Here is a 144,179-nt window from a genome sequence, read left to right as displayed (position 1 = left end):
CAAGCCTGGTTTTGCATAAAACACAAATAAGCCCTTTGGGTTCAGACTCAGAACATTACAGAAACACTTTCAGAGAGTGAGCAGATGGATCATCAAACTTTGAAGTTGATGATGCTCCAATACATTAGTTTTGATTGATCTGTTTGTTCACTGCTGCCGAAGAGGTGTATAATTCAGGGAACTCAATAGGATACAATACCAGCTCCTCTGTCAACTCTGTGGTTGCAAACTGCTTTTTCAACCTGCAGGTTGGGAAAGCATCATCAACTCTGACAGCAGCAGTAGCAGCAGCAGCAGAAGCCATGCATGTTTGTGACAGGGACAGCTGCCTGACCTACATTTATATAGAAGTAAGAGACTTTTCAGGAGCCGCTGCGTAAAAGCTTCCAAAAGAAATCTTAAGTCCCAGATTCAATAAACCAATATTGTTACCAGCACAAAGAATGTTTTAAAAAAAAAAAAACACATCACAATTAGTACAGATTAGTGCCAGCTATCCATTTAGTCTTTTTATCCCATGTTTCCATTTTGAGCAAAGATCTGCCCCTCTTATATCCAGAACAGAGGTGGGAAAAAAAAAAATAGACCTTTTGTTGAACCCTCTGTTAGCAAACAGCAGGATAAGAAAAAGGCTCTGCAGCCCACGCAACAAATTGTCAGGGTATTGAGTTTAACTCTGCTCCCCATGGTTCATTTTCTATTGAATGTTTGTTCCAAATCCACTCAGTGAAAACACCAACCTTCACATTTCTCCTTTTCAACAAGTTGCACAAACCAAAACGTTTTGATCAACGAGTCTTCAAACTTAATCATCCAGTAATATTCCTCCAGGTATCTGAAGAACAGACGATGCAAGATTGTATGAAAAGACACACAATGTTACCTACTTCATCAAAGTGTGATACTTTTGCGATGCCTTATATGAAGGTTTTATGAGCAAAGACAGGAGAAGTAGGCATTTCAAGAAATCCACATTCAGAGACGTGATAGTGGTATTTCAGAGTTTCCCCTCAAGTAAAGTACAGTTCTGTTAAAAATGTTGCTGTTTTCTTCTATTTTTTATTAGGTAAGACAACCAAGAAAAGAGATAAAAGTGATATTACTTGGGGTTATTTAAACTGTGATCTAGTATCAGTTCAAAAAAAAAATAAAAATAGAGAAAACCAACTCCTTTATGCCGCTGGGTTAGGTCTTCAAAAAGTGAAAGAGAAAAAAACCGATGAGCAATCCGTAACAACATGATTAGAAAAAAAATCTTTAAAAAAAGGGTTATCTTAAATTCTCATCTGGCTGAATTGAAAACACAATGAGAGTGTGTAAAATTCACTCAAATGTTGCATGATAAGCTCATGTATGTAGAAAATCCTGTTTTCTGCATGAATTGGTCATGCAATGTGGTGTGATGGCAACACAGAGAAAGCCTGGAACGTACGACCTCCTCGCCGTGAGGCCAAAGCACTAACCACAGTTTCACCATGCGGCCCATTACAAAGTTATATCAATTCATTAATATGGGGATTAGTTTTTCCATCCCAACTATGAGAAAGAGTCCCCACCCACCACACTAAAGCAGTTCCAAATAATGATGATCATCCACTGTAGTTTAATGGTTTTTTTTTTATAGTAGGTTGCTGTGTCATTGTGCCGCAAGTGCTGCATCTTAGTTTCTTTATTTTAAGACGCTTCTTTCCCAATGTTTATCTCTTTGTGTTGTGCCTTTAGACTAAATGGTTGCCCACTTCTGTTGAGAGTAACCACAACACTAAATCTGATCCATTTTATAGTGTTTTTTTCCATGATCGTCATCAAGCCTTTTGCAATGATTCCTTCCAGTCTTACAGAAAATAAACCACTCTTAGTTTACGATCTTTGGAGGTGTTTGTGTGTTTTTTAAGCAAAGATAGCATTCAAAAATATAGAGGCTAAACATAAAATTTGATTAAGTTAAATCAATGTTCCTTTGTCATTTGTTTAAATAAAGGTATGCTTTGAAACACTGGAAAATAACACATAGGTAAATGGATTCTACTCATTTTAGCTTTTTTTCCACTGCTTTAACAGCCCTTAAAGAGCTTTGCACTGTTAATCACACACACACACAGGTCATCCATTACAAGCAAATTGGGGTTCATGGTCTTGCGCAATTATATTTTGAAATATGGACACAGGGGGATGGGGACCGACTGAATCAGATTTTAAGCTGTCAGTGAAAGTGGGGCACGCAGGGAAAAAGTAACCCTGTGTTTTCATCTAACAAATGAAGAAACAACTATTATTGTCTTAAAATGAGCATAGTAAAATTAGAATGGTAGCAACTGTCAAGATAAATGAAAGCTTAAAAAAAACCCAGCATAAATGCAGTAAATAGGCTTATCACTACCAGGTCATTAAAGCACCATAGGGATTTATTTCATTAATTTAACATGATGTCTTCATACTGAGGCAGGGGAGGATTTTCAATTCACAAAGTTTGCTTTGCTTTGCGTCCCCTCAAGGCTGAGCTTATGTGAATATGTCTCCAACCAATCGCTTGAGACTCCGCAGAGAGGAATATCAGCCCACTTAATATGCAACACTAAATTTCATACTGTAAATATACTCAACTGGATATGCCTTTCTTTTGTGGATGCAATATGCCTTTTTTTTTTTATTAAATTTCTTTTAAATCATGTTTATTTGTGCACACGAGTCCAAAGCCTCTCGTGAGTTATTCCATGCAACCTGAGCAGGTTCGGTCAGCTTTGATTGTGAACCAGAAAAGTCAGGGATAAGTCTAAGTTTAACTCCGTAACCTATTAATCCTGCTTTGTGAAAAAGGTCCTTGAAAAAAAATCGTAATGTCACATCTAATCCGGGAAGCAGCCGTCTCTCAAACTTCTTTTTAGCAAAGCTTTTGTGTGCACTGGCAGCATAAAGTTGAACTTGTGAATAGATAAAAAAAAAAAAAAAGGTCTTTTCATTTTTCATAGCCTTTTCTTTCAGTTTTGTACCACTGTTTACAGATGGATGCCGGTATTTAAGCACTTCTACTTTATATTTGTTTCAATGAAGGCAAACCATATTAAGCAACTTAAATGAATGTGCAAAAAAGCCTTGGAACAGGTCGATAGTTGAAACTATGAACGGCCGAGCAGTAGAGCATAATAGCAACAATAGCACACTGCACATCCAAGAGATGAATATAAAGGCAGACAATACATAAAGAGATAAAGCATCCCAATAACAGCAATACAGTGCAGAAACCCAATGTAGCAGAACATGGGTGACCATGGCTGCTTAGTTTCTCAGCAAGCTGAAATATGTGTGCATATCGCTTCCTTTTGTGTTCAGCAATTTTAAAGTGTTGAACTCTTGGGTGGGATTGAAAATCACCTTTTCTATATTTTACAAAAAGCCGATGGAGAATACTCAAAATAACCCAAAACCAAAGTGCACACAACGCCACAGGTTTCTACTACATGAGTAAAATGGAATTATTTGTTCTTTTTCTCTCTCACTATTATCACACTTTCTGTTCTCAGTGAGGTTGTTGTGTGTCACACATATTATCGTCCCCAGTGATCAGAAGACCACCAGTCCAGTGGTACCCAATAAACAATGGCACCTTGAAGAACTGACCAACTGACCTGAAACTCAACTCTTTCTTCACACAAAGTCTTTTGTGTTTCTTTACAGACTCACACTGAGCCCTCATTAACATACCAAAATGCCAGCGACACGTGAGCTCCACCTGCTCTGCCCTAATCTGAGCGAGTGCAGGTGCAGTAACACGATGCAGACGAAATCGGCCTTGTGTTCGTATCATGTGTTTCTTATCTAACACAGGTGGTCCATTCATGTTAGTTCGGTGGGATTGGAACAAACACAGGCAAACATTAACGGCAGGCCTCCGTCTTACACCCAGATAAGGATGTGAACTATTTCTGAAGCTAAATAGTTTGGGGGCATGACTCCTCGGTGAAAAACACTGATACTGATACATTAAATCACTTAATTGCTTTGTTTGAGCAACATTATCTTTCTTTTATAAATCAGAGAAAAGGCAACACTGAAGAAACAATAAACAAGAAGTACAAATTACACTTTGGGTCTGTTTGCCCACCAGACTGAAATGAACCATGTTCATGCTGACTACTTTATTACTTTGGAGTTTTCTACAACATCATCTTGCTGTTTAATTCAGTCTGATTTTCACTGATGGAAAAAATACACATAGTATGGATTTCTGTGCTTCTCTATTAGAGATCACATTAAATTGTCACATGTTAAATCTGTCATCATTTTTTAAATTTTTTTTTGTGAAACGATACTATTTGTTGAACAAATGGTTTAAAACTGCGTCAAAACCTCATGAGCACTTTGTGTTTTGGGCCAATTTACAAATTGTGACTTTAATACTGTGGCGCTAAACTAAATGGAAGTTTCTTATTTCCATTATGTTCAGCAGACACGAATATCGTCTAGATATAGGTATAGTGAACTCATGCGCTCTTGTTCAGAACATATCTGAGACAAGTATGAGTAACATTGTCAAATTTGGCAGATGCGCTCACTTTTAACACCAGGACTATGTGACTTGATTTTGGTAGCAAGGGGGGAAATGTGAGACTCTCAGTGAGATGGACGGGTGTTGTCTCTCACTTACAACCGAGGTGATTTCATTTCATTTCTAAAACGAGTTTAGTTAATCTAAAAGAAGGTCGTTTTTTCCCCCTCCTGTACACTGGCACATATTTATTTGCTCCCGAGAGATTGTTTTTTCTCCTTTTTTTCCTTATTTTATTCGTGTGTGCAAAGAGCCATTAGTTACATGTAATTTAACTGTTTAGATAGTCAAGACATCATAGTGACAATAGTGCCAGAGCACTCATAACCATCCAACAATTCACATGTGGAAAAACTGTAACATCACTATTATGTCATACATTGGTTAAAACACACTCAGATAAATGGCCGTTTATATTTAATCAGACACCTCTAAGACTGAACTGTACGAACTTCATATAGTTATTTTGATTCTACAGTTCAACGCGAGATTATACTTTTTTCCATTCACGTTTTACTTGTGGGATTTGTTTTTTGTTTTTTGTTTTTCTGTTCACGTGGCGCATCAGTGAAAGCTTGTGCTCAAAGCCCTTCTGCTCTTATCTCCACTCTGAACCTTGGATAAGACAGGACAGGACTTGTTGTCTTAGGCTGGCCCTCTTTAGGCAGTTTGGCTTCTTGCCTACATCCTATGCTGACCTGGAAATGAAAAGCGTGGAGTGAGGGCTCTGGAGAGATGACAGAGCCGTGTCCCCGTCTTCCTGACAGAGCTGATCTTTAATGCCGCTTCGCCTCTCCTCAGCTGTCAATCTGCTCTCTCTCCAACCGATAACGGCCTGCTCTCTCTATCTCTTAATTGTGTCTCTTAAGCTTAAGTTTGTCATAACATATTGGTGCGTGGCATCGTGGCGGTTATGTGCCTGGGCAGCTTTGACTGCTCTGACAGGATGGTGCTTGCCAAGCTCATTCCTTAGATGCCCTGTAGTGAAATAGAAGATATTTTCTATGCTGGATCCTTGTCCATATTTCACCGGTCTATTTCATAATGCAGCAGACAGAGGAGCCAGTCCCTCACCCCGTCACCTCCGCCTCCATTATCCTGCAGTGTCACAGCAGTCCAGGTCCGGAGCGCTGTAGTGAACAGCAAGGCTGCACTTTGCTGTGGTCTCTGGCGTTCAGGAGTCAGTTATCTCTGGGACATTGTCGAATGAGAGAGGCTTAATAACACATTAAGCTCGGAGGGGAAAGGATGTCATTAGATTGCAGTGGATGGAGCTGGCAACAAACTGCTCATTAGGTATAGGTAGGTAAGTAAATCGATTAAAAAAAAAAAAAAAAAAAATACAATTTGAGAGCAAAGCGTGACATATGGAAACTGCAGTCACATTGGTGGCTACCGTACACAGCTCATTTACTGTGAGGTGTTTATGAGTGGATATTGCATCTCTCAACCTGATGGAAACTACACATTAAGAGTAAACAAATTAATTAAAGGAGAGAGAGCAAGGGCAGTGTTTGTGGCTACACACAGAACACAGAGCAAGAACCATAATGTATATGGTGCCCAAACTTTAAAAGATGAAAGTTACTAAACTTCTTGTGCTGCAGCAAAAAATACGGGATTAAACACTATGAACGTGATTATGGTGGAATGAGGGGCAAAATGGGCAAATTAAGAATCAAACAGAAATACCTAATTTCAGTGTTGAAGGCAAATGTGTTTTCTTCATTCACTGAACTAATCTAGTGGTAACAAGCTCTTTAAATTACCCAAAATATGTTCTGAGGCCACACTCCATGGGAAATAGGCTGTTCTTGTAAACAATTCATTTTTAATATGCTTTTAACGGTTCAAAATTATTCCAGAAGGAATCACAATTAAAAGTCTGTTTAGTTTAAAGCACAAAAATGAAAGTCTTAATTTTAATAACACACTAAATTTTCTGTTAAAACTACTACATTAAAGTTACTCTACCGGAAAAAAATCTTTAAAATCTACTTTCTATAAAAGGTATCACTTCTGCACACAGAATAAACTAATACACAAAAACAGGACCATTACCATTAATTTCCAATCATTTTGAAAATGCAGTTGCCTAAATCGATCACACCAAAGTCAATATGTTGACAAACAAACTGGAATTTGTAGCCATCAAATTGTGTTTTGGTTTTGCTAACTGACGTCATCTTCGGAAACCTGCAGCAAGGGTTTCTGGGATGTCAAAGATGGCGTCACGGCAGCTCCAGCATAAATATCAACATTTGACTGATTCAGCCCGAAAAAAGCCAGACTTTCTCAAGGAAAAGGTATCCAAGTCACAAGAATCGTATTAAATGTTGTGAAACTGATTAAGATCTTGTGAGATGGAGTGTACAAACAAGACTTAGTTTCGGGAATCTTCGGAGGTTTCTGTGACGCAGAGATGTGAAAAAACCCGGGTGTCTTTCGCGAAAAATAAATGCTGGAAATACGTGTAAGTGTAATGGCGAATTTCCTTCAGAACGGCATTGACAACCTATCAGAGATGTACATCAACATCTAAAACTGGCTTCTGAATTTGTCATTTTTCCCAAGTGATTCTGGTCGAGTCACTTTAAAGCGTCCAATCTTCTTCTGTCCTGGTGATAGTGACCTACAACTGATCTCAGGAAGGTAGAAACAATAATCCTTAATCCCTGCATCACTTTTTTACTGCATGACACCCTGAAATCACTGAAATTATACATGCTGCCACATATCTCTGACCGGACAATGTCAAATTCAAATTCAAATACTAAAAAGCAAGAAGTGAAAGACCATAGTTGAGCTGTGTGAGTCGTTGCTTCTTATCTTTAAACTCAATCACTGTTGGTGTTTTCTTCATTTTTTCTTTCTAAATTCTTAAGGCGTGAGCCACCTTGCAGTAGCATGAGGTGGGAGTCGGATTGCGCTCAGATTAATCCTGCAGCGTGACAATGGACCCATGCATACGCATATAGATCGAGAACTATCTCCAGCCACTAGAAGGAAAATATTCACGCACCAGATGGTGTAGCTCACACAGATCCCTGATCTGAAGATCATGCAGTCAGTCGAGGATTACATACAGAAATAGATTACACTGAGAAAAACTAAATCCAGATAACTGTTGATTTTTGGGGGAATAACCTACCTGCCAAGTACTCTATCAGTCAATATCCAAGCGTATGCTTTCATGGTAAAGCCACAGTGGTGGCTTGCTTGTCTTAAAACAAATGTTGTCAATATATTTGAAACCGTTCTTGTTTCTAGCATTCTACTGTATGTACACAACATTTTCCATTTACATTAACTTGGATATAAATCCACATTAAGACATGTAACTCCCCAACCGTGAACTTAAGCGTGTCCCTTTGCACAGGGGGGCAAATCTTGTTGCTGGTTTAAAAGATTGTTCTGTGCTTACAGTGCAGAACAAGGGCCAGACCTCGGATATCACTGGATTTGTGGGGAGGCAGACGCCCCTCTGGGATTCAGCTACAGAATGAACATTTGATAACACTGTTTGGTCCCCTGTTCCCTCTTACATATTCCTGTTGGCTTTTTTTTTTATTTATTTATTGTTTTGCGTATGTTTCAGGCAATCAATTTAGCATTGTTGTTGTTGGAAGCCAGCTGTGTGTACAGTATATCTGTGATTGCGCGGCTTTTCTATTGCTTCACAAGAATTTCTCACAGTGTGGAAACAACAAGTGCATCCAAAATAATTTAATTGAATTCAATTTCAGTGTATAAACGTTACCATCTTAAGAAGGGTCATTGTATGTACTCTGTATTGCATTTACATTATTGCCATGTGATAAAACGTCTTGTATCCGTCCATTTATGACGTTATGTATCCACTGTTACAGACTGAACACTGAAGCCAAGAGTTTCACAATGCTCTAAACCTTGTAGCTCAAACCTTTTTCTAAAACTGGTGTACATATAAACATACAAGATTCAAAAAAACAAAAACAAAAAAACAACAACAATAGGAAGGATATTTCAATTTCTGTTGACCGGGCAGCTGTGGCTCAGTGTGTCGTCCTCTAAGCCCGAGGTTGTCGGCTCAATCCTCATTGTAGTCTTTCCATGTGTCAAAGTGTCCTTGGTAAGACTGAGTTGTGCAGCAGCAGATAATGAGTGAGTGTGATTGTACAATTTTTTGTGAGTGATTCTTTCCAGTACTCTGCGATCATTATGAACCTGAGAGATGTCTTTATTCCTTTGTGATGAATTTCACCACCATAAAACACAATACCGTTCAATAACCCCTTTGTTTTTTCACATCGCACTTATGCTAGGTAAAATTGTACCCTTGACTTTTAATTCATGGTTTCTTTTGACAGTATGTTTGGGACATTTGTTGTTTATTTGATGATTTTAGGAGTTTGAGTCAAGTAAAAATTGTACAATCTTCATCAAAGACATCACAATCTGAAGTATTACCTTGAAATTTCCTCGGTTCTTGAACTTGTCCCAGTTTGTACACCATACCATCATCGTCATAAATTTTGTGTCTGTTGTGACAAAACTCCTATGATTTTTGTGAAGCTGCAAGCTTTATTGTAGTACTGTCCACAGAGTAAAATTAAATTTTCTTGTAGCTGCTTGGGATAATAAATGAGCTACAAAGACTTGCAATCTTGCAGGGTGACAGTTTGAAATGGTGTTGCCTTTCCATCGATACAACATCCAGTGTTAAATTTAGTCACGGTTTCTCACCTATATTTCAAAAACTACAGCATGCAATCTGTAGCAGAAACTGCTCCTACCTACTCAACCACCAAGACATCCATTTGTCTGCAAGTTTTTCTACTTTTTATCTGTGTATTGGCTTCTGTTATTTATCGTGTAAGAGTCTGATAGTTTTCCCTTATCTGTTCACACTCACAACCGGTATTAAACTGTGATTTGTTCCCCGAAAACTTATATGGAAAAGGAGAGTCTTGGTAAGGTAAGAGAACACTTTGGGATTGCAATAAAATTGACCCGGCTGAATCACAGAGGTGATGGAAATCACATGGGAAGTTATTTGGAGAGCTCTATCAAGTCAAACAATGCATATATAAATGCACATTTTAACCAATCTCTCTGTCTCTGCCTCCCCCCAAATAATTCTTACTTTAAACCAACTAAGCAATTTTAAACTTACTAAACTAATTGTACATTAGCAATCCCCCAAATTACCATTACATAACTAAAAGTGTAGTACGTGTGTATTTGTAATATAAACATGTGAATAGCGATCATATGTAAACAACCACTTGTGTAATTGACGTGCTCATGATTTGTAAATCTCCACATTCCTTTGGGATGGTTGTTGCATTTCCTTTTGGATTTTCTCAACTCTTCTTGATCAATCATCATGAGCTTGTTTTTTGTTTTGTTTAAAGTTGGAATTCTCTGTACCTAATACGCCATTTCATTTTCATTAGTACTCAATCTGTTTTGGTTTGCTTGTTTGTTGTTTACCATTGTAAACAATGGTTTCTGGTCAATTGATCCATCTGATGGACCTTCAAGTATAACGCAAAGCTGCACAGTTAAGATAAAAAAGTAAAATCATCCTCTACTTCTGAGGTGGCAAGAGCTGGGTCGGGCTGAATTGATCTGACTCTATTGTTGCTTGAAAATTTTTAAAACTTCTCAGGGAAACTTCTTATCACAAGCAAAGCATGAGTCAGGATTAGACAAAAACTGGTGCGGGCTATATTAAAAATGTTTCCACAGCAGCCACGAGTGTTTGGCCAGATATGACACACTCTGTAGTCAGGGATGATTGCATGCTGTTATTCAAAAGAGAGAAAAAAAAAAAAGAAAACCTGAATTTTTCCACACTCGGGGGTGTTTGAGCATCTTATGAATGTGATTAATTCAAAATCAACTTGGGCTGAGGGTATGGAGGCCAGCAGAGCAAAGAGTTGCCCACAATTACTTTTCAGTAAAACCTTTAAGGCTAATTTCGGGTCATATTTCTGGTGACTTGGGAAAGAATCACTTTGTTTATCACTGTTTATGTGACTTCAGCTCCACTGAAATTGGAACTTTCAGTGCTTCGCCGATTCAGTGTTCATTTGCACTGCTAGCTTGAGTTGCTACTTTTGTTTTGTTATTACTTTTTAAACAGTGACATTAAATTCTCTTTCCATTCTGATTCTCATTAGGCTTTATGGTAATACACGTATACTGATCTGCTCAGATTTACATTACTAATATGCTCAGCAAGCATGTCAACTTGCATATATATATATATATGTACATATATATATATACCGGTATTTATAAGTGGCCCATTGGTATGGCACATAGGCATGATATTGCTAATTAATGCAAACCAGTGGCTTTGCAGTGTTTCAAGCAAGAACCTATTTTCATTAAGTAAATACAATTGAAATTCAGAGACTTCAAAAAAAAGTCATCAGGGTTTGATGCGGGGAAATAAATGTAAAATGTAGTAAAATAGCCTGAAAGCTCAGGAAAGCACAAAAGTCAGTTTATCCTGGATGACATCACGTGGTTGTGTGGCTTCGATTTAAACCTGCGATAGTTGGATTAAGAAGACATCCCCGATAAATATGAAGTGGTGGGTTTCTTTTTCCCATTTCCTTTATTGGTTTTTGGTTTATACCTTTCCTCTGGCTGAGAGAAAAGTTGGCATGAAAAATGATACAGTATCGTGTGCAATGTCGAGGTCTAATGAAAAGCGAACGCGACGAGAGAGAGTTCACTCTCATCTCTGCCTGCTCAGACACTTTTCTGCATTTAGAACACAAACCAGATTGATGCTGGTTCACCAGCTTGCCCACTTTGCCCTCTGCTGAGACAGACTGATTGTGCCGCCTTTGGATGACACTGTGATTGTAGCTATGGTTTGGCTTTTGTTGTTATAATTATTGCTGTGACACATTTTTTTTAATGCAACATTGGCTGCATGCAGCGGTGGAGTGAAGCGCCAGTGTTGTAATGAAGCTGTTGTGATCTTGAGCTCACGTGGCGCGTTAGTAACACATCAGTCATAGATGCACAGCAGGTCCACATTTGAGCAGGTGGATATATGCATAAAATCACAGATTTGAGCACAGCAGCAGATGAAGTCCAAACAATAATCATTTATCCAGCCACAGGTTTTACAGTCGTAGCCAGGAAAAGTGTCTGGAGCTGTGCTCACACTCAGCAGCTGGATACTGTCAGATATCACCCTTTTAAAATGAGAAGCAATCGATGCAAAAGTACCACACTCTTCTCTCCTTTCCCCAGTATCAAGAGCCTTTACTTTTACTATAAGTAGACAGGATAACGGCAGCAAATGTTCACGTGTCAAACATGTGACCTGTGGGCCAAACCCAGCTCGCAAGAGAGTTTTAGCTGATCCGTGGGATGAGATTGCAAAGTGTAAAGAAAACAAAAAAAGAAATAATAACTGCCATTTTACAAGAAAAGTAATTGCTGTTCTTGACTTGTTTCAGTTAGATGAAAGGCACAACACTGAGACGTAGAGGTGAACGTCAGATGGCAACAATACGCCATATCGTTGTGTAAGTGTGAGAAAATATGCAGATTATAGTAGAGAAGACGTTAATCCATCACCGAGCAAACACACACACACAAACATGTTGATGTCATCATTTCAACTTAAACACACTTTTAAATTTCAGGAGGAATCTAAACTACTTTGATAAAACCCTCAGATATGCAGGGAGATCATGCGAACTCCACATAGAAAGAGCTTGATATCGCTGCACTTTGAGCTGGAGATTGCCCCGCTGTGAAGTCAGTGCAAAGCACTACTCCATCATGCTGCACTGTCAGCAGGCCATCGCCGGCCCAACAGAGTGAGAGAGAGACCAGATGCATCCATGCAGAGGAATTCCTGGAGCCTGACATCAAACCAGGGTTTTCACGCTGTAAGACAAGAATGCGTTCCACTTCACCACAGTGGAAACATAAAGAAAATTACTGCTCTGTGCAGTGATGCAATATTCAGTGTTTCACATGGCTCAATCATCAAAAATGTATTGATCAGAAACATCAAAGATGCATTTACTGTAATGCAAACACTTTTTTGTGTTACTGCCGACACATCAGTCAAGCCTTTGTACAGGTTTGAATGGTTAAAACTTGAATGGCTTTTCTCCAGATGCCTGCAAACACCGCTAATTTTCATCCTATTTCTTAACCAGCCATTTGTTTCCCTAAATTAATTATCTCCATTGAGGTAAATTGCCTACCCTCAGACACTGGGTGGTGTCTGCTAGGACGCTGTGGGTGAATAGGAAAAGGTTTGAAAGGAAAAAGCTGGCCGATAACTGAACAATAGAATCCTTGAATGCAATTAGGTGGAAGAATTAGAAGTGTCTGCAGTGAAAAAGAAATGTCCTGCCTCAGTAGATCCTCCCGTTCATGCAAGGAAAGCGAACTACGGTGTACAGATAAAGTAAAGCCTTTGATTCCCCGCACCGGGAGCTCATGGTGTCCAAGAACTGAGGAGAATTTCTGACTTAATTTTCATGCTGTGAGCTCAGTGTGCATGATATTAAGAGCGCCTTCGTCACTCGGCAGTTCTATATTTTCCTCTCAAAACAGCAGGTGCTCTACTCGTGAAGGAAAAAAAAAAGGATTTTACAAGCTGTTCCACATGACTGGCAGCGTATGATGACTTGTGTGTCTTTCATGTTTCTGTTAAGTTTTTCTCCAGACAGAACTCGACTTCAATCGGTCACTAATCAGATTGAAATTTAAACCATTTGCATCTTTATTGAACCATTCTTGAAAATAGTGATCCGTGAGGAGCGTTACATGAGATTTACACGCGAGTCAACCGTCATATCACCTAATTAACGAAGATGTTAAGATGCGATGTGACATTTTAATGTTTCCTATGTTGTAATCGGTCAAATCGGCACAGCATGAGTAATAACAATACTGGAAATTGTCCATGTTCTGCCAGTGTTATGTTATATAATAATTTTTAACTTGATTACTCTGAGCCTACAAATGACCTACAGATTATGTGATTTATCATCCATCTTTTCTTTTTTTTTTGTCTCCATTGTGTGCCATCGCATTTATTTTATTTAATTTCCCTAACTGGAATGGTTTTAGATTAAATATTTCAATTCCAAATCAGTGTTTCAACATTAATAAAGATAAAAATAAGAAATAATCTGACAATTACGATAGGGATTATGTTTTACATTTATTAATTGTGGTCTAAACTCATATCGGGATGTAAATGGGAAACAGACTCTGCTGAAGCAGTGAAATGTGAGATATTGTTAGTCTCAACACATTTTCCCTTTCGAACACTCACACGTCACGTTTGGCAGCGACCTGGGGTGTTGTTTGTAAGGATGAGATATTTTAAGGATCAATCCACCAGCACTGGGATTACAATCTAAAAGGCAAAGAATTCAGAGGTTTAAAAATAATGTTAGCTCTGAATTTATTTAGCTGGATGCAGAAACAACTGAAAACATTTCCTTTCTTCAATTGTGCTTGTGAATATTTACTAAGTTATTTATTAATTAATTCATAGACTCCTTTCTGGAAGTATTTATTTTTATTGTATAAATTTCAACTGCACCACCAGCAAGAGCTGCTAAACATGGTCTCCCTTGTTTAAAAGTCTATTTATTCCTTAATTTATTTAAAACTGCAATGCATAAAACACTATCATAAACCTCAGACTGTTGTAATAAACTCTATATTTTATGGACTGAGGGTCATGAATTACATATTTGCTTAAAATATTTAGTTTGTAAATACAGAGTGAGCCACTAAAAGTGTGGCCCAAACGGCGAAGGAAGTGTAAACACCAATGAATCTGTCAAGCGTTGCTGTGGAGCTCCTCCAGCGCAACCAGTCAGCTGACAATACTGATTAGTTAGAAAAGTATTGAATAACTGAAAGCGAGTGTAGCTCCATTTACAAAATGATAGCTATGTCTTCCTTCCACAACCACAAGGGACACTGAAGCTTTGACCGATTGTCTATATTTACTTTTAAGCTTCATTTTTCTTTCATTCATTTGAAGACACCAGGAAAAAGTGGAGGCAGAACTTTCAAAGCACATTTTGCGAAGTTTTGCGAAAATCAAATGAGGGATGTTCATCTTCACTTGTCACAGTTTCACATCATCATTAATTCTTCTTACTTTCTTTCTCACTTAGCAGACGACACTTTTCAAGCAGAGAAGCAGATGTAGGAGCTGAGTGATGTGATTTGTGGAGCAGGAGCCCGTCATGCGTGGAAGATTATATCGTACACTTTTTGCACAGTGAGGCAGTTGGTGGAAGACAGATGTTGGTAGGAAACAGAGGATAGCTTGACTTTTAAATTATCTCTTCTTGCCTTCAATCCTGTGGGCAATTTAGAAATAATGATGTCATAATTTGCAGAGTTTGATTCTTTCTCAGCATGAAAACCCTTTTCAATCAGTTCATCACTGTGGGACTGACATTTATATTTCAAAGGTCCTTCAACCTTCACGAGCTAGAAGAGACATTTCTATTTACTATTGTTACTCCTTTCTCACAGCATTTAGATTGTCGGTCATTGTTGATCAGGATCTTGTTCATCTGATCCATTGTGCTTCAGAAACATACAACAAATATATTTTTCCTTCTTTATTTTCCAGCCCAAGCGCAAAACAGCGCTGTCTTGATTGGCGCGCTTCTAAAAGCCAAAATATATCCTTGTTTTGTGTGGTCTCTGCATTGTTTGTACGAGGACTACAATACGCTCTGTATCCTTCGCCGTTAACGTTATTGCATTGCAGCATAGGGTTTAATATAAACTGTATGTATGAAAAGTTAATAGAGGCCTTCACAACAAAACCTGGGCTGGATGCTATATTAAATTGGTACAATAATATTGTGTTTGCTTTCAATGCTGCAGTGAAAAGCTTGTGAAGAAGAAAAGTTTACATACAACTTGAATATGTAAAAAATAAAACAGAAGGCAGTAAGTTGCCATTTTAAATAACCCAGAATTTATTAACATTAGAATATACACAACATGCCGAAAGACATTCTAATGTAAAAAAACAAACAAACTGGTACTATACTGTCATAATCACCTTTAACGTTTTGGAAAAGTCAATGTTCCTGTTAAATATTTTGCAAATACTTTAGAAAATTATGACATAAAGCCAATTCTAATGTTACTTTCTGGTGCAAAATTCAGTGAAATGTCCCAAAAAAAACTTCTACAGCCGTGTCCTATTGCATTATCCATGTTTTTATACACTCATGCTGACAGCATGGCTTTGAGGCTTATGCTAGTTTGTTATCGTTTGTGGCAGCATCGCCGACGTCTCAGCTCGAGTCTTAGTATACTGTTATGGCCGCATAAAACTGCGCTAAATGTTGATGGTTTTCTTTTGGTAATTTTTTCAATTACCTTGGTCCTTTCCTTGGCCGGATTGGAGCCGCTTGCAGGTCGGGTTTGACCCACGGGCCTTATGTTTGACACCCCTGGTTTATGTTTAGGCTTTATGTCACCAGGAAGGTTCTGAGACGTTCAGCAAAGTTGCAAGGTTAAGGTTGTGCTGCACGTGTCCAGTTGTGGCAACTTTGAAAATCTTAACAACTATTCTTTTTTTTTTTAATCAAGCAGAATGAGCTTTTAGTGATCTGCAATAAAAATGCAGTTCACTGAAATGAATTAATTGCAAATCCCCTAATGATTATTTCAAAACGGTTGATTTATTAATTAAGTTCCTCTTTAGGATTTTTTAATCAAATACCACTACTATTTTTTTATGAAACCAGTATCATTGGATGTTACGTTCAGTATCTTATTATACATGGTTAATTGAAGCTGAGACCGAATGGTGGGGCAGGCTGTGTTATGGGGAGAGATATGCAATGGCTGGGGATCGTCAGACCGTCTCAGTCCTCAAGAGGTTCAGGAAAGGAGACAAGAGGAATAGAAATGAGGGCTGGGTGGTATGCCATCTGAAACAAGACCAAACAAGAATACAGGTCAGATACGTGAAAGGTAGAGCAGTGTGCCAGCCTGTTTTTAAACCGCCATTACAGAGTAAGAGTATTATTTTGTTCACCAGACAGGAACGTCATTTATTAGTCATTTCTGATAAGGAAAGAAAACCAGGTCAACTTCTGAGTTTCCTGCTTCATCAACTTGGCAACAGTCTCGCTGCAGCCTCGCTGAATACATTTCAAGGTACTGCACTGATTCATTGCCGGATTAATAATCCTTCCCTCTCTGTTACTCGTGTTGTGACAACAATGAATGGATGAGCGAAAACATCTGAGCGCGTTGTTTGTCGCCTCAATGCTTGACAAAGCCCATTATATGGAGGGTAGCCAGTCGCCAGTGCGGTAATTACCAGGTAGAGAGACAGCAACTGTGCTTGCTCTACCATCAGCGCCAGTGTTCTCCTCTGTGCACCTGTTTGTTTATCAAAAAGCCGACAAACGGAGGGGTTTATTAGTTTAGCTAAGAGAAAAATAAAGAACTGCACATCAGAGGACATGCAGTGAAGAGATATAGCAGGTGATCAAGTGCAGAAAGTGTAATATATATGCAAACAGCATAAAAAAAACATTCCCTAAACTACTAGACGTAAGAGCTATGCATAATCAATTTTAGTAGCCAGAGGCAACCATTTAGCATAGACCCCATCAGGTTTCTGCCTCCAACGTCAGTACATATCAGGTGATTTGTTTGTTCAGAGGTTTGAGGGCTAATACTGGTGTGTGACTTCCAATCACCATTACATTGCGAAAGTCACATCCTGCACATATCCATTCAGCACAAAGCCTAAAGGACAGCCTTTGTTAAGGTGCTGAGCTTTAATACCCTACGCCTAAAGGATTAAAGCGGGTGTGTGAGTGGAGATGCAGTCAGGTAAGCGAGACTCAGTTTCAGAGAGGTCCACCCCTGAACAAAACCCTGCCGGTCAGACACAGGGTACAGGGCGGTCACACACTGAATGACCCGTCCTCGAGGGTATCAGTACTCACTGTTACACCCCCAACTGAGGAGCCAAAATCAAGGAGTCATTTTCGTCTTTATTACACTTTATTTTTAAAAGTGGAACAAACACATTAAACAGATCGTGAAGCAAGCATACATATTTTCCTCAATGTTACTTAGTCTCAGTAACTGCTTTTTATTCTGTAAGTAAATGCTCCGCTCCTGAAGACCTGGTGTAGTTTTTCCTCTTTAAATTTCATGCTTTGTCTTTCTTGGCTGAAGCACTGAGTAGTTTCATTCTGTCAGTCTGCCGAACAGAGGCAGCCAAAGTATCAGACATCCAACTCCATCCTGTGTAAGGTTCTCCTCACTCTTTTTGAACCTGTTATGTCTTTCAGGATGAAATAAAGTATAGAAAGAGAATTGTGTGGACAATGTGCAAATGCAGGTACCTGTGAATAAACTGAATAATGTGGGTTTGGGCAGTTTAGCCTGGTTAATGAATGAGTTTGACATTTTTTTGCGAATATAAAAATATCTGTTTTAACATGTCGTGTGTTTAAGGCAGTAATTCTCAAAGTGAGCTTCAGACCGTTTCAGGGTGGACACAGAAACATAAGACCTCTGTGGGTCAAGGGGATGGATGCCTTTTCCCTGTTGTGCTTCCTTTTTCCTTTTTAGGGAAGATTCATGATGAAATAAGTCATTAACTTAAATGGTAAAACCATTAACCATTTTATTAAATAACACATTTGTCTTGATGAAATTGTTATCAGAATAATGGAGACAAATTGAAAATATAAAATAAGCTTAGGTGTAAAACTATAAGTGCAACAACAGTTACAGACTATATATAAAGACTTACCAGAAGAGTTGATTTGCATGGGAAGACTTATGCTTTCATTACCTATGAATCCCACGAGTCATTAACAATTGCAGAATGTGAAAAATATATCAGGAAATTCAGCTTTCAACCGTGAATTACTAGCAAATGGGAAAACGTGCAAAATCCCTGATCTAAAGTGTATTTCCCCCTGTTTAAAAGATGCTGATTCATTTTTAAGGAAGTGTATGAAATACTCACTAATATGTCTTCTGTGATGGACAAATCATAATTATATACTGTATATTAACTTTTTTTTCCCATAAAGTATGTGGAGGAAGCACTGCTGAGCTTTGCATCGTGCAGTAGAAAAAGGTTTTTTGGAAAGCCATGAGTGATTATTAATCACCCAGTCTTTTTATATCAGGTTTTAGTCATCGGTGGTGTAAATCAATGTACAATCACTTCTCAGCAGATTGCGCAGCTGAAAGAAGCAGAAAATCCTTTTGCTCATCAGACTCTGGCGTCCCGTCAGCCTCAACAACATGACAGCGTTTTGTATCAGCAGTTATACATGAACATAATAGATTGTCTATTGCCCTCTACATCTGTTGCCAGTTGGAGAGTGACAGGTTGATTTATGGGACTTGCAGAAACAGTAATGAATTAATTACATTGATAAGATGCACTACTCAAGGTCACTGTCCACTGATTTCCATGCATCAACTCAATGACTGTGAATATTAGGCTTTTCACAAACTGAGACATGGCCTTCAGTTGTGACCATGAGAAGACCTGATGACTGCCAACATCATGTGTCATATTCCTGTTGGGTTTTATCTTATTTATTGGCCATTAAAATTACTTGACATCAAACTGGGGGTGTGAAATTGTTTCCTGTTATTAAACCTGTCATCATCAAATACTGTTCATTTAATGTCCACAAAATAAATTCAGCGGTTTTACTCACTCATATATAAATCTTGATGTAAGAAATGTCTTTGTGACTTCTTTGACATTACATTTTATAATCATTTCATACTTTGAAGTATTTGAACATTACACCGAGTATTAGAAAACACTGGGCAGTTAATTGTTTGAAGAATTGATAATAATGTAATATATCATTATTACACTTAACACAGTAATTGACAATAAAAAGGAAGTGTGAATACTAAGACTTCAGAAATACACAACGGTTGTGTTAGATTGTGATTTTCCATTTATTAGTCGATTTGCTATGTCGTACCATATTTTGCATTTGTAAATGGAGTCTGTCCTCATTTGCGAAATAGACCGAGTTCTTTTAAAGCCGATGAATTGGTCTATATTGACTGTGATTTAAGGTTGTTTCAAATATAAGAGAAATGAAAGGTGTGAGGTGATGACTGCGTTAGTCATGACTGGATGGTTCTAACACTGAACTTTGACTCAGTAAAAGGTTTTGTTTCTCCCTATTGAGTCACCGTTGATGTGCCCTTTTATTAGATGGTGTATTTTAGCAGATAATATGTCTAACCTGTGTAGCTTCTGGAGTCATCGTTCTGAAAATAATTTCTCAAACTATTGAAACATTAAACATCAACATGTATTATTGTTGTGATGGTGATGATGACTCCAGTCCAACTGAGAATATGCTAATAAACCCTCTGTTGAAAATAAATTGTTTTCGAGAAATTGCACAATATTCTGATGTCTGACAAAACATGACATGTGGCATCAAGACATAGCAACATGTATTAGACTCACGTCCAGCCTGACAAATTTAATTTACTCAAGAATAGATGCTTGATGTAGAAGAAATGTAGGCATCGTGAATTTTCTTTATTTTCTTATTAGTTATGTTTGAGTAAACAATGTTGTTCTATGAAGCTGGGCTCCAGTTCTGTTCTACCTGTCTGGCAATTCATTAAAATGTGAAAGCGTTGTTTTGGAGCTCAAGAAAGCCGATAGAACCTCACTTTTTAAGTTGACGAAGCAATTTTTTTTTCTTCTCACATCCAAACAGTATTGAACAAAATCAGTATTCATCCAGAGTTGTGTTTTTGAGCACCTGAGAACTCTCCTTTTGCATGTGTTTTCAGTCTTCACCAAGTCCCGAGGGAGCTCTCTGACTGTCAGCTGCTAAATACTCTCCCATGCTCACTGCGACTGTTTGGCTCTCAGCAGGTATTGTACTATTTTTATTTATTTATTTATTTATTTTCTTTTCTTTAGTGCTTTTATTTCTGTGAACATCTGCCGGCTAGCTGAGTGATCAATGATGCTTAAGCATCACATTAATGAAATCAAATCGTAACCCTTGTGCCCTGGTGCAAAAAAATAAAATAAAGAAAAAAGTTCTGGTAAAAGCTACAACAAAAAGATGAAAGATCAGGGGGTTTTTTTTCACATGAGGTGATTCTTTTATATTTTATATCTTGACTTAGCTAATCACCATCAGAATATAACCCTTTAGGTTCCAGTTTTTGATCCTATACCACAAACCACTTTCTTGAAAAGTTCCATATAATTCAATACTCCAATAACACATTTGATTTGATTATTAGAATCACCAGCTGACAAAATAAACAATAAGTGAAACCGTTGATTTTAGTGTAATTTTACAACTGGTGTGATGTCATATATTTTAAAAGAAGTTCTGTTAGGACTGTTAACTCCAAGATCTCTACTTGACTTTCTTTTAAACACATTTTTGACCTTTGCCTTTAAAATAAAGTCAAACATTTAATTAAAGAAGTTTTGTAAAATCATTGAGAACAACTAAATTGTCCCATTCTATCACCTTCTTCTATATTCGACAGTTTTTAAGGAAACATATCACTGAAACTCAAAAAATGTCTGTTTATTACCACACTCATTAGGCAATGTGAACAGAATATGTTATCATTAACCAGCAGGGACGTTGGCGAGTATTTCTTCTGTCGACGAAACAAAAAATAGAATTCCAACCAGTCTGGAAAAATTAAATATAAACGAAATATTGTGGCCTATAATACAAATCTTGTTGTTAACAGTGTCAAAATAACAATGGAATCCCACATAGTCATAGGACAATAGATAAAGATGAAACTCCAACATTTGAAAGTTTATAACTATAGTAAAATTTATCTCAATGAAAGCAGTTCATAGTGTTCATATAAATATGCAAAGCAGGGCAAGAAAAGTGCAGCGATTGAAAATCAAGATCACAACAGTCATACGTCTGTCTCCAGCAACGTGGTCATTATTGGAGGAATGTTGGACTCAATATGTTTATCGTGAAAGAACATTCCGGTTAACCTAATGTTATGGTACTAGGGGCTCTAACCACCAAACCTGCTACACTTATGGTTTTTTTATTATAGTGAATCTTTGTCACATTTGATCCAAACCATGTTAATTATCATTGCAGGAGGTTGATATCTTTCTGGATCACCCAACATTTTCTGAAACTTAAAGAAAAGAGGATGTGCAGGCTTCTCTGAGATGCACAGGTGATCTATTTTTCTTCCCACAGTTTCCTTCAAACGGTTAATACACTATCCACTTCCTTTACTTGTGCTACCTTGTGCACTGGGAAACCAGATTTAATTTGGTCCCAAAATGAATCTGTCACCGGCAGTCACTGGTCAATTCCTTCGGAGTAGCAGAGGCACAAGAGACTGTACAGCTTCTATTTATTGGTCACAGGAATTTAAGAACTTCCACTTTGCTCAGCAAAACACCTCTGACTCTCTCCTGTGGAGGCCATTAGCTCACTGATCAGAGGGAGTTAAGATGGGCCGACTTTACCCAGACTGAGGCTGTAATACAGAGCCGGTCGACGGGCTGCAGATTTCACTGATGATGCTGCTGAACGTGCCCGAGCCGTGCGAAACACCCGCGGTGACCCAGCGGGGAGCTCAGAGGGGAGAAACTATTTAGCCAGCTCAGCATGTACACCAAGCAGGCAACATTACATCCCATTTGCAAACATAGGAATTGGGATTTGAAGCAGTTGTTTGAGGGAGCCAATTTAATTTTACTGCTTACAATGCCTCACTGATGATAACAGTTAGTCAACACGAATATCTTCATGGTGCTCCTTTCTCCGTTTTTTTTTTTTCTTTTCTTTCCTTTGGTACTGTCATGTGTGTTTTCATCCCTGTGTTCGTTGTTTATAGCCATAATGAGCCAGCAGTAATCCAGCAACAAAATGGAGTTCAGAGAGTGGCTTCATCAAACTGGAGCAGGCTGGTGTGAGAGCAATTACTGTCTTTTTTTTAGTTCTCTACAATCTTCTAAGGAAGGAAGTCAAATGCTGGTGTCAGTGTTGTCAATGAAAGATAAAATTGCAACATGATTTATAATGAAATTACCTCTGGAGGGTAATGAAAATATATCTGATGGATATTGGCAGAAGGAAAATGACCGACAGCTTTAAGGTAAACCTCAGTCTCAATGTGGTTGCATCAGGATGTTTTTTTCTGAGTTGAGGAAATGTGAAAGTAAAAAAAAAAGGTATCGTTTCTTCAAAAGGGAATTTTTTCTTAATGTGGCATGAACCTGGCCTTTGTACTTGAAGCATGGAGGATCAGCTCCTTTGTGCTTTGCAGGGTTGACTGCTTCCATCCTGTGCAAACTACAAACATGAGCAAAAAAAGCAAACAGGAAGAAGTTGCCATGAAACCTCAGCACAGACAAGAGTCTGGATATGAACCCGTTCAGTCTCTACATTCAGTCTAATCTGATCTGTAAACCCACTATACTGCTGCACTTTCCCCAAACGGCAGGCGGAATAACACTGTCATTTCCCCTCAAGCAGCCAGAGGTGTATGTCACCCTGGAGGGTCATTGAGCTTTTCCACTTTGGATTTATATGACCAGTGACAGATCTGCGATGAACAGATGTTTCAATTTTAACATACTTTCACACATTAACAGCACATAACACATCAGTAATAGTCTAGCAGGGTACAGGGTGCGTGCACATCACAGAGTTATGGGATCCAGGTTCAGGTTTAGATGTCCCTGGAAACCTTGAAATGTTTTGCAGCAATCTTTTTACTTATGTCTTCAGATGATAAATGAATTACAAAAATACCTTACATATGCTCCTAGAAATGACTGTGTTGTATTTTGTGCTATATAAAAAAAGTTCAATTAAATTGAATATTCTAAAAGGAAATCCTTCCCAGTCACTAAAGACTTAACAATTCCATACATCCTTTTCAAAAAAAAAAAAAGGATTCTATATTTGCAGCTATTACAAGGAAGACAAATTTATTTTTATCTGAAAGATTTAAAATCATGAGAGATTTACAAAAAATTCTATATCAAAGTCTGTGAAAAAAGTTTTTTAAGGTTTGATAAAAAAAATATTATTATTAAAATTATTGCTTAGATCAAGATAAAAGACTGATCAATGTCACTTTGAACTCCAACGTTGGACCGTTTGTCATTATGTTGGTCTCCAGATTAGTGTTACTTTTGTTCCAAGGCCACAGTACCATGAGCGAGCTGCCCTTCCAATGATATGAACATGGATGAGTGCAAAGAATTACAATCTACACCTGCTTCAGCAGGGTATTTCAACAACTTTCATCAGAAAGATCAGGGCGACATGCATACATGGATCCTGTCCTGAAAGTGCAGGGAAAAGAGTAGAAATGGAGATATTGCCATATAAACCCAAAGGAAACTTCAAATGTCAGCCAATCCACAGATAAATATTAGCAAATACAAAAATACACAGGTGAATACAAAATTAGACTTTTAAAAAAAAGTCAGGGGGAAAATTATTTGTAGTTGAATAGCTGTTACTTTGTCCTGGTATAATTGCAGCTTTGTGACATTTTCTCAGATATTCCTTATACAGTTTCTTAGAAGAGACAATGTTCTTAGAAAAGGGACCTGCCAGCACGGCCTCACAGAGTCCGATAAGTCCAATTGTCTTTGTGTATAATGTGACTTGTTTAAAGGAGGAAGTCGCACACTGATGATTCACAGCTGGCAGAGTGGAGTCACACTGTTGATGTTTCTTTGTTAAAAGAAAACAAAGTTAAAAGCCTAAAAGTTTTTAATTTCTTTGAGACCCCAGTGTTCAAAAATATCCATCTATATTCAGATGGATATTTTTTAACACTGTACAGACTGAAACCACAACCTACATTTACACTGTAGAGGCACATAAAGCATGCATTCATAAGGAAAAGGAAAATAATATCAGTGATACACTTTAAGGTTAGACTAAGGTCAGGATTACGTTTCGCTGCACTCGTTATGGTTTAATCCTGCAGGAAGCCAAAGTAAGTCCGTGTGATGTCTCTGGAGGGTAAAGACACTATGCCGCAATGTGTTTGATTAGGTTTCTTTTCCTGGCACATGATGCACAGTCCAGTGTGTGCTACCAGTTAATAGGCGGTTTCTCCGCAGCTATTTCAGCTTATCATGTGAATTCATTAGCGTTCAGTTTCTACTAAGCCGTGACTGTGTTCCAACATGCACAACAGCAGCACAGTGGACCAGGCTCAGCTGCAGTTGTGTTTATCTGTTCCATTTTTGTGTTTCCCACTGACATGTCAGACTGGCTGTTGAGAAAATGGTGTCTTTTCTTCAAGTGACATTTGGGCCAATAAGCAACCCACTCAACAGCGCAGCAACATACATTGTTATGGTATGTCCATCCCCTCGAGACCGACATAAAAGGACCTTGTGGTCTGATGCCCCAGTTATATGACAAGATTGTTTGTCTGTGCCTTGCTAAGATGTTTGAAATTATAGCTTTCTAACAAATCTCATACCTACAGATAAAAAGGAGACCACATTTGACATTCTTAAAGAAGATACATGACAGTTCACTACAGCAAACTATTATGGGCAGGAAAATGCTTTAAGAGTAATTTTCCTTCTAGTTTTCAGAACTACTCTGAACTGAAAATATTTTTGCCGCATCGGTCACAGTTAAACAATTCTTGTAGACCTAATTACAGAAATGGTTTCCTCCACTCAAATCTACTGCCTTCTTAATCTTCTTTGTGGCAAGAATGTAAACGCACAATAAACTGACTTCAAATCATAAAACATCAATATTTTTCTTCTTTTTCATAACTTTAATAAGTTCATTCAACCAAGGACTTTCGGGAGTTCAACTCAGTACATTCAGTTTATGTATTTGAAAGTTATCATTTAGTCCACAAAACAAAAAAAAATTTTTTTTTCCGAAAAAAACAAAAACAAATAGGAGGATGAGGCTTCATTGGTGACTGACGCCTGAAATATGTCAAAGGCAACAAGATTGATTCGATTGCATGAGTATTTTTCATGTCGTGCCACATATTCCATCTGGTTATCATCGGGGCCAAACAGGCACCATTGACGTCCAGTAAAACCATTTAATCCTCTCATTTAAGTCTCAAACAACAAACCTCACTTTATATACAATTCAAACTCTGAGCTTTACGAATCACATGTGACATAACTACTGAAAAATAACTCTGGAATATGCCCTCTGTATTTTGAAGCCTTTTTGTTTTGTTTTTTTGGCTGTTGAGAGTCTCCAAACCTGGGTAACTACAGTTATTATAACAATGAGCAGCATTTGTTGGAAATAACATGAGTCATGCTTGATTGAAACGAATGCCTGAGCAATTCAACAATGCCTCCACAAGAATATGTACATTATATTTCTCCCTATTACACCTTGTACTTAAGAGAAAGAAAGACTCAAGCTTAATGTTTCAGGCTACACTTGGGTTTTTCCAACAATCTTTCATTCACAACAAAACACGAAATGCAATTTGTTGAGTTTAGCAAAGACAAACAAATGACTACAAATCGCTTGCTGTCACTTCTATGTTTCCTTTCAGAGAATAACTTTGGTCATTGATTGTTTTCTGAAATTGCACCCGATCACAGTGAGTAGTTCTGCCTTTCCTATCTAATTCTTACAGAAGACACATCTGTACAGAGTGTCTGCTGGAGAGTTAACATATGGTACCATGTTGGTTGTCAGGGATGGATGGGTAACTGTAAAATAAAAGCTGTTGCTGACTTAATGAATAAAAAAAGAAGGTGTGACTTTCAATCTGCTGTGATTTGCAGGCCGGAGTGTTAACAAGAAACGGAGGTGCACCGTCTTACAATGATCAATTTTCTCATTAGCCTCTTGTTAGAAAAAACAATGAGTATGTACAATATTCATGTGGATTCTACCCTGAAACCATGCAAAATCAGACTCTCCAGAGACACTGGAGGTTTTTCATGATCTCGTTAAATATAAAGTAAATAATGCCTGCTATTCTAAGTTATTAGAATGAGGTCAGAGCTATTTTCAGTACTCCGTGCGGCACCTTCGCTTCTCAGAAGTTAGTTCGTTGTTATATATCGACAAAGCAGGGAGTTCAGAGTCCTGCCTTCAGAACTCCGTCTTTATAAAAGGAAACCCTCACAGAGACAAAGGTTAGCAGCTCATGCCCTCCCTGAGCAACAAGGAAACAAGGGAGAGACACAGAGAGCAGCACGACTGAGAAACCGCAGTCAGTAATCAAAGCTGTTCCTGGATCTAAAAACTTTACCGCTGGCTGTGGAGGGAAGTTGCCTGGCGCTGACAGCAGAGACGCACTAACCTACATCAACAAGAGGGGACCGAGAGTCACACTTTAATTGATTTTACTTTTATGTTCTCTTGCTTAATGAAAATCAAATCAAAACTCAGCCACGGGCCACTCAGTCTCCCTTTCTTTCTCTTCCTCTTTCCTCCCTCCCTGTCTTTTCTTCTCTCCCCTGTCCTTTGCTGAGTTGCTTTGAAGTGTAAATCAGATTCCACTGATGTATGAAAGTAAAGTGCAGACTGTACACGAGAGACCACTTTGCAGCACCGAGGGCATGGAGGGTGTAAGTATCTCTTTTTTCATCAAATGTATAGGTCAATAATGCTTTACCCAACCTTGTGTGCATGTGTGTGTGTGTGTGTGTGTGTAAAGACACTTTCCAAAAGAGCTGCTCATTAAAATGTATGAGGCTGCGTGGATATGAGTGATGTGTATGTTCTGTAGAAACTGTACGCCTGCAGTGTGTCCTTGATGATTGTTTCAGCAGCAGACAAATATACAATCAATATAAAGGTGTCAGGTGCTTTAATAAGGTGCTCAACTATCCTTTTTGTGTTCCTGTCATGGACGTTGTTTCTTTACTGTATTTCCTTTGGTTATTTCACAAAATAATAAATATGTGTCTGAGTCATATAACTGATTGCTTTCCCTGCAATTTAACTCTCCAGTGCGCATCTTTATGGCAGGATCAGATCAGCTTTTCGAACTGGCAAGTGTTTCATATTTCTGTCCTGGTTCGTCTGCAGTTCTGGTCAAATCAGGCACCACTTCATATCTTAATATGCTGCTGCTGAGCTCAGCTTTCATTACGCTGCCAAACTCCCACCTTTCTGCATTTAGACACTTCATCAGCAATCAGTTGTCAGTGGGTGTTTCATTTTTAAGCCTACTCATAAAACCCAAGAATGATAAAGAATATTTTAATAATAAATTGTATCCATCCATCTTTTATCCAACTTAAAGAGGCATTTGACACTGGAGCCGATCCAAGCTGATTGTGAGCAAAGACCATGGACGAGCCACCAGTTCATCACTGGGCAGAGATGGAGAGAGAGATGGAGAGAGTGAGAGAGAGAGAGAGAGAGAGAGAGAGAGAGAGAGAGAGAGTTACACACACCAGCTGCACCTCAGAGAAAAGCCTGAGCATGCACGCAGAAAACATTCAAACTCTGCAAATAAAGACTAAAGGTGCTGACTACCACACCACTGTGTGGTCACCGATTTGACTCACAACAATTATAATGTAAAGTAAAACTCCAGAGTGATTGAATCCTGAATTAAGAGCATCAAAAAATGAAAAAGACAAATTGGGAAAGTCTCAAAGCTGATAGAACCCCGAGAAATACTTAAGTAACTGGATCGTGATGCCTAAACTGGAAAATTAGCTATTCCACCTTAAAAGCTCACATGCTCACCTCAGTGTAATGAAAACTTGGCCAATATAAAGATTTCAAGAGTTAACAATGGATGTTAAAGGTTCATTAAGGTGCGATAAAGCCTCATTTATATGACAAACCTGCAAAATCAGAGGTTCGTTTTTATATACAAGGTCAAGCTCATAGAGTTCATAGACTGACTTTTTATTTTACCTTTGGAGTAAGATCATAACAGTGAACAAATACAATTGTATTACCATGAATATGTTAGTTCACAATTGCAGAACACATTTCTAAATCAAGTCTCGCAGAGTAGAGAGATGTCAACTCCAATATCAGTCAAAAGCTGCTGAAGTGGATTGAAGTGGATTATTTTCTTCTTTTACCACCTCATGTTTTAGTACTTTTTTTTTTCATCCAAACAAATGTTTCTCCATAAATGTTAAATACTCTGTGTTTTCAGTAATGTGAATCATTCCCCGCTACAAGGCCGATAAACAAAGGGATTTAGGCCAAATTAATGCTTTTTTTTAAAGCTCATAAAATAGGGTTACTCTTAAATAACCCTAGGGTTAATACATTATAAAGAGGACACACACAAGTTGTAGATGAAGAAGTGTTTAAGAATGCTTAAATTGTTACGTTATTCGTTCACCGTGATAATGACAAGAATAAACCCTTCTGTGGATTATACTATTAAAAAAAAATCTGCACAGAATATTCACTTCAGGGTGATTGGATGTCGGAGGAAATGTTTTAATTGTCTTCTAACTGATTCCACCCCATGAGATGCCACACACTGCCTTAAAGAGATTTACTCATCTTCACCCTCATAAAAAAATGAGGTACTGCCAAGGCTTTGAGATGCTCATTCTCTGCCATATATCTTTTTACATAATGTCAAATACTGCAGCCTGTTTAGCTCAGTTTGGTCAAATATACATTATTCCTGAGAGATGAGAAGTGTCTGAAGCTAAGATGGAGAAAGTAGGGCAAAGAAAGGAGATTAAATGCTGGGCGTTAGTCTCCACTATTATAATGGTCACTGATGATGACTTCATTTCACTCCGAGGCAGCAGAATAAAAGGCCACCCAGCTTTGAAAACCCTTCCTAACTGCACTTTTCTGAAAGTTAAAAAGTATGAAACTAGAAACATAGGGGCAGAAATTTGAATATAAATCTGAAGTTTCTGAGACAGGTTCAATTTATCATGAGATCTGATGGTTTCTTTTGTATTTTTTACAAACAGTTCTTGTGTTTTTTTTTAGCCATCAATGATTACAAGTGATGATTGTTTGGTTTTGTCATTTTTCCTCAATGGGAGAAGCTTGTGTGTTATCTAAGTAGAGAGAACATTTAGGCTCGATGCTGCTCTTTGCGAGAGTTTGGTATTTTATACTCCAACCAAAACAAACCATACAATCCTCTTATTTTCATAGGATATGGGCAATCTCTGTGCACTCTTCCTCACACTTTAACAATTTCGTTCAGTTTGATAGATAAAAATAAACAACTAATTTGGTTATTGAAGTATTTATTTACACAAACACAAAAGGAAGCGTGTTTGCATGCATGCTGAAAATCCAATAAAATGCATAATGCAACACGCTTTATCAGATATCTGCTATTACCTGGTTATGAGAAATCGGATTAGCACACATTCCTCCCCAATACTCAATATCTTTGAGTGTATGTCACCATTAATTTGTACTTTTACATATATACATGTTTTAAATAAATAAATATATATATTCATTCATTTTCTTCCGCTTATCCGTTTCCGGGTTGCGGGGGTGACAGTCTGAGCACTGTCACCCAGAGCACATCGCACCATTTAAGAACCTTCCTGCAGGTGGTGAGCCCACAGAAAGGTGGCGCCCGGCGTGGGACACGAACCCACTACCCTGAGAATGTGAGTCTCATGCTCTACCAACTGAGCTAGCCGGGGGACTGTAAATATATATATATATATATATATATATATATATATATATATATATATATATATATATATATATATATATATATATATATATATATATATATATATATATATATATATATATATATATATATATATATATATATATATATATATATATATATATATATATATATATATATATATATACAACAGTATAATACAACCAACAACAAATAAAACAGCTGTGCAGAGCCAATTCTGTTGTGAAGACGAAACAAATGTTGTGCTGCTAGATTTAATCTCAAAATGGCAATCCAAACTACTAAAATGAAAAAAACAAAAAACATAGGAGAATTGTTTTCTCAGGAAGTTTCCAGGTCTCTTGTTAATTTGTGTGAGGAAATTGTTTTGAAGCATTTAAAAAGTAAAAAAAAATCCTTGTTGTTTCAAAAGATATTCAAAGCTTTTACTACCATTTACTTGTATACACCACAGAAAACTGCATACAAAGATTAAACATGGGCTCAGATTTTTTTCCTATTTGACTCTTTCTATCCACACAGATGGAGATCATCTCAGTTGATTCTTCCCTGCTTGCATAGAGAAAGTCCCTTCACTTCACTCTCTGGGCACCAAACTGAGCCTGTGAACTCTATTTCCTCTCAAAGCCCTGTTGACTTCACCCATTTCTGCCTTCAATATTCTGCCAAATCAGACTCCTGCTTATCCACAAGCACACTGACAACACTTTCTGATACATCAGTTCATCTTTCTACATCAGAAAAGACCCTGGTGCCTTCATCTGGAAAAAAAAAAGAAATTTATAACCAGTCTATTGATTTCTTACCCTCTGGATTTGGTTTTTAATATGCGGCCATCGTCTGAGTCCATTTACTCAGCAAATACTCGTCAAAATTAAAACCACACATATTACTTTCTTGGTCCATTAATGCTGTGTACCTACTCAAGACCTGTGGCTTCTCATTTTTGGTGGTTTCACTTGAAAAGATGGATTGCCTCGTTTCATGTGCAGCCTGCAGAGCACAGCATGTCAATGACACTCAGAGCACTGATCCAAAATGCACCAATAGATGAGATTATTAAAATTATTCTCAACTAATGGATGCTACATGAGATTTTACAAAGTCAGTGTCAGATAGAGACATGTACACATACGGAATAAACAGTAATTGATGCAGCCACATTAGATCTTGTGAAAGAAGCCTGCAGCAATCACCACCTGCACACGTACACGAGTAGATGATGTTCATTGTATTTTGTCAGCCAGCTTTGCTCAGCACTGTGGAACATAACGCAACCAAACAAGAAAGCAACATTTGGAAGAACCATTCTCTGTGTGTAGTGTTAAGAAATAAAAAAAATATCATTATCATAAAACAACATTGAAAATACTTGAATCATTGTAGGACCCTCGAACAATAGTACTCTTCTGTATGCAGTAGTACAGATACTTCTGATGATGGTCCCGCCTCTTGTGCATCCCACCTCTTGTTAATTACATGTATGCGGCTACTGTGAGCCCGGTGCCTTGTTTGTTGAGTTGCATTTCATTTGTTTCATCATGTATTACAGCACTTCATTCTGTCACGTGAATGATTATGATTAGAGGGATCTGTATTGGTCCACGCTTTCTCTCCGTGGAATTCTCTGAGATGCACTCGTGATGAAGGGCTTCATAAATAAATGAGCTTGGACTTGATGTGCTTCTCATCTCACGTTCCACCTCACAAAGAACTGCTTCACAGCCACTCACCTTTAATATATAACATTATTTAAAAGTGCTAGTATTCATCACACTTTAGTGAAGTAAAAAATTATCTCTCACCTGAATATTTGCTATTCTACTGCAGCAAGTGAACATGAGTAAAATCTCTTAGGTACACTCAAATCTTTTAACAAGGTGGGAGATGTTAAAAAGTCAGCTGGAGACCAGAAGTGTGTGTGTGTGTGTGTGTGTGTGTGTGTGTGTGTGTGTGTGTGTGTGTGTGTGTGTGTGTGTGTGTGTGTGTGTGTGTGTGTGTGTGTGTGTGTGTGTGTGTGTGTGTGTGCGTGTGTGTGTGTGTGTGTGTGTGTGTGTGTGTGTGTGTGTGTGTGTGTGTGTGTGTGTGTGTCTGAGTCCTGTATATCTCTCTGGTCATTTCCGGATGTCTTATGAATTTAATGCTATACACCTGTACATTGAGATAAATCATTCAAAGACACTACATAAATGAGAAGGAGTCTGAACATGACATTAGCAGGGATGTAGAGAAATGCCCTGTTATCTTCTGTGTATGTAGTTTAAAAACTTATGGAGGATATTTAAATCTACATCTACAAAAATATGGCTGGTATCCCAACAGCCCAAAACAATATCTTGAGATATTAAAAACAGCAGGAAGTCTGGTATTCAAACACAAACTACTAGTTTTTAAGATGAACGACATACATGGCTGGTGGGGGACAGTGTTATCCAACCTTGACGTGTGGGGGGAATTTCCTCTGACACTTTAAAAATCCTTGATCTAATTTTGTGATCGGTAAGTCCGATGCCTGGTCTTTGATGAGCTCACTTTAGTCACGATTCCCATTTGAATCCCCTGTTGCACCACAACAAACATTCTCAGTATCCATTGTTCATTTAATGTAAAAAATATTATATATTCCAGTACAACAAAACTGTGAGTAACATTGGATATACTAAAGATTTTTGTCTTTGTGTCTTATTTCACGTCACCCCCTTTACGTGCTGCACAAGCGAGGCTTATTTGTTGTCTCACTTGAAATATACTGGAGCAAAACGCAGCATTACTTTGGGATCTTCATTTAAACTCCTTTCCTTGAGTGCAGAGAGATGTACAGTGTATTTTAGTATCTGTTTTCAGAAGTATCGCTGGTGTGTTTTTGCACCCTGATATTATGCATGTACAGAATGTGTCCGGATACGTGCGAAAAACCTGTGTGAAACAAAAATACAGGCCAGCTGACTCAGATCTGCCCTAAATTATATGTGTACTTCAGAGCAAAGATTTATAACAAAATGGATAGTAATTGATTTTTTTTTTTTTCAGGATCCTGTACAGCCATTAAAATCCATTAAAGTCTCAAAGAGAGCACATATTTATCATCATTTACAGAAGTGATTTAGAAGACAATATTTCAAAAGAAGGTTTTAAAGCCAGTGTAAAATTTCACTATTATCTACTTATCTTTTTGTAGCAATTCCTACATGTCGAACGTGTGGTTTGTTGATTAATGGCCAATCTCTTCACAGCTAAGGAACTTAACGTGTCTTTGTCTCTGGGACCTCACAGTGATGATTACAGGATAACCTCCTGCACACTGTAATTAATCAGCCAGGAAGAAGCCCATTCGAGCAGACTACATGTGACAGTTGCTTGGTGGGGTGAATCATTTGGTGGGAGGATCAGAGGTCTCTAATACCAGCCGCAAAGTGTCCCTGAGCCTGACTCCAGCTCAAAGGAATCGATAAAATTTGCAGGTTTAGCACCTGCAGATGTTTGTCATTTGTTTGCGCACAAGACTTTGAGGTGGTCTTCGCTAACAACTCAGTGACGCCAGGACCATCGGTTTTATTTGTTGCACTTTAAACCGAGAAGAGATTTGTGAACAGCGAAGTGAAATCAGAGCTGAATCTGTTCACCTAGGATATTCAGACATCACCGTACGCCATTAAATCAACAGGATAATTTTCTGACTCACAAAATATACATTTCTCATTAGAATCGCAATTTGATTTAATTGGAATCATCTTTCTGCTGCACATAGTTTGCAGCCTGTAAAGCCTCACTCAGATCCAATACGAATGCTGTAATCAGAGTGATTAAACACTTCATATTCTAATAGGTATTTACATGCCTCACATACCGACAATATGTTCAGGATGGTCCATATCTTCAGGGAAAAACTCTCATTATTTGAAGTGCTGTTGGCACAATCATCTCAAGTATTGAACTAATACTGTGAAACGTGCAGATGGAAAACTGATCATCTTTAAGTGATGTAACACATATTTGTTATTTCCCCAATTGTTACGTTCACAAAGCTAATGTTTGACCAATATAAAGCAGACTGTTGCCACAGTATAGTTTAAACTAAGCCATGATATTAAGCTAAAACCACCTCACATCTACATATTTATTAAACTACAATGGTGAAGCACACAAGAGCATATTGACTTTCTGTATAATTGAATGGGTTGGGATATAAATGAAACAAAACAAGTAGAAATGTAAGAATTTGTTTTTAATCACAGCCAAACAACTGAAAATTGGAAAAAGGCTGAATACATTGCCAATAAAAAAAACTATTTGAGTGCTGTGGCAGGTCTGTTAGCTGAGACGAATGGGCTGCATGGTCTTGCATTGATCATCTGACAGCCATAAATGGCTGCTGCTGAGCAGACAGGACGGGGAGGGTAGTATGTCATTGGAGCTGGGTTCTGACATCGGAGGCAAGGCTGCCGATTTCAAATAAGGTGCATTTGTAATGTGTGTTGCCAAAAAAATCTGAATTACCAAATCCTCTCCAAATGAACTTGTCTAGTATGTTCACAAATATTTAAACAATTTTAAAATGTAGTTATTCCTAATGAAGCCAAACCTTGTCTCCTGAGTACCCCAAAATACCACCCAGAGGAAGGCGAATTAATCTGTTCAAAGCCACGATCCATTCCTTCACTTTGAGAGCCAGCAATATCCAACATCAAAAGGTATTGGTATATAAAGGACATATATAATTCGATATTCAGAACAAATCTTTTGAATACAAAGTTCTGTACATTGTACAGTGTGAGTGTATTGACCTAAATGACTCAGTGGTAATGGCTGCTGTAGCCGCCACAGATGGAAAAGCACAAGTCTGACAAATACTTTCTTTTTTTCTAATAAAACATATTGAATGCTTTTGTCAGGATCCTACTGCCAATGTAATACCAACGGGAAGACTTGCAATTGCAAATGTTAAAGTTTAAAGTAATTGTTATCCAAATTGTAAATGGCTGTCTCTCTGTCTCAAGCTGCAAAAAAAGACTATTCAATTTCATTTTGATATCAATGTCAATTTTTCAGATATCCATGCAAACAAAGAAATGGGACAGCATTTGTAATGCATTCTTCCTGTATCACACAGCACAAACATTCTTCACTCATTCAGGAAAAATACAGGGAATCAAGTGTCACAACAGAAGCTGTTTATTCCATTATAAATATAATTCTCAGATTGATGTGATTTTTATTTTTTCATCACTCATCATGATAGTTTCACTCTGGCAGCCCGCTGTGCTCTAGCTGTCGGGCAGATTATGACAAAGCCTGTTATTAACAAATAATCATCTGGCAAAGACGATACTGAAAAACACTGTCAAAACATGATCAAAAATACAAAAGCCCAAAATTCACTCAAACATGAAGTTTTTATGTGCATTCAGATCATGCAGTGCAGGGTAGAACATTGTGTTATAATAATATGATTTGATCTCCTTATAAAATGACAAAGAAATGACAAATCTACCAACCTGGGCTCCACAAAAAAGAAAAGAAACCCTACAAAGCTGGCAGATCATCAGAATCCTGACAATGTACTGCCATAAAACTGCAACAGTTTCACAAATATGGGAATTAGCACATGTGGCATTATGCGAATGAAAACAGGAAAATTACTCTGCAGGGATACTATAAATGAGCTTTTATGTGCTAAGGGTTGTTGAGGAGCCAATGTTCTCAGGGGCTGAAAAGAACCTTTGTTATGGCAAAGATGCACCTTTGATCCCTGGAGGCTGTTCCTGTGCTCGCTCTTATTGAAAATACATTAAAATATATAGCATTCACAAGAAAGTCATAGCATCTCATGCACAAGAAACTGTATCGACTACTTCAGGGGCCCCTGAGATGCAACATGAAAAGTGGCAAGAAACCCCATTCCACCCTCCGTTGATGCTTTTCATGCAAGCACTGGTGATTCCCCACAACCACAATCTTCCAGCAGGTAAAATCAGGGACCAAGCAACTGCACTTGTGCATTTGCATTTCACCGTCTATCACCTGGTTATTTATGGAGAAAAGCAAAAATACAATACAATTGGTTAAAAATGTATTAAACAGTGTGATCATACCGTAGGCTGCCAGATTGTAAGCAACCACTTTGGTTTGTTTTCGGTGTGTCTCAAAGATGCATTGACTGTTGGAAAGCCATCCAAAAGGATGCAGGTCTTTCAGCTCTTCGACTTCACAACAACAGAAGGAGGTTGGAGGCAACTGGCCCCACACAACTACAAATCTGTATAGTTCTTGGTGGACCCTGAGTCTCTGAATTGAACAACCACCCCTGCGACAAAAAATACAAATAAACAAATAAGTAAAAGCACTCACATTTGTGAGCAGCATGGAAAAGCCAAACATTAGTGCTATGACCAATACTTGACAACTTTAAAGGTCCATGGTGGCTAGAATCAATCTCCAGTTTGGTCGAAATCGATTACGCTGCCTAATTGCTTTCCCTGATAGGATATCTTGGATCTGATCTAATTCCTGTGAAATGAAAAACGAGTCCAGAGGTTCACAGAGGTGGACCACGGGACCAGGGTCGGACCTCCACCCTGACACCACCACGCCCGCTGTCTCTATCTCGTGGTTTGATTCAGTATTGCAGAAGGTAGATTGCTTAGAAATATTCATCGTTCTTGCGCTCAAAGTGCCATCTCCTCATGCAGGAGGCATTAAAAGAAAACCCACCTCCAAGCACCCGAACATATTCAGCCAAAACGCTTCAGTTGGATGGAAAATAAACTAAACACCCGTGCAAAATACGCAGCGTAATGACGGGGCGGCGCAAACGTGTGGCGGTGTGAAGAGAAATAGGCTGCGATACTTTGTGTCCCGGAGTGTGGAAGTAGTCCGGAGAGATCCACTTTCACAGTGATTCAGTGCGCAGCGGGGACGCGGAGCGGAGCGGAGGCTGTCGGTCCTCACCATCCTTCCCATTGGCTGCAGCGGGATGCTCGGTGACTCTGGCGCTTCCACAAGCCTCATATGTAACCGGAGCCGCCGGAGCTTCACAATGGAGCGAAAGAGGGAGACTTCACCTGTAGATATTTGACGATTACCCGTTTCTCTCTAAAAACTCTCTTGAAGCGCACTCTGCGCGCTTTGGATATTGCACCGCTGCACAGTCCACTGGAAATAACTTCATTATTCCGCGTGTTCTCTTTTTCTTTTCTTTTTTCTCTCTAATTATTTGCGGGTGACGGCCGCCCTGCGCTCCGGTTTAACGGGATACTGCAGGCTGCATGGAGGGATGTCGGCATGGCTTGTACCAGGAGAACCAAAACTTTGGTGTCCACATGCGTAATCCTGAGCGGCATGACCAACATCGTGTGCCTGCTCTACGTCGGATGGGTTACTAACTACATCGCCAACATTTACATCAAGGTCCCGATGCCTCCGCCGGAGAGAAAGTTGGAAGGCGACAAAAGAGGGGACACTCTCCGGATCATGCAGAGGCTTGATCGGCTGGAGACTGTGGTCAACCAGCACATACAAGGTACAGCATCTCGTATTATGAACTTATTGTTGTAATAAAGCTATATTACTCTAATTACACAGCACGATCATTTTCTTGGAAAGTTTGACTGGTCGAATGCATTTTCACTTTTAACAGCGTGGAGCAGTTTGCAAGGTGCATAGTGTTGCAATGTATGTTTGCAAATGGGAACAGCAGCACGAACTTGTTTTTGTTTGTTTTTTTTCCTTTTGAAGATCAGGTTATTCAGAGGGTGTGAGAGAGGACAAAGCACAGGAAGAAAAGCTGCGTGTCCCCCCAGGATTAGTACAGTTGAGGCTGCAACCTAACGTTACAAGCATCAAACAGTGAGCCGTAAGCAGGCTGCAGCATTACAATATTTAACTGCTGATCTAGTGTAGGTACATAGAATTCAATCTGGTGATCATTTCCCTTCTCATTCACACATTGAAACGACCTGATCTCATTTAGTGAGTGCCAAATGTATGCTGGTGGCAAGGCTAGTTTGGACTGTGATTACATTGACATTCACTGTATATTCCCCGTATTTCATATAAACCCTGCACCTCCATTTACCTTGAAAATGTGCAGCAACATCACATAATGACCCCCTTGGAGACCAAATCAAATAAAAGGTTCCCTGTTGGCTAAGAAGGATGTACAATATTATGTCAACATATTTTTAAGATTTACAGCCGCAGTAAGTTTCAGTTTGAGAGCAAGAAACCCTGCAAAGACCATTTTCTGATTGGCTCCCCAGCAGATACCTCATAATGTGATGGTAGAAACTTATTCTCCGCTCCCTGAACGTCATTGGACATGTTCTTGTGCTGTTAGGAATGTCAAGAATCCCTTTTGCTGAGATTCCTAGCTGGTGTACAGTTACTTTACGCACGATCACACACAGTTAATCTCTTTCCACTCTGTTTCTTTAAAAGAGCTATTCTTGTCATCTGGGGGGGGGGGGGGGGGGGGGGGGGGGGCTCACTTTGGGCAGGTCCCAATTTGAAATGGCACAAGGGTGCTGCAAAACTGAACTGCAGACAGAAATCTACTCATGCTTCTTTGAGCAATAAAGCTCTGTGCTAAGCCTGGGTAAACATTCCTCCTGGAGGCAGGTCTCTATTTCAGCTTGGCACCCATCGACATATGTAGGGTGGAGCTTTATTGAGGCGCCCCCAGCGACCTACCACCAAGGTGCATGTTTCAGTTTCTTCTGTTGCGTCAACGGAAAAGATCATTTCATGCTCGATTTGTGCCAGAAAAATCAGCACGGTAGACATGGCGACTTCAGTGATTTTACTTTTAAGCGAGCCTTCGTCTGTGACTAAAGAAGAAAGGTTTCCAACTTCAAAAGATTACTTGTAAACATAGATAACTCAGACATCCGAGGAGTGCTTAATCTTGATGTGCTGACGACCCTACACGGTACATTTTGAAGTGCCCGTTTTAACAAAAACTCTGACATATTCAGGAATGTGCTTATTTACGCCCTTGCATTAAAGTTTGATGAAGAGATTGAAAATCCTTTCATTTCTGTAAATGCGAGGCGAAAGCCAGCCGCTGCGTAGCCGAGCTCCACAGGAAAGAGTGGAAACAGGGAAACAACTTGGCTGGCTCTATCCAAAGGTTAAAAAAGCCTGCACGCAGTACCTCTGAGGCTCACTAATTAACTTGTTACATCTCTGAAGTTTCTGCACAAGGGCCAAAAATAACTCCCATACACAACCCCATTTAAACCATACCGTTTTGTCTTTACTTTTTGAGATTTTGTACAGATTAAACAAACACAAAATATTATCTTAATTGGTAAAAGGTGCTGGCCGGTGGATTCTGTACATTTCAAGAGATGCTTGCGTTTATTGCCTTCAAGCTAAGATATGTGGCTGCTGCCCGCGTCTTCACACTGTGATCAGTAGTTTTGTATCAATCCTCTCTTCTAACTCCACAAAGAGAATAGACGTCTCTCCCAAATGTGAAACTCTCCCTTTAATAGCCGACTGCAGCTCATTGTCTTTTCAAGCTTCCTTTAAAACTGGGACAGCCATTCTTTAATTAGTTTTAAAAACGTCATGCATATCAAACATTTCCACTTGTTCTGCACTCATTCTCTCCTCAGCTTATGCACAATCACACTGCATCTTTAGAGGCTGCTTTGGGAGCTGCTACCTACTTCTGTTTGTGAACCTGTTTTCAGGGCCATGACATAGACTGCGGGGACGTGCCAGAGATCACATTATTAGTACAACAGTAAATCCCTGTATGAATCATTTCCATGGTTTGGGAGCTGAATCTTTTGGGGCGATTACTGGAGAAGACTGCAAATGACAAATGATTGTGTATCTATAGCATTAACAACCTAGGTGGATGTCCTGCTAATTCAAGTGCAATCTATATTTTCATAGTGTTGCCATGTAGTTTGATCCCTCTAAAAATGTCTTTGCAATTCAAAGAAAGCAATTATCAGAAAAAGAAAAATACGTTCAAATTGCAAAGCAAATCGATTCATGTTCTGACTCCTAAAGCGGCTGTTACTGTCATCGGTTTATGAGGAACCTGAAAGACGCTAAAGCACTTTTGACAGCATCTTTAAAAATAAATTTTCTACTTATATCTTTATGGGAGACAAGTTGGAAATTAATATTCAGACTGATGCATTTTTTAGCTTTGTACGGGTCCTTGTACACAAGTCACACAGCCGCAAACTGTGCATGCACTTAGTTTTAGTGCACTGGCGGCCAACATGAGGTCCCGGAGCGCCACGCAGCAGTGCTGCATGTGAGAGTGAAACATTTATTCTAGCTGACTCACTGCGGACGGTCAAGAGAGACGTCTCTGGTGTCAGCTTTGCACTCAGGATGAGACAGAGAAGCTTCACCAGTGATCGAGTTAAGTTACTTGTTATCAGCACAAAGCAACATGGCAGCAGCACGTAAATCGCCTGAACTCTTTTCTTGTATTAAGTACGGTCAGCCGCAGTGAATTTAGTGGATGGCTGGACTAAGCGGGTTCAAACATGCTCGCCACGAGGTTTCCTGTTCGCCGGGCTCTCCGCTTTATACCACCAAAATCCTAATATGGGGAAACATATTGCAGCTGCTTGCTATTACACAGAGCACCGTGTCTGTTTAAGTACGTTGTAGTTGTACATCAGCCTCATGACTGATACGATATCTTACCATTGTACAGGTTTGTTGTTCTGCATACTGGTGCTTTATAATGAATCAATGTTCCTGTTCTTCTTTTCCCCTACTGTATGTATTGTGTGTGCTGACCTGGCTGATCAGTTGCTGCATAATTACCCTCGCTGAATGAGGCTGAGTGAGACTAAAGATAACTATTTAGTTCTGCAATTCAAATTCTAATGATCAGTGTCTTTAAGAATGACTTCATCCAATGTAAACTGGATTGTCAACCACGCGCCATCATATCATACTTAGTTGAAAACGCCCCAGCGGTCCTGAGGGCCTGCTGCAGGACTTACCTGAATGTGTGCCATTACAGACATGCTGATTAAACAAAGTCAAGTTTTATTATGACAGTATGCATGAGGAGGCAGCTTGTTTCATGGCTCAGTTTGACCTCTATGATTTTGCGGTACAAAGTGTGCTGCCTGACTGAATGACCGTAAAGCCTGTGAGATATGGTGATTAACTCACTGATGATTTAGCTTCAAATGATTGTGACAGCTCCCATGATGGCTTCAAGCAAATCCAACCGCCAAGTCGGCTCAGAAACCCGGGAAATCAGCATTTCTGTTGATGCTCAGACGGCAGTTATATCTGGGTATTTATCTGATGTGATCTTGCAGAGTAACAGCGAGTGCAGCGTCAGAGTAAATGAGCGAGGGAGTGAAATAAGAGGCGGGATTACGCCGGCCTCCATGGATGTGTGCAGGTGTTTGTGTGCATGCTTGTGCAGGCTGTGGTATGCAGCCCTGGAACGTACGTGCTATACTCACACATACTTGTGAATTCTCGAACCCCATGGTGTGGAACCAAGCCAAAGGACCCTTTCATACAATTTTAGACGAAGATAGCTCCATTTATTGTAATTATGTCTAAAGTTTTACACAATAATATTGTGAATGCTTGTTCTGCAGATATAATAGAATACATTAACAGCAAAACAAATTACCACACATGATTAACAGATCTGTCCAATATATCGCCACTCCAGCACAGAAACATGATTTTTATTTTTTTTATTTTTCATGGGCTACATTTTTAGAGGTGCTTACCTCTAGCAATGATTGGCCTTTTTCCATTTATCATGTGACTTCAGACTTTCATTTGGAAACTCTGAGATCTCATTATCGCAGCAGGTAGCAACGCGGTGCAACAAGCGACACGATTGGTGCTGCCATGGTGCAGAAGAATAATGCAGCTTTTGTTTCTAGCTTTCTTTGTTTTTCGCTATCAAGACAGCATGACGTTAGGCTGCAGTGATCATTTTACTTGCAAATGTAAATGCTGTATGCCTGAGCACATGTTGTGCTGACAGGGGATGCCTAATAAACAGAACCAGAGACCAGGGATGCCCCCGTCTCAGCAGTTCATTATTCGCTTCTTCCCTATGGAGTAACACAATAACGCTGCAGAAGACTAGTGTTAGTGGGCTTAAGCTGAGTGCCTAATTTGGGTAATTAAGAGGCAGGTGCAGGCAGGTGAGATGAGGTGAGATGAGATAAAACTTTACTGATACCAAAAGAAATTCTCGTGTCGACCAGGGTGGCAGTAGCAGCTGAGGATTAGAAGCGAGAGGACGAACTAAGAGTGACAGAAAAGTGCAAACATATCTTCGAGTGGAAATGCCACCCTTGCAGTTACTTTGAATTGCGGTTGATTGGTTGTGCGTTTGAGAGAAATTGTGTATATTTGAGACTTGATTGAACTAAGAGTTGAGCAGTGCTTCACATTAAATGCTAATTTCAGCATGTTCATCCGTTCACAATGTCAGTGCTGGCATGCTCATGTTTACCAGGTATAATCTTTACCGTATAAAGAGTTACTGTATGCTGAATGACAAAAAGTCAACAGTCAAATGACATCACATAACAAATGTGACCTAAAACCAATAGGATGATACTAAAAAAATGTTTTAACATACATCATATTTTGACTGATTCATGCAGTTTATTGCTGAAAGACACATCTTCGCTTGCTATGTTTCATATCATTTTCTTTCCTTTTTTTTAAAGCACTAAATCGGCTATGTAATTTATTTTAGGGACTTCAAGGATTTCATTGTTCAATGATGAAAATGTGTAAAAACAATTTTTATTAAAAAAACTACCTAAAAAAGCAGGTACCTGCCCCATTTCTAAGCTGTTATTATAAAGCTTTGCACCTTAAGCACTAAACTGACTGACCCTAGGAGCATAACGTTGCCCTTCTCCGACTAAAAATGAAACGTAGGTCGAGCTGAAACCGGCAAATGATTCAACAACAACCACAGGATAATGATGGCAGAAAGTCCATAACCCCACTGAGCTGACGAGTAATACAGTCATATTCAACAGTCTTAAAAAAAAAATCCCTGGTTGTGAATACTTCAGGCACATTTAGAGAGACACGTGAAAATGTGAGTGATATAATACCTTTTGGGGTTTTTTTGTGAATCGATCATTGTACAGTTTTAGCGCTTCTTGGACCTAAGTATCTGTTGAAATAGAGCAAAGAGAATTTCATCGTACAACTTTAGTGCACAGAGCATTACTGTTCTTCGTAGAGAAGTAATGCAACTGTGGCTATAAACATTTTGCTGGGGATTTATTATGAGCCAGATTCATCTGTCAGTGCTTACTGTGTCTGCAGCCTGTAGGCAGAGCTGGAGATGGTGTGTGTGTGTGTGTGTGTGTGTGTGTGTGTGTGTGTGTGTGTGTGTGTGTGTGTGTGTGTGTGTGTGTGTGTGTGTGTGTGTGTGTGTGTGTGTGTGTGTGTGTGTGTGTGTGTGTGTGTGTGTGTGTGTGTGTGTGTAAGAGAGATTGTGGGGTGAGGAGCGGCAATATAAAGCATGGGAATATTCTGGGTGGTGAGTCCAATAAATTGTGAACTTACTGAAATACGGGGTAAGGAATGCACTGGAGGATGTTTGGTAATAAAAACAATTAATTATTATGACTCCAGAGGGCTAAACTGTTGTGAAGAGACAAAATTAGACTGAGTAAAACCTTCCTACAAGAGCGTAAATTCAAAGACCATCCCCTGACAATGTATATTAAATTGATCAATTTCCTATTGCAATTGTGCAATCATACACAGATTTATGGATAGGAACTTATGTAAACTAAGTCAAACACACACATAATGACTATTTCCATAATAAACTTACTGTTTTTTTCCAATAAGAATGCGGCCGAAAGTCTCCAGAACAAAAGGTTTTTAGGGGAAGAGATTTGTTGACTGACATCCTGTCATCTAAACAAAAACCGTCTGCACTCAGACTGCAGACACGGAGCGACACGAGCTTCCCATTAAAGTCAACTTTGTTTTCTGTTTTTCCCCGAGAAAGATATCTCAATCATTAGCATGCTAATTACTCAACTCTCCAAACTCGCGTCATGAACATTGCATTCATATACATATTCCAATTTGGCATCTTAACAGCAGCATGTTCTGTGAAAAACATTATGCTTCACCAGCAAAAAAATAACAAGAAAAAAAAAAAATAGCATTGTGTTGTAGCATTTTACAAAATGCTCAGAGCCAAAACAAAATTGAGTGCAGCTGAGAAACATTTCCATTAAACCCACTGATGGAAACTAAATGATGAGAAATTGTGTGGTTCTGTTTGTGAATCATCTCAAACCACTCAGCAGTACGGAAGAGTATTACGGCCAATGATGAGGAAAAAAAATAAAAATAAGAGGAGGTAGATTCTTTTTTCATCATGCACATCCAGAGAAAAGTTGAAGTGTTGAAAAGAAAGTCAAAATACAATGTTGAGAACGAAGTGGAAACTCTTCCTCCGGTCCATCCGTAAATACTCCTGCACCTTTTCCAAACTCGTGTGGTTTATCCTTCAGAACAGTCGCAGTTTTTTCGCACTGGCTCTTTAAAGTCCTAATGCTGATAACGACACTGCGTTTGTGAGCTAAAAGAGAAAGAATTTCTTCGTTACTACAGTCGAGTGTGAAGTATGGCTTCACCAGGTCATCACACTGCCTGTAAGGCGTTTTGTAGAAGCAGCCACCTGCACTGGCTATTGTAATCGCAAAAGGTCGACTTTATTCTTGCCATTGTATTTTGACTTCATTCTCAACATTTTGACTTTTCCCTCAAAGTGCAGGATGAAAAAAAAGTCTATCTTTTTGTTTTTTTTCTCCTAAGTGGCCAGAAATGTGGTTTGAGGTGCAATATGTTATTTTAGCTAAGTTGAATGGTTGAATAAATGCACTAATAAACAAACTAACAAAATACCATGTAAATCTGGATGTAAAAGGTGTTTTAGATGAAGGGTCACACATTCTATTTGAGCTGAATTGGGTCGGGCCGTTAAAATAACCTCTAAGTAACAACATGAACTGTTCATCTCTGTTTATAGTACAATTTCAGACAATTTACAGATTGTAGGCACTTTAAGTAAAAAATATTATTTAATAGTGATTTTTTTTTTATTCTAATATAGTTTTGTTGGTGAAGAGGTAGCTGGCTTTCACAAGGATGGGTTCCTCCTATTGACTGTTGTGCTCCTCACCGAAAAAAATAGGAAAAGTAATTGTTGTACTCTACAACAGGGGTACTCAAGCTTTTTTACTTTTTGGCCCAATTTTCCCAGTACAAAGTGGCCCGGGGCCCCATTTAAATTTTAACACCTTCACTTCAACTGATACAAGTTTAGCCGTAATTCGTATTCAATAACTAAATCAAGTCCACTTACAGTAGTTTAACAGACTAAAACCTTGTAAAATAAATGATACCATACACTGTGATGATCTGAAAAGAAAATGTCTTTATCTTGTGTATGTAAACCTGCACATACAACACTGAACAGGAGAGCAATTATAACAACTCAGGTTGCTACAAGAACAAATATAAAGGCTCAAGTCAATATTAACAATAATAATTAAATCAACAAAATCCCAAATTGTTTGATTTAAATGCACAAAAAACTGAAAAGAAATTTTGATCAATGAAATGCTGTGATAAAACCAGCAGCAGTGAAGCATTTGTGACGTCAGTAGACTCGTCAGGATGCAAAGAGAAAAACCAGCTCTGCTTTATTCTTTCCAGAAGCTGAAGCTGTATGTCTGACGTCATGTCAGCAGTACGGAGACTCTCAGCGTTGTTTAAAAGTGGTGCGGTCCTCAGCTCCTTGGCAGCAGCCTCACGAGGTAGCTGGCTTTTAAAGCACATTTAGAGTCGCCAGTCAGTGACACGATAGATCGTTTCTGCATCTGGAGCCCCATTTTCTTTTCTCTTCAAAATAATCCACCGGCTTCCCAACCAGCTGTGAGCGTGTGGTTTCAACATGCCGTCAGAGTTCTGAAGGCTTCAGTGCTTCGTTCGCGAGCGTTAACCCACACCCGCCTGGCTACCTCCATTCACAAAGCCCAACTTTAATAAAGACGGGGTTGTGCTTGCCGACACATTTCGCCTTGGTGGAGGGTAACGTCACTTTCTTCTTCTTTTTTTCATTTTAAAATCTTCAGTCAAAAGTCTTTGCCTGGTTTCTTCTTCTGCTGCTTATTGTTCAACAACTAAATGACACGTCACTGCCCTCAGTGGTCGGAAGCAACATTACGACCCTGCGAGAGCAGAACTCAAAAGTTCTTCGCGGCCCAGTAGCTGGCCCCATGGTTGAGAATTAGTGTGTCGTTCCATGCGCTGAATTGGACCGTGTGATGGTTCACAATGGGTTATACTTTTGACACTCCTGATCTAGACAAAGGGTTCCAAACCTGGAGTGCAGCAGCATGGGCACCATGATCACAGGAACACAAATGAATGTGTCAAAATTTCACGATTTTTAAGTGAACCGTACTCAAACACCTTGTATAATCTACAACAGACCAACTGCTTTTATACAGGACTTTGTTCTTGGTTGGTGTCTAGTGGGACTCCAGAGAGAAAAAAAAAAAGAACGTTGGGAAAACAATGACCCAGACTGCCTCACATAGTCGGGGTCTGCTAACTCAGTGTGACGGTTTTACACCTTTGTGCTGCAAAGGCATGTTGAAGCAAAATACTTTGTCACTACATGCTTTCAAGATTTGTCAGCCGTGCTCTTTTTTTCCCCCTCCTTTGCACTTTCTCATAATTAATGAGGCTAACTGAGGAAAGTGTGCTATGGTTGAAACACGCTCATACCATTATGAACAAATCTTTTTTATCTACTGTCTGAACAAGTGTAGTCCAGCATTTTTCTTACACGGTTTAATCTTTTCTGAACTTACACCTAGAACTCGGATCATTTAAGCACACACTTCCGAGTTTGTAAAATTACTTCAGGATTAAATAGGGAATACATTTTCTGTAAAATGGTCAAATGTTTCATTGGGCACATAATAGGGTCCTGTTTCATGCCCGTCTTTTTTCATTGTCCATTTTTCGAGTGTTTCTACTGGACCAACAGCAGTGCCAGCATCAAATATCAAACTCGGGATATTTAATATGTTACTTCCAGCGCTGATGGCTTTTGAAAATCATCGCGCTCACTCCTCCTTTTACTGCTTTCATTGGGCAACTGCTATGGGATCAAATATCCTTGATATCAATTTTACAAAGCTTTTCAAGAAACAGGTTTTTGTATAATGTATTACTGAATTAAAAGAACTAAAAACTATTTTAGTTTGCTATAAGAAAAGAATTATAAGGTGTGGCAAATTAATTTATAGAGCACCATTCAAACACAAGGGAATTCTCAGTAATTTACAAGGAAATAAAATTTATAAATACATTAAAGCAAGGTGATTAAGAATCATAATCTTAAGCGATTAAGATTATGAAATACATTAAAACCTCTCACATTGATAACAAATAATTCCATTAAAAGTTTAAATGCCACAGTTTTTTGTGACATCGTCCCCAGAATTGCAAATTCAAAGGCAACAATCACACAGTAGGTCCTAATGCTCAATTCCAGTTTTCCACTAAGTTCTGATTATTGCATGGATGTTTTCACTTGATTTAAATGTGACTGCGATCAGACTCCATTGTCAACATTGTGTGGCCTTAAAGTGAGACGTGTTGTCACATGCGGCATGTTCAAGATGTTTTATATGACTAGAAGATGGTATTATTCCTGTTACTGGGTCTGAAAAAAAGTGGCGTTATCTTATATTGAACTCATCCAGAGTTCTGCATGTGACCAACAATAAGGCCCCAGAAACAACAGGAGCTTTTTGGATACGCTCTGCAGGCACTCCGGCTGGGCCAGTCAGATCTGCACTGTCAGTATTTACAATGACTGTTTGATTCCATGTATTTTTTTAATATTTATTTTAGAAATTAAATTCTTGTCCTCATTTTAGGATTTGGGTTGGAAAGAATCCTCTGTTGAAGAACTGTAATTCATTAAGGGACAAAATGTGGGATAAAACGCTCTTTCACCAATCAGACTGAGTCTGCATTGAAAATCATCAGATTTGTATACGATTTATATAAAAGTGGCTTGGATTTCAATAGAATTTTTTCAAATAATTTATATTAGAAAATAGATTAAAAAAATAGATAAGGCTCACAAATATGTAAAAATATTGTGTTTTTGATCCATGTTAATGCAATGTTATGTGCCATGCGATATTGAAGTCATATATGAAGCTTTGTAGATTGAAGTAAATTAAACCTCAATGAATTGAATGGAATTTTCTATCGCGAGCGGCATTCCAGGCTGTGGGCTTTTCTGTGTAGTTTATATGTTGTTCTTGTGAACGTGTGGACTTTCTGCAGGTACTCCAGCTTCACCCAATAGACCTAAGGACATGCTTGTTACCTGAACTGGTGAGACTTAAAGTGCCTGTAAGTGTGAGTGTGTGTGGTTGTCTTTCTCCATGTGTTGGCTCTGGTTGTAGCATACATTTTGTTCGTTCGAAAGACTCTCGCGCCTTATGATCCTTTGTTAGATTCAGCAGGTATAGACGATGAATGATTGAAAGATAAAGCAAATGGAATTGAAGGAAACAGGCGTTAAATCACTTTGTCTGCCACTAGCCGTAGAAACATATGTCAAAAAAAAAATGCAGCAAAAAAATGCTTGGGTTCTCAGCGAGATCACATTTGCTTTATTTTTGTTTGTTGTTGCTGCTCAGCTAAAATTTCAATTTCCTTATGTTTCTACGAAAGTGAGGCTGATCATGAAGAGAACAGTTTTGTGCTGCTGCTGGTGCATTCAGTGTCAGTCTGGTTCTTTGTTTTCCCATGCCAGTGCTTGGCTGCCAGCTGCTCGGGTTTACTTTCATGTACCATGTGGACCTGCGGCACGGTAAATGTGTATTGTGGAGTTCATATGTACACAAAGCCAGTCTGCTCACGCTTTGACCGAAACTTTCAGCAAACATAATAAAGTTCTGTCAACTAAACTTTCCAACATGGCTTCTTCTTCTTGTGTTTGAGGAAACTGTAATTTTCATGCATTGATTGAAGAGGCATTTCCACCACTTTGCCGATCGGTCTGCAAGATGGTGGACTTCAGCTGTCGGGATTCGAATTGTCTTTATTGGGTCAGCTTTTGTTCTGGTGAAGGAGGAGATGGATTACAGGGTGACACTCCACAAGACAGAAGTGAATTAATGTAGCTTCAAAATGAGATTCATCATACCAAACTGTAATTGAGATCGTCCATCAAAACACATTTCCCCTGCCTTCACTTCTAATTTATCCATCACCGAGACAGAAAAAGCTGTAGTTAGAGCCACAGAGATGTCACACCATTCACAGCCAGAGAACATTAAATTACAGTGTTTCAAAAATCTGAGTTTTATGTTTTTGCTCCATTAAAAACATTGCAATTCCTCAACTCTCCTGCCCTGATTGTGTCTATAAAAGGACTTCAAATCTAAGCTTTTGTTAGGATTCCTCCATACGGGTACACTGAATGGAGTTTTTGTTTTTTTGGTGTTTAAGCAGCATTATAGCTCTGGTATTTCTACGGCGAGCAAATTAATATCTACTCACTGAATTCGAAAGTTTATTTGAAAATATATGCATACACATTTGTTTCATGTTCTTGTTTGAAAAAAAAAAAAAGCTTTCAGTCTTCTAATCACTTCATCGAGAGCTGATGTTTTTTGCTCTGGTTCATTAATTTTGCATTCAGTTATTCAGTTTTTATTTATTTTTCCCTTTGCGCCATTTTTATTCTTTCACAAACTCTTGTGTTGTTTCAGGTCCAGAAACTCCATCCGCCCCACAATAACCCCAACTCCTCCCACCTTTCCCGATCACCTGTTCTCCATTCCCTCGCTTGCTCTGGAGCGCTGATCCACTTCCGCCTGCCCTTGACCAGATTGTCTATTGTACTTTCCCAGCTTGTAGCTCTCAAGCCATTTTCCCTTTCTTTAGACTCCAGCCTGTGTTCTGCTCTGCCTTTTGCTTCCCCTTCCTGCCTTCGGTCACCCTAATACTTTTGCCTGCTTGCTGACTTTTCCCCTCACCCAATCTCATCTGCTTCTGTATGCATCACCTTAAATAAAGGTGAACTGCTTGAACTTGTAAGTCTTATCTGAACTGTGACAGTTGGTGTGTGCTCTTAAAGTTTATCTCTTCAGTGGATTTTAAACTTGCATGCTTGAGTATCTATCCACCTCCAGACCCACTGCCTAACATGCTTCAGAGGTCTCTCTGCTCCACCACATCGGATTTAAATGAATGGGTCATTATCAGACAGAGGTTGATGAACCATTCTTTTCTATCAAGTGCATTGAAGCAGGAAGACATCTAACAGATGAAGTGCAGTTGTCCTCTCTATTACAGACATTTTGTTTGTACAAAGACCATGAGGTTTGACATATAATCTACACAATTCACTCTCAACACAGGTCAGTCTCTCCATATATCTTTTTAATACCTTTGTGGAATATTTTTCAATTGAAAGCAAACACACGTAAGCAATTTTGAGTGAATGATGTGCTGTTTCCTTTAAAAAAAGACTATAACCTGTGAAGATCTGTCATTTTCTCTTTTTAAAATGGCTTGCATCTAAGATTCTAATGTTTTTCATGCATACTGCATGACAATAACTTGTGGACATTGGACTGCATATCAAGAAGAGGTTTTTTTCCCCCACATCTGTTGCCATACATTCAACAAAAGCTAATGCATGTTGGGCTCATTAATATGTGAATCAAATCTGACAAAATATCCCATTAGAAATGTTTTCCTGTTGTGATATATCTGCAGTCAGCGCACTTGTTTGTTTTTCATTCTGTCCTGCTCCACATCTGGTAGTCCTGGAGTGAGATCCAGAGTGATGTTCTTCAGTTTTTATCACTCCATTGAGGTATAAATCAGTGACAAAAACTTCCTATCATGTTCATGAAATAAAGATGTTGTAAAGCTATCTTTTATTCCCAAGTTGTCAACCACTCAACCTTTACCACACATCACTCTGGATGACATTTAAGGCTCTGAACGGAAGTGGAACGTTTTAGTGGCTGGAAAACATAAAAAGAAGATTTTCTGTCTGGCCTTCTATTTCTGGCACGTGATGCCAAATTCCTCATGTTCATAACAAAGTGAACGATCTCCTGAAAGCCAGCATGTTTATCTTCAATACAATAAAAGTTGCTCAGATTTGAACATTTGAGCCAAAACCATTGATGCACATTATACATAATGGGAAAGAAATCCTCAAAATGATTAGTTTTTTTTTTAACCTCTATTGTTAAGATGCCCTGTTTGTTCTCAGCCACACAGGTGAATGGTAAAACTTTTAATTGACCATTAATGTTTTGGGGTTTACATCTGTGAGTTATTGACAGTGATAAGGGCTGCATGGCGACGTAGTGGTTAGCAGTCTCGCTGTGAGGCCGTGCCAAACCTTGCTATGCTTGCATGGGATTCCTCCAGGTACTCCAGAGTCCTCCAACAGCCTAAAAACACTTTTAAATTGACAAATCTAATGTTGCGTTTGCTCTGTGATGGACTAATGACCTATCTGGCGATCTACCTAGTTTCGGTAATAGCGGCCGCTTTTTTTATGCAGCTGCAGCAGAAGGAGAGTTGTGAACTCGGATTCTTTACATCATCATAAAGGTATTTATTCTGGCTACAATGCAAAGGCTCTTTATCCTGCATTTCTGCATGATCACATGGTTTTTGTAGCCATAAAAACTTATTGAGGGGTGGATTGACTCAGACCAGCACTAGTAAAGGCCCAGGTCTGAAATGCACGGCCCGCCACTGCTATCTAGACCGTATCCTTCCTTAGTTGTCAGCTTAGATCAACTCCATTGACTCCTTGAAGTTGGATAAAGCAGTGGAGAAGATAGAGGGATGGTCGATGGTAATGACTGGGGAATCTTTTGATGCTTTTATTCTCTGTAAATAAAGTTAAGTTACATTCAAAGTTCAGAAGATTTGTTTAATTAAGAAACATAACGTCTTTGCTATGTATAAGGCCTTTGTGTGAGGACTCCTCTTCAACAGCAAATAACGAGTGATTAGAATGAAACAAGAGCATTTTTTTGTTGAAGTGGCTTTTCAAAAATTTATATATTCCTGAAGCAGCCACATTTGAAAGGAAATCAGCATACCTGCAGAAATGCAGCTCTGTCATCTAAACCCAGAAACCCTGATGCAGAGAATACAAATGAAATTTTAGTAACATATTAATAATTGATTCCCAAGTAAACAAAAGTGTTTACTGCAAGATCCCAAAGACTCAAGACAGGATTCACAGTCATGAAAATAAGTGCATGAAATAAATATAGGAGGGGAGTTCTGTGGGATAGAAAGGCTTCATTAAAAACAAAAAAAAAGTAGCACACATGGTTCTGTTTGTATAGCTACAGAATCCCTCTTTGCATTTCATTAACAATAACATGAGCGTGTAACAGATTTTGGTCACACTGATGCCTAAAGCTCTGCACCGGCATCCCCAGCCTGTCTGAGCCGCTTCCTGGTGCAAGTGCAAGCCATCAAATATTCACAAGTGCCTCTTGAATGCAAATGCTTCGAATAAAAATAGATCCAATCCTTTTTAAGGAGGTAATTCGGTGCAGAAATGAAGTCATTACATATTCTCCCAAAAGATAATACCCTGAACTTGGTTGATATTTGCATGGGTACGTCTCATCTGAATTGTACACTGAGGAGAACAACAGTTGGCGCATCACAGCCACAGAATGATTTCTTTACAACACGTTTGGTTGCCATCTGTACTCGTCTGAAGGCTGTACTATGGGCTCCAGTTAAAAATGAGAAGTGGAAGGTTTGTGAATTCAGTCTTAAAATGGGATCACAGGTCAACTTGTCATATGTGGAATCTGCACATTTTCATAAAAAAAAAAAAAAAAAAAAAAAAAGCAAAACAATTAAAGCTGTTACAACTTTTTCACTGAATCTCAGAGACCTCAAGGACTTTTGCAGCCAGGGTGTGTATACTGGTTTTAAACAATAATTGTTAACCTTTTTCAGAGGACAGCCCTCTGGAAGGTTTTTGATCTGCTGACACAACATGGTAGGATGGGTGCAGCGTTTTGTCAGCCTGCTACAGAGGGCAGCGACTGCCATCAGCAACAAGCCAGCAGCCATTCACTGTGCCTGGCCTGAGGTGCAAACCAGCACTGTGCAAAAACTCCCCTGTTGTGTGCTTTTCTGGGGCATCTGCTGTGTGGTGATAAGGGCTCGGCTGTTTCACTATTTTTTATTTATTTATTTTTTGGTGCAACAAAAGCACAGAGTTTTGGAGCTAATTATATATCTCATTGTATTGTGGGCACAATTAATGTTCAACCTATACACCCAGCAGCGGAGTCATGACTTATGATAGTGTGACTACAGACAAGGATGTGAAGCTTTTTTTTTTTTTTTTCTTCTTCTTCTTCTCCTTCAAAATGACGTGCAGAACACAAGAGCACATCTGCTCCGCTGCGATTACAGACCTGAAACACAAAGCAGCTAAACCTTCATATTTCTCGGGTAGTTTCTCTGAATCAGCAGCCTCAGGTTCCTCACATGGACTCGCCGGACCTCTCCGTGATCGCTGCAGCTCTGCACGCTGAAACATTGCTTAATAGCTCCTGGGACAGATTACTGGTGCTGTGAAACAATACATTTATCTCTCGCCTGAAGCCGCAAACTTCCAAAACATTTAGATGTCTTTTTAGCTGCTGTGTAGACAGTGGAGGTTTTGTGCGTTCGTTGGTGTATAAGCAGGTCTTCAAATGGCTTTCTTTTGCCTTGTGTGTTCATTTTGTAGCGTTTATTTTACAGGAGCATCACAGTACAGTGGTACTACTTTGTACTTAGTGAGTAATACTTTGTGTGTGTGCGCGTGTGTGTGCGTGTGTTTGTGGGAAATAAGGGATTTTTTTTCATGTTACTTAAGAGACAACAACCACCCAGGCAGTTAACAAGCGGAGAACTGTTGTGTGAGCTGTTGCTTACTTCCTCCAGGACCTCGGACATTACTCAATGTCGTGATTCTTATTACTGAATAATGAGCAACCGAGTAAAATTTTCTGGTTATTGGCACTCGCTATTACTGGAGCTGTGAAAAAAGAGGCTGTGAACGCTTCTTTGTGTAATCGGGGACAAGCACAGCACTCAGTGTGTGAGAGCTGCCAATGAGTCAACATGTGCTAAAATGACATGCACTAAAAACTAGCCTCATATGGGACATTTAACAAGTCTGGCCAACTCGCGACAAAATTATAAATTCACCAGCAGCACGAGCACACCCAGATGTTCAGTGTTGTAAAGACTCCATGATCACATGTGTTGTTTTCAAAGCAAAAATACATTCACAGGCTGGGATGAGTCTATCACAGGTACAGCATATCTAACAGTGCACAGTCAAATATAATTCCGGAAGCTTTTCTTTTTTATTACATACATGATATGTATCATTTCAGTCTTTTTAGTTTCTTCCTCAAATTAGGAGACTTTGAGTTTCAATGTACTCCTCTGAATAAGATAAACTGTTTGCAACAGAATCATCGCTGATGAGATATTTTTGCTGTTTTACTTGTTTGCTTATCACTGGCAACCCACTTGAGGCTTGACAAACCTCAATATCGGCCTTATATTCACCCTGAATAGAAGATGTGAAAGGTGCCACACATTTATCCTGCTGGTTTTGCAAAAGAAAGACAGCCAGGGGCTATTTTTTTTTTTCTCTCTGCAGGCGTGCCAGTTCATGCTTATATCTGGACTGTGAAGTTTTAAGTGTCTGAGGTTAATGACACCTGTGATTATAAAACGTATTCAACGTGATGCGATGTTTGTTTCCATTTTCTCTTTTACGTCCTGCCTTCTGTTTTTATACTTTTTATATATTGTTGGCTTAAAGCAGCTTTTACAAATCAAATGTTTGCATGAAACCGCTGAATCATTGCATCAATCTCTTTGTCCCCTTTTCTTTGGGATATACAGCCTCTCAGATTTTTTTCATCTTTCAGTTTATCTTGTTTTTGTGACCCCCGTCTCACCTTCATTCATCAACGGCTCAGAAATACATGGTTATTCAAACTGCGTCGCATCCTTCGATGGTGCAGCAGCAAATTGTTCCGTACGGAGTATAATCAAAGCTTGACAGGGCCTGGATTTTTCTTTCAGCCCATCACTGCAACATCTGATTTATTGATCTCTCACCTCCCCTCAAAACATGACAAGTAGCAGAACAGAGTGCAGCCAGTATAGCAAGTCTATTGTTTAGCTTTCACAGAGTGAAGACACTTTTCATTGGTTGTATGCAGGTTGTACCAAAGTCTTCAGCCCATGGTTTTGGATTGTTAAATTTCACAACCCCTAAGTAACAGGATGCCATTTTTATTCCTACATGAAAGCTGTAAAACTGAGGCGAGGGGAGAAATACAAATCCTGACGAGAGCAAAAGAAAAAGAAAAACTTCACTGGGCTTTTTCTAAATCTCCCCAATAAAAGCAAGGGCAAAAATACCCCCACAACAAATAAGGGCATATTGAACTGAAAGCAGAGCTTGTAAAAGATAACAACAGTTAACACACTGCTGTAAACTGACTGTGAAATAACGCAAGAAAGCTGAAGTGATTATCATTACAAATTCAAATCAGTGTGGCAGTGAGGGCAAAACATTTATTAAGACTTTCTATAAAAATATTAATGCTGTCAATCGCAAAAGATTTTTTATTACTAATTATTGCACAACTTTCTGTAATTAATTGCGATTAATCAGCAGTCAGGTAACTTTTTGAAGTGAAACATTCTACATTATTATTATTATTATTATTCCACTTGGTATTGTGCTGCTCTGAAGTCACGGTGCTGCGCCCATAGATGCTGCTCTGGTAAGGGAGTTAAAAAAAACCCAAAAAAAACCCTGAAGTAAACAAAACTGCGTTAATTACGTTACTTTTCTTTTTTAAGGAGTTAAATGTTTCAAATCAATTAATTTAATGAATTTCATTATTTTTGACAGCATTAAAAAATATAAAGGTTTATGAGTGGCATATTCATATTCGGAACAAAGACCACCCTGGCTAGAGTGGCAATGAGACATACAATAGTGACTCCATCTGACTCTTTTTGGAAAGCAGATCAAAATCTATGTGATTTGAAATGACCCGTTTCCTCGTGATCAAAGCTGACACACCTAATTTCAGTCATTCATCAACAGTGTGATGTGGAGACTGAGGCGCGGTCAGAGGAAATGAACTGACCACTTTAGTTCATGAGTAAATTCGAGCGGAACAACAGCATTAAAGAGGAAAATAAATAGTGAAAAACCCAAGGGTGTCCTCCTCTGATGGAATTTGGAGCTCCATGGTTCTGACAATAACATCTGAGCATTTCAGCCTGCTTTTATTCCTCCTGCACTCACGGCTCTGCAGCGTGACCTCAAATCTGCTCTTCTCGACTGAAAGAGAGAAATCTTGATTGATATCATTGTCCAGGCTTTCAGCTTGCTTGCAGATGTTGAGAATGGATGGTCAGTGATCAAACCTTAAGAGCTTGACCATTACTGGTCTGAGCCAATCTACCCTGTGAGCCCATTTTCTACTTCCCAGAATTTGTCTCAATCTCCTTCCTTTCACTTTCTTGTCACCATTTTCACCCACAATAATGTTGCTGTTACTGCCGCTCATTCAAACGCCGCATCTACTTTTGGTACCAAGATGTCTTATTCACGCAAACATTTCCAGAGAGGCACATCCTTCTGGCTTTTTTGTATTTATCAGAAAGAATTTATCATTCACAATTATGCTGTATTTCTCTTAAAAAAAGTATTGGATTATAAATGAAAATTAATTTCTAATATCTTTACCCATTATGGTCAAGGCATGGTCAATGTAGCAGCCATTAAAAAAAAAACCCACAAGACTAAGTAAAACATACGAAACAATCATATACAAGTACCACAACAAAAAGCTGTAGCTAATTTCTTCAAGAGCCAATAAAATGGATAAAACATGGCAACAAATAGTTTTTCTCTCTGCTAAATGATCGTAAAATATAAGCACTATTTTCAAGACTCTTATTTTCAAGACTCATCCTGCACTTGTTCAATAATGCTGCATCCAATTATGATGGTGAAGAATGGAATTCTTTGCCCTTTGCATGTATCCTACGCACTCGCTGCAGAATCAGCGTCAGTCATCAGGTCAAACTGGAAGGTGTGAGTAAAGATAGCAGTTGACTTTTGAAAATGCTAATCTAATTTAGAAAAGCTTTCTCTATTTTAAATATGAATGTGCGGCATCAAATAACCCTTCGTCTACTGCTTTAATTTAACATAAACTACCAAAGACCAAAAGTAATACGACTGAGTTAGTTTTGTCAGTACTGGCCAGTGATCTGATTTTCCATTTATGAACCACATAATTAATTTGGGGGTATGGTAATCTTTTTAGTATACATTAATAAATGTGCCAAAACTATAGGACACTTTACTTACACAACATTGCTCTCTCTGCAGCCGCCTCCGCTCTTACACTGTTACAGGCTTGAAGTAAATGTTAAATATCTGTTGTATTCATTAATTTATTCATTTATGTGTTTATTTGGACGAGACAGTGCATATTAATCACATTCCATCTCTTCACAAGGTTTCCGTAAATATTCTGGATTTAGCACAAGGCTAATTTTCTATCTGTAATTCAGTAATATCGTTGTATTTTAATGTGTTAATAATTAATGGGTGTTGCGATCCTTAGTCAATACCTTATTTTAATATTTGAATTTTTTCCTATATTATTCACAAAAATAACTCCAAAGGAAATGTGTGTTCAATAATTAATAGTTTTTCCCTTTACCTATTTTTATTTTTTTTTTTAATTTAGAAGAAACTATTTCACAAAAAGGAAGAAAAATTATGCTGGGAGGAGACATTGTGACCTCCACATTTTCCCGGCTGCTGCCTAAGCTCTCAGGTGGGCTTCAGACGAGATCCGCCTCACACTTTGAATACCAGTGGTAAAGGACAATACCTCCTTTTCTTTTCCTCAGAATTCAGTTTTTACAGTACAAGTCAGTGTGTCAATACAGTGTTTTATTCTGGAGGGCACTGAATTTGAATTTCTCAAAGAAAGCACCTTTGCAGTTGCAGGTTTCGAGTCCAGTAAATTGAATTTGTGGATGCTGATGGTGCGATTAGAAAACAGGATCTGTGGGAGAGTACCGCTTCTCTTTACAGGCCGACGTACTACGATGTCTGGAGGATATGTTTTGTTTTTGAGTCATTTTTGCTAGAATTATTTCAATCACAAGCAGCAGTGTCCTGCTTAGAAACCTCGTTACATGGTTGGAGAAACTGATCTGGCATAGTTACATTTCTCTATTTCCCTAAACTGATCACTGTGGGGCTATTTACCCATGTTTTATTTCAGAAACCAAGTAACTGAAGTATTATCGTTTTTCATGCTTATTCAAACGTAGCCACTCAGACAGCAACACCAAACATCCAGCACTGGAGAAGTCATCACACGTTTCTATTCATGCCAGTTTGGAGGGTGTGAATGGCACATTTTTATACTCCGTGTACTATTCGCCAGCTCTTTCATTCGAGACGAATCACAAAACGAATCACTGTGCGGGCCTCTGGAGATCGGCAGCAGTTTGAATAGCGATTGTACAAAAGCTCCAGCTGTTAACTGACCTGCGCCTTGTTTCCCTCGGAACGCCCTGAGTGAAAACTCAAGGAACTGGTCGCCTGAATTATTGATACGGACTTCTCACCAGCCATCAACAAGAGGCTGCGATCAAAAATTAAACATGAAATGAACTACTGGATGTCTATATCTGTCATCTAAATCCACGTAGGCTTCATTAAGACAGAGCAGAGATTTCCAGTCGGTGGTTAAGAAAGAGACAAGCTCAAAACTCAAGTCAACGTTTTAACGATTCTGCCACTACTCAACAGTGAAATATTAACGACAGCGTGTCACAGTCCCTGCCACACTCTTTGTATTCATTAAAACAGCTTTTTCTGGAGTTATGCGAGGTGAACATTTTTATACATGTAGGTGAGAATAATCTTCATCGCGAGGAAAGTATCAAACATTTAAAAACAGAGGAACCGAGATTTGCTAAGAAGCTTCTATTGAACAAGAAAAATCTTTTTGGAGCACAAATAGCAAAGTAATTGATGACAGAGTAATGATTCCTTTATTCTTTGCACTGTCCAACAATGAAAAATGTGTTTTAATGAGATGACTAAAATAATATTTTCTCTTTGTTTTGATTCAACGTCAGTGTCAATATCAATATAATTGAAGGGGCACTGTGTAAAATTCAAGTTACATCTCTTGATAGTGATATTAATCGCTTCAGCCTCATTCTGTCCTTCACCAGGCTTTCAAACGTTTGGCTTCTCTTGTTGGTTGGTATTTACCGTGATTCAGAGGCTAACCTATTTAAAATGTAGACTCCACCAGCGACTCAATACACCATCTTCTGGTGCAAACTTGCATTGCAACACTAAACGGATGTGAGCATGCAGGATATCATGTTGACTCTGGTAGGTTTGAAATAATAAAGTAGCAGTCTTTTGATTTAGATTTTTTTTATTCAAACTATTTCTGTGTGCAATCAGCCTTAATTTTTAGAGGTTTTTTTTTTTGTCATTGCTTTTTGTGTATCGATGGATCACATTTATCCAGTTTTTACATTCACATTAAAAAAGGCCTCATGATTGTCTCATTCATCTGATTGTTTTTGGGAAGTATTGGTTCACAGAGAACAAAACTATTACATGCTCTATCTTTAAAATAAAGGTGAAAATCAATTTGTTAAATGATTAAGCTGTGTCAACATTTCAAACAAACACATAGGAAAAGTTGTTTTTTGTTTTTTAGTCATTACATGGCAGCGAATACCCGGAGTGAGATATCTGTCAACAGCTGTTATATTGATTGTTGTGAAATTTGTTGTACATGAAGAACGGATTGTACTGGCTTCACTGAAAACATGACATTTCTGCTGTAGTGGCATTTGAAGGAAGTGTCTCTTTACAAAGATTAGATTAGAGGCGGTACCCCTGCTACCATGACACACTCATAAAGAAAACAAAAACAAACAAACAAGCAAAGATCTACAGTAGTCTGGTGACTTGAGATCATTATAATAACCCATCCATGCCTATTGTAAAGATCTGGTATTGCCTCGAAGCATGCAGTTTCAACATCTGAGTCATCATGTCTTCTTTTCCGGAGGTTACATCATGTTAGTTTCAGGAGTTAGTTTTCCAATTAAACTTCAACTGATGTCACAGGGCTTGTGAAATTCACACCCCTCCAACGTGCTATATCTCCACCAATAACTTCAGATTAAACTCGACAAGTATTGGATCAAACAGGGTAGTGGTGTAAATGCAACCGTGGCTAATCACCCGCTGCCAATCGATAACATGCATCTTTGTGATTTCTATGCACGCCAGCTTGCTCATTTCCAGCTGAGTTGAGACTGGTGCAGCCTCGTACTGCAGAAAATAGTTTTTATTTATAGTTGTTATTACCTATACTCCACAGAGATCTTCCCTCTTTTGTTGTGTTCACTTAGGGATGCTGAAATATTTAATTTATTATAATTTAATTCCGTTTGAAAACTCAGATTTAAATTCCATTTGTATTTTAATATTCCCATTTGGAACAAATGTCATCCGTTGTAATTCATTTATCAGTTTATCTTGTATTTGGTTGGCTGTGTGGCCCCGTTTGTGGTTGTTAAAAGCAGCAAATTGTTTTGATAAAAAGTTCAGAAAGATAGATGTCCTTTGTGAGAGATTAATAGAATTATTCACCCCATACTTTTCCACGCCTCGGGCCGGATCAGTTTATTTTTCTGCTCTCAACGCTCTGAAATGTTTGTGATTTATATCCCAGGCCGATGAGAACCTTTCTACACCCAAGACTCCCAGAAAACATCTCACTGTAAAGGACAAACGATGTTAAATGCAGGCCACAGATAAGAATGGCAAGATAAAACGTAAAGAGATAAGAGAGAAGAACCTTTTTCTCACAGCTTCAGTGCTAACCAAGTGACGTCTGATATAAAGTTATAGAAAAAGCACCTCAAAATGACTGAATTTAATGAAATGACAAATCTTGGTTTTCAAGTTGAACAGTGAGAATGAGAAATGTGTCTCAGAAGCAAAATGTCCAGAACTTGATATCAAGTAATGCCGGCACTGTCTCGTAATATCTGCATCTCTTCAAAAGAAGGAAAATATTGCAGCGAGTTGCTCAGAATTTTTGGGCGTTAATGACACTGAATTTTCTGGAGGAGAATCCGCTTCATGAAGGATGAAAAAGCATAGAGAAAGCCTTTGTATCCATCCGAAGGGCATGGATGATTTCAGCGCTTTAATGAGGAGAAATGAACAAAAGGGGGAGAAATGACAAAGGCCGCTCCAAGTAAACATGACCCTCCTCCTAAATTCTGCCACTGCATATCCCCTCTCGGGAATAAACAAAGAAAAAGACAAAGCCAAACTCCCCTCGACTCTTTGGAGAGGAAAATGTCAGTGTGACGTGCCAGCTACTGATGCGTCCTAATGAGAGAATTCCCCCTTCCTCAAGACACCGAGTCCCATACTGCACCTTTACCGTGGTGGGATCAGCCTCCCGCCCAGTAAATAGACTAATTGCTTATTATCTTTATAAACTGTCAGGGACAAGAGGATGTCCAGTGAGAATTGAGTCATAGCGGTTGTTAAGTGTAGCTGTGTTGTATATGCATGGCAAGCTGATGTTACTCTGTGAGAGCTGCTGTGTTCTGCAGACACGAGCAACTTTCTCAATATGCTCCTTTGACATTTTGTAAGCAACACATACATGCTCGGTTACAGCTTTGTTTTTGAACAGGGTTTAAAACAGACCATTATTTGACTAAAAAGGCATGTATTGATGTTAATTACTGATCATTGAGGGCGGTGCAACAAAATAAAAAAAATAAACTAAAAAACAATATTGACGTGATGACAACTTACTGAGACCTATTTGAAGAGTCAGTTAAAATAGGGCTATATCTATTAAGTATATTACGTTTTAACTTATGTGATAGATGCTAGTGGTTTATCTCTGTCTTGTTCTCCTCCCACAGTTGGGAGAGTCTCAGCTTCCATTTTAGCAGTTAAACCTTGAGAGAAATGCAGATTCAGTCGTTCTTTCACTGTATGTAAGTGACAGCAACTACATGGCACCTGTTCTTTGACCTAATCCATCCATCTGCTACACTGCTTATCACGCACACACATTGTACAATTTAAAAAAAATGAAGACTATATGACATACATATATATGTATATGGTATGTGAAATACAGTTTCTTTGTTATATTTCGTAACAATGAGTTCCTTTTACTGAGGATAAATACTTTATGCAACATCTTCTCAGTGTGTTTGGTGAACTGGTGCTGCTCCAGCTTACAGTTTGAAATTTGTCCCACAGCCAATTTTAAGCTTTTGGACAGAAGCATATTCCTCTACATTTTAAAAAGATTTAAAAGGCAAAAAATGGAAAGGAACACAGTTAGGACCACAAATGTGGTCTCTTGCCAGAGGGCAACGCTGGAGGGTTAACATCACTGCTGGCTTGAGCCGATCCGAGCTGACTTTAGGTGAAAGCAGGATAAATCCTTCACACCTATGGGCAATTTAAAGTCACAAGTTGACCTAAAATACAAGTTTTTTGAACCGTGAAAGAAAATCAGAGTAGCCAAAGACAAACAAAAAGACTTACTCATGCACATACAGGGAGAGTGTGCAAACTTCAAACTTCAACCTAACAGATAAGTAGGGTTTTTAAAATAGACTTCATCCATTAAAACCAAACCTATGAACAATATAGTTATCATTGTTGTGCAAGTTACATAAGATTAGTAATCAATCACAGTCACTAGTCACAAAAATGAAAAATATATATATATAAAATGATACTTACCATCGAATGTAACTTTTATTTTTTTCTTCCATTAGGTCTGCCCATTTAATGGCCACATAGCTGTGTTATTGAAGTGTTCCGGTGACACATTACAGGAGCTGCTGACAGTGTGTGGCTCAGTCTGATGACTGATTCAGTCATTAAGCTCAGCTGAAGTTAGTCAGAGGACGATACTCTTTAATCTGGACTGGCAGTTATTTATAGAAAAATATTTAGGGAACAATGATGTGGAAAATCACCACCCAAAGCGCTGCAATAAATTACTGACCCACAGTCTTACACGCAGATTGATTAAAGATGTTTATGTAATAAACAGGAGTATATTGAATTGGTAACATTGCTGCCTATCAGTAGCATCATGCCAACCGCCAGTTCTGTAAGCAGGAAACAATACAGAACATCTACCGCTCTGTAGCTGTTTTTATATACAAAGAAAATAATGAATAAGTCCACTAAAGGTTAGTTATTTTAAATGTGTTGCTAATTAAAAAAATTGCAAACCATCGTCTTCTTATAGCCAAAGGTTGTGGTGTGAGTTTGACATGGTACTTTACATGTTGTTCCCCTCAGTGATTATTATGAATCATTATTCTCTTGTTTTGTTGTTGTTTTTCCAATCATGAATGATTATTTGGTAGATTTTAGTCTTGTGTTGTGTTGTACAAATTTCAAGCCTCAGAAAAACAAACCAAAAAATAAATAAATTCAAGACCCTTGGTTCATCTGATAATGAGCCCAAAACAAAACCACTCTGGTTGTTAAGATGGATCTTTGTAAATGCAAAAATGTTCCGAGTCCCAATTATGAACCCATATCTGTTTATTCCATTTAATTCTTGTAAGATTTCTGGCCACTAATTGGAGTAAAATACTAAAATCGGTGGCAGGCAGATATTTTTAAAATGGAAACGTGACTGACAGCCGGCACAAGTCTTTCTCTTTTTTTCTCTTCAGTTTTACCTGATTCGAGGAGCATTTTCTTTCAAGTATGCTCACATCCAATCAACAAGTGAACTGGAGAGAGTCTGATAACAATAATTGCCACATACGCTGATTAAAAGCAGAGGTCTGTGTTGGAGAAAGAGCTGACTCTGAAGGCCGAGTTCATCTTTAGTCGAGATTGTGGAAAAGTTTTTTAGGTTATTTCCCAAAGATCTCAGGCCCATGGGCCCGGCTCTTTTGAGACCAACGAAATGGTTTTCAACCAGGCAATCAATTACCGGTACCTCTTTAAACTCACTCTTAACCTCAGAGAGAGAAAGTGCAAGGATGATAAAACTGAAGTAATACGATTGTGTCATTTGGCTTGTGCTAAAGATCGGCCAGAAACATTCCCTACAACTCCACAGCTGAAAGAGAAAAGACGGCAACAGAACAAGTTAATAAGAGATGAAAACATCTCAGTGACCTTCTATATGTTACTGTGAGATAAGAGCAGTCTTATCTTAACAGTGTTCATATGCTGGAATACAGATTACACAGTTTTCTATTCATCTAGTGATATGTCAGCTGAGGAAGACAAAAATGGGACTTCTTTGGAAGCCGTATATTTAGACTACAGTGTTAGAAAAATGTGTGAAGAACATCATCAGAGTCAAGCTGTTATAAAATCCTCATTAGTGTCTATGATACAAGCGGCTGTTATATTAGTACTTATATGTTGGAGTGGTATCTGTGATTTGCTTTTGGGAGAAGGAGAAAGATGAGCAGACCAAGGAAATGTGGAGCCGTCAGTATCTGCGTTGGATAATCTTACACAGCATATGCGAGCGCGCACTCTTGGCAGATTACTTTGCAATGTCGATGTTGTATTCTTGTTTAGTTTGCAAATTTTAAGGCGAAAGATACACAGAGATAACCTTCACGTCTTGGACGATCTGTCTTCATATCATTGCAGGCGGCCGTGTGTTGTTTGGTTAAGAAGCTCATGAATCTTTAATTCCATCAGGATTTCCCAGGTCACATTTTATTGTTTAACTTTGGAACATTGAATCTTTTATTCACTATTGGAGTATTGCTCATTTCACTGGCTGTTTTGGATATTTTTCATGTTCCAATTCTGATTATTCACAAGAATTCACACCTCATCTCTCTTGAGAATCAGGTGTTTAATTAGTGAAATAAGTCTCTTATTGATATTCACTGTTTGTCTTTTGTACTCACTTATGGATGTGAAAGTTCATCCAGCTGTTGGTGTATATACTACTCTGAGTCATGTAGATTGTTTTAATAAAAGGGAAAATATCCTAAAATTTAGACACAAAAAACCCCTCCTGTTTACACCCTATTTGTAGGGAGCATTGTCTAGATGAGGAGCGGGCAATTTCATTTCCTAGAATTTAGTTTTGGAACTCGATTCTGCTCCATATTGATCTATCATTCTTTAAAAAGCAGTACGTTTAAATGGTTTTAATTAGCTATAGTTTCAGCTCTGCATCCGTCAAGTGTTAATTCTGATTCCGATTTGAATCCTTTCAATATGTAAATCTGCTTCCCTAGAAATTGGGCACATGGTTTTACCTATGACTCACTTAATAAGTACCAAAATTATACAATATTGGGTCTCAATTGTTTGTTCTGCTCGGCACTAAAGGGAAGACGTAGAGATGTGACCACAGACTAAAGTCAAAGGAGCTGTATTGAATGCAACATGGATACAAATTTACACAAGAGTCATCATTTTGCATTTATCACTGGAGTCTAGTACCGACGTTTAGCTAGAACTATGGTTTCTTATCTTGATTGTGCAGACCTCCTGCCCTACATGTTCCAACCTGCTCGACGCGCCTGATTTATGGATCACTATAGAGATCTGCAGAAAGCTAGTATTGATCCAATTGTGTGAATTAGCTTAGCTGGAGCAAGAAGACACTATTATCTTGTCTTCGAGCAGAGGTGGGCACTTCTGGCTCAGCAGGGGGTCACAGGCCTGGATGGTTTTAATGCATCAATACATGCGATTGTAATGAGCAGCATGTAATCAGTTATACTGCAGAGCTTTACTGATGATCGCATTCATTAAATTGTGAAGCAGGTAGATGCTGTAAACATTGATGCCTGTGCACCTCTGCTTTAGAGTTTTAGCTTTATATTTTTATTTTTTGACTGTACTAAAGGTTTTAGGAGCAGGAAAAGCATCCATGGCTGCCTCATTTATGACTGGAGCAAATATACCACTTTTTTTTTTTTTTTTTTACAGCTGCAGTGTTATTTTTAAAAACTCTATCTGAATCATGTGAATTATGGGAGCAATAACAACAGGCGCTGCGGGAAACCCGTAATATCTGCTGCAGATGATCAAAACATAAGGGATCATGGCCAGTGCTAAGCCATGTGCTGTGTGTCAATAAGTGTGACTAACTCTGTCCAATGTAGCTGGAAATACGACTGTGGCAACATGATGTGATTTTTTAACTTTGAACTACTGTCAAAATTGTCTTTCATGTTAAAAGTTTAAAGATGCTTGTTCTGTTTTAGTCGACAGCTTCTTTGATATCAAGTTGTATTAGTGTCAGTGGAACCTAAAATTTTCATGAGGATGATGAGACCTGCTTTTTTTTTTTTTTTTTTTTTAATTGACTGTAGTTTTCGTCAAAATCTTCTCCTTCCTCTCATTTGGTGTCAGAGTCAATATACAACAAATGTTTTTGACTGCAAAACAGTGTTTGATCTTCTGGCTCCGTACTCTACTCTCATTATGTCAGATGCAAAATGACACAATGACTGAAGATAAATTGCACGCTGTCTGTTTTAATTGGATGGTATTTACAGACGGTGAAATCACGAGAACAGACAAAGAGCTGCGGAGTCGTTTAGAAACGGCTGTCTAGTGTCGTGGCTGGACAGGGATCTCAAACTGATTAAAGCATTATGCGCTTGTTAACTTTAGTTTGAAGCTAAAAACTCGCGACTTCAGCTTTAGCTGCTTTTAAGTAACTCTTCATGTCATATTGAGGAATTTGATGCTCTCTTTCTCAGTGAGAGTTCAGTCAAGATGCAGAAATTAATTAAATCATTGAGGCAGCAGTCATTTGTGAACTGTTCTTCATGGTGGGCTCGGAAATACAGTAAACGTAACTGTTTGTTATTTTTAATATATCCAATAGAAGTGTACTGAAAACCTTTAAATCACATTTAGCATTAATAGCACTGATAAACATAAACATATTTTTTTCCCAATAAATTGAATCATTCAAGCAGAGTTAGCTATTTAGAATAGCTTTATACACAAATTTACATTGTTCCACACTAACATACATGAGAGGATCTGAACATTAGAAACACTGAAGTGGTAAACCTCGGAAAACATTTTGAATTCCACTCAGCAGGAATGGTTCTAAACAACAGCATTTTTCCAGTAATATATTTCATTAATGCCATGCTTCGGTTATACTTAATGTTAAACACCCTGTACTGAGGGTCGCAGGGCTCTGTAGCAGGTCCAAGCTGAATATGGGCAAAGGCATGATGGACTCTGAACTCAGTCCATCACAGGGTAAACCCAGAAAGACGGACAATCACGCGCTCAAACATTTAATTGAAAGTGACCAATAATTGTATTTTCTGGATTACGAGCCACACATGCATTCGTTTTGCAGGTCTTGTGTGTTATATGTAATAATTTGATCAAATAAACGTATGCATCGAAATACACTAGGGCCTGCTAGATGTCCCTGTATAAGAAAAAGCACTCAAGGCAGTACAACTGAAAAGACCTCCATTGTTTTCATATTTGACTGACTACTTAGCAGAATTTATACTGAAAGCTATAAAATATGCAGCAGAAAATGGAAACGGGGCAGAACAAAGAGTGTTCAGTGTCTGAAAAACTTGTGAGAGACTAGCCAAAAGCAGAGAAAACTAATGTTCCCGCGTTGAAGTAAACAGAGTCGGCCAAAGATGGCTGGAAGCGCGATGGCCAGAGTTTGAGGAAGCGACTCTCACATGGTTCTTTAACAGCAGCTACTGGCCGAGACTTTTTAATGATACATAAACATCTGGGCATGGAAGAATATATGTGTGAAAACCAGGGTGATCTGGTATGCTTTTTATGTCTCTCTTCGTGAGGCATTTCTTGACGACGTTACTTATATTTTGGGGTGATTTATAGGTGCAATTTATAGTCTGGAAAATAAGATAGTCACAAACCCAAGTTTTCAAGGCCGCTGCACACTATGATTTTCTTGGCCGTCCCACACGAAAGATAACAATCATGAAAGAATCGTGGGGATATCTTTGGTCTTGGCTCTAAATCAGTGTTCCTACCTCAGTCGCACTGTGAGACTGGTTCAAGGATGGCTGTTGTCATGTCATGTCTTGCAACCAAAAACAACCTGCCGTAAAATTCTTCAAAAAAATAAAGTCCAAAATGTCAGAAGGTTGTGGTGATCATGTCAAAGTGTAACTGCTGCTGCTGTGATGTACGTCCATAAACTAACCCATAGAAATGCAGCGCAACACTGGCACTGAACCCAAATAGATTTGCAGCTACAATGGCAACACGCGTCAAAAGAAGTATGTGGGATGTGCATAAAGAACAGAATACTGTATACTAGACACTCTAGCATAGTTGTGGCAGCAGAAGACTCCGTTCATGTTTCGATCATGATGTTTGATTCTCGTGCATTCACGTCAACTGATGTACGTTGTAGGCTGCGATTCAGCTTGTGGTTTCATCATGCAATCTGCACACAGCGAACTTCATGTCATTAGAGTCAGGTTGTACAGTGTAGCGAGATGTCAGATTATATGATTGTTAATTTGCACAGTTTGTAGCTCAGATTTAAACAAACCCAAACACACAGCCACTGTTGCTTAGGAACGTACCTTCAGTATAAAGAAGGTGAAGGAGTCCTGAAGGGGATGGTTTGGTCCCCATGGAGCTCTGATCTCAACATAAAGTCTGTGTGCTTGAAGACAATCTGATCCATAGAACATCCACAAAAGATCTGTGCTTCAAGAAGTTTCAAGAACAACCTCCATACAAGGCCCTTTAAAAACTGTGTGCAAGTGTGTAGAGATGAGCTAATGCCACTTTGAAGCTGAAGCATGGTCACTCCAGATAAAGAGTTCTCTCCAGATAACTGACTGTGCAATTTTTATTCAGATAACCACATCATTTTAAAAAACTTCTTATAGTTTTCCACCTCACATCCGCCTAAAATTATGGCACATGCACTTATTACCACCCATGTGAATTGACACACCATTAATCCTCACTAGTGCAAACTACAGCCCTCGAATTGTGACCATCTTCATGAACACATACCAACAATGAGAATACGCACAACGAGAAGGTCCCAGTTCAAATACTGGATGTCGCCTTTCTGTGTGGAAATTGCATGTTGTCCCTGTGGATTTCTTCCAGGTACTCCGGGTACTCCCCCCACAGTCCAAAAACATGTCTTTAGGATTAATTGGTGAACCTAAATTGCCTTTGGGAGTGAATGCGAGTGTGTGTAATTGTCTCTGTGTTTGTCCTGTGACGGACTGGTGACCTGTCCAGAGTGTATGGATGGATGGATGGATGGATGGATGGATGGATGGATGGATGTTGTACTGGATCATTTAAAGCTTGTATGTACGTAAATTCCCATTACATATCAAACACCATACTAACATCATGCTTACGCTGATACAAATTGTTAGTATTTTAAATGATGTTTGTTCTATATTTAAATGCAGTATCAAGAAGACTGAGAACAGTTTTAGTTTTTGTTGGGCTGGTTGATAGTAGATTGAATATGTTTACCTATTGAAGTGGTGGGAAATTGAAATGGTCTAATTCTGCGTTGTGTTTTGGAGCTTGGTGGGCTCGGCACACGTCTTGTGCAAATCAGCAGAGCCCTGTATCTAAGTGTCCCATAAATAAAAAACAATTCAACCATTTTGACATATTGACTTTTAAGCATATTGATGTTGATGTTGACTTTCCAAGGTTAATGAGGATGATCTATGTCGCCGCTCCACTGACTCTCGTTGTCCATTTGACAACTTGCTGGATGTGTGGTACAGTAAAGATTTATTGACTGAGATTTTACCCTTTCATTGAGGTTCACTAAATCACTTACAGCAGACAAATGCGCTCCCTCTGCTTTTACCTTAGAGTTTTTAGAGGCAAGTTAAAAAAAAAAAAAAAAAATCCTACTGCTTGCAGCGGTTTTATCAAATGTCTACATCCATACCACTGTGAGTTAGCATTTCATGGGATTCCTTCATCTCGAAAGTGTCAAAAATGATAATGACTTATATTTGAAATTCAAAACATTTTCATCTGCACAGGCTGGGAGGGGATGAATAAATATAATTTAATAAAATCGTTGTGCACTGTGGTATGGTTTTATCATGATAAAGTATCTTTCATGAGATCAGAATTCATTATTCAACGTGGACTGCTCTGTTTCTGAATAGTCGGCTTATGTAGGACCTGGAAGTTTATTGTGCTATTCTCAGTACTGTTTCTGTTGAATATTCCCTTTTCTTCAGTTATTTTGTTGTGGTTGGGTTAACAATAATAAGTGTGTTCCACTTGTAAATCCTTTTTTCTCCTCCGACGGTGGGAGCAGGCAGCTGTACATGCAATGCAGTGCACACAATAAAAGTGCACTTAGTGTTGCACTCCACACTCGCCTGGAGTGCTGCTCTGAAGCCTGGAGTGTACTTTTACTGTCTGCACACACACACACACACACACACGCACACACGCACACACACACACACACACACACACACACACACACACACACACACACACACACACACACACACACACTCCTACATGCATGTGTCTGTACGCTTTCACGTGCACTCTGCGCCTTCCCTCAGCTGTTTGGCTGTGCTTTACTTGAGTTAGCACCAAGGTTAGTTGACTGAACGTCTCTTCAAGAGAAAATCACTCTGCAAATGCAAGGTTAAAGTACATCACATGATCTCAATCAGAAAACAATTCATCCGGCACACTGTGATGCTGCTGCCGCCGCTGCTGTTGTTGTTGTGGCTTTTTAAGTGAGTTATTTGAGTCACGACAATGAGGACGTGCCAGCACGTCAAACATCTGCTTTATGTACACGTGTAAAACAGAACAATTTTCCAAACTCTGCCCTGTCTAAACAAAACCAAGTTGCCTTCACTGCTGCTTCAGGGATTCACCACAGAGCAAGCTCTCCGTAGACTTAATTAATCACCACCACAAGCTGTCAGAGGAATGGGCCTGCAGGCGTACTCGCCTGGATTGAAAGTCTCGCAGAACTTTTATCGCGTCCACAGTCTAATCACAGTGTTGTGTTATCAAGAGCAGAAACTCTCCTCCTCTGTTTCACAGCAGTGAAAGTTTGACAGGGATGTTTGACGTTTTTCAGCCTCAGGCTCGTATCATTCACTCCACTCCATCATCTCAACTTAGATTTAGGTTCACATTTTGATTTGCTGGAGTTCACAGAGCCCCCCCACCACCACCACCACCAGAATCGTGCTATACAAGCGAGAGAAAAACAGTTAGTTAACAGCTTCCCATGCATTTAAAGTATAGACATTATAATCCGAGATTTTTAGTTTTTCCGTTGGCGGGATCTTGTCTTCATTGTGGTTTAACATTTAGCTGTCTGAGATAATAGAAAATCTGAGATAGGTAGGACAATCAAGATTTTAATTAACATTCAGTTTCCTGTTCTCTTTAGGATAAAAAGATATGCGAAAACTTTATGTCAAAGTTAAAGTCATCTCTATAAGGACAAGACTTCCAAAGACTTGAAACTGTGACACTTTTCAGGCCGTTGGTGCAAAAATACTGATACTCTAAATTGAAAAGTGATACACTGAATTATAAAATTTGTAGGTTCCTACTATCAAAGCCTCAAACATAAGCTCAGACTAAGATAAAAGAAAACATTAATGTGATTCAAACTGTAAATTATAGAGATGAGGGAAAAGACACCTAGCAGAATTGTAAGTGCAGTGAAAATAGATGAATTCATACTATTAAAATGTCAATTGTTTTGACAAATCGTCCAATGCTTTAATAAGTAATCATCATAATTATCGCTGAGCAAACAATTAAAAAACTGGGAAAAACGTCTGGTCCCATGAAATATGTGAATCTTTTTGATGTATAGAAACATCAAGAGAATTCTATTAAGCATTTAATCAAGTCCAGTGTTAAAGCAGGAGTCTACCATGAGCTCTTTGGAGACAACAGACTGAGCTGAACTGAAATCTGTGGTCAATGTTCAGTTTGAGTGACGCCAAACCCCATTTATTGAATGGATAAATAGACACACTTTTAATACACACAGACCTTCATTTTTTAAATTGACTATTGATTTGAAAGACTGCATTTGCAGTATGTATATATGACTATTTACAGTATAACCACGATGATCAAAATTGAAACAGGAGCCCTGAAATTGTTTATTTTTTATTTTCTTTATATTGTTTGTATAAACTGAATTATGGAAATAACTATAGTCACTTCTTTTTTTTTTAAATATAAGGAGTCTTTGTGAAGCCGACAGCTATCAATGTTGACCCTGATCCAAATCATGCCCAATTGCTTTAACACTCCAGTTTTTATGCAGATTAAATGAAGCAGAATTAAGAGTTCCTCATTACACTGCTGTTAAACAAACCTTGTTACCTAAGGAGAGCGCCAAACCCCGTTCCCAGTCTGTATTTTAAGTCATTCCCTGGTTGTAAGTTTGCATTCAATGACCGTAATATGAGGCATGAGATTGGTGCTGATCCCGTCATATAATTCTGTGGAATCTCAATAGTTCAAAATGTATCATGAACTCAACGTGCACAATACTGATGAATCACCAGCTTTCGGTACTGTCATTAGTATCACTATTTCAAAATGTATGTATTTGTTGTGTTTTTCAGTCTGTTAGTCTATTTTGCTTTAATTACCGTGAAAGAGGTGGATAGATATTTACCCCCTGGGGTGAGAATAATTGTACTGAAGTAGCAGTCTATCAGGTGGATTCCTTCATCCCAACCAGCAGATTACTCCCTTTTTATAATGTTGTATGGTTCCACATCCAACAGGATTCATTGGGAGAGCTATTCCTCACCATTCTAGCAAAATCAAGTATGATATTAACTTGGAGTGCACAGTATGTTTGCATATGTATCATCATTGCAAGCTCTATCCACAATGTACATATGACAAAAAACTGAGTGAACTTCAATAAATGGTACATTTCCATGTACAACGCATTCATGCGCTGCATGTCGTCGTATTTGGTCAGTCATCACCATACATGGTGGCAACAGTAAAGATTAAGGAAAATTTTTTTGAAAATAACAAATTGCATCTGAAACACTGCTGGTGGGAACTGAGTGTTTGCATATGTGATCCTCCCTCCATCCATCGCCGATGTCACTTAAACCAGTGCAGGGTCACAGGGTGCTGGAGCCAATCCCAGCAAATAATGACTGAAGGTCCACTGTGGAGATGTAATTTAGGGTGAACAACTATCCAAATGACCCCCCCCCCCCCCCCCCCCCATGACCCCCACACACAAATGTGGTGCAGTTCCATCGGGTTACAGTTGGGTAAGAGGAGAAACAGCGGGTTCTTTTTTGGAAGTACAAATCTCAAAGCACAGAGGCATCCAAATCATATACTGAAGTGTTTGTTTATTGCAAGTCGCACACGGACTAATATCATGCGGCCTTCACAATGAGTGTATCTAAATGCTCTGCTGTGTTTACCTGCTCTGTACCTGCTGCTGTAGATATTTGGTGAAATTTGGCTTGAATAATTACTCAGTCCAATGTACTAAAAGCTTGTCTTGTTTCCAGTTTTGAGGTCAGATTCAGGGTTGTGACCATGGTCTCTAGGTATTTCAGAAGAGTATGGTGTTTGTTAATAGGACAGGATGTACAGTTTTGTGGCTGATATATATATATATATATATATATATATATATATATATATAATGTATTTATTTTTTTAACCTTTCTATGCCATTTAGTGTAATCTGTTGCTGTGAGATTACGTTTTTTGGCTTGGTTCATAATGTAATCCTATTACACCAGCTTCCTCGCTGTATTGTTGTTTCAGTTCTTACTTGGCTGACATGGTTTGCCACTCCAATGTTAAAACAATCTGCTCATGAATATTAAACATTCTCAATCTGCTTAAAGCACACACTCATCCACACGCACATGCACACGCACACGGACAAGCCTAACCTTGTATTTTCCATGCAGTGTCACTGAAGATTCAGAGCTTCTCTTCTCTCTGTATCGTTCAGGGTTCTTATAGTTGACGTAGTCAACAGTCACTCTTCAGTGTTTTATTCCACTTTAAAATGTATCTTTGTCTTCAGTTATTCGCGCAAACTCAGCCATTCATCTGTCCTGGAGGTTGACATTTTAGACACGTTTACTCATTTATTGCAATTCCACAACACAAAACTGCTGAAAACATCATTATGACACACAATGTTAATTAACAGAAGTAATCATTTTTTTCACTCGAGCTTGCCTTTCACTTTTTCTGGGGAAAAATAAAACAAAACGATTTATTATGTCTGGCAGCATGTGATTTATTCTTGATAACCTTAATCTGTCAGCAGCAACTTGAAAGACTCAAGGTTTTTAATGAAATGTGTCTGTTTTTGTTGCTCTTTGGCTTCGATATGCTGTGGGGTACCGATGCCTTTTCTCTTAATGAAATTATTGGCTCATGATATCAGAATTAGTTTTCATTAGGTTTCATTTCCTGCAGGTTTGGAGGTTTTAATTAACACTATACCATTATTATCTATGACATGGAGGCAAATTATTATGATTCAATTAGTTTCTACTTTATTATCTGAGACTGGGTTCGCGGCACTGACATGCTGTTGGAAGAAAAAAGCTACACAATGGCCACACAGCCTTACAGTGGCATTGTTACTCGTTTGAGTCCATGCTTTGGGGTCGTTCTGTGTGGAGTTTGCATCATTTACCTGTGCATGCATAGATTTTCTCTTGGAACAGTCCAAAATCATGCATTTGAGTTATTTGATCACTGAAATGACCCTGACATGTGAGCATGTTTGTGTGTCTATCTGTTCCTCTGTGCTTACTGGCGTGTGAACAGGTGACCAGTCCATGTAGCTGGGATTGGCCCTCGCCCCATGTCAATCTATAGATAAAGCAGTATCAGAGGTTTAAGTCCAACAGATATCCTTCACCCATGGTTGGTATTTGAATGAATAATATATATAGTCAAAGTTATCTATGAAGAAAAATTGCAAAAACAACAGGTGATGGCCAAAGTACTTCACTCGATAAAATCAATACATTCATCTATTTGTCCATTTTGTGTGACTTTATTCAACCTAAGATCATGGGGTGTTAAAGCTGTGCCCAACTGACTATACGTGAAAGCCATCATACGACCTGGTCACAGAGAGACAGATGATCACACACTCATATTCAGATTGGACCTTTTTGTATTTCTATATCCATTCAACTATCTTTCACATCGCGTGTGCATGTGTGTGCGCACGCAGCAGTGCTTCACCATTAATCACAAGTCCATTTTTCATAGTTCTGGTTATAAAGCATTCAACAAGTCATGAGATCATCACCTAAGTCAGAAGCAAGGACTGTATACAAATAATAACATTTTGCAGTCCTCTATTTGAGAAAAGCCAGAGCAAAGAAATATGTTGTTTTCTTGTTGGGAAAATGGCTGGGTTGTTATGGGGATGTTAATACCTGGCACAGTGCAACAAGTGAGTTGAGCCAAGCATGATGTCTTCAAATGAAAGCAACAGCTTAACTTTTCAGGAAAAATCAGCCCCTTTTTTTGTGGTCAAAATTGAAAATAATATGGAGAAAAATAACACTGCGGCTTTTTCTGCATGGGGTCGGTAATATTGGGCTATATTACTACTCACAATTTTCATAACCTGCATGTTGCTTGTTATTGAGCTTCTGCAAAATGTCCTACTGGGACTGGACAAGATCATTGTGTTTAATTAAAGTCTTTATTTTTGAATCCAGACATCATAATCATGCAAGTACAGTTGGAAAACTTTCACTATCGATGACATTGCCTGTTTTTTTAATCTTTTTTATGTATGCCTTTTGTAGCATTTAAGCTGCTTTTCCTGTGGAATAAAGGATTTGATTGTTGAGCACACAGGCGTTTGCCTCTAAAGTGCCTCAGAACCTCTTGGAAGAAGTCTAGAATATTTAACAGATGCCACCTATGTTTTATTAAGTCTTGACATGAAGTGAGCCTATAGGCAAGGACCGCATGCTGTAATGTAGAGTAACACTGAACTTGTTTGTATTAAATATTTCTATGATCGTGTTCCTGTCGCTGTCTCGTTTCGTTCAGGTTTGGGCTCTTTACAAAACAAGACAAGTCCTTGTGCAGCTTTTAGAGCAGGCACAGTGAGAGGGTAGCTCCATCCAGTAGTGATCACACATTACCATTCGATTAAATATTAAAGAAAGCCTGTGTGTTTCACAGCAGTGATACCTTTAGGGAAATGAGATTCACTGTGCGGGTCAAAGAGCAGTGTCAGCTACATCTCAGCCGAGCAGCTGCAGGTAAGAATTGAAAGCTTTGTTCAAGGATGTCATCCATATGAACTCCTGGTGTTTGTGCTGAAGGACAGCCACTCTGTCTCTTTAAATAACAGGCCACCCTTCACCTGCTAACATACGTTACAGCACAAGGAAAACCTCATTCATCACATTGATTATATTAGTACTGCACTTTTTTTCCCCCACGTTCTTTAAATGTCACCTAACAAACAGCGTCCCCAGCACGTTACAGGCATGTGGCCTGGACAAATATTCATGTGTTATTTGTCTTCTTGATCCTCACAGAGACTCCGGGCAGGGGGGATGACGGCCAGCCGGACACATCATTTTCTGACTCGTCGCTGTTTGCTCACTGGGGTCAGGAGCTCGGTCCAGACAACCGGCGGGTGGCACTGAAGATGTTCCAGTACTACGGTTATAACGCCTACCTCAGTGATCGCCTCTCCCTGGACAGACCAATATCAGACCTCAGGCCTGAGGGGTAAGCGTGTATATATATATAATTATATGTATATCTGTTGTTAGCCATTGATTCTTTTTAATTATACTATTAAGCAAAACAGAAATATGAGTCCAAATTTTGAGCCACAAGAGGTTCATTTTTTGTGCAGACCAGGGTGTGATTTCTAGACCTTGGTGGTGTGTATCATGCAGGGACGCAGCGTGACTCATTTCCTGGAGTTATTTGCAAGAAATCACAACATGATGATGTTTACTATTACAACATCCATTTCTAAACCCAAAAGCTACATAGATCTAATGAAAGCAGCTTTGAATTATAGACTAAGATTCTGTCAACAACCTTGAGTCTAACATGTACAACAATTCCATATAAAAGGATTGACCTGCCTCACTTCTACTTTCAAAGGTTTAGCCTCTTTTTAGCACACCTCTGGCAATGCTTTGTTTCCTTCCCATGGATCCATACTGCTGTTACCAGTAAAATCCTCCAATTTGAAAAAAACCAAGATAGAGCAATATCATCCAAAATGTATTACTTAGTGTGAAAGTATCTGCTTTGTGTGATCTTCGAGTTAGTAGAGTGAGATGCACTCTTGATGTGTGAGTTTGCAGCCCGGCTTTACTTAGATTCTCATATGCAATTATCACCCTTCAATTAATTTTAATCTCCTGAAGAGGAAATGTGTCGGCCAGAAGGGGTTTAGATCCCTCCATCTGTCTAGCACACATAGTTTACTCCCAGTCACCCATAAATATGTGACGATGTGTTTGATATGACTTAAAGTCACTTTGTAATGACCTATATTTAAAAAAAAAAGTGTCATCTCATCAAATAAAAGCAACTTTTTGTTGTATCAACATTTACATAATGTCTATCACAGTACTATGTGGTGCAAATTTACACTTGATTCATAGAAATTGTAAATTGAAATATGAAAGAAATATAACTAATATATCTGAATGACAATGACATTATTACGATTTAAGTTACACTATGGTTATTATCAGAAAGTATAAATATAGTATGTATCAATATAATGTGAGAAAACTGTAACACTTCTAAGAAACAACTACTGATCTGAATTTTTTTTTTGTAAACAATCAATCAGCTGATCCTTTCCATGTCAAACTCTTTCCTGAATACTTTTTTGTTGTTACATGCTTATAGTTCTTACTATATAGATTTATTACTGGATTTTGTAGTTTCAATACTATTCGGTCTTTGAGATGTTTCTATTTGTATAAACAAAATACAAAGCAAAGGGTTATGGAAAAATGTGTGGCCACTACAAGAGAAAGTTGCTGTTCATATAAATGTCTCAGTAGTAAACATACCTAGAAAGAATTAATCGCAACAGAGATGTGTACTGTCCCTATGGTAAAGTGCTACTTTACTGTAAAGGCAACAGCTGTAAGTAGTTTTTCAACTGTTTGATGGAAGTGGCAGTAAATGAAATAACCTTTTTAAAATATATATAGAAAGTGGCCGTCATAAAAGCTAGCTCTGTTATTGCTCTTCACAGTCTCCATGAGAACACTATGGCCGTGAATTTGGACAAACATTCAGTCTGAACGCTCCAGATATCGTGTCTTTCGAGAAGTCTCAAGCTTTTGCCAAAATCAGCCTGACGAGAGATCCAACTCCAAAAAGAGACAAAACGTGTGAGCAGGCATAAAAAAAAAGCCATTATGCCAAGGTTGCATCAAGTTTTCTTCAACAAAATTCTACTAGTTTAGGTTTTGTAAAAAGATACTTACATTAAGTGAGCGACTTGATTTCATGATTTATTTATTGCCTCTCTCACCAACACAAGGGGGAAAGTTGAGAGTTGTTTGGAAGTCATAATGCTCATTCCACCAGGTTGGCCCACTCAAGGGCAAATTGAGAGGAATTTGGCCCCTGAACTGTGACGGATATAACACCTTTGCTCTAAACGAAAGCACTTTAAATCAATGAATTTGAACGCTTGTGTAGGGAGTAGAAATTCAATGAATTGGATTTGTGGAAGACACACATATCCCAGAGATGCAGATGTGTTAGTGGATGGTCAGAAATTAGCCTGGCGCATTAACTCACCCACTGAAATGGTGAAAGGTTGACCAACTGTAAGCCTGCTTCGTAACATGGTATATTTGAATCTAACATGTGGGTATGACAATTATTTTCCTCTCACAAAAAAAACCCAAAAAACAAAGCGTCTCATTGGGGCCACATGCAAAATAACATTTTGGTTTCCGTCCCAAACACTTGAGTGCCTGTAATTGAAAAGCAGTGAGGAGTTTACTTTAGCCTGAAGCATTCAATGTCACTTACCTGCTCTCCAGTTAATCATGATATAGAGCTGTGGGAAAACTGCAGAGGTTGTGCAGGACGCCTAAAGAAATCATTTTTTAATAGGCTGTCACAGGTCAGCCATGTGAAGGTGGATGGACAGCTACAAATTAATGGACATAAACACAAGCATTTTCAAGGCTGTGTGCATGTAGGTATATGTGGACTACTATCAGACTGCGTACTATAGGCATCGCAGTTCTGCAAAGTCAAAACGTCAACATCTTTTCACAGAATTATTGACATCATGCCATGTTGGTTGTGATTCAGTTTTCAGGGGAGCTTTTATGTTCACATCACCAAGGTTGCGGGAGCTTGTGAAGTGACATCCGGGTGCAAAAGTTTACACAGCTCAAGGATCTCCAGGGCATTTAATTGCTGCACATCAGTCAACTCCCACCAGACCATTCATTCCCACTAATACTGACTCTGTACGCTCATCCGAAACTGTTCTAGGGGAGACATTAATAATGTGCAGTTTGCGTCTCTGTTTCACATTCCCCAAACATAGTGCCACAGCGACTCTGTAAATACAGAACAGGAGAGCTGTTAGTTTTCACAGGCTACAAAGATTTGATGACAATATTGTAAAATATAGTAGGAAGAGGGGGGATTGTATGGGTTCAGTCTACTGCTGTCATTGTGAAAATTATTCTGTGACAATTTTGCGAACATAAACACAGAGAAACCTCTATAATAATGAAAACAAAACCTATTAGTTACCTGGAGTTTTATGGTCACACTGTGCTCAGACTGTATTTCTAGAAAACAGACATCAGTTTCCTCTCGGGAGAAGACACAGGACTCCTCATCCACAATCTCCAATGGAAATGTCAATATGTGGTGACAGAGTCAGAGTTTTCAAAGGAAAAAGCTTGACTGACGACAGAGCTCACCACATAGCCAATTATTTGTGAATCCTAAACCAATTTATTTTATGACTGCATTGCAGAAGCACCACTATTGCAATTGGATTCTAGTTGTTAGATTTCCAAAAGTCCACTGGCTATAAATCAGTAGTGAGACAACTTTCTTTTACAAATTGATTAATTAATGTCGGGTAAAGGTAGTCTGCCAAAAAATGCCGCATTGGCATGAACACTGATTATAGCCAGCTCTTTGGGATCCAGCTATATCTGCTCATGTTAAATTGAAAGGCGTATGCATTGCTTTACGTTGGGTTTGCCTCGTGTCGTCCACAGGTGCAGAAACATCACCTATCCTTTGAATCTCCCTCAAGTGAGCATCGTGTTCATTTTTGTGAATGAAGCCTTGTCAGTCATCCTGCGGTCCATTCACTCCGCCATCAACAGGACGCCCTCCCAGCTTCTCAAAGAGATTATCCTGGTGGACGACTACAGCAATAGCAGTAAGTGTCATCGTGATGAATTGATTGCAGTTTTGCTTAATCCTTCAATCCAGCAAGGTTGGTCCAACTGTAGCAAATAAATGAGTCTGAAAAGTTGAGACACCGTATGAAATAAAAATAAAAGCCACCCCAAAGAAAGATTATTCATTTAAATGACCGTTTTAAAAAGGGATTAATACAAAAGCAATATTTCACAGTCGACTATTCTTCCACATTTATTTGAAGAAAAGAAAATGAACACAGAAGGCAGTGCTGTCCTTCCTTAGGATTTATACTTTTCATTCATAATAGTTTATTCAGATGAAACAAATTTAATTGAGTTGTATTGAAGCAACAAAAATTATATTTCGCATCTTCCAAAGGAATTACTTATCAGACATTACTGAGACAGAGCAACAGAGATATTGGGTGAATTACCAAAGGGCTTGGCAAGATAAGACTCTTCTCTGCGGGATATGACAGAAATTAACCAGCCAGTCAGAAGTGTGGCTGCTAGCTGCCAGAATGATCCATTGGTTCGACCAAGCTGCAGAATAACATTTGTGAAGGTTGTATCCAGTTGGGTACTACTCATCTGGATATCTTAGAACACAGATTAGTTCATGTCAGTGTTTACATGTCTGGAGAAATCAGTACTGCGGGGTTTCACTGTTCTTGCAATGGCTTCCGTACACTTTCATGTTAATTGGTGGGAGTTTTCACTGGAATTAACTGATAGATTAATAACACTAATTAGCTTGCAAAGCCTGGAAATGCACCCCCGGGGCAGATAACAATCCAGCAAGTTGATGAAGTGTTTGTCTATACATCTAGTCGGCGTTTGAGAACGTGATTTTTTAAATCTGCATACATTGAATGTGAAGTAAACAGTTGCCGGGTCAAAAAGATATGGAGTGTGTTGACTGTGTTATTTCGAGCTCTGTTCATCTGGTGCTGCTATCACTGAGATGACTCATGTGTGAGATCGTTGATAGGCGCCTTCAGTCTGCCATGGAAGACACAAGAAATAGACTCCAAGTCGCCAGTGAAAAGTGGAGCTGGTAATTTACTGTGTAGGGCTTAACTATATTACAAAAGCAGAAAGCAGGCTATAAAAAGGTAATGATACAATACCAAGGTCTTTATTGGCCAGGCAATTTTAAATGGGCCGAGCAGCGTTTAGCAATGACCGAGACAACCATTAGGTACAAGCAACGTGTGAATTACAAGCACCAGAAAGGGTACCTTCACCAAGGTCTATATGATAGATAGATATATATATAAAACATCACATGGACAATACATTTACATCCGTCTTGGTGTCTTATCTCAACGTGCAGGAATTAGCTCGATCAATTTCCTGTAGCCTCTACCCAAAATAAGCTTTCAATTGTAAAAATAGAAATCCAAAACTTTTCACCATCTCTCCATGCACAGGAGGATTATGACATCACAACCCATACGCCTCCATATTTCATCACATAATTGAGAGTTTGAGGGCAGTTGCCTTTAGCTTCTTCAGATACCCAAGTCACGCATTGACATTTCGCTGATGGCATTTCACCCTGTTTGCTTGAGCACTCTGTCACTCTCTGCCTGATAGGCCTGGTTCTATTATCACCATGACTGCGAATCTTATCTGTGCTAAATGTTGTTAGCCTGTTGACCCGTGATGGCGCTGAGATTGTTGAGGGGGAGAGGGCGCGGTCACCATCCAGAGCTAACCTCCTGAGCATCCACAGCTTTACATTAGTTTTTTGCCACAGTCACAGCCCACCTCTGAGAGGCATTAGCATGCAGGACAATGTGTAGCCATCAAGGGAGAAAAGGGCAAATTGACCTAGCTGATTCCTCTTTAATTGGATAATGTCCTAAGCTGTGGCCCGAGAAAGACTCGTTTGAGGAGCAAGAGGAGGGTTTTTGAAAGGAGTTCACTTATTAAACAGACAGTTAGAGGACTTACGATTCCATCTTTTACTTTAGCAGCCCTCTCCACTCAAAAATATGTTTTTGTCCTGTTCCTGCTGTTGAGAGTTTGGCCTCCATTGTGCAGAATGATAAATGTATGGAGTTGTTTTACAGGCATCTGCAGAAGTTTGAACTTTCCCTCTGCTCACTGAATCACAGTTTTGTGGTGTTGAACGTGATTTCTGTACACTTCAAGCTGTAAGAAGTTGAAAAGCCTAAGCTTCATAAATACTGAGAGTCCATGAGGTAAACACAGATTCTGAATATTTTTACTGAGGGAAACAATGCATGGGTTTTATTTAAAAATATCAGTTAGAACAATACACTTTGTTTAGTTGGTAGAAACACAGTTTGAAGTTGTGTGCTTGAAACTAGAACGCCCAGTGGCCTTCTGCAATCACTGTTGAGTTGTTACAAATAGAGAGGCATGTGGATGGATGGATGGATGGATGGATGGATGGATGGATGGATGGATGGATGGATGGATACTGGTAATAACCTGTATTAAAACTGAATCATCGCCCGTACATTCAATTAAAAAAAAAAATACAATGACAGAGATTCTATTCAGCTGTTCCCATTTACCAAGTCCCCCGTGAAGAAGTCATTCAAACTTACATTGTAGGTTTTCTAAGTCATCACACCACATGTATTGCCCGCTACAAGTGGGATTCAAATATGGGTCTCTCACAATCAAGGTCAAGACTTCACCCGATGCTCTTCTTGGGGTGGCATGAAAATCAAATATAATAATACTTTGAAACTTCAATGCAATACTACGATTGAATACATTAAAAATCACATCAGCCTGTATGTCTCTATATTCACTGCTAATATTAAACACACTAAAATAACACCAACAAACAGTATTAACTAATAAATACAGATTAAATACAGAAAGATAATAGGCAGCATTTACAAAGCTTACATGAATATAGATAAATAACAACTAAAAGAAATAATCAATTACATCTGCCTTGTTTTATAGTCTTGGGTTTCAGGAAGGAAATATAGGAGCCTGCTTGTACTCTGATGGATCGTTATTCCTCCTTCCTGATTGCCTCACCAGTGAGGACATTGTGGTATTTCTATATAGTGTCACATTTCTGCATTAGAGGCGTATTATTACAGCATCACACTGTGTGCCCGAGTAAAGGATTCATCCTCCTCTCTCTCACAACATAGAGAGCAGATATACTGTACTTCCTTGGAAAGAGAGTCGTACGTAGCGGATTACATTTTCTGCAGGAATGGGTGATTGTTATGAGCTGTGTATTCAACATGCTGGTCAAACAACTTATTATTTTGGTTGGTAATTGAATACTTTAATTGTGTTATTATAGCAGTTAGTGAAAAGTTGTTATGGTCTGAAAGCAATTGTTTTCAGGTTTTTTCTGTTTTGTTTTGTTTTGTTTTCAAAATGGAAGATAAGAATATTGATTTTCTGATCCACTTTTTCCTATTTCAGAATACTCCTTTTTGTGCTCCATATGACAGTTTATTATTTTTTATCTCTTTTAAAAATTGTATTTCACTCTACATAGGCCCACTCAATGTGCAATAATTAAAAAAATTTAATAAAATATACATAAAGCCAAGTTTACAGTCTGTACGGTTCTGCCAGCTGTAATAAATATACAAGCAGAGCCCATTTATGCTGGATCTTTCGTAACATTTGCACACAGTGTTTTGAGCAAATTGCCAGTGGACCCAGAATTTGATCATGGAGGAAAAGCCGGATATTTTAATCCCTATTTTTTTATAACCACCAAGTTGCATGTTTATACATTGAACTTCACTGAGAATTCTCCACACAAAAAGTAAAAAAGAAAAAAACCAAAAAACATGTTAGTCAATTGCACATAAAGAAAACGTCTTGTGTGCTGTTGAGGACACAACTTCCATCATAGCACAAGCTTCTTCAATGGTATTGTGTTGGTGGATATAATAGAAGAAAATGAAATACCGCATTCACATTAAGCTTTGCTCTTTATCGAATATTAAAACAACTTGAAAGTCTAAATATGCTGGTAGATTTACTGCATAGCTGCACAATGATGATAGAAACCTTGTTGTTGCAGTCCAAATCCATTCCAAAGACCATTGCTTTCCTCCATAGCCTCAGCAGGCTACGAGTCTGAAAAGATTGATGATAGTTGGCTATCAGCCCTTTTTGGTATAATGAACTGTACTTTATTATGATTTTCTACGAAGCATAGCGGCGCCTCATTATTATTTTCAATTGACACGCACATCAGGATATCTTAATAATTGATGAATTAGAAATTATTACAGATTTTTTTGCTGCTGCCTGCATGAGTAACTACAGTGACTGTCGTTTATGCTACTCCAAAGTACAAGAATTATGAGACCGATCTCTCTGATAAATGTTCTGAAACTTAAAGTGTAGAGCAAATACTTTGATATAATTTTGTGTCAGACAATGTAAAAATAGGGACAAATTGCTCGTTATTGGATTGCAGGCACACGCAGAGTACCACACAGGGCTCGATCTTACAAAACAGGTCCTAGTGTTGCTGGTTTCAAACCGATGCACTCATGAGTTTACCAACCATCATCAGCAATGTTTAAATAATAGATGTGCTTGTGACTTTCTGAGCATGTTGCCCTCCAAAGGGTGAGCTGTCAGGCCCAATGACGGCGCACCACGAGACAGCTTAAGTAGATTAACCACAAAAAACCTGGTCTTGAGTCACTTCAGTATAGTTGTACTTCAAGAGCACATTATTAAAATAACCCACATCTATGCTCACAAAGGTTGTACAACAGCAAACAAGCATGCAGTATTATAAAAATGTGTGATATATATCCAATAACAGTCTGTGAGGAGATTGTACATGTGGCTTTATAACGTAAATTTTAAGGCAACTCCAGTTTATATTTTTCAGGTCTCTCCCATTTCACATCGATAATTAATACAATAACGCTAGATAACATAATATTTTTACCCTATATATACTTTACGGTCCACATACAACATCCTTGTGCCATATACATCAGGTCTTCTCGAGGACTCTGCTGGTATGAAGGACCTGAAGTAGCGCTCCCTCTTACACTAAAGATCCAGCAGTCTGCTGCTGAATGAGCTGCTCAGTGCAAACACATCTCGTGCAGAGTGTGAGAGGAGTCGTCCATAATAGTCATCAGCTGTTATCATCCTCCTCTCTCCCACTTCTTCTCCGTCTTGTCCAGAAGAAACCCAGGATCACGCTGGCCATTATGAACAACAACAACAATAAAACACAACCCCAGCACTGCATAAAAGATGGATTCTACCAGAGTGTCACAGTATTATGTGCTGTACTGTGGACTCCAGTTATTTACCTTTGAACAAGTTGAGGGGAGACTCTAAATGCTCCCATGTTGTGTGTTTAAGATCATTTAAAGACAATGGATCCTTTCCCACTTTATCAAAGCCTTGCCTATTAGCTGAAATCGTATGCCGCCTCTTGACCAGGCCATTTTTGTAAATGAGAAACAGTTCTCAATTAACTCACCTGGTAAAATAAAGGTAACATAACACTGAAAAAGAATCTCAGTATTCAAATACGGTGAGAGTTTTTCTGGCTCAGACTCGTTTATTGCCTTGTGGGAAATAGTTCAGTCTCTCTAGGATCAGCGTATACAGAACAATTATTCTGAATCTCTGACTCTAATGTGTCTCTATGTATTTCTTCTTTATTTATAATGTTATTTACCCCGCTGACAGCGGTCACCACTGAGTTCATTTCAAAGTTTCAGTGCGCCATTTCACACCGACAGTCTATCCTTACACGGGTGTTTCCAGGGGATGTTTTCTCTCAGCACAGTCGTGTTTGTTTTCACAGGCTCCTGTATTGAAGGTTTGTTAGATCTGTTTGGGAGGGTCAACTTATCCTTGTTATTATTCTTTCTGAACAGTAGAGCATTTTGGCATCGCATTCACATTCAAGGTCAACCTGAACAGACGCCTAATCAGAGGAAGAAAATTGGAATACCCATGTGGCTGTGCGGTTTTAAACAAAGCAAACTCTTGCTTTTCCCATTAGCAGTAATTTTCACTGCCTTTCTTAAATTACCATATTGACGAATCACTTAATTTTTCCATGATTTTAATCTCAACTTTATATTTTTTCTTATTGGAGCACATTCGCATGCCTATGCAGGACTTCACATTTACACTTGTACAGTATCTATATAAGGCTTGAAAGCATGCCATATGTCTCCTATGGCCACAACGTTGCGGTACACGGCCTGCAAGTTAAATTACTCAAATTTACAGAAATTCTAAGACTCCACATATGGGTAAAAATAATTACTTCTTTTTTCCAAGCTCTGAAAGGACTGCTGAGGAAAAGATTAAGATCCAGGTACATACTCCAGCTTCATCTATTGAAATTCAGAAATTGTTGCGCTGTGAGACTTGTTTACTAACAGGTGCCAAATAACTATCAAGCCAAACCACTGGGAGAAAAAAAATAGACTGCTGAAAAGATATTTTAACAATTATTTATCATATTGAGATGAGTCAGTAATGAAACAGCTTCCACTGTTGCTGTGGGATTGGGTTGAATGTGAATATATGAAGAAAATCTGCTTGTTTTATTTGTATTTCCATTGAAACAGCATATTGTAAGGTAGTATACTAAACAGAACCCTTTTATTATGAATATCAAGCTTGTTTTAACTTCATGACGCTGCCTCTAAAAAAAAGCCCTGCACAGCATCATTTCACAGCAAAACAGCCAAAGGTGATGTACATAAGAAATTATGCAATGTAGTGCCAGATGACATTTTTCTGCTGATAGTACAGTATGAAGCTGTGCGATATCATTATAAATTTCCTTGATGTCCACATGAGACAATTGACTGCAGTTTCAGAATGTTGACAATCAAAGTTAAAACGGCTGCCGACCCCTTATTGTGTTATTATGGTTGTCTTTGGGATATACATATCTAATTTTGACAACCTCAGAGTCAGCGGAGCCCCGAGTCGTCTTTGTGATCTCTGGCACCCCCTCAAGGGTTTCCAGACTCTGCGTTGAGAATTACTGTCGCTATGTGGCTGGAATTTCCTGTATTTTTGAGAACATCAGTAGAAACTGTGCAACCACTTATGACCTGAAAGAAAAAAAATAATGATTGTTCATCGTGCGAGGAGAGAGGAGACTCATCCTTCAAGGTGCGCTTGATCCAGTAATATTGAAGAAACATCAAACTACAGGGACTTCCTCCATCTCCCCTCTCTGTCTTCTGAAAAGCACTGCAGGATGAGTACTCAATATTGCAATATCCCGTTATGATCGCTAAGCCCCATGGAGTTCTGCAGTGTCGGCTCAAGCTGCTGTCTGTTTGGTCCAGTGATCAAAGCAGTGAAGCATGAGAACTTTTGGCCTCCAACCAGCGAAACACTTCCCACTGGACATGATGACGTTTTGTGGGTGGAAGTTTGCTCACAAGCATGTCCCACTCAATTAGATTATCTCTCAAGGGATTTTCGAAAATCTCAAAAAGTGTTGTGAATTTCTTTCGTGTGTCTTTGTGTTTTGTAGATGAGCTGAAGGAGAAGCTTCAGGACTTTGTGTCTGAGACAAACAGCCAGCATCCAGGTTTCATCAAGATGGTGCGGCATTCCAAACAGGAGGGTTTGATCCGGTCCAGAGTGAGTGGGTGGAGAGCCGCCACCGCCCCAGTTGTTGCCCTTTTTGATGCCCACGTTGAGTTCAATGTCGGCTGGTGAGTCACTCACGACAAGTGCAGCGTGAGATTATCTCCGCTCAGCAAAAGAGCACCAGTTCACGAGTAAAGCCACTCTGCGTGGGTTTATAGAAAATCGTTTCATTTAAAAACAAAAACCTGCACATTCGCTCTTTTTCTACTGCTGTGTTCTCATCTATGACAGAAACGCTCTCTTACTCCAAAAACTTCTTACACATAACAAGTGATGTCCTGTGTAATGGATATTACGGTGGTAACCCAGAGTGTCTGTTACTAAATTGTGCACGGTTTGGTTAGAGTTTATATTATGTTATGTTGAGATAACCATCCCCAGGCTATAGGTTTATAGTCACTGTAGCTCCAAAAATGGTAGCGGCATCAATCAGAAGATCTCATCCCTGGTGAGACTTGCTCATGAACAAGTGCCAAGCTAAATATCATGCTAAAGAGCCAGGAAAAACTAATACTGTTGAAAATCTATTGAAACATTACAGCACAGATTCAGATGAGTCAGTGCTGGACCAGCTTCAAATGTTGTTGTGGGATCATTTAAAATCTGTATATGCTTGAAAATATGCTGAATTAGTTGATAAAGCACCTTTTTACCAGATTGTGTGACAAACAGATTATTTCCATTCAACAGAACTTCATAAACCTGTCTCTATATAAATAAATGTGCAGCATCATTGGATTTAAAAACAAAGCCGGCAGGTTTGCTTTTTATTATCTTGTGTTGTATTTCCGCTGTCGAAAAAAAAAAGCCTCTATCAGACCTAAATCTGCCTACTCCAAACAACCAGTATACAGTGTAATATATCCTACGGGGAGATTCGGGGGTTTTGTGAATGTTGCTTCCTTTGGCCTTAGTTTATGTTAAGCTAAGCTGAGATAAGAGGCTTTTGGCGATAGCTTCAGATTTCACTGCAGCCACAACATGACAGTGGTATAAAACAGAGCTTCCCAACCTTCGTCCTGTGGGCCAACTGGCTTCACCGTCTTGGATGTCACCTTAATTCAGATGAATGCGTCATCAAGCTCTGCAGAAGCCCAACAATGACCCATTTGTTTGAATCGGGAGCAGAGGAAGAGTGAGACCTTTAAAACACGAAGAGCTGTGAGCCCCCTGAGCCAGGACTGGGTAAAGCAGGTATAACGCTCTTATTTTTGTAAAGCTGTTTTGGACTCTCAACATAAATCCAAATTGAAATGTTCCACAAAATGCAGAGCTTATGATTTAAATGCTGGCTGTACATGTTTTTTTTAAGTTATTCCTTAACATCACAAAGGTCACTATTTTGTGACTGGTCCAGTGTCCGAGCCAGCCTAAGTAGAAGAACAGCTTGGACAGTCATCAGCTGATGGATTTTTTTGGGATCTTAAAGTCCTTAAATCTCAAAAAAAGAAAATTAAAAAAAAAACTCTAAATGGTCATTCAGTCTCTATATTCAGATATAGAGACTATATAATGTTGTTATGCACCAATGTCTTTAAATTGTTTGTTCAAAATGGAGCAAGGGTATCTAATCGCTTCATATTATGATAAAAATACCAATTTAATATCAAGTCAAAAAATGGATATTAATGCCTTGACAGAATAATAAATTGGAGCGAATTCATCTTGTGAAATTGTTCTTTTTGAAGTCCCCTACATGACAAGCGTGATGACAACGGTAATGGAGAAAGCCTGTCAAACCTAACACACACACAGTGAAATGACTTTCTCTCCTCATATTTGCAGGGCTGAACCCATTCTGCAGAGAATTAAAGAGGACAGAACTCGAATAATCTCCCCATCATTCGATAACATCAAGTATGACACATTCGAGATTGAAGAGTACCCGCTGTCAGCCCAGGGCTTTGACTGGGAGCTCTGGTGTCGCTACCTCAATCCACCCAAGTCCTGGTGGCACAGAGGCAACAAGAGTGCACCAATACAGTAAGTGAACATTGCAGTGACTCGATTGCCAGAATCAAATTACATTATATGTTTCTTGAATAGAATGAAATAAACAATTGTCAACGCATCTAAAACAGCAATTCATACAGCACTCATGAGTGAATTATATCTTGTACAAGGTCACTTATATTTTCTTCTCATTGCTGTAACTATAGCAACTGTGCCATCCTAACATTACCTGTGCAAGCAACAAATAAAGCTGATCTCCATCTTTTGATATCCCCTCAGGAGCCCGGCGCTGATTGGCTGCTTTGTGGTGGATAGGCTGTACTTTGAGGAGATTGGTCTGTTGGATGAAGGCATGGAGGTGTACGGCGGAGAAAATGTTGAGCTGGGCATCAGGGTGAGTAATAAAGTCTCTCCTCTGACCAAAGGCAATCGATCATCCATATAATGTGAAAAATATACTGTGATACTGACACTTACTGTGTGTTAGAGCAAAGTCACAGATATTCTCAGGCTTGTCTTCAGAGGTCCAGCACAGTATTTGAAGCAGTGTTGTGGTAAGTGGTCAACACTCTCGCCTCACAGGGAGGGTACACGTGGTTCGATTGTGCCTGTGCACGCATTGACTTCTCCAAGTTTTCACCGTTCATACATGTGTTTGGTTCTCCTAATTGATCTGTACAAAATCTATTGTATGTCTGTCCTATATACTGTCTTTGGAGGTTTGGCAAGTCCCAATTAAAGTAGGCGCTCCCTTTGACCCTCCCATAATTAGGCAGCTCTGCTCTGGCACATGGCACCACGAGAGGAAGTACTTCGTCCTCTTCCTAAGACACAAAAAGTTCTGGCCCAGAGAAACCTCAGTCTTCCCACTTTGAGGCCACCACTATATTCCACTCAGAGTTTTTTCCTATTATATTATGTCAGGATTCTAATCAGATTTTCATAAAATACAGTTTTGGATGTCTCATCGTGTAGTTTTGAATAAGCCCCAAACAGGAACTGAATATAGTCAATTAAAATGTTTCTATCTGACTTGTGTTTGATCGATGCACGTTTTTGTAGGTTGGATTTTATGAATATGAATGTGAATGGATTTTATGAATGAACCAAAAATAAATCAATCATCACCTAAAAATGTTCAAATTCAGCAGATACTTTATTTATAATCAACATTTGAGCCACCACCATGTGTGTTTCACCTGATTTGTTCACAATAGAAATAAAAGAGTCTGTATTTCAAATCCCATCCTCTGAAACAAGTGTGAAGCTATGCCAATGCTCAGAAGGAAGTGAACAGAGAGAAAATTAATCCCTCTGCTCTCCCTCTCTCTCTCTCGCTCGTGTAGTTTAAGTTAGAACAAATGATCATTGCTAATTAATTCTGAAGTCTGAATGATCACCTCCTTCCCTGGTTGATCTGTCAGGAGCACACGTGAGGCTCGTGGGGCTCAAAGTCATTGTTACTGTTCTCACCGTGATGTGAACCGAATGGTAACATTGTTCACAGTAGAGAGATGCGCTGCCTTTGCCGCTGTGGCGCGTCTTCTTTGCAGTGCTATAATTAATTCGTACACCATCATCAGCCCTGACTGGGAGCTGAAAATCATTTGGTGTGCTTTCAGTTCAGCAGCGCTGCACGCAGATGGGCGGCGGACAGAATTGCCCTCCTTAGGAATGGCTAATGATACCACACATGTACTGTACCTCGACCATTAATGCAGCTATCGGCCTGTTCAATAACAGCATGGAGCGAGGGACGGCTCTTCCCCAGATGCACTCGCACTCGATTGCATTGTGAGGAGGAAATGGAGACAAGTTTATGACAGAATGGCGAATGTGGAAAAATCCATCCTCGCTAATGGCAGAGATGCAATCAGCTCTGAGAATGAGAGATTAGTCTTGTAAGTAATTTTCCTGCAGAAATTGCATACTTTCTGAATTTTTTTATGCCGATAATAGGCCCACTGACTGTTTTAAAACTGGACACATTGATGATTTAATCACATGCAATCATTTTAAACTATCCTTCTGGTTTGTTGCTTCATGTCTTAGATTCAGGTTTAATTTTGCCCTATTGTGTTGTTTGCTTAGTTGGCTCCAGTATGTGTGAAAGAATTCGTCCTTGCTTGGAGGTTTGGAGATGAGTGTTGTTTGGAGTAATGTAGTGTTTTTAAAACAGAGGGTGACACGGGAAGCTGGAAGCTCCAACACTGGAGGACCTTGGCTTAGGCCCAGATTAGCAATCCCACAGAGCCCCGGCAGGGACTGGCTGTCCGTCTGGAGGTCTGTCTGTCTGTCTGTCTGCCTGCCTCCCTGCCTGCCTGTGTGTCAGGGCTGCATTGGTTATGCCTCCAGACCACCTGCCAGTACACAGACTGGCTGCTGACAAATCCTCAGAGACACGCACAGGCCAGGCCAACAGGCTGCAGGCTCTGGCTGGGGTTTGAAAGGGCAGTCCGTGGTAGTGTCAGGGTGAAATGAACTGGAGCTCTCTGCACATATTTGATCGCAAGTGGAAATATAACAAGTCTGTCTTTCTATATCTTTAAAGACCACTATCTAACTATTGCTGAGAGCGCGTTTAAAACTCTTTGGAGTCACGGGGTAAATTTTACTTTTGATCTTGTCTCTATATTTCAACATTAATGACTTGAATGTTTGGTGTCTTTTTTTTCCAGCGCAACCTCGCCTCTGTGATTCTACAATTATTTACTCAATTTAACATACTGGGTGAACACAGTGGACCTAAAACTACAACAAAAAAAAGTCTAAGTGGGAAAAAGTTAGATATTTTATATTGAGACCCACAAACATGTAATGAAATGTTTTCACAACTTGGAAAGCATATTCAATTAGTATATGTACAACTGTTTCCATAAAGATACAAGACATACCCAAGCGTTTTTGTACAAAACCAAGCGTCAGTTGACTCAGGGGTGTTCATTTATTAGACTGAGATTTTCAGATTTTAAATTATGGTCATCTCAGTGCAATATTATGTCATTGTTTCAGTTCAAAATCAGACTATGTCATCCTTGTCTGTTAAGATTATCAGTAATCCAAGTCATATTCATTCAAGAGGCTTCATTGGTTTGAGGATACCATGACCTGAATGGCTGAGAGTCTTCACAGAGATCCTGCCACTAATGTTGAGTGGACAACACTTCAACTAGTTTGGGAGTATGAAAGAAAATCCAGAAATGTTACACACTATTAGACAGAACTGATTCCAACTTCATGATGAAACATCTTTAAAAGCTTTAGCAAGTCCTATTTTCTTTTAAAACAAGAAATAGTCATATTCATTTGGTGGTGTGTTTCTATTAATTACCTCTGGGGAAAAAAATACTTCTATCCACCCAAACTGACTCAACACAACTTTTAGGAATTCACATCTGTCAGGTTTGAGTTTGGTTTTCTACCCCATCTGACAGAAATGCAAATGTTACAGATTGTAAGTCTGTTGTCTCAAAATGGTAGTGGGTGTATGCTGCTTCTGATTGCTATGTGCTCATGTGATTACAGTTATTATTATTGTCATACTTTTATTCCAAAACGACTGACAAATTTCTATATTTTGAATGATAAATTATATTTTTCTATGCATATTTTGCCAGCTAACGCTAATTTGGTTTTAAGATGAATATTTATTTTCACTCAGTAGGTGTTTGACAGAAAGAGGAGCTAATCTATTTTTGCAACCTAGTTGTTATAACATATGCTTTTTGTGCCGAGCAGATTCAAAGACCATGTGAGTGCAGGGAAGCGGCAATTCTGCTATCTCTGGTGTCTTCCAGTAAACCTATGAAGAGTGGGTCTTGGAGTGGGCAAGTATGCCACCGTAAATCTCAGTGCGGTGCAAGAACCACAACAGTTGTCTCCCTGCGTTGGGTATTCAGTTGCTTTTCAAGGAAACAAAGTTGATTAGAACCTAACGTATAGTTTTTTGAGGTTACCCTTGAAGGAAGAATATACAAAACAACATACAGAAAATTGCCTCTGGACCTTGAAACAGAATTATAATATAAAAGATTTCCCAAAACACCTGCGAGTTCTGGGTAGTGCGCCAATGCAGCCAGCTTGGGACGATACATCACAACAAGACCAAAGCTGACATCATCACTCTCAGCCATTGCCAACAAGGTTGTGTTGAGGGATGAGTATCATTGAGGGCTATGAAAAACAATTATGCAGCAGGCTTTGTGCACAGTATTTATGGAAGTGGCAATAAAATACCATTACTGTCAGAATAATGATTTACACAGTAGATCTGATCCAAATACTCTGCATGCAATTTATATTCCATATAAAGAAAGTGTAATCTGTATGAGCATTTTAAATAGTTATTTCAACAGCACACTTATGATATAGAATAAATCACAGACAGAGAAATGTAAACCCAAGGCTGTGTCCTCACTGTGACATTTTATTCTTCTATAATATTTTAAATTACGGACATCATCGATCAGACCTTGCCAGCCTGCACAGTGTGATCAACTACCAAACACAGGACACTCTGACCTGTTGCTCTGAACAAATAAGTCACACAGGCTGCCCTTTTGATGAATGAGTTATGAAGGGACGTAATAATAACTGTATGGCATGGCTGCAAAGTATCTATGTGTTATACCTCAAACAGTAGAACACAGCAGAGTAAGATAATGAGTGAATATGCTAAATAGATCTGTTCTTTTCTCTTATTCTTATCATAATCTACATTTTATATATAAGTTTTCTGAATGGAAATATATTTTGTATTTATTTAAAAGGCGAGTTTCGGTTGATTCCAGCTGTTATGACTACGATCACTGTAATCACACAATTTTATCTTCATGGCTGTAGAATTGTAAAAACAAACAAAGACAACCTCTGGCAGATCTTATATGCGTTTCGTTGATGGACTGTCATCCTGGGAGCCACGGTAATCCTATGGCAAAGTACCTGTTCTTTGAGTTTTTGAAATATCTCAAACCGTCTACAAGTTATGGGTCTGAGAAGTACACATGACAAATCTGATCAGTGGACCAGACAGAAATAAAAGGGTCAAAATTAAACCACTGCATTCAGGTTGAAAATTAATTAGGAGAAATCAACTCAGGCTGGAGTCGGTATTCACGCTCTGCTTTACCATTCATACACTTTCCTCTTTGTATGAAAAATGCAAACAACGGATTTCTGTGCAGGGTGAATAACAAAACGCTGTACCATTCTGTAAGTGTAGAAGAGCAGTGATTAGGTTTCATGACCTCTGCGCTGCTGAACATCTATTCAACGCAACTGTGGAATCTCAGACCAACAGGACAGTCAATGAGAAACAGAGGTAATGTGGAGAGTTATTCAGTCCTCTGATACTAAATACCATGGCTTCATGGACGACAGTCGCTTTCTTGTTGTACAGTAATTATAGCTTAACAAATAAATAACTATTTTTATGTCATTGTAAGGTTTTCTGTCGCCATCCATCTTTTCTCAAGAATTTTTAGATATTATTAGATATAACCACATCGCTGGACCTATTTATGTTTTTCACTTAAAAGATATTATTTATGGCTTTTAGGATCTATGGGCAACAAAAAACAGCTCTTCTCCAGCTATTACCTTGCCTTGTTTTTTTTGTTTTTTTTAATTAATTATTTTTTTATATATATATATTTTAATACCAATACTTCCTTGACCAAGAGACAGAAACTATATGCCAACACAAACTCTGAGCCAGAATTTTCAAAAAAGTTGATTATTTTTATTTACAAAAAGTAATGGTGGCTGGGCCTTGGGCTCAGGAGGAGCTGAAGGTTCACATTAAAGTCCAGGTGGCAGTGAAAGCTTGGTCAACCCAATAAATGCAGATGAGCTGCCAGGTCCTGTTGGCCTTCAGACAAGGGAAAAAAGGTCAGAAGGGTTTTGAAAAAAGAAAAAGAAAAAGAAAGGTACACTGAGTTTATGATCTGGCAAGGCATTAAATGATGAACATAAAGCTGTGATGATTGTCTTAAACACACACACACCCTGGAATATACAATAAATTTAACATTAATAAAATGTTTAATAGTTTTGATTTCCATTTACTTCTTTTTATCATCGATTAAAAAAACAAGAAATACAAATCCTACAGGGAAAAGACACACCCCTGGAATTTTAAATGGAGAAGTTTTCTATTAGAACTCATTTCTACACTATATTTCATCACTTATTGTACGTGGCAGGTGCTCCAGGGTATGTTTCTTAACTTTTATAACAACACTAAATTTCATCTTTTGTTTAAACTAAAGAATGCTATATTATTGAATGCCCTTGTTGATTTTAATACTTTTGCGCAACTCCATTTATTAAAACCTCTCCACTGAGTAAAAAAAATATGCATTTCTTAGTGGATTCAATTTCATTTCCACCCAGCCGTACTGTACTGATCAGGGTTCAGAACATGTGTTTATATATCTGTAATAACCCCATCTCAAATTGCTGCTGGTTGGACCTCTAATGTTCAGACCAGCAAAGAGACATTGTGTACTTCTTCTCAGCGATGCTGCAAGAGGCTGCAGGATTCTAACACTTTGGGCCTGATTTACTTCAGTCCTGTATAATTCATGCTCAATTCAGTTCTCTAACAAATAAATACATTAGATTTGCATGTGTTTGCATGTGTTGGTGATCAACAAAGAGTAATACCATTAGTGAGTATTTAATGAGAAATGTCAAAAGCAATAATAATAATGATATTATTATTATTATTATTATTATTGTTGTTGTTGTTGTTGTTATTATTATTGTTATTATTATTATTATTATTATTATTATTATTATTATTATTATAAAAGGATGAAAGTCCTTGAATAGGAAAACAAAGCCTCTCATCACAATTAAAGCAGTATCTCTGCTGGAAACTGAGCAGATGTGCAGGTCTTTTTCAAATGTGTTTGAAACAGTTGCAGTCATAAGCAATTAAAGTATTTGCTGGTGTTGACAATCACTTTGTCAATGAATCGATTAGGATTGGTATGAGAAGGTCCTCCCTGTATTTTGCACAGTCTGATGAACACGTCTGATGCTCAGCACTCATGGAGGCAAACATGCTTCACGGACAGTGTCTGTTATTTGGCATATCTGTTATATGCAATCTTCAGTGCTTAGCTTAGGTTCTACGTACTGTACTTGTCCACACAGGTTTGTGCCAGTTTTTATACATGTAATTCTTTGATAGATCAGGATGTGATTGAGAGCCATAAATATAGATATTTAAGATCTGTCTATACTGTTTTTAATTCTGTGCGATATCAACTATTGGTTTTTTTTCACTGTCAAACATCAAATACTTTATGTGATTACATCTATTGTAAAGTATGTTTGGTGGATAATTCATATGTTTGCACTTTTGCTGTTATACTTCAGCACAGACTAACACCAGCAGTGACTTTCTGTCATTCTCAGAGGAGCACATGCTATAGACAGGATCTGATAGCTGGCTGTACATTAATTATTCAGGGCAATGAGTCTTCACATAGCTGTCTGTATAGATTACTTTGGCCCTGTCTAATACAAATTACATTTATATGCATTTATTCTTCATTAGCAATTTATTTTCAAGGGCAACATCCACAGCCAAGTTAGAATCAGCAGAAATATCAAAAGGACACGGCGGTGGACGGTCGTGGAAAACATGAACACACAGCAGTTGCAGCCTGTTTCAAACCCCCATATAATTCTCAGCAGTGGGCCTTTTTCATATGAAAACAGCTAATTGTATTGAAATGGCCAAAATATAAAACACTGTGCAGAAATAGTACCATAAAGAGAGGTAAACCAAATGAACTCCAAACCTCAACAGGTCCTATTGGTGCACTTCTCAACCATCTTTAACACACTCGGCAGGTCGTTCCCAACATTTCTACACAGCTCTTCCCTGAATTCAGGCTTTCTCTGCGTCCTCAGTCTCTCATGTACTCCCAAAAGTCCCCGACCATCTGTTACAGGATTCTAGACCGTTCTTTATGATCATCTGTGGGAGGTCATCCTGCTGCAGAATAAATTGGGAGTTGATCAACTGCCTCCTTGAAGAGATTAAAGTTTGAAGATTCTGCTTCTATATTAATCACCAGCAGGTGACTGTAGTTGTTTTTGTTTCTCACTAATTCACAACACAGAAAGTGCTTGTATTTTTTATTTAGTTTTCCCCTAAAATGTACCATGATAGATGCATCTGGACAAATGTAATGGATAGAATGGTTTCTGGTCTGAAGAAAACTGGAGTACCTGGAGATAATCCCCCGATGCACACAAGGAGAAATTCCACACAGAAAGTGAAATTTTGGACTCAACTCAGAGACATTCTCGCTATATGAGGAGATTCTGCCTGAAACTGAATATTAAATTTCAATTTCTAATATTTGCATATACTTGATAGTCCCCAGACCTGAAAAAAAGGGAAATAAATTCACAATTCAAGGAAATCCATCCACTTATTTTACACACTTTGATATCCACAATAATTAAGATAGAGCCAGAGGGGATTAAGTCTATCCCAGTTGACATTGGAAAGGGGCACTTAGCATGGACGGGTAAACTAAATGAATAAAAATACATAGACTTATACATAGATTTTCTAATTGCCAATGCTCTGCTTTGACAAAGTAGATGAATGCTAAGAAAGTGACCACTGAGACATGTAGTCTGTATGATAATCTTTCAAATGAAGTCATAATCCTCACATGAAGCTGTCGAATTGAATGAGATTGGTGCTGCAGCACTGGTACACAAACAGTGCTCACACTGCAAAAACAAAACAAAAAACATGTTAAATGAATAAATAGGTTTTAGAAATCTATTCTGTACTTGACTGTTTATCTCTGCATTTGAATTATCAATTGTGGTGAGTAAGAGTGACGCTCACCCCCTCCTCCCTCTGCTCTAATCAAGCCCGGGCATCCACTAATAACTGTCTCATCAACGTCATTCTTTATAAGATGGAATATAGAATTTAGTTGCTGCTTTTATCGTCCATAATGTTATTCAGTCTGTCCACTGATAAACTTATTGAGCATCACTGTCATAGGGGTTTTAATATATTTTGGCCATGCTTTATATGTGCTCACAACAGGTGTGATGGTGAGGCAGAGAACATGGTGAAAACATCCATTAGCAAGTTCTTTTGTATTATAGGATGATATTCACATCGAAGAAAAGGCTAGTTTACTACATTTTCCATGTATTCTGGTAAATGAGCATGACCTTGATCATGATCTCTCTTTGCACATACGAGTTTGAAATGAGCCTTTCACTGTTTGCTGGACGCTACTCACTCTGGTGAGGCAATCAGCAGTTGAAAGTGTGAGGCGACACGGGATAAATGCTTCGCTGCTCAGTGATCATCAGGCGCCATGTAAAAAAAAATAAAAAAATTCAAATTAAATCACATATCAGTCTAAGTCAGGATCAGGATCTTCTTCTGCAGCTTGTAGAATTGACAGAGAGTAGTGAGCTGACTAGTGTAGATCTTTATGGTTATGACGTTGTGAGATTGATTTCTAAAAGAAAAATTACATGATGAAGTTCAAGTCTGAATCTGTTTCATACTAACGTACACAGTTTTCCTTTACTAAATATTCAATAAATTGGATCAGGAATCGTGCGATGGGATTGAAATCTTTCGCATTGTCACCCCACAGTACAGAGGTCTGGGTAAATCTTCGGGTTGTTTGCTTCCTGCGGTAGGGTGCACAGTACAGTATATTGCAATTTTATTGTTATTGCTTATATCATAAATCAACATGTGCAATATACATATCATGAAAGACTGACTGCGCAGCAATAAATAATGTTTACATGCACTATGCTTCTGCATTCTTCAAATTCAAAATGACCGAATTTTATTATGAAAGAAAAGTGATTCATCTCTATTGATTCCCCCCAAAAATGTGCGTGATTAACTAATTTAAAGAAGAAAAAAAACATACATTATCAATCTTTAGCCCAATATATATGATTTTATATCTGGTTGCTACATAGCAAAAGTTAGAAGCACAGAATTTGAGGAAAAATTCCCAAAAAGAAGAAAGTGAACACGTTGCTTCTTTTTTTAAAATGTTGCTTGTGGGAACTACAGACACACATGTTGATGGACAAACTGGAGAAAAGAACCATGGCCCAGTCAGAGCCGGCGTGGATTTGGTCTTTATAATTAAGTGTCTGTATTTATGACAAATCATACCATTATGACAATATAAAATTATTGAATATATATACCTATCGTGCAGCTCTATCTTGTTCCTGCATTGTTTGTTTCTGAGCAGTTTTTCTTCTTCCACGATCCAAACTCATGTTTATTAGGTTAATTGGTGGCTCGACAGTGATTCCAGGTGAAAAAGTGTGTTTTTCTTCGCGTTTGACGTGGATTGACTGGAAGCCTGTGCAGCGTTCCTGCAAGCGTCAGCTGAGAAAGGCCTTATTGTCATTGTTGTCAACAACAAGGATAAACACCTTGAGATCTATTATCTCATTTTCAAAGGGGTCCAAACACAATACAACGAAGTAAGTAACAACAAAGGTCAAAATGACAGTTATCATTATGATGACAGATGGAGGCAGAATAAAAAGCAACACATTACAACCACAGTGTCCCAAAGGGTGTTCTCAATTACATTTAAGTGACATCACAGATAAGTACTGAGTGTGAGCCGAGGCAGTTTTATTCATAACAACAACAGTTCATCATAGGGTAAAAGATAAGCTGCCCAAACTTAGCGAATGATGAAGTGGGTCGAATGTTCTTGGGTAAAATATTCCATTGAAACTGGGGATATGAACATAAAGGCTTGTTTGCCTTTGTTTGTCGAACTGAGCGTTCGGTGTGGTAGTTACAAGTAACAAGTACCAGGTTATAAAGATACAGAGAGTATGGAAGATAGATGGATACATAACGGGTTTTCGAGTTACACAAACTCAGCCCTTCCGTCTAAAAATACTCGGCATCACTCTGTTGTCTTCATCTGTAAATAGTTGAGCATTTCTGTGGAGAGGACGGGAGCCACGTTCCCCCTTTCAAGCAACAGGCAGCATGAGCTGATACACGTACAGCTGAAACTCTGTACTGTTTGTCTGCACGACTTTAACTCGATGCTCTGGGCAGCGAAAGAGGAAGCTAAGCTTTACCTTTAAAGCAAGTCTGTGCTTTGATGTGCAGGTTTTTTTTTTTTTTTATATCACAAACTACTGAGGAAATGTAAAATGAATGCGGCGGAAGATATTAGGGTGTTTTTTTTTTTTTTTTTCAAGCCAGTTAGGGTTTCTGGAGGGACAGAAGAAGTGGTGCAGCGAGATGAAAGCAGATAGCTTCAGATACAGAGACAAGTATTAAATGAAAAGAGAGAAATCCTGAAGTTGCGTGGTGAATCACAGGAATAGTTAGAGCAGAAAGTTCTTATATTTCTGCTCGTCTTGTCAGGAGTGCGGCTGTTTCCTTTGGTGTTGCATTTCTTTTCGAGTTTGACACTTCTTATCGACAAGTTGTCACCATATTTTCTCGTCAAAAACTAAGCTTGTAACACGTGTTTCACTCTAGATTAACAAGAAAGGATTTGTTCATTTCTATAGGTTAGGACTCCAGTTTGTGGACGTTTGCCAAACAGTGATTCCCTTATTATTTCTTTGTGTAAACTAAAGGAAACCTGTGGGCTCTTCCTTTTGATAATGTGGCTGAACATCTCTTTAGATGCATCACATACTTCCACCCACAGGCATTTCAAAGTCTGACAGTTTTTACCAAGAGGCATGATATTTAACAGAAAAATGTACCACACCTCCAGCTTGTTTGCCGTAGTGACTCATGGCAGGAGTGATGCATGGATTTGTGCCTCTCCAGATATCAGTCCTCCCAGATATTATAAATTCTCTGGTGCTTCCACTCTGTTCCTCATCTGCACTGTCACAGAGTACGCCGGAATGCACAATGAGCAAAATCTGATTTACAGTAAACCGTACGTAGATGCTGTAAAATCATTTCCACAGAAGCATTCGTAGCACGGTTCAGTGACCTAATGGAAAACATAAAGACTACACCTCTGTGAAATCTAATTATAGAATGTTATGTAGTATTATTGTTAGATGAAATATCAAGGATCTATCAACAGTATGAATAGTAAGTGATTCTGGTTTGCCTCCCACACTCAAAATAACATGTTTTTGCAGTTAATTGGTGGCTCTAGGTTTGAATGTGACTGTTTTATTCTCTCTCTCTCTCTCTCTCTCTCTCTCTCTCTCTCTCTCTCTCTCTCTCTCTCTCTCTCTCTCTCTCTCTCTCTCTCTCTCGCTCTCTGCCTTGTGATTAACTGGTGATCTGGCCGGAATCCCCCCTGGCCAACTATGAACTGGATTAAGGCAGAATACATTCATATGTACCAGATGTACTAGATGATAACAATGGCATCGCAATAACTGCTTGGAAAAACCTTCTTAAATTCTTAAATTTACAGTTGCTCTGCTCATATATGGAGCATCATGAGGTAAATATTGTCAGACAATGGTTTTCAGGGGTGTTTGGAAAAGATGGATCCACAAACTAAATTTATAACTGAAAATTAAAACTTTAAGTTATTATTTCAAACAGAATGCAACTAAAATAACTTTTGTATTCCTGCTGATAATCAGTTTTATTTAGATTTAACTTTAAACTATTTTTAGTTAGAGTTATTCAAGCTAAAACAAACTAATAAGTTAATCATACATAAGTTTTTTTTTGTTTGTTTTTCTATTCTGAATAGTAAGAATATCTGACAAAGTTCCAGGCATCAATGAATAACCTTTTATTTCCCAAAAATGCAGTGCAGTTACAATATTGGCTGCACTTTGAAATTAATTTCTTGAAAGACATGTAAAAACTTATTAGGTTATAGTTTTTATGATGACAATGGCTCAAATTTTGTATTACACTATTGGAAAGTTACATTATTATTTAGGTTTATACCAATCCTAGCTCCATATATGTATACATATAATCTATTCTAGAACAGAGACGGATACAAGTGACAGTATGCCCATTTTAAATCAAATATGCCATGACTCATATTCACTTTGAAAATGTATGGTTTTTCTGTTCTTAGTTCATACCAGCGTGGTTAAAGCAGGAAACGCTGTTCAGCTTATGCTAAGCACGTGAATATGAGCTGCAGAAACATGCTTCATGCCACACGACTTTGATCCTTTTTCTTTTTGTCAGTAAAAGCGTTTCAAATCTGTTGTTGCAAACAACTTCAAGCGGCTGCTGTTCTGAGTGAAGAAGAAAAACAGAAACATGTTACAGCTGCCTTTCAAGCCTGCGGGGGGGCCCATTTGACTCTGAAGACAGATTTCTGTTCTTGGGTACATCACATTCAGTGCTGTGAACCATGAAACCACCAGACAGTGTTAAAATATGAATAAATGACTAATTGACGATGCAATTACGAATCTTTAACTTGTAGATGTGTGCTACAATGCAAAGATGCTGATCCTTGCTGTGCTTCATGTCCTCAGAGATTCACTAAAATAACCTTGCGAGTGCTCCCTTCCAAACCCACTTTAAACCATGAGACACTCCGCATAGTAACTGGCACCGCTTTATGAATAAAGCACTTCCAATCGTGTTACACTGACATTAAAGGTATTTAGCTCCTGCTTTTATCTTAAGCAAATTATAGTGAGGGCAGTAGTAGCTTCAGCTTAGACTCAGGCTGATAATGCCCTGATTAAAGATCTAAGCCAACGTGTCTGTAATATGAGACTGCTCTTCTGCCAGAAATCTTCTATAAAAATAAATTAGAGGTAGAACAGCAAGTGGGTGAAGAAAATGAGATTCAGACAGACGTATATGTGGAAGAGGATATAGCAGAATGGGGTTTGATACAGGCGGGACTGAAGGACGTGAGGTATTTCTTGAGTTTAAAGTTTACAATGAGCAGGGGTGCCGCCCGGGCTGAGATTGTTCCTTTGCTGTGAAGACTCTGTGAAGTGAGGACCTGACTCCTAATAACACAAAGTCAAACATGGACTGCTACTGGTAGAGCTGTGATTTATTTGTACCACAGTGTGGGTGGAGTGTGCTCCCGCCCCTAAGTGACACGGCCTGAGTGTCAGCTATTACCTTTACAAAACGTCTCTTTGACAGCACGTAGGTGGAGTGCCGTTTCTCCTCCAGGTTCACGCCACCATCTTAGAGTAAAGTGAAGTGTAATTGTTTGCTGCAGTGCTGTTGATCCGTGCTTTTCGCCTCAGCGGCACACTGGAAAACAGATCGTATGAGTCAACATGGAAATTAGTCGGTGGGTTTGACTGTTCAAGAGGAATGCACGATTCCAAGGATTTGACTGTACAAAGTTGTCGTGTTTTTGAAAGGAATAACAATGCATCCTGACTAATGGCAGACTCTCACTTCTATCTTGACAGTAATGGCCCGTTTCTTGTAATGAATTTGGAAAAAAACGGCAGCAGACAATTAGTGGTTAACTGCAGGGGCGCCACACTGGCAAACACTCGGAGGCGCGCGGTTCATCGTCACAGAGGAAAGTCGACGCTGGAGAATGAAAGGAAAATTATTTTTCAGGCTGATTCTGCATTCTCGCTGTAATTGACTGTGTTCTACAAAGTGCTGGCACAGTTGTTGGAGCTATAAGCAGCGCAGTGAAACGCCGCAGCAGATCTTCAAAGTCGTACATTATCAGTTGATCTGTTGATTTTTATCCAAGCTACCAGCGCTGCTCGAGGAACGACGGTGTCAGCTAGTCCATCACTCTGGTCCAGACTGAAATATCCCACAAACTCTTTGATAAATTGCAATGAAATTTGGTAGAGATAGCAACAGTGCCCAGAGGACGAATCCCTCAGACCTTTCCTGTAGCACCACAGTGATTATTATAGTTTCCTGTAGGGGAAAAAAAAAAGAAAAAAAGTCTGAACCACTTTAATTGGAATTCTATAATTATTTGTTTCAAACAATCACGTTCCACCAACCACAGGAATAATTACAATAACATTCTGGGAAAGGTATGAATTCATTCCATCCAACAAAGTTGTAGGAAGCTAAAAGCAATCCCAGCTGTCAGTGGACAAAAGTCTGGGTGCCAGCATGGTTCCAGATTACAAAAGGACAACAGAGGTGTTCAGAGGAAAAATTTGGTCCAAATCTGTTGTTTCTTTTTGTTTTTGCTTCACTATGTTACTGCAAAATTAGTTGTGGCTTGTGTGTAATGTGGAAAAAAGTTCATGACGTTTGTTACTTTATGTTACTATCTGCTTGAATAATTAAACCCAAAAACCTCCAAAACAAAATGACGAATCACAATAAAAAAGAAAGAAAATACAGATCATAAAAATGAAAGGGGCAGTTTTCTTGTTGTTGGTTTTTTTCTTGCATACTTGTCAGTGTTATTAACTTACTGACAAAGTCATGGTCAGATCTGTTTGACAAACAGTTTAACATCTCCAGAGAGTCCTGCCATCAGTGTCCCGCTCATATCCACAGTTTATATCATATCTCATGTCCGTTCGACGTCCTTGGCGAAGCTCATTTGCATCAAATCCTTTTTTTTTTTTCTTTTTAATCAAAATGACAGGAAGGATGTCAGCTGCGCTATTTGGTCTTATCATAAAAGCACAGCGTGACAATTTCAACCTTATTCACATTGAATCACTGGGTGTCCTGGGCTAATCTGCTCAGGTCGTTTAAAGCGTTTCTGAGTGTCCTTAACAGGCTCTGCTGGTGACATCTTCTTTGATGACCCCACATCAGAGCTTGTAAACAGACTAACAGAGGAGTGTATCTTCATCGCTCCTTTGGAGTCTTTGAATTGCTTTAAGGTCTCAGTTAATTTGTTCGGATGCTAATCAGCAGCTTTGTGCTGCCTAATTCATTTTCTCATTCAGTCCGTCCCCAGCTTTAGTTTTCGTATCGCTTTTCAGATTTCTAACCTTAGAAAATTCAAATCCTTTTTCAGGTATCAATGTTGATCAAAATGGTCTGGATGAGTTGGAATGTTTATACCTCATATGTCTAATCATACTCTTATAGGAAAGAATGTAAATAGTGAATAATATGGAAACACGTGAAAAAAAGAAAACATTTGCCAACCAATGCGTGAATCCAGTTTTTGTCAAAGCACAACCCTATATGAAGTGGTATTTCTATGCCCGCGTATTACAGATTTGAACAAAATTGTCCCTCAGTCTGCACAAGGAAACATATTTCCATTGCCCGTCACTGTTTTCTGGATCAAGGTATTACATTTGGCAAAACTTTTCGGGGTCTTGAGCCTCCCAGAGGTCTTCATTACGAGAGGAGTTAGTGCCACTGGCTTCGAGTCATCGAGGAGTCACGCTTTTCCTCCTGGGCAGCAGGACTATTCCCAGTCTCCACCACGGGGACTTCATCTTCACAGTCTGAGATACAGTGGGCGGCCGAGGTGGAGAGCTGCCTCGGTTTGTCATCCCGTACATGCTCTAAGCAGCCGAGACGTGCTGCCATCATTCCCCGCCGCATTGGCTGTGTGGAGTTCACCAATCCGCCCTCTCTCCTGAAGAACAGTCTCGTCTTTAAGTTGAGAAGTGACTTCAGAAGAGAAACTTGGACTAAGAAGCAGGGAAAAAAAACTAGATCTTTTTTTTTTTTTTATTCAAAATTAAACAACGGAGGGTAATAAGAGTTCACATTTCAACGGAGAGAAAAAAATAATAATTTCATGAACTTAATGAAATGACCCAACAGTTGAATTATATTTTCTGTGACATCTTTGTTCCCCGGCAGCATGAAGAATTGAGCTCTTTGGAAAAACTTTACTTTTTTAAGCAAACTTCAAACAACTTTTTTTTTCAGTCGTCTTCCTTCTGAATATCTGCAAGGCCAGTAATGGACTTTTTCAATTGAACTCTTACAAACAAAGCAGACTCTCTGACGGACTGTTACTTTAGTTGAATGACAATTTTCTCTTTCTTTCTTTGATTTTTCTCATATTTAAAACCAGGTGTGGCAGTGTGGAGGCAGCGTGGAGGTGCTGCCTTGTGCTCGCATCGCCCACATCGAGCGCGCTCATAAACCCTACACCGAGGATCTGACGTCTCACGTGCGGCGCAACGCCCTCCGAGTGGCAGAAGTCTGGATGGATGAGTTCAAAAGCCATGTCTACATGGCGTGGAATATTCCCGTGGAGGTTAGTGGTTGTATGCATTTTGCTGATTCTAAGAATAATTTGGAAAAAAGTTCTTGTTTTGAATCAATCTTAGCTCATGTAATATATCTTGAAGCCTGGGAAATGTAATCAAAGTGCTTCACAGATGAATGTAAAAACACTCAAATCGAAACCCGTTATATGTAAACATCTGCACGCACACAACACTGTGCAGAAGCTTCAGGCTCGTGTGTGTGTTTACAGTTTATTTGTCATCACTTAATTCAAATTGCAAACTGAATTAGCAGGAAAGAAATCAGTATGAGAAGCATTTGCTTTCAAAGCAGTTTTCTTATTTTTTTTAATCATCTTGGAGAACAGTGCACAGACTTACTCTGGGGGAAGCCTGCTTCATATCCTTTTGTCTCTTCATGTAAACACACACAGACTTGATTATGTTAAGATTAAGACTCTGAATAAGCACTGGCCGCATGGGCGGATCTACCGGGGCCCAGAAGCAACTGGTAGTTGGCGTTGCTTCTGAACTCTCCGATGGGTCTGGCGACAACAGCAGGAAACTCTGTCCATGGCAATGGAGATGTAAGCAAATGCCACCTTCAAAAAAACGCATTGCCACCCTTGCTGCCATCCCAGTGGACAGCAATGAATTAAATGAAACGTTATGGCCAATTTTACATTTACAAGCGGCTCTCGAATGTCCGACTGCAGTGAATGCAGCACGAGATAATGCCAGAACGGTAAGAGACTGATATGTTTGGATTGTGCCATTAAATTCAGTATATACACGTCTGCCATATGTTGCCACCCCTCAAAAATTCCCTGCCCCCCTCTCGCCACGCCATTAATATTTTTCTCGGTCTGCCCCCTGACTGGATGTGTGTTTGGGGTTGTCTTACGCTGCTGCTGCATAAATTGAGCCATTCAGACACCTTCCTGCTGGTATTACATGACGGGTACATTACACCAGCCTGAAAACTTCAGTGGTGGAGTACTGTACACACACACACACACACACACACACACACACACACACACACACACACACACTGAGCAACAACACTAAACATGGAGATGGGCCCATTCAAATAGTTGAATTAAGAAAAGATAGTTAAAGCAGTTTACTGTATGATGACAAATATTATCATAGAAAAACAATTAAAGTGTGAATAAACTTGACAACTTGCTAAAGCCACAGAGCAAGTTTTTTGTATTTTTTTTTATCTGCAATCACGTGATGAAAAACATCTTGGTTTGAGCTGTGATCCCGGGTTCGAGTCCCCTGAGATTAAATCCCCCTTTTCAGCAGGATGGGCATCTGACCCCCAAAAAAAACTAGTCTGAGGGGTAAATTGCAGTAACTTGCTGTGGCCGCGCTGTAAAAGTGAGCAGCAGAAAATGCTCGTACTATTCATGAAAAATCTCTGTAGATTTGATGTCCTCTGGAAAAGTAAGTACACCTTTATCAGAAATGCATGTCGCCTGCTTTAGCAGAAATAACGTCTTGTCGGCATTTGGCATGATTGTCCATCAATCTTCGGTCTTTTCTGACCACGTTTACTGGCAAAGCTCTTTTATCAGGCATAAAAGTGTGTTTTTTGTTCTCAAGCTGTGCCTGTTTCAAAATGACAGTGGGATTCAGATCTGAGCTTTGACTCGACCACTTATAACTGCTTGATATTTCTTTTTTTTCTTCTTCTTCTTTTTGTGAATTCTGAGGGATTTTTGATAGCTGCTCTAACTTTTAAGACTGATGGCCTCACATTACCTTTAAGCTCTCTTTGATAGAATGTTGAATTCATAGCTGACAGCAAGCTGTCCTGTCCCTCAGGCAACAAAACAACCCCAAACCAAAACATTTCCATCTTGGAGCTTCACAGTTCTTCTGAAGCTTCTCTTTGATCTGCAGTGAGCATGTCCACGGTCAGTGCGGACTTACAACTCTAATGTGGGATTGTCTGTCAAGAACACATCACTCTTGCCTGTATGGTCACTGCCAAATTGTACATTATTGATTTCTCTCTTCAGTAAAGGCTGTTTCTTGGCACGGCTCACATGCAGGTCATAGTTGTAAAGTCGGAGACACGTGCACTTTGGCAGGATCATCGTCCTATGATGACATTTGAGGGCTCCTGGAGACATTTCCTGACACATTGCACCTAGGCCGAGTTTGATGGAGCCGTGAACTCTACAAAAATGGACCCTTGTATAAATTATATCCCTTTTGTTCATTATTTTATCACACAGCAATGATTTCTAGGATTTTTTTTTTTTTAGATCCACTTTCAGAATCAGAGATATGTAAACCTGTTTCTGACCGTCTTTAGCACTTAGGTGCCGTATTAAAATGAAAAACAAGAGTGTGTGAAACAGAACTGGTGCTACTTCTCATTCCTCTTGAAGCTCCTTATATTGGTTTATAATCTGCACCTCATTTTGTTCAAATACTTCATGTATCATTTATGTGGCGCCTTTCTTGACACATACAGATTGCAAAAAAAAAAAAAGATTTTCGGATTAAAATAAATAAGCATTGTAATCGGTAAATAAGTCTGTATTCTATTCCACTTTATTCACATGAGGATCGCAGGATGCTGGAACGACAGCTAACAATGGCGAACAAATCCACAGCTCACAATGACACCTATGGGCAATGTCGAGTCACTGATTGAAATACAAGAATAAAGCCCACGCAGAGTGAGAAGATGCAAACTGCAAACAGAAAGCCCCCTTGAAGCTGGGTGTTAACCACTTCACCAACATACACCGTCAACCACCATCATACAGTATAAGGGACATGAATATTAAGAAACACGTCAAATAGACACAACAATGATTTTTGTAGACTTATAAATATAATAAATGTTTTGTGTTTGTGTCCACTGTCTGCCCACCGAAATGCATGGCATCCTGTTCACAATTCTATTTAGCATTTCTATCAAATTGGGGTAATATATTTGGCTTTATCAGTTTACATATGTCGTCATAAATCTGAAAATATTCTTCAACATCTGTCACATGCTTTAGAACGACACAAAGATTTCCTATTTTTATTTAGATGAGAGTGTTCTGACCACTGCTTTCCACACAAGAACATTACATTTTGAACAGTCTGTTCTCAGAGTAGATAATATTATTATTATTATCATTAATATTATTATTATTTGGACATCCAGGGATATAAATATATAACAAAAATATATATATTATTATTACATTATGCTAATCAACCTGTGTACCTCATGAAACAGAAATCTATTACTTCATTATACTTACCTTCTTGAGGAAATCTTTTTAGTTTCATAGTTATATAGACAGAGATAAAACTGTGTGCTGGACTGCATGGATTAAAGCTTTTGTGCCATTTTCAAATGTCAGATGTCAGCTATGAACTGGCTAAAGGCTACAGGAAGCAGAGCAGCTGCGGCATTTTGAATGTTTGCGGAACAGGAAAAAAGCCGACAACGTTTCATTATTTCCTTCTTTGAGAAGTCGCCGTATCAATGAAGCAACATTGACCCCAAATAAAACCTCAAAATAGCATTCTAAAGAGTTTTATTCAGTTGAGACGAGATTAAAGTGTCATAATCTTATTCATGCAGAGGTGCGAGTCACAGGCACAGTCTTTCTGCAGCCGCCTCGTCGAAACATTGCTGGATTGAGTGCCGTCCGCTCCCCGCTGCTCTCTTCCCACTGCAGATGTGGAGCTGAACAAGACCCCTGACACCTCCTGAAGGCTCAAATGAAATTATTTTCATCTCACACAGAATGGCCTGAATTAAACATGTGCCACTGAATAAATAAATACTTAATATGATTCAATAAATTGCTCTAAATGGAGACATTAGCAGTAAGGAAATTCATTGTATAGCCTAACAATGAAAAGCTCAAAGATTAATTAAAGGCACTAACTGGATTACAGCTGTGACTTGGGACCCAAATGACTCAGAATACAGAAATAATGAAACCACATCCAAAGATTTTATTTAAAAAAGTGCATAATTGACTTCAATTCAGTTATGTGTTTTTCCAGCAGAAATGGCATTTATTGATTCACTGTTTTGATTTGTAATGTTATCTGAGATGTGAAATAAAGAGACCTGCAGTGTCAATGACTTGCACAGTAAATAATATTACTCACAGAGAAGCCATGAATCTGTGATGCCGGCTTATGTTTTGTTTTTTGTTTTTTCCCCCTTTACAAACCTGTGTTCTTTAAATTTTTTGAAATACGTCGTCTTTTTCTTGATGTTGACGTGGATTCCTTTAATCAAAGTAGATAATCTTACTCTGTTATGTTATGTTAAATGGAGCATCCCTCAAAGGGTAAGTCAAATGTTTGTTCACTGAAGCTGTTTTCTCTTGTCCTGCATAATCTGTTTGAATATGTAAATCCACGTTATGAATAGATGAACATCTGCAGGCAATTCATTCAGTCAATAATGAGGCGTTTAACTGGGTCTGTACTCAAGAAGCATGAAATTTAGCCCCAGCTTTAGCCCCATGAATTAACTACACAGCAAAATCATCAGCTGTAATTTACCTCAGAGAGTACGAGAACCAACAGCAGTGTACAATTTACCTAAGTTTGCAGACGTCTGAGCTCACTGTTTGATGTGTTTGAGCAACGTTTGCACCCAGTTTGTTTACTAGGTCTTGCTTTGGACTACTTGGAAAAGAATGTTTGTAGTTCATGAACCTGAACAGGCTGATAATGTGAAGATAAACGTCAAACTTAAGTCTTAAGTCTGACTTTTATTTAGTGTTTTCTAAATTCTAATAAATCTTTATAATTGTATGCTTAAAGGCTTAACGTCTTCTGTGAATCATTAACTTCTATTTTTGCTTTCTTTTTGTTTTTATTTTGCTCTATCTTACTAACTTCAAGTTAGCCCTATGTCCTTGTTTGATTACTAATCCTCTATTGCTTTACTCTTTAAAATTATATTTTACCTTATTTAATCGTCTCATTTTATCCAATTGTATCAGGAGTGTATTGGTGTCTGCCCAATTAATTGCATTCCTTTGGGTATTTGTGTGTGTGTTTTATACATGTACACTCAGACATACACTATATATTTGCAGGTATGTGTGTTTGTAAGTATTTTTTCCTGTGTCATAAAATCATTTTTGAAGCACTTCAAATCACATTTTATTGTCTGAAAGGTGAAAGACTGATGCTCAATGGATTGATTGATAGTCTATTAAACAAAGGCATCAGTAATGATGCAAAAGTCGTGTTATTTAAAGCAGGGTTTCAATACCTATTAAACTTTCAAAAGAAGTATATATAAAAAGAAATTAGTTTAAAAATATATATAGAATTTTCAATCAAAATAAGCTGAAGAGACAGCCTTTAAGTTTTGGGTACAGTTCTTCAACACTTTTATTTGCCCTCAGATACTCAGGCGCACTGTTCCAGCATCTTGCAGCGCCGACGCTAAAGGAAAGCATCTGGGCAAATATAGTTATTTTCCCAGCCTTGTAGCCTTGAATGTTTTTTGTTTTTTTTATGTTGCAGCTGCATAGTCAATGATTCTGCGGCGAGAACAAGCAAAAATCAAAATCTTATGGGGGCCTTTCAAATACACAGTAAATGACTGTGCAGTACTGCTCAATCGCTTGTATTTGATTTCCTTCTTTACAAGCCTTGTTAATCAATGTGTGTGCGTGTGTGTGTGGGTGTGTGTGCGCGCGTGTGTGTGGGCTTGATTCCAGGACTCAGGGATTGATATCGGCGACATCTCCGAGAGGAAGGCTCTGAGGAAGAGGCTGCAGTGTAAAACTTTTCGCTGGTACCTGGTCAACATTTACCCCGAGATGAGGATGTACAGCGACACCATCTCATACGGAGTAGTAAGCTGTCGCCTTCCATTTCATCACAAATTCAATTCAGTGTCTGCAAAAGCCAAAACAAGGCAAATCCACATCTGGGCAAATCAGTTTGATCTGAGTGTTGGGAGCCGGGAGGCTGCATTCAGGAACACAAACAGACACCAAGACTTTTCTGAAGCAGTTCTGACTTTTTCATTTGCTGTTAAAAACTTCCTGAAAATGTATTTCTCATTAGTCTACGGCAGTAGACTTGGTTACAACGATTAACAGAAATATTGATAATTTGAAGCTCACTTGATTCTGCCAACCAGGGCTTTGCAGCTCAATTTTACCAGTGAGAGGCGCCAGAAAAACTGACAGCCAGCACGGCTCGCTGACGCTGTCTCTTTTTGCCCGTTCCTAGTTGTTTTCGCGCAGCTTTATTTCCACGGTCCTCCCACCTCACATCATTGTGATACATCCTAACACACAGTGACATGCAGACTGCAGAATTACCGCACTGCTCTGTCTTGTATTATAATTTTTTTCTCACAATGATCCATGGAAATGTTTAGGAAATATCCCGTCCTCATTACATTAATTTGTACGAGATAGTTCCCCTCATTATTTAGACTTGTGACATGCGTGTCATGACCTAGTCAGTCAGTGTGGTTTGAGGATTCATTATATGCAGAATATTTTTGTCGCTGTGTCCCTCAGTAGTAACAGAAATGACCAGGTACACAAAGGCTGTAAAATTAAAAAAATTATGTTATTCTAGAATCATAAAACATGGGACATGATGTTTTTTTTTTTTGTTTTTTTTCATGAGTGCTCAAAGTATGAAGGACAATTATGTTTTTATTGTGCATTTGCAATTTATGTGGCACTTTTAATCAGTTGGTGTTAGATAGCTTAACTTGATTTGAGGACTGTCGACGTGTATGAATACACCAAGTACCAGTAATTAAACGTTGTCAGATGTCTGCAGTGACAAGGCTGTTTAATTTATTTTCCTTTCATTTTATTCCATTTCATTTGATCTAACAGGATCTGATTCAGATCTGATTCCTTACGATTTAATCAAATTCAATTTTGTCCCATTTTAACCCAAAAAGTAGGTTGTTTCATCGTCCAGTTGCTGATATTACACCATATATTAATAAATTCTATGTGTGACCATAATCAGCTAAACATTTATGCACAGAATAAAAAAAAAAAAAGGCCCAGTTCACCCTCCTAAATACCCATGTGGAGTTGCAGGCATTTTCTAATTTCCTGTTGACTCCATCCAAAGTGACTGATGGGGATTTTTCTGTTGTAGGCAGCTGCTCATGAACAGTTATACAAGATAGATTTAGGATCAATTCTTTTCATGGCTGTCTGTGCTTGCAGTTATGCTGCAGATTGAATTTGGAAGCTGTCATCTCCTCTTGATGATAGTGAGTGATGGATGCAAAACATCCCGGGCCTGAAGGTGTTGTTGTGTAGTACTGTAAAACAGTCAAAGTGGTAGACTGAGCGGCTGACGGCTGATATCTTTTCTCTATAGAAAGCCTCCCGAAGACAGTTCTTAAGGTGTGGGCAGGAAAGGTGTGGGTGGAGGCCAACTGTCTTTACTACTGCACCGTACCACTTTGTATTTGTTAAGCCAACCGCAGGATGCAGCAGCACCGACCACATCTGAGGGATTATGTTTGATTCCGTCCTGCACCTATACTCCACACACATATTCCTCTCAGTAATACATGGAGGTGACACCGAATGCTGTATGGCAACGACTCTGTCCCCACAGGTGTCATTTGTTGTTTCATATGCACTGTTCTTTTTTCAACTGTACTCGATATGTGTAGACTTAATCTGTTGACAGGAACATGCTCTGCCTGTGGATTCACTGATTATCACATAGAAGTACACATCTCTGGAGTCGACGGGGAGCGGAAATCATCCCTGACTGTGTTCTTCGGATCTCACATCTTTATTTTCTAATTCACTTCTCACACAATCCACCGTCCCTGCTGTTCCCTACGGTGCCGTTTGTATCTTGTAATCAGTCAGACCTTTGTCATGACATGCATGAATACCCCTCTGGGCCTCAAACACTGAGTCATGTTCATGAAGCGTAACGCTTGTGATTTACATTTTTATAAAGCAGAAACGAGTTAAAGAGGATTTGGATTATCCTTCACTTTTTACTTGTTTCAACCCGTTTAGGTTTAGCTTTTTCTCTGTTTTCTCTTACTGTGCTTGGCTTTTTTACGTTTTCCTCCTCTTCAATCTCAGAGAAAATGCTTGGCTCGTACACAATGGTGTGAGACAGTCACAGTGGTATTTAAGTATATTCCTACGATCTATTTTTTTGATTTGAAACTGCTGTCCAAATTCTCACAGTCCTGCAGAGACAGTTTGTAATAACAGCAAATACCGCAAAAAAAACTGTATTTTAAGTTTGGATCATCGTTCCCTCCTCCAGTCGAAATAGTATTACACCACCGAGCACAGCACAGCAGGCGGTATGCAGCTCTTTTTGCCCTATCACTTTTTGGGCAGTAGATGTTATCTGCAAACTGGGTAACACACATAATCAGAAATTATCTCTCGCCATTTGTCATAGCCCATGAAAATAAAAATAGGCAACAGCAGATCTCAGGGGCTCATTTTAACATTATTTTCTTTCTTTTTTTTCTCACTTCATCTGGGTGAGAAGTGACTTACTGATCAATACAAGAGCCAAAGAAAACATCTTCATATTGTTTTTAAATGAAACTCAAAATAATACAAAACACATTTTAGGAAGCATATTTCCTACATCTTCAGCAGTAAATCAAAGTGAGGAGAAAATTTACTTACTTTTTTTTTTTTTTGAAAGAAACTTACTAGTGGCTCATAAGCAACATTGAAAAATAGCTTTTGCCTTACTGGAAATTGTCTGTCTTAATTTGGACGTTATCATGATATGCACACAGAACTGAATCTAATGCAAATATAGTGGTGGCAAACATGAAGCTGTAAAATGCCAAATAAGATCTATCTAAATCTAAATCTACTAAAAACATAACGTGGTTTTAGTTGATGCCTTTATATAAAACTGTTTCCCTCAAAAGCAAACGCTTATTACTAGTACAAGTTAGCTGATGGATCATATTAATTGTTAATAACAACATATCTGCATTAATTCACATATTGGCAATAAAGGATATATAAATTAACTTCTCGAAGAAGAAGCTGCAACAAAACAGATGAGGAAAAACTACTAACATGCAGTCAGCAGCAGACGGCTCGATAATGGTAAGCCAATATATTACAAATTTCTGAAATAATGAAATATTTAAAAACTTTAATGATCTCCTTGGAGGATTATTTCTCTGCATTATCTCTGCAACCAATCCGATTCATAGTTAACATTAACTAGATACACTATGAGCAGCGGGACGCTGGGAGTCAAGGGTCTTACTCTGGGACCCTGCAGAGTCCAAGCAATGAGACATCGGAGGCAAAAGAGACGCAATTGAAAGTAACGCAGGACCTACCCTTCAAAGTAACTTATATCTTGTTTAAGTAACAGTAAAGTAACTCCATCCATCCACTTCATCCATCTTTTATACTATGGAGTACCTTGATCTGTCCCAGCTCAGAACTGACAAAGGCAGCTTACACCCTGGACAGATCAGCCGTCCATCACACACACTGACATTCAACTGGGGGATATTTCAAGTCTCATCAATTAACCTGAAACACCTATTTTTTCTGGGACTGTGCGAGGAAATAGGAGCACTCTAAGAAAACCAAGGCACTTACTGTAACATCTTAAATAGTAACTCATTATTCACAGCACTGACCATTACAAACGTGAAGGTTTGTTGACACATGTAAACACTGTTAAACTACTGACCGGAAGTAACTTCTTTTGTTTGTTGTCATTTGTTTGCATCTTTTTTTGCTGGTCAGTTGAAAAACTCCCTGAAGAACGATCTGTGCCTGGACCAGGGACCGGACAACGACAACGTGCCCATCCTCTATCTCTGCCATGGAATGACTCCACAGGTTAGAACATACCTCCCTCTCTCTCTCTCTCTCTCTCTCCCTCCCTCTCTCTCTCTCTCTCTCTCTCTCTCTCTCTCTCTCTCTCTCTCTCTCTCTCTCTCTCTCTCTCTCCCTCTCTCCCCCTCCCTCCCTCCACACCACAAAGCGTAGGATATCACTAGGTTTAATATACCACATCTATATTTTATTTCCATTTTGGGATTTTGTCACTGATTAAATCTTGTTCCATCATGAAGAAAAATGACTCTCTACTTCGGCCTTCTATGACTTCACACACCAGCATCAGGTTTTCCATTTTCTCTTCAATAGTCCTTGATGTTTTTAAATGTTTTATCATCCCATATAAACCTCAGCTTAAAGGTGACACATGCTGTCTAACCCCAAATAAAATAACACAATATCAAGAAAACAGTATCAAACGTTGTTTGTGTGTAAAGTTATATTGTACCTGCACACTGCCTTCAGCTTTCCTTCATTTAATGAAACAGGTTTTGTATTTAGTGAAAGAACATAAACAGCTCCAGATTAAGACACATAGCCAGAGAGATCTCTTCTACTTTCTATGTGATTTCCCTTCATTGTTGCCCTTCTATCTCTTGAATACTGATTCAGGATGTTTCTAGGCTTTAGAGTTTAAGTGTCTCCAAATGTTAGCAGATCTTCATTATCATTTACTTTCTCCAGACTCTTCCAGCTCGTATTGATCTCTCAATCCCATTATGTCGGAGCTGATTGTAGTCAGAGATTGTTTAACCTTGCTGTGACAGTGGTAAACTCATCCTATTGAGTGCAGTTTGATCTCACACTATCCTGTTTCAATTCAAACGAAACTACTGGAGTGTCCCACACTAATTATACACGGATTGATGTTTAGTCCCGATCAGAACGAATTCAGAAATAATCCTGCGAAATGAATCTGAACACGTCGGCCAAAACATTAGATACACCTTGTAGCAGGTTGGACCACTGTTACCAGAACTGTCTTCATCCACTCTGCTTTGGGCGGGTTCACTTCTTCAGATACTCCGTTTTGTTTGTGCAGGTGGGAAAGGCCATTCGAACTAAAAGTCTCAGTCTCAGTTCATTTGCGGTTCATTTACAGTGGGAAATTTCGGCAGCCTCTCCGGTTGAGGAAATACAGGAAGTAAACCAAAGAGTGAGGCGTAGTGATCGAGGCAAGCCTGAAGAAGCTGATTAAAACAAAGAAAAAGATAAATGTCTCATGGCAGACGTGGAGTAATAACAAGGCCTAGGAACTTATTGATAAACGGCCAGATAACTGTAGCTCATAGTTGCTTGTGGCCACCTTCAAGAACAATGATGTTTTGAAATTGCTTGATTGCTTGTTGTTTGTGCGGAGGGGGGGGGGGTTGTTTTTGGCTGGGTGGGTTCTCTTACGCATCATTGAGCCAGATTCTTTTTTTTTTTATCTTAAGTGTTTGTTTGGGGCAAGAGCGCCACAATCGAGCACCACAATTAACTGCATGACCTGTTTTCACTGGATCGGACTGCTCTCAAAACTGCAGTGGGAATTGAAATAAACCAAAAGATGCTGGGAAGAGTTTTGGGGGTTTTCCAAGCAAATCGACTCCCTGCACTATCACTGGACCATCCTGGTGTGGAAGCACCCATAGTGGTGCTAAAAAAGTTCCTCTGAGATATCAGACTATATTAACATGCCAGCATCACATATTCGCTGCAGATTCTTTGCTTGATTATACATGATGGGAATCTGATATTCATCTGCATCTTAGACTGAAATCCGGAAGCTATGGTGATGTTGGGGTCCAGTGAAGTCATTGACATTTCCATTAAAACATGTTTGAGATGATTGAAGCTTTCTGACATGGTCTGTTAACCTGGTGGAAGTAGCATCAGTCGATGGTACACTGCTATTATATATTAAGCGATGGACATGGTCACCAACAAACATCAGACAGATGCTCAGTTGATACTAAGTGGCTCAAGGCGTGCCAGGAAAATACCCCTACTGCTGATATAAGGCAGGTTTTATCTATGCTTTCGATATTTTAACCCAAACTCTGTCCTGATCATCTGAATGTGGCATCAGAAATCGGGACTCAACAGATCAGGTAACATTTTTCCAATCTTCTGTTGTCCATTTAGTTTGCTGTGTAAAAATGTAGTGTATCAGCAGTTTCTGAACAACTCGGACCAGCCCGTCGAGCACCAACAACCGTGCCACATTCTCAAATCGCCTTGCTTCCTCAATCTCGTGCTTGGTTTGAACTTCAGCAGGTCATCCTGACCATGTCTACGGGTGGTAATACACTGACTTACTGCAATGTGAATGGCTGATTTGAGTTAATGAGTATGTTGTCAGGTATGCCCGGTGATGAAATAATGTAATATCTAGACAGCAACTGACCTGGGAGCCAACACATTATGGAATTTTATTAGGTTTCTGCAAAGACTATATTTTGATTGGTGACTTTTTTTCAGACTTTATCTCTCCATTGCTGTTCAGCAAAAGGGACACCCGAACGGACTCTGATTGGTTCATAGTCTTTCACTGCAATTTTTTCACTTTTGGGACTAATAAAGGTTCATCTTATCTTTGTGTGTTAGAGTCAGTTGCTTTCAACCATTGTTTTAGGCAGGAGGACCAAGATTAGTGAAAGTGAGGGCATAAGGTCACCGAAGGACAAGCAGAGGGAGATGCGACGTCATTGAGTAAAAGAAAAACAACTTTCTTGTTTTTGCCTTATTGTTCCTTTTATTGTCATTTTTATTATAATGGAGGGATGAAGATGTGGATGAAAGGAGGAGTTCTGTATAGGGGCTATGTTTTTTTTTACTTGTGAAGAAAGTGCTTTGTACTGCATTATATCGTATCAAAGGTGCTTCAAGTTTGATTGATTTGTTGAGTACTATATAGAACTCATATTTTTGTTCCGCATTATGTTGTGGAGGTTGGTACAGAATCTCAGGAAAAAGATATTTGCTCTGGATCGTTTTAATCTCTTGTCTATTCGCACAGAAAAACACACAGGAGCTCCCAGCAGTCCGTCTTCTCTTTGATGAATTAAAACAAACAAACACAGCACTTAATGCTAGCCAGCCATCTTAATCAAACACATACTTAATGGACAAAACTGAATTAATATAATCTTTACACTCAACAAAATCAGAGACAACACTCATCTTCGAGATGGCAGCCACACAGTCTGTTAAAGTCACAAGAACAACAATGGCATGTACAAACATGAAACGCAATGAACGGAGGATTTTAGTGAAATGTAACTGTTATATCTAACAATCTGTTACACATAAAACCTCCATCTAGTGAAAACAGCTGGTACTTTAGTGACAGTGAAAAAGAAGTGAAACACCCAAGGAGAGAAAATATTATGTCTTTCGAAGTCGAGTTTTCAGAACTTTCTATTATGAAATGACTTATCATTCACAAATGTGTTTCATTAGTCTTGTTTTCTTTTCTTTGTCTATGTTATTTTTTGATGTATGAAGCTCTACGGAGTTCAGTGTAGCACTGAAAAAAGGTATCGCATTAAAAATAGCTTGTGCTGTTGACTTCACACAGTGCAGAGGTTGTTAAAATAACAATACCACTTCAATATGTATATTGATTCTTTTATATAACTAAATTGTCATGTAACTTAAATGTGAATATATCGACGAAACTCTCCTTTATCCAGACCTCCTTGAATTAAAATCGACTCCAGTCGATCTACCAGTTTCTTTGCCAGACTGTGTTTGCCACCTCAACAACTCTTTTTGAGACGACGATAACTTTAAAACTTGCTAATTATAAATGTGTCATGTGCTATAAATCCAAGCATATCAAACAAAGGATTGGAGTAGGACCAGCCTTCCTAATGAGATTAAGGATCTCTGCTGCAAAGCAAATCATGTCTGCTCTATTTTTATGTTTCAGCGTTACATCATCGAGAGGAATTGGATTCTGAATTTCCTCTATAAAGACTCAGACACATAGACATCTGCAAAACGTTTGCTATCATTAGTCACAATGTGTGTGTAGAATGAGAATCGCCCAGGAACCTGTACAGGGGTGTAGTGGTTAGCACTCTCGCCTCATAGTGGAGAGTTTGCACATTCTCCCTGTATGTGGAGGGGTTTTCTTTTGTCACTACAGTTTACTGCCACAGTGCAAAGACTTGTGTCTCACTCTTATCGTTTTTTCCTCCCAGATAGACGCTATATAGATATGTAGCATTTGAAGTTAATATTAGCTATTTCTCATTCTATTTCTCATCGTATGTAATAGACGTGTCCCATATATTTGTATACATTCATAGAACATACGTTTTTAGTCTTTGCTGTGAAGGCTTGCATCAGGAATGGGAAATATCTAGCTGTAGGGCGCTCCAGGCTTGTGAATCCGTCAATCTGTCAATTTTTTCTGTGAAGGTTTCCATAGACTTCTGGACCCGGCTTTGTTTTTTTCTTTTTCTTTTTCTTTCCCCGGCCGCGATTTGAGCTGCTTTTTCAAAGGAACTATGTATCTCTATGTTTAAAAATACATTATTTTCATTCTAGGCCACTGAAATGTTACAAATAATTAACTTATAATATAATAAGGCGTCTAAATGGGAAGCGTCTATCTGGGATGACACCAGATTCCGCATAAGCCTTTATAATGTGCATGCACACGCAAATGTTTTACACGTTATGTGTGTTTTGCGGGTGATCACCTGCCAAAAAAAAACCATGAGTAATATCACCTGCAAATGGGGGTTTTGCTTGTATTGATGCTTGATTTTGTCATTGGGGTGATTGGGCAGAGTGCAAAGCCCCACAAGCACAATATCAAAAGCGATATCATGGCGTTAGACATGCTGGTGGAGGAAGTTAGGAAACAGATTGGAGCGTGACAGCAAATAAATCTCCATTTGGAAAATGGAAACTCAAAATGGGAAATTAGTCAAACTCAGGGCTTTTGGGAAAAATAAGACAGACAAAACAGATTTGGGAGAGATTAATCAAGGCTGACTAAGGGTACAACAAAGAAAATATCGTCTAAATTGCTTGTTATTTCATCTGTTAGATGTGTGTCCCATGAGTAGATCAGTTCCCGTGTGTTCCTGAAAAAAAACATCCAAGCCTGCACCAATTTTTATACTCGCAAACATTTTTATTTTATTTTTTTTTCAATTATCTTTTTATTGAGAACAAGTTACAAAAATAAAGTTGCATTAAGAAAAAGCAATATTTCTCTTTTTTGTTGTTGATGTTTTTGTGCTGTGCTGTGCTGTGATGAATGTGGTGCTTAAACTAAACTGGGAAGGCACACAAAGGAAGACTATAACAAAGTTTACAATTAAATATGTGACTGAGTCCTCAAGGACATGTTGGCAACATTTCCAGCTCGCATTGTTATGAAATCTATCTGCCGAACTACAGTAACAGGTGAAAACACAACCCCTTTACAGGCTGCCAGTCTGCATAGCTCCAAAAGTGAGCAGCATTTTTTAATTATTTTTTTAAATCACACTTGTCAGGCAGTTTAATGTCTGGTGTGAATGAGGTAGGAGGCAATTTGGGCGTTTTCAACTAAGTAAGAGTAGAGTCAAAGACTGAAACTGTTAAAGTAATGCGAGCATGAAAATGAGCTAACGTGGTCTTGGGTTTCTACCAGCTGAGATTCTGGGTAATTGTCTGCTCACAGCCCAGTTTTACTCTGATATAATTTTCCCTTCCTCACCCTCTACTTGCAGCTCGTTATCATTTGGATTCTGCCAACCAATTAACATGCTCATTTTTGGCTTTTTTTTTTTTTTTTTTTCTCAGTCTATTTGGCTGCTTTGTTTAAATAAATCACAGACTTTGGAAGAAAAGCGTATGTTCCCCAAGAAAATTGGACCCAGTCACTTTATTAGATGGTTGCAAGTGATGCACCACTGTCTGAATGTTGCAGCTGTTTGCTTCGACAGCATGGGGCTCACTGAAATTTTTTTGCGCAGTACATGTTATGTAGGTTTGACAGTGGTTTTAAAATGATTGTTTTTTTTATATATATTAGTTTCATCATCTGAAAGAACATGAAGGCATAATCTGTTTTATTGCTGTGGAGGATTCTAGATGACAATGAACTTTAACCCGAGATATTTTCTTTCCGATTAATCACCCAGTCTATTTGTAAGGTTATGAATTGTTTGCTGTACTTTTGTTTTAGTTTGTTTTTTCATTGTTTTCTTGGTTTTTATAGTACGCCTTCTCATAAAGCTGTCATCAAATCAGGATTTACAGACTGAGCAGATAGGGATTTACTTTTTTAACCCCTTGCGGTGTTATTTCATGAACATATGACACATTTTATGTAAATGTAGTAAATCAGCAATCAAAATTATTTAAGAAAACTTACGTTTTGGGTTATTGTAGATTAAAAAAAAGTTTAAATTTCCCGTATCCACTATATTGGAAGATCATGCAAGTAACCACTGTAGTAACTTTACTTCATCACTTCTGCAGTGATACAATGGAAGCCGTTATCATCATGAATACACAGTATACAGTGTAGAGCAACACACCTTGTTCATGGCTTCGTGTGATAAACAAACCAAACTAATTCCAGCTCTGTGCTGTTGAATACATAACATTCTTCCCCTGTTTCATTCCTGCAACTGATTTTCAGCTTTTTGTCAGCTTAATGTGAGCAAACAGTTGCCCTTGGAAGAATGCAGTCAGGAAGCCTTCCATCAGAGAGCACATTTATTCGGGTTTTCTCCCCAATCCTGAATTATTAATGAGATTCTTTTGTTTGCCTTCCCCGGTTTCTCCTTGTTCCCTGTTCAGTTTGGAAAGTTATATAAATATTCATAATTTGAGTATGTGAATCAAAGACATAGGAGTCACATTCGTTTGCTGGGTACTTTAGTACCTGTGTGATCATTTCCCGCTTTGTTAGGGTCGCCATGGAAATGTCAGCGGCAGCCGTTTAAAACAGCACAACATTGTGCCCTTTCTTGATCGCACGGTGTCCTGTGTCTTTCAGAACGTGTACTACACCAGTACGCAGCACCTCCACATCGGGCTCCTCAGTCCCACTGTGGACGACGACGACAACAAGTGCCTGGTGGACGTGAACAGCAGGCCGCGACTTATCGAGTGCAGCTACGCCGCAGCCAAACGCATGAAGCTCCACTGGCTCTTCACTCAGGTGACAACCTCCTGGTGCACAGCTCACATACGGCACGCTGCAGAATACATAAGTCACACAGTCTTTCACTCTCGCTAAGCCTCAGCTTAGATGATTTGCCGAAAGTGACAGGACAACAAACGTTCGTCGTCGCTTTTAATCATGCAAGTGGTTTAATTCACTGTTTGAACAGAGCTCACTTCAGCCCGCGACTCATTTCTACATAAAAAGTTGTTGAAACTTAATGAGTGTCTTTTTGCATTAGCAGCTCTGTGGTTGCAAACTGTATCTCTACAGCACAAGCAGCTACTTCACGTCACAGCCGTGACTGTGTCGAATTTATTGCTTTTTTTCGGGCTGGAAAGACCTCATATCGCTGTCTCCTGTGCTGTCGTCGCAGTGTTAATCATAGATTTCTGGTCCTCTTCTTGCCCTTAAAAGGAATTTGTTGAGTCGCTGTAACAAGGCCAGCATTCAATTAACCCTGCCAGCTCTGCACTGTGGCACATATGTGTCAGTGTAATGGTGAAAACTTTTTACATGCTCAAACTCATATGTCACATGCACTTACGCTCATCTTTACATGGTTTGTTTAGATAACTCTGTATAATTCATTGAGTGGGATGGGGACGTATCAACGAGGCTGAAGCATATCATGTCTGTGAAATGTGGCATCAATTATTGACACAGTTTTGACTGCACATGAGCGAAGTGTCAAGCTCAAACAGAAATAGATCGCCTTGATCCGGTCGACGCAGCGATGGGGAATGGAGCCGCTCTACACACAAAAGATGGAAAGTTTATAGTTTAATACAGCACCATCCTGCATCCAGCCTGGTTAACTGGAGATATTTTGAATCTCTCCTTGTTAAGAAATGCGAAAACGTACTGAACCTGCCCCAACCTTTTGAGACATTATCTAATCAACCATGAAATGCCTTATCTAAGATCTCATTTGTGAAACACAAATATATATATATATATATATATATATATATATATATATATATATATATATATATATGCTGTATATATGTGTGTGTGTGTTTGAATAAAAGGATCAAGGAGGTGTTGGTAAATTAGAGAAGAAACATAAGTGCAGTGGGTGGCTCCGCATAGCCGAGTTTTCCTGTGTGATTTGTGGGTATGAGTGGGTGAGGATGCCATTCTTTATGCTTCTCTAACAAGGACCTTTTGTTCTGTATATAACATAGTGACATCAGTGCATCCCCCCCACACCCCCCACCCCCCTTCAAGAAACATGTCCACACATGACGATCTGATGCAACACCAATAATAATATAGAAAACTTTGATATATTTACAGTGTTTGAGGGAGCACGAGTGTTAATCACAGGCTGGTGACTCACCAACCACTACTTAACTGTGTTCAGTATGTCAAATGTTGTCTTGAGTTGCACTTATGGATGTTTCCTCTGGTTTAATAAACAAGGAAGAGCCAGAAAGCGGCTGCAAACCTCAAACACAGCTGTGCCCGTTTTCAATTCAAGTACCAAAAATTACAAATGCTATGAACAGTGGTTAAATTCTTTAAGCTGCTTTGGAAAGAGATGATAGTTTTTTAAGTTCAACCTGGTCTAGTTTCTTTGCGCATCGTTATTTACATTCTGCTAAATTTTGCGGTCTTAACCTTTTTAATAAGAATAGCTAATATTTGCCTTCGATTGAGGACTGCTCATTCAATAACAACAGAGCGGTGCATAAATTACTGTAATATTGAACATAATTTTAAAATTTCAAATCAGAATGTCTAAAATATCAAATATGGAGACCCAGGAAATACTGGGCAGCATGAGTAAAACTGAATATTGGAATAGGTACATTATAGAGTGACCAGTTTTCAGGAGGAATACCGTATATACTGTATAGTTAACCAGCTACTGTCCTGGTAGTAACTTTAGGTATTGATGTTAGAGGTAAAGTATTATTTCAAATGAGTTTATTTACAAGCATGAAGTGTAAGTTTGTTACTGTGACTGTTACAGATTCCTTTTGTTATGCGAGTCAAACCAGCACGACAGAGTTCAGCAACTAACTTTACTTTGTTGTGGAAACCTCTGTGTTCTTCTCGTCCCCTTCACCTCACAGAACAGCTTTGCCTCACGTCTCGTCCTCCAAACCGCCCTTTCACCTCCCCTGACTCCCCCTCGGGAGAAACGCCACACATTTTCAAAGTGTCTGCTCTAATTTAAACAATCAATGGCGCCGTCTTTAGTCGTTTGACAGTCAACGCTTCACTTGCTCGCGATGAAGTCGTCTGTTTCCCAATAGATGGTGCTTCAAGGCGATGTTAAGCAGATGCCATTACTTCATCTTTCATAGATTCAGCTTACGAGGGTCACTAAAATATAGAGCGGGTGATGTTGAAACAAAGATAATTTGCTAAGTATAGTCTTAAAAGTCGACAGAAAAACTACATTAGAATATGTACATGAGCCATAACAACAGATAATCCCTAAGCACATTTGCTCTCTGAAGTTTAACATGATCGCTAAGGCGGCCAGAATGCAATGAATAATCCCCAGTGGCTTTTCACTAAATTCATCCGTCCGTTTTCATCTGTTAAGTTTTTTTTAGACATCCAAGGATTCTGTTTGGACGAAGGTCCACCAGAGCAATTAAACTCTGAAGTTGTAGTTTCTGTATGGGCATATTAACTCACTGTAGGACAGTGGGATACATTGACGTTAATACTTACTTTCTATTGTACTGGGTGCTTCTAAAATGACCAATGTAATATGGTTCTTTATTCAGACCTGCTTGTGAAATCCCCAAAATAACTTCAAGGATTAACTTGACTGCAAACTGATTCATTCAAGTTATCATTAACATGATGATGTGTTAGCCGATAAAATGTTATCTTTATTTCCTCACGTTTTAATTAAGCTTTTGTGGCGTTTCTCCATGTACATCGCTGTCGTCAATATGGTCTGTAGCTTCATCCCTTTTTCCATTCTGCACCATCAGCTGGCTCCAGCCACCCCTGCATAATGCTTCACAAATGCCCCTTCCAGCAGTTACTGCCAATCTGTTACCTATAAAAATGTCTTTGGACCTCGCAGACAGGCCAAACTCATGTGGAAATATTGAAAGAATAATTTACCACTCAAATTGTACAACCTGTCCAGTTCTTGGGTCTATTTCTTCCCACACCCTGCTGCATGTCTCTCATCTCATTGAAAAGAGCTCTCTCGCTGCTCTCTTGATGCCGTATTGACTGTTGAAGGTCTCCTCTTCAGATACTTGCCCTTTGTCAGCCCTGACACCGTAATGAGAAAGTCCTGCTTCATTTCATGAAGACATGGTGCAATATTCTTTGCTCAGCTGATGTGCTCATTTTGCCCCGACTCCGGCAACAGCTGTCATATTAAAAATAATAAATTGTTGGCCCTTTTTTCCATTCACCCGCAGTTTTTTGCTCTTCCCCTGACCTTCATATAGCCATTGCATAAATCAGGTTCTTCTTTTCGAATTAAATAATTGATTGTCAGATTCTGACTATGATATCAAACCCATACTATTTTTCTAACCACATTGTTGCTCTTTGCTCGGCTGAGGGAGAAAAACAATGTGAACCAGCCAAAAAAGCCCATCTTCAGGCGCTTGAGGAGCTCGCATCCACAGCCACAGCAGTGCAGGTTTTAAAGGAGGCCAGCTATATTGTGCACACAAATTGTGCTTCTGAAGTCCAGCAGAGTTTTAACCGGCATGCTTTTATCTTTTCAGGGAGGATCCATTCAGAACAAGAAATCAAAGAGATGCCTAGAGCTTGTAGTAAGCAGTGACAATGAGTTTGGCTACCAACTGGCTCTGCAGAAATGCACTGGACAGAAATGGTTCATTTCAAATGTGCTGTTTAGCAGTTCTCTATGATCGACTGCCGAAAGAAACCCCAGACTGAATGGAGAACGGACCGGAGCTTTCTATTGTGTGCATCGGTGTGTGCTAACGTGTGTCTGCCAGCGGAGAGAAGGAGAAGAAGGAGGAAAACATTGAAAAAGCTCATTTGGAGGAGAAGGCGAGGTCGACGTCACATCACAAATGTTAAACACTTTATTTTGCCTACAGGATCAGCCATAACTGGCAGATATTTTGCAGATTTAACAAGGTAGGAAATTTAGTATATTTTGTGGTAAATACCGTACAGTCAGAATTTGGTTGACTTAAAATATGTAATGAGTCCAAAATGTTTTTGTATATTGTTCATATTTGCTACTGTGTAGCAAGCTTTTTCACCGTGTCCCTGCTGTAATTATTTAATTTTAGTGTCTCAGGTTCCTAGGTTTATTATACGATTCTACTGTAACATTGTTGGAAATGTTGGAATAAATCTTGATATTTTCTATATGTAAATATTTGGAATATTTGTAATATATAACAGTAAAATTACAGATGTTAAAAAAAGTGCAAGTGGGTTTTTTTTTTAATAACAAAGATACTATCACTGACGGACGCCTCATTTTACATAAAGTATGAAGAAAATGCACATAGCACAATCAAAGGTGTTTCCCATTTCACACATGCACCATAAAAGGTGTACTTGAAAATAAGAAGAAGAAAAAAGAAAACCAAATATAGAAATGCTGCAAGATGCACAGAAAAAAATTATTTACCAAAACACAAAGGTTTCCAGGGTACTATGAGAAGACTATGAACAGCCTCCAGCGTGTTATGTTGTGTGATTTACAGTCTGTGGCAGCTCTTTGAATCTATACATTGTGGATGCTATATTTACTCCAGAAGATGACTGAGAAGAACGAATAACATAAATAACTAGATTTAACTCTGGCGATTAAAAAATAAAAATAAAAAAATGCTGATCATAGTGTTGTTTTTGAACCTGTGCTTAGAAATGTTTCGACTGAAGTTGTTTTTATGGTGTTTTTCATTCTATCTCCGCACTTCTGTTTTTTGTTCTCGTTAGATGCATTGTGTTTCTCAGCAGGGACGTTATATTGAACATTTTGTACACACAGAGACAATATGTGCACACACAGCAGATAGAAGACGCAGTGTCATGGACGTGGTGTTGTCAGTTTGTCGTGACAAATAAAGGGGCAGAAACTGAGAAACGGGGCAGCCCTTCTGCTGCGACTGTTGTGTGCACCTGGGGAGGAGACAAGTTGTGCAGCCTGTTTTCAGCTTGCCAGTTCTCATTACCATCCACATTCAAGCAGAGCTCGGCAAATCATGGCATTAAATATACATGGGAACCCACTTTCATCAAAAGGACCTCCCAACTAACCCGTCTTAATATATGCAATAAGAGCGCCTCTGCATGCACAAGTTTCTGAATAAAGGCATACCAAAACACAACTCTCATGAGCTTTACTTACATTTTTGGGGGAGCTGACATTTTGTCCTGATTGCCTGCTTTCCAAGCATTACTTTCAGCTTCAAAATTAGGCTGCAGAACGGCAATCTGTGTATACATTTATCTTTAATATTAGATTATAAAATCTACAGTTTTCAGCCTTGTTGATTTAACACATTCAGTAAACTAAGTGATATAATAAAGGTTGTTATGTCACTTAGGTTGCTGAGTGATATAACAAAGGTTGTTGTTGTTTAGGTTTTTTTTTTAGGTTGGCCTGAAATACACGTAAGAGAATTAAACACGTGTGAATGAGGGGAAAGAGAAACCGTCTCCCGCGGTGATGGAGCTGTGGTGCTCTCTCCGTCTGAGCATGAGTCACACGCAATAGCTCAGAAAAGTGCTGGCCTGATTTCGACGAAGCCTGGATGATAATGTCTCTCTCCCCTTTGAGATCTAGCATTTGCAAAATTACTGCCATTTGCCTTGCTATGGGAATTAAATCCTGGCTCTTGTCAGGACATGTACATGTACATGTCCTGCTCTTCTAAGTAACTGTCATGAAAATTGTATTGCTCCCATGAGAAATGTAAAAGTGTGTTTCCTTTTCATGGAGATTGCAGCTTCAATTTAATCTCTGCGGAGGTAAACAGATTTTTTCATTGGTGTATCGCAGATATTTATAATAGCTACACGAAGGGAGTGGAGACATAATGTTTACTGTCAAGTGGAGGAACCCCTTTAATGTGGAAAACAGAAGTACGGAAATCCAACATGTTTTTCTAAATAATTTAATGTTTATTTGCTACAAGAAGTTCCTTCAATGGGTCCTGCAGTTTTAACAACACCATTCTGTTAAGGCACTTAGCTCTGAAGGGCGTGTTTGTGTGAAAGTTGCATGCAAAATACAATGTAATTACCAAGGAAAATAATATGTAATTGTATTAAATATGTACTATTAATGTCTAAAGATGTAGTTGTAATGTTAATGGTAGGCGAGAATTGTGGAAAACAACTATGTTGTAATGAAATCATTTATTTGAAATACCAATGTATAATATGTACTAATACATAAGTAGTATATATTAATAAATTCCTTAGGATATATGTTATATATTGAACAATTTAATCTCCATCCATCCTTCTAATCCCCTTGATCCAGCTTCAAACACTTTTTTTTGAGTGTGGGATGGAACAGGGAACAGAGAGAGAGAGAGAGAGAGAGAGAGAGAGAGAGAGAGAGAGAGAGAGAGAGAGAGAGAGAGAAACTCCACATAGAACGACCCCAAGCAGAACCCGGAGTCAAACCTGTGACCTTCTACTAAAAGGCCGCAGTGCTTACCACTGCAGCGTGATGCGCCAAGTTAATTAATACTCACTGGGTAACTGAGATAACCGGTCCCTCCTATTTCTTGTACAATATTTTTGACATAGTGGAATATTTTGGGAAATTTCTTTTCTTCTTGCCCAAGGTCAGATGAGACGTTTGATGCCTTCATATCTGTATGGAGCCAGCAGCCAGCTGGCTTAGCAGCGCATGAAGTCTGGAAGCATGAGGAAACGGGAAAGTCTTTCCAAAGTTGCAAAATCCATCGAGCAACAGCTCCAAAGCTCACGACTTAACACATTATGTTTCCTACAAATACTAAAGCTTATAAACCATGTGGTGGTTTTTACATGGGTTTATGTGTCAAACTGCTTCTGAGGAGGGACTCCTCGAAAGACGCGGCCAGGAAACAGCGCACATTGGAAATGGCAGCCTCAAAATGTTCTCAGACTGAGTCACTATACACCAGTGGTGAATGTGAAAGCAGTTGTTTTGACCCGGAGTCAGCTGAAACGTAAAACGTGAGACTACAAAATACTTTTTCTCTTTTGAGCATCCATCTACCTTTTATAACAGCCTCATCGGGAGCTGGAGTGTATCCAAGCTGGCATTAAGCAGAAGGCAGTCAAATAAACGGTCGGTCACACCTGGGGCCGTTTTGGGTGTCCACTGAGCCTGATCTAACATAAATGTCTTTTGAACTGTGAGACAAAGCCAAAGCGCACAGGGACAACATGTGAACGCCACACAGCGTGGCCCTGGGCATGAAGTCCAACCGGTCGGGAGACAGTATGAACTATTTCAACTCTGCTTGTCAGACATTTTTTGTTATATATTATTGAAAGTTGTTTGAGCTGGCTGACATTACTTTTTTCAGTTGTGGTGTCACATATCTTTATTGAAAAATGCTACAGGTTAGGACGACATCTTTTCTGTCCATAGTCGAGATCAGCACTGTATTGAATCTGTAGTGAAAGCCAGTGATTTACGCACACCGACATTGAAACAATACAGACCACTTTTTCTCTTCTCACTTTCCACAAAAGAAAGAAATAAGCATATTTATTTCCATAATGTAAAACTGTTTCTTAAAATAAAATTCAAGCCATTCCTCTCACTCCCACCTCTGTATATTTATCTCTATGTATCTCTTATAATTCATGAGTTTGCCCCCTGCGGAAACAGAAGCTCAGAGAAACAACCTATCACGTCTTGTCACCATTTTCTGCCCATGACACGGAAGCATAAAACATTGAGGAATACATTCCTGGCAGAAGCTGTGGTGTGATCAAGGGTATCAGCTGAGAGTTTGAATACCATATGGCAAAAGGAAGCAGCTTGTCAGAAGTGAGAATATGTGAACGCCCCCCAGGATCCAGCGAGGAGGATTCCTCTGTTGTCTCTCCTGCAGGTGAGCTACAGGTAGCAGAATGGGAAGCTGTCAGTGCCGCAGGGCGTGTGGGACATCGCACATGCTGAAAAACAGAAACGGAGGAAAGCTTTCTGTTAAAAATAAACATCCTTGCTGCCAAAGATGAAATGACTTTTCACTACTGGAGCAGCAGCAGCAGCACCGTGGAGGATGTTTAGGCAGAAAAACAGACTCACCAGGACAACACATGTGGGTGTGAAATCTGCCTTCACCACGCAGCCAAAAAGCTCCACACGTGGATAAATGTCACTGTTAATTGTTTTCTCTGAGAGTGAGTTTTCACTGCGTCGCTATGGTTACAAGTGTAAAGCTGCACGTCAGGCCAGTGAGCATATTAACTGAGGACCCGGCAGGATGAAATCACTTTTAGAAGCACATGTAACTTTAATCTCTGAGCTTTTTGCATCCTTTAACCCATGCAAAGGGACCAGCTGACAAGTGTGTCTGCTTTTGTTCATGTCTGTCTTTGCTGTACATGAAGTGGATGGAGTATAATGGCGAGATTTGCAGGAAGCTGAAAGCCTGTTCTCCACATGGATAAAATGAAGGGGTGCGCTACGGTGGCTCAATAAAAAGACTGAACTCAACAGTCAACCCTTCTTTAGCCAGCAAGGCAGATCTATTAAACTAGAAGACTTTCAGCAATGAATGATATTAGCAATGCAACCTCCTGGAAAATTGCATTATGGTATATTAAGGAATATTTCAGGAAATCCTGGAATAATCACATTTTATCCAATTGAAACATTTGATCAGATAACAAACATGATCAGTGAAAGATGAATGTGTTATTTCTTTGGTTGAAATTAAATCCTGTTTGAAAATAGTTTCCATGGGTATTAATCATCATCTTCATGTGAAAGCAAGACTGACGTGTAGTTTTCTCACATCTGTGTCTCATCTCCCTCATATTGACTTGACAAGAGTTTAAAGCTCCATTAAATCATCTTATCATCTATACATGCTTCTTCCAGAACAATATTAAAAAGACAGCGCATATTACTGAACATATATATATATATATATATATATACATGTCATTATGCAAGGCCATATCCAGTAATAATTTCCATCTTCAGTGCGGCAGGCCAATACCAGCAACATGAAATGAAACAAAACAACAGCAACAACAACAGCAGGAGGTTGAAACCGAAATGAAAAATATTCACAGGATATATGGTTGATTTCAGACCAGAAAAGGCAGCACAATCAAGCATGATCTGAAATGGCAAAGTACAAAGTGCTGGAGTGCATCACATGATTTAATGAAGTGAATAAATGAGGCTGTACGATAGCATATGTTGGTGTAATTGCGTGTTGTCTTGTTCCACAGTCTTTTGCTTAGTGATTCACACAGTGCTTGATTGTACAGTGTCTGTACGTGCACAGGTCTCCCAAGGTCACAACTCCTATCGGCTTTTCAATAAAATGATAGCCCACAGGATGGCCTTGCAATGTGCATGAATAGTTTTTAATTCAACCTTCATTTCAAAAAGAAGTCCCTTCGGACTAATGAGGGAAACCTGGTCAAGAGGCACTCATAGAGGCGATCATAAAAGACCAAGCAGAAATAAAAGCTTAAATACAATTAAAACAACATAAAAACAATCAGGTCCAGTTTAAGAGGAGCAATTACACTCATATTAGACAGGAGGAAAATTCTAGTCGTCAACTTAATACTTGGAAATGGCTTGCTTATTGTGTATCTGTCTGTTGCAGAGAAATGTGATTATTATGTCAGGATCATCTCAGTGGTCAATTTCACTGACTCCTGAGATCTTCTTCCACTGTACTGGCCACACTGGTGCTGAGCAGCCAGTGAGCCTTCAGAGCGTGTGCTTCCTGCTGCAGGAGGTGAGTCTGAATTTACACTACCGACTGCAGACAACACAGGGACACACATCACATTACTCCTGTTAGACTTAATACATGCTAACATGTGTGGGGATATGGTGGCATTTTATCTATTACAATTAAACTGACTTTTGACAGTGATGGATGGGATTCCATTCACAAGGCCATAGATCATATTAAACTGTGAAAATGGGTATTGACTGTAAAATCCGCACTTTTACATTTTAGTTACTTCATACAGGAGTTAAATCTGCTTTCATCTATGGAATGATTTTCTATGTTTCATTCCTCTCTCAAAGGAGCCATTAGTTGATCCCACTTAGTCACTAGGATACATAATGGTTAGACATAGTCTGGGTTGGGCACGGCTAATCCACTGGCACCATCCAGGACAGGCCCAGCTGGAGGCGTTGCCATTTGAACATGGACTCCAGCCACCAGGATTATTCACATGGCCAGCATCATGGCTGTGTTGGCCACGGCAGTGGTCAGGTAGAAAGAAAAAGATGTGAACCCCTCAAACAGACCCTCGATCCCAGATTCTAACTCTACTGAACTTGCTAATTGACAGCAGTAAACGCTACACAACCACAAAAACTATTTCATTTATCATTTTCCAATAATATTGGATAGTCAACAGAAGACAAAATTTTAATATATTTGTATCTGTTATAGTTTTTTCAATAAATCAGTTTATCGATTATCTTGCTCTCCACATTTGTAGCATATGAAGCAGTAATAAAAGTACTAACAGACAATAAAAGCACCAGCAGAAAACCAAAACACACACATTATTAATCAAATCTTTGTAATCTCAGTTTGCCGAGTATCAGGAAGTAGCAACAAGATGTTTGTTGTAAATTAATATTTGAAGTTTTTTTCCTGAGGTTTTCACAAGTTTCTCAACTTTTGTAAGAAAGTTTAAAGCCAAGGGTTTGTTTTGTTTGTTGTTGTTGTTGTTGTTGTTGTTTTTTCCGTTGTTGTTGTTTTTTTAAATAAATGTTTAAAGGTATAGTGTGACAAACAGGGCTTATTTGCATTCCTGGTCAAACAGATGAAAAGCTTGATACTGCTCTCACATCAGCCTGGTCTTCAATCCTGCAGCTTCAAATGCTACCGTTTTGTCAAAGTCCCTGATGTCTCACACAAGGTGCCCTTTCACATCAGTGACAGGAGCTAAAGAGAGAGAGAATAAAGGGATGAAGTCCACACAGGGAGGAGATCAGAGCTTGTTGGATGGATCAAACACAGAACTTTCAGCCAGGAGTCCAACGTTTGTGTCTGTGAGTAAGAACATTGAGGATCTTTTTCAGAAAATGGTCATGGTTAATCATGACATAATCCTTAATAAATATAATGTACTTAATTTAATCCAAATGATGATCATTCCCTGAGACTAAGAGGCTCTTGCCCAAAAAACTGCTTCTGAATATACCGGGTTCAATAAAAACAATGAATGTGGAAAAAAAGCTTTCTTTGATTTGTGCAGCAAATACGAAGCTATTTCGAGAAAGCAGTTAGCTCATGTCTTTATAGGGTACTTATTAAAACACTTCTGAGGACAGAAATCTTTCAACTTCCATCTTTATGGAAGAATAATTAACTTAATTTCACTTCAGTGACTTTTTAAAGTTTGTGAAAAAGGTCTTTCACACTATAATGTATAATAAAGTCCATTTAAAAGGGTAAAAAGAACATTTATTTTGGAATTTATAGGCAAAAATTGAAATGTCAAGCAATGATATTTTTCACTGGATTTACTGTAGATGGTCACTTATTTGGTATTTAATTTTTTTTTTTGACACAATAGTTAATCAAATACTTTCTCATTGTACGGTTATTACATTGTTTTACATTATGAAATAGGAGATAAGTAATAAGTAAGATACTTATTCAAAGTGAAGAGCCTCAACAAAACAGTATTTGTGTTATTATGAGTTTGAAGCAGACGTCATGCTTACATGCTTATTCCTCTTCATTCCTGATGGAACACAGGTCTTCCACTTGCCCTTGCCATCTCACCCTATCTTGTGCATTATATCTTTGGCCTCACGCCATGTAAGGTTGAAACTAAAACACTAGACGTTATTGTGAGTTGCTGTCTTTTTTATTCTCAAAATGCCAACCGAGCTGCACCTTTTTCATTGAATAGAACAAAAGATTTACATCTATATCACTGATTGTTATAAAATTAGCACTGTTAGTTTGGAAGAAATGTAAAAGAAATCCCCCTAGAAGTAAGTCTTTAAGACCTAATCTGTATCGACCACATCTCCTTTGTTCAAGCCTTTACCAGATAAATTTAGGGGGAAATTTGCTGTGAATAGATGGGAGGAATAGATCCTTGTTTTAAACAATGTATTCCCACTTCTTCGCAATTATTTTCTTGTTGCAGCCTGGGATGAAATGTATCTCCCCTATGTAGTCACTAGAGGTAATTAACCAGACTGGATAATGAAGAATCAAACAAATAAGATTTAAAACTTAAAGCAGAGCAGAAAACTCGCACACATTGAGGGTCAAAATATGACACTATAACATCAAGCTGATACTCACACTTCACATTATTTTCTTCAAAAAACCAAGTGGGAAAATTTGGAGAAATGCAAGATATTATTTTCAACAGCCGATCAATAAATTATAAATGACATCTGTTAATAGGCTACAAGTGGGGACTTTTATTTTAAAAGCTGAAGCTATAGTAAGTCTGCAACCAGAGAACCTGTAACATTTATCCTCGATTTTGTTTTACTAAAGTTGTCAAATCTAATAAAATTACCCTCTATCCACTTATCCATCCATCCATCCATCCATCCATCCATCCATCCATCCATCCATCCATCCATCCATCCATCCATCCATCCATCCATCCATCCATCCATCCACCAATGAGGATGTGCCTGTCAAAGCAACCCAAGAAACAAGTGTGAGACAGCATGGGTTAATCAAAATGTTATCACATCACAGTCTGTGCCTGCCACACATGCAGAACATTAGTTGGACCAGACACATACTTACCTGTCATTTTGCAGCCTCCCCTCTGACGGCTGGCTGTCTGTACCCGTCCCTGACACCACCGACCTGAGGAATCTTAGACAGCCACATTCATCTCAGTGAGGGGGAAAGGCTGTGCAGTCCATGAGCTCACATCCTTGACACTCCCTGACAATGTCTAATCACTGCAATCTGGATTTAGACTCTGCCCCTCCACTCCTGCTGCTCTGTTGAGAAAGACATCTTGTGCAGATTGGAGCAAAACTCCATTTCTATTCTTGTCCTCCTGCACACAGAGCTGCATTTGATTTGAGCTCCACCCCAAACAGGCAGAGTGATGATAGTTATCCCGGTGCTGCTCCTCTGCCGGATTCTGATCTCTCCCAGATTTCAGTTTGTCAAAGTAAACACAAAAAGATTTGTGATTTTGTGCAGATTATAGTTAGTTTTTTTTTTTAAGTGACATGAATCCTGAACACTATACTCTGTAACTGCACTGGGTGCTGAATCCAAATAAATGAGAGGACATGCTTCCCTCGCTGCAATTTTCTTGCAGAATATTTATATATAGTATGTACATGCCTTGTCTATGTGAGTGATGACTGGTAATTAAGTGGATTTATTCAGCACGGAAATGTGTGTACTTCAATATTTCAGTTTTATCCTGATTTACTTGTATACTAAATTTCAATGTGAAATGGTGTAGAGTTTGTTACATGCAGGGCAGCAAGCGAGGAGCTAAAAAACTCAAAAACACAGTACATTCTTACGAGAAATATTATAAGAAAGGTGCCCATTAAAATGGTACATATGTAAATGTGTGTATCTAGAATGGATTGATGGATAATCTCTGGAGCAATGGGAGTCCATCACACAGCGTACTGATATCATCTGAAAACAAAAGAAGCAATCGGTATCAAAAAAGTATGAAAGAAATCCAGCAAATCTGCACTGTAATTCAAAATTAAGCTCAGAAACAATACTGCACTTCATCTGTGATATTTGCTCCATTAAGTCAAGAGAAATCTATTTTATGTTTGAATCCTCTTTGAAACCCATTTCCGTGTTATCGTGTGTTTGATGTTCAAAGCTCCAAATATTCTGACCTAGATGCAAAATTAATCATTTCAAGCAAACAGCATCTGTCAACCAGATGGAGAGCAGTGATCTGATGATATGTGCTTTACCAGGAGAGGAGCTCATTTCTGTGGCCACCTCACTCTGAACTTATCACGAAATACACACAACACAATAAGCTGTAATCCTCCATATATTGCAGGAGAAAATCCATCAACAGGCTTTTTCTGACTGTCTTTACGAAAGTCAATTAGAGGAGCTTCAGGAAACAGATTGCTTGCCATATTGGAACTCAGAAATAAGCGTCTCTCGAACAATGTGTTGGTATTTATCATTTGCACCACTTCTCTCTCCACTCTTCTATGCAAGAAAAGCAACCCTTGACCAGATGGTCTATAGATTGTGCTGCTTTCCAAAGGCTACGTTTGTTGAAATGTGGAAATAAGACTTCCCTTACAACTGCACATACAAGCAGATGCTCGTATGACGAACACTTCTTGTTGAGGTGGAATGAGCCACACTTGACCAGCTATCAGAAGAAAAGTTTGACATTTCTGGAGTGTGTGTGGGGTTGGAGGCTATAGACTGAATCTTCCTTTGGCAACTATTGTTGTTTGCCCATAAAGAAAAATATCTAATATGGTAATTTGTACGATTCAGAAGTGCTTGTAGACAGAACAAGGCCGAGGAACATTCAGCAACAAACAGAAACAACAACACTTTTGGTTTGATGCGGACAACTTGACCTATTTGCTGTCAGACAAATGAGTTTACATTGAGACAGAGTGGGCTGTATTTATCACGCCAGAAATAAGGGGGATGAATCTAATCGTTCCTCTTGAAGGTGAAGCTGTGTTGTCTTTGATTGGCCACTTAAATATGCTCGCTCCGAGCTGTGGATCAGTCAGGAGCTAATTTGTGGACATAAAGGCTTGCAGGGAGTCAGCAGGAGTCTTGCAGGTGACAGCTGATGGATCTGAGTCAATGACTGCAACAAGTGAAGATCCATTAGCTTAAGTTGGAGCTCGGATGAGGTCAGACGCAGCTCTTTTGGTGACGGGAATCGGGTGAGAGGTGGAAAATGAGGTTGGCTCAGTCAGTGTTTTCATATAGTGCTGACTTAAGGTTTGCGTTAATTGGAAAGTGACTGGCGATGTGTCAGAAAAAGGTTTGTCAGCACATCACTGTGATGAGACATGTTTCTTTGAATAAAACGAGCAGACGGAGTGTAGGACGTGTGCCTGCAGGGCTCAGACAGAGATTAGCTCTTGACAACAGATTAGATCAGATGCCACCAACACTTCTGTGTGATGAAGCCTTTTTTCTTCCCCCCCATGTCAGTAATCTCTCTTTCATTCCGTTTCAACTTTGGTCAGTGACTCCCATTGCATGAGTTTTACAACTGCTGCTGGTTTTTTTAATGAGTAAATGATGTTCAAATCAGGTAATTGTGGTTTTAGTGAGTGCTTAGAGCCCGTACCTATTTCTGTTTCAGTGGCCTACATTTAATTTATTTCCTTGAGTTGCTGATTTCACACAAATCCACTGGTGAAATGTGCCTTTGAGCTTTCCTTCATCTGCCAAGGGTAGTGCCAGGCACTAATTGCATAATTAGCCGTTGCTTTTGTGAAGCAGACACTACGTAATTGCAAACAGCAGCCAGAAACTCAACAAGAAGCTTTTATGTCTCCAAAGCCAGCCTTTAGTCTTCATCTGTTGACCAGAGTGAAAAGAAATAGTTTTTTGGGGTTTTTTTTCTCACTTTTAGCACTAAATCCAATTTTCAGTTTTAATCATGTAATAACACAAGTACTAATTACAAGTAAGAGAAAGACAAAAGGATGGACGAACATGCAGCTGAAAACCGTCTATGATATATTAGTAATTATTCATATGTATCTGCTGTAATTAGTCAACCTTAAAAGTTACAAAATGCTGACTTTAAAGTACTACATGCAACAGAGAAAAGCCTACATTGCATTAATTGTGGCGAGAGGCAAATTTAGTACGGCTAGTTATCAGTACAACATACAGTGCATGAAACAAGACCTCATTACAAAGCAGGAATGCAAAAAACAGGCCAAATATTTTTCAAATATTTACCACGGTAAGGGAGCCCACTGTCAAATTATTACCTCAAAAGAAGACCATTTATATAAAAAAAAGGACTGGAAGTGTGAATCAGCAAAGGCAAAGTTCTGTTAACAATCACTTCTTTAATATGCGCCTCACTCTGCCTTCCTCAATGAAAACAAATGACCTGAGCAGCCAGAGACTTGGAATTAGCAACTCTGATCTTGTTTTCCCAACACCAAAGATGTGACAGAGTTATAGATGCTGAAATTGTTTCCTAATGACCTAAAGTAAAGATATCTAAATATACATGAGGGGACATCAACAAATACCAACAAACTACTGCCCGTCACAGACACAGACCGAGGGCTGAGAACAAACACATGCAGAGAGAATCCAGTACAATCCAGAGGTAAAAGTGACAAATATTCGCTTTAGTGTACTAAGTAGTTTGAATACTTGCACATGTAATTTAATTCCAAGTAAACTACAATTTATGCCATGTAATCTACCGCATGGTGGAGTAGTTATTTTATTTTATTTTATTTTATTTTATTTTTATCAATTGACAAAAAAAATAACATACAATACGATACAATACAATACAATACAATGCAAAAGTTTCCAAAGCGATGAATGGAAGAGATCAGAAGTGTTTTTTTATTCCTTCATTTCTCTGTATTTCAAGAATATGCTGGTTTTAAAAACGTTTTTAAATGCTTGCGTGTGAATTGATTAATTTGATTCCTTTCCTTGGTTGTTCCATAAGTTGACCTCTTTTACAGAAATGCACCATTCCATTAATTTGGTCCTAAATTTATGAAAATCTTTGTTTCTTTTAAATCATACTTGCTTGAGGTGTGTAGGGATTTCTTACCTCATAAGGATCACGTGGTACCATTTAGGTAGTACAGTCCGCACACAGGGTGCCAATTAGGTTGGGTTTTGGCAATTTGGCAATAAAGATTAATAATTATCAATTATCAAAGACAGTTATTAATTATTATATTGAAACTGTAATCTGATCTGTATTAGATACCTCGGGAGCACCACCTGTTTAACAGGAAATGATAGCCAGTTCAATTATGTCAGTCTCATAAGATATACTAAACACTTAATTTGGAATTTGAAATTACAGTTAAATTAATTACACCTACCAGAATTAACAGTGAAGCTTGAAGGATTTTGGAGTTCTTGACACAGAAGAGGTCGACATTCCATTCATCTTACATCTAATAAAATTATATTTATTTACAATGAAAGTCTGGAGTTGTCAGATAGTGTTCACCTCCGTGGTAACGCTGGTTGGCTGCGTTCTACAGGCTGGGAAGAAGACGAAGCTGAAGCTGATGATTCAGGAGCAGTCTTTGCAGCGTCCTGGTTGTTCTCTTGTCCAGACCGGAGGAGCGGGTCGCTCGGTCTGTGATGCTCTTCCTGCTTGTTGAGGGAAAAGTCTAAAGATGATATGTGAGGTGTCGTTTCCCGGGTCTCGTCCTGGGGAAACTGGTTGGTCTTTCCTGGTTGATGAGAGATCAGACGCTAGGTGCTTGTCTCTGGTTCAGGGGAAGCGCTGACCTTCATGGTCGGGTCAGAAGAGGAGTTGCAGGCCTCTGGCATTACCAGACTGGGCTGCAGCTCAGCTGCTGGGATGCAGCTCCTTTCTCCCCGGTCCCACAGAGCAAGAAGCTTGCAGATGAATCTCTCCAGAGGCTTTGACAAGGTGGGGGGATTTGAAGGTGGAAATCTTGGAGCCTCAATCAATCTGGCTGAGCATGGGGGCAGTCAGTGTCCTTTGAGCAGGCAGGGGGGAGGATTTGCATGCATGGGGGCTGCAGTGGCAACAGGACCCCCCTGCAGTGGGATGCTCAGACTGAAAGGAAGACGGTCTTTCCTTAGAACTGAACCAACCTTTCTGTGGTCTTGTGAGATCCCAACAGGTGAATGACACATTTGCGATTCAAGCATTGCACACTTCGGTATCAGACCTTGGCCATGACGACAAACCTAAACCACGAATCGAAATTCTTGGCATTCTACACAGTGTTCGTCACAACCGACGCTTGTTCAAGCACCTCAAATGAAATGTCTCTGAAAGCGAGTGCGTCACACTCTAAGTGACAGGATGAGGAATATGCAATTTCTGGAGACTCTGGTACCCAGCTAGTGCTCCTCCACACTGACATGAGTCCACTAAAGTGGCTCCGGCTCCAGATAGGAAAGCACCCCTGGTTGACGGAAACAATGGGGCAATTTCTGCTAGTCTGTAGGGACACAATATGACAGTTCTCCCCGCTTCACTGCAGGTGTGACCTGAATGAATGGCCAGAAAATGAAGGATATCTCCAGTCACTTTTCTGTAACAACGTTTCTATGACTGGTCCAGCCCTCTTAAGCATTACTGGGTCACTAACAGCTGCAACAAGAGAGATTTTGGTTCACAAATGAGCCTCTGTCTCCTCATTTTTGAGTCTTGAAAATGTAAGATATTTTAACGTTGAGGTTTTCGGGTATCTAAATGAAACTTAAAGTGTGTAAAGTGTAGTCAATTAGAAGAGTTACAGTATATACAGAATGGCATCGCCTGTGCCTCCACTGTAGTGCGACGCAGTCAGGTCATGTGCTAAATCTCCATATGATCCTTTCTGACGGTTTCCCTGCGACATCTGTGCAGAAGTGTGGCACCTACAGCTGTTTGTTTCCTCGGTACAATCAAAGTTTGCCTCAAAACATATCTCAGAAATAAATTGGAATGAGGCAAATGTCATTTATAAGGAAGAAAACACTGCAAAATGACATTGCAGTCCTAACACACACGAGGATACCATCTACGTGATCATGATCATTAAACATACTACTCAGGATTTTAAAATGGCCCACCACAGGCTCAAATGGAGCCCGTAGATGACTTTTAAAAGTGTGAAGATGACAAAGAAAATGATGACTGATTTTTCAATAAAAGTAACTGCTGTTTCTAATTGATGTCTCGGGGATTTCGGTATTATAGGAAGAGACGTGGACAAATCACAACACTGAGACTGGAGCAGAGAGGACAGTGATGCAGCAGTGAAAGCTTCCCACCTTGTTGCTTGTGAAGTATCATCTGCATCAACGCCAAAGTGTGAGGTCAATATGCAAACACACGCATAAAGGCAATAAAACAGCACGAATACAGAACTTTTCACTGTATTTTGAACCAGGAAGCACCATGAAATCTGGAAAACTTTACAAATTCTGCATTTTTGTATTTGTGAATTCCAAATTGAATGTCCAATTTTTCATAATGTTGTTCATTAGTTCTTCAGTTGTTCAGAGATTCAGGCCCTCTTGTGGTTCACTTGATAATGCGAGGGCTTTAGGTTAAATAAGAGGGATAAGGAGAAGTAAAAATCAAAGCTAAAAAATGCATGTTTGCATTTATATCT

At 38.9% G+C, this 144,179-nt stretch overlaps 1 protein-coding gene across 1 annotated transcript; it reads left to right on the top strand.

Moving 5' to 3' along the window:
• The first annotated feature begins 37,079 nt into the window (after positions 1-37,079).
• On the top strand, positions 37,080-129,993 carry galnt18b (UDP-N-acetyl-alpha-D-galactosamine:polypeptide N-acetylgalactosaminyltransferase 18b). Its single transcript, XM_080458750.1, has 11 exons — positions 37,080-37,748; positions 77,081-77,276; positions 80,792-80,958; positions 88,458-88,641; positions 90,362-90,559; positions 90,809-90,923; positions 107,509-107,694; positions 113,389-113,526; positions 117,433-117,528; positions 124,523-124,687; positions 128,413-129,993. Exons 1-11 carry the CDS (start codon positions 37,511-37,513, stop codon positions 128,557-128,559), a joined length of 1,830 nt encoding a protein of 609 aa, XP_080314876.1. The 5' UTR covers positions 37,080-37,510; the 3' UTR covers positions 128,560-129,993.
• Positions 129,994-144,179: the final 14,186 nt, after the last annotated feature.

This window comes from Lipophrys pholis (genome assembly GCF_963383615.2).
Source record: "Lipophrys pholis genome assembly, chromosome: 2".
In the NCBI taxonomy this organism is placed as follows: Eukaryota; Metazoa; Chordata; class Actinopteri; order Blenniiformes; family Blenniidae; genus Lipophrys; species Lipophrys pholis.
Note: the sequence above shows the minus strand (reverse complement) of the source record. Positions and strands in the feature narration are given on the sequence as shown.

What these genes read in the sequence shown, in the direction of transcription:
- galnt18b (XM_080458750.1), top strand. Translation starts at nt 37,511, where the DNA reads ATGGCTTGTACCAGGAGAACCAAAACTTTGGTGTCCACATGCGTAATC. An exon ending in ATGTTGAGCTGGGCATCAGG is followed by an intron (nt 90,924 to 107,508) that starts GTGAGTAATAAA and finishes ATTTAAAACCAG; the next exon opens with GTGTGGCAGTGTGGAGGCAG. An exon ending in CGTGGAATATTCCCGTGGAG is followed by an intron (nt 107,695 to 113,388) that starts GTTAGTGGTTGT and finishes GCTTGATTCCAG; the next exon opens with GACTCAGGGATTGATATCGG.